We start from the raw sequence: 144,179 nt of genomic DNA, 5'->3' as shown, positions 1-144,179 counted from the left end.
ATTAAGTATAGACAAGTCAATGGGCAATGTTAAGCTCATGAAAACATTCAACATTTGTGTTACAAGTTTGTTAACAGGAAGGTCATGACCGATATTTGTGTTTTCCAACTGTCCTCAGGCAGCTTTGCTCCATGACACAGTGGAGGACACTGACACCAGCATAGGAGAGCTACAGGCCATCTTTGGGCAAACGGTGGCTCGAATTGTTCAGGAAGTGACAGATGACAAGGCGCTACCCAAGCAGGAGAGGAAACGTCAGCAGGTGGAGCATGCACCTCACGCCAGCCACCAGGCCAAACTGGTCAAACTGGCTGACAAACTATACAACCTGAGGGACCTGAACCGCTGCACACCCACAGGTGATTGATTGTAGGGTGTCCAATCAAAAAAGCATATTTGGACCCTCTGTGTAAAATATGTTAATTGTGTTGGTTATCCTATGAGAACCAATGGTCCAAACCCCATTTCACTAACATATAAACCCCATTTCACCATTCAAAGGTTAATGGAGTTTTTACTCTTGTAGGATGGCCAAAATTTGTGTGACTAAGTCAATGGAGGCCAGAGAGAAAAAGTGGTCAAAATAAGGAAAATTGCACAGCATTGTGTTAACTAGGCTAGAAGCTGTGTGGGAGTTAACTACCTGACAGGCTCACTTTTCTGTTGAACTAGTCATCTATCTTCCCGAATCCACAGGACGTAAAACAATATAGAGGTAAGATGGATATTGATTTTGAGACATGACATGTCAGCTTGTCTGCTATATGCATCCGCTGCTAAATCATGGCCGCTACTGCGGGATAGAAAATGTTGTCAGAAGTTAACTTAAATGACTAAGCAGTTGATGGACAAGGTATGACAGCAATCCATGCTTTGGTTTTGTTATCCACCATTTCAAATGCTAACTTTTTTAGCATGTTTGGCACATCCAATGCATGGGGATGGTATCTTTATTAGAATTTTCACGCATCATGTCCAAATCCTAAAGTGTCAAAAAAAGTGTATATGTATGTATTATGTGTGTATATGTAACTCAATGTTGTTACTGTGTGAAAATGCTAATATAGGTACCATTGACTTGCATTGGATTTGTGCCACAAATGTGAGTGACTGATTCTTAAAAAAATAATAATAGCAAGAGCAGCACCATCTAGTGGTTGGAAGCTGGTAAATCAGGATGCAGGGTGGGACATAAACCTAACAACTTCAATGACTAATTTCTCTGAACTGGGGAAACTGATATTTATTTTCTAACTCTCTCTCTGGCTCGTTGCTTCTCTTTACTTGCTTCCTTCTCTGGTTGTCTGACTGTCCCTCTTTACCCCCGTCCCATATCTTATATTTAAATCTGTGTTGTGGTTGCCAGGTTGGTCGGCAGAGCGTGTTCAGGAGTACTTTGTGTGGTCAGCCCAGGTAGTGAGAGGACTGAGGGGGACCAACCCAGCACTGGAGAGACACCTAGAGGAGCTCTTCAAGCAGAGGGGGGTTGAGCTTTGACAACTCTCTACTTCTGACACGGTGGCACAACAGAACAACTCTCGATGCACACTTTTGTAAAGAGTTCATTTGAAAAAATTTGAGCGTATTGTATTCATATTAGGAGCCTTCTCCATCGAATAATCTCTTTGCTCTCATAAGGATTTATTTTTATGGGTAATTTATTATTCATTCTACAGTAATGTGCATACATTGTCTGTAGAACTGGCAAACCATCAATGTCACCTTGAGTTTTCTCGCTGTATTGAATAAAGCAATGATATGCATAATTTTGTAAAGATGAAAGGTTATGTTGTGGAAATTCACCACCATGTCATGGAAATGACCACCAGGGACACTAAGTCAATCTTAAATGAATCATCCTTTATTATCAGCGCGCCTGAGAGGTTCCAACCAACTCGATGCACTATAGTACACATGTCAATCAGGAGCTCTGCTGGGGCAGTCCCAACTGTTGTCTTATATATGGCTATACACAGACAAGTTATACTTGCATAATTAATTCATCCTTACCGTTTTGTTTCATTCATGTGATCGACCAATACTGGTTCATAACATGACAGACCAATACCTCAAGGCTTCTCTCTAAGCCAAGACCTTGAAACAGAGATTTTGTTCTCAAAACAAAGGTCTGGGCGTACTGCCAAATTGTAGCTACTGATGGTGAGGATTCAGTCAGTCACTTGCATGAACATAGAAAACAGTTATTAGAAAATCACATGAATAGAACACAGAAATTAGTTCTTAGAAAAGCACAAAGTTAAACATTTCCAGCACAGTTACTTTTGTAAATCATAGTTTGCAGGATTCATCTGAATTCGGATATTTGTTTTATCACCTACATTGCATCAGTTGCCTTTTGTATCATTAATATACTGACAATCAAAGATGGGGTAGTGAAAATAAATGTAATGTTTGTCCCCCTCAATAAAAAATGTAAATTACACCATTTAATTTTTTTTTTAATCCAGAGTGAGTTATTGCATTCGTCTTAAGATACTGTAGCTAGGTGGGAGAACTACATATCACAGTAAGTACATTTTTCATAGATAAAGTAGCTATCAGCTAGGTCAGAGCTAGTAAGGGGGGGAAAAGTCTAGTGTAAATTAATGAAAGTGCTTTTTTGGGGGGGGAGGGGGGGTTTCTGTAGGATTATTTAAGATGCTATTTGAAGAGGTAGGGTTTTAGATTTTTTCTGAAGATGGGCAGGGACTCTGCTGTCCTAGCTTCAGGTGGAAGCTGGTTCCACCATTGGGGTTCTAGGACAAAGTAGAGCTTGGACTGGGCTGAGCGGGAGCTGTCCTCCCGTAGACGTGGAAGGGCCATGAGACCTGAGGTGGCAGAATGTAGTGCTCAGGTTGGGGTGTAGGGTTTGAGCATAGCCTGAAGGTATGGAGGGGCAGCTCCTCTTGCTGCTCTGTAAGCAAGTACCATGTTCTTGTAGTATGCTCAAAACTATATTTTTGGTGGCGTTATGTTGATACAAATATGCCTGCGGCCTCCTAGTCCCATGTTGTACATCTGGGTTAAAGTGTCGTTATTACAGTGTCCCTGTTCTTATGGCTTCACCTACAAGTTAATTACAAACAAGTAACCTATATTATCATAGGGCATTCTATTTCAGTTGTATTATTGTAGCAAAATGTTTAACAAGTACAGCAATCATAAGTTTTGTCCTATTTTGACAAGTTAATCATACATACAAATGGTTTATGATGAAATCATATGCTATATTCCACGTTACTATTCCACACCCACATTGAGGTCAGTGATGTAGTGTAGGGTATACGCCGTATACCCACTTATTTTTCAGTGGTCATTGCATATGCTCACTTCTTAATCCCCACTGGTACTTATCAAAGTAGTGTAGTGGAGGTTTGTGCCGTATCAATTAATAGGGCTAATGGAACAGATCAGCATAAAATGTTGAACTATTATTTCTTCACATTTTAGGCACAGCGATGTGCAAACTGCGGTAGGCCTACATGTGAATGTTTCAAAATGCAATTTGCGGGAAAACACCGTTCTAAAATCCACATCCCACATGCAAGCTTTCATTAGAAAAAGGAGAATTTAAAGATGCAACAACTATCATGGGTTGCTAATATGATTAGGATAATGCCTTTACGTTGAAAGAAAACCAATAGAACAGGAGAATGCATGTAAGTAAATCTTTATAAAAATAATTGCCTCCACGTTCTATGTAGAGATTTTGACTATAGGCTACTTTGAAGCAAGATAAGACATGCCTCATAATATGAAGTAAAACGTCCAGGTTTCAAACAATTAAGGAACAGGAAAAATATAGCAGCTAATGATAGTTCTAACCGTATTCTGGTAGATGGAAAGGCTTTCCCTAAAACCTTCCCTATTAAATGTTAATTAGCTACAAAGTAGCCTATGCCTACCTGTCAGAAAGATACTTTTGGTCATGTAGTGTATGTGGACATCTGCTCGTTGAACATCTCATTACAAAATCTTGTGCATTAATATGGAGTTGGTCCCCACTTTGCTGCTATAACAACCTCCACTCCCCTGGGAAGGCTTTCCACTAGACTTCCATTCAGCCACAAAAGCATTAGTGAGGTCGGGCACTGATGTTGGATGATTAGGCCTTGCTCGCAGTCGGCAATTTAATTAATCCCAAAGGTGTTCGATGGTCAGGGCTCTGTGCAGGCCAGTCAAGTTCTTCCACACCGATCTCGACAGACCATTTCTGTATAGACCTCGCTTTGTGCAAGGTGGCATTGTCATGCTGAAACAGGAAGGGCCTTTCCCCAAAATGTTGCGACAAAGTTAAAAGCACAGAATCGTATAGAATTTCATTGTATGCTGCACCATTAAGATTTCCCTTCACTGGAACTAAGGGGCCTAGCCCAAACCATGAAAAATATCCCCATTATTCCTCAACTAAACTTTACAGTTAGCACTATCCATTCGGGCAGGTAGCGTTCTCCTGGCATCTGTCAAATGCAGATTCATCCGTCAGACTGTCCGATGGTGAACGCATTTCCACTGCTCCAGAGTCCAATGGCGACGAGTTTTACACCTCTCCAGCCAATGCTTGGCATTGTGCATGGTGATCTTAGGCTTGTGTGCGGCTGCCCAGCCATGGAAACATTTCATGAACGGAAAGGGGGATACCTAGTCAGTTGTACAACTGAATGCATTCAACTGAAATGTCTCTTCCGCATTTAACCCAACCCCTCTGAATCAGAGAGGTGCGGAGGGCTGCCTTAATTGACATCCATATCTTCGGTGCCTGGGGAACAGTGGGTTAACTCCCTTGCTCAGGGGCAGAACTACAGATTTTTACCTTGTCAGTTCAGGGATTCCATCCAACAACCTTTTGGTAAAGCTCACGACAAACAGTTCTTGTGCTGATGTTGCTTCCAGAGGCACTTTGGAACTCGGCAGTGAGTGTTGCAACCAAGGACAGACGATTTTTATGCGTTACGCGCTTCAGCACTCGGTGGTCCTATTCTTTGAGGTTGTGTAGCCTACCACTTCGCGGCTGAGCCGTTGTTGCTCTTAGACATTTCCACTTCACAATAACAGCACTTACAGTTGACCGGGGCAGCTCTAGCAGGGCAGAAATTTGACTTGTTGGAAAGATGGCATCCTATGACGGTGCCACGTTGAAAGTCACTGAACTCTTCAATAAGGCTGTTCTACTGCCAATGTTTGTCTAGGGAAATTGTATGGCTGTGTGCTTGATTTTATACACCTGTCAGCAATGGGTGTGGCTGAAATAGCCCGAATCCATCTCATGCTCTACAGAAACACCTCTAACCAATCAATAGTGCTAAGTGCCTGCACACTAGAATTAAAGGGTAACTACACTCAAACCTCAAAGGTGGTCTCCTGATGTGGTTTAAGCATTGTTATGGACTTAGATAATACAATTACGTTGTTTTCTGTAAGAAATAAAGTGTGACTGAACGAAAACCTTACAGAAATGTGGAAAAATCTGAAACCTGTGAATTTGTGACTCAGTTGGCAGCCTCATTTATCTGTTTAAATAGTTGGCCTACTATTAGCCTACTTGCACAGTACAGCTTGGGTTGGTCTGACTGTGAAAGACCAATATGAACAGTACAGCTTGGGTTGGTCTGACTGTGAAAGACCAATATGGGATTTATCATTTTAGGTCATTCAGAGTGTATGTCACTGTTTCTCATATAACTTTTCCACACAGGGCGCCTTTCCTTCGCCGGATGATCCGTTTGGTAAAATGAGAGTATACCCACTTCTCCAGGCACCACTACAGCCCTGATTGAGGTTAAACATGTATGATCAAATATGGTCAAGAATATTGAGTTCTCTGAACTCACTACTGATTCTCTGTTGGAGGAATTTACATGTCAACTTTGGTTAAAGTTTATTCGTGTTCTTTGGACCGTGAGATTTTCTGAAGCTCCTGGGTAGAATTTGCTTAAAAGATGCAGGCGTTATTTGACTGTGGTGTTCCTTTTTAGGCAATGTGTGTACAGGGCCCTTACTATATTGTCTTACCCTGAATCCTCACATCCACTTTCAAAGTCTCTCCCCTCTGACGCTGTCCTCCAATTCGTTTAGAGAAGGCGAGGAAAGAGGATGTGACCAATCAGGAAACCTATGAGGAAGGTAAACTCAGAGCATATCACTATGTGTCTGAAGAGAAGACCTGGTCAGAGGCTCAGCAGTACTGTCATGAGCACTACACTGATCTGGCCTTCATCAGTAACCAGGAAGAAGTAGATCAGCTCCTTCCCATTTCAAGGGGTGATTGGACCTGGATTGGTTTGCACAGAGATGCTAACGACCCAACAGGATGGACATGGTCAGGAGGAGAGAACTCAGCATTTAGGTTTTGGAAGTCAGGAGAACCAAACAATGCTGGTGGCATTGAGGACTGTGTCATGGTACAGTGGGATATGAGATGGATGTATTCACTTTGCTCCCAGACACTCCCCTTCTTATGCTACAAGGAGAAGCTGATCCTGGTTCAGGAGATGAAGACGTGGGAGGAGGCTCTGGAGTACTGCAGGGATTACTACACCGACCTCCCCAGCCTGCTCTCTGAGACTGAACATCTCCAGGCCCAGAGCAAGATGGAGGCCGCCCAGACCGACCATGTGTGGACGGGTCTGATCTTCCTGGCCAGAGAATGGCTGTGGGTGAACGGGGACCACCTGGAGTACCAGGCCTGGACCAGCAGGAAGCTGCCCCACTGCCCCGCCCAATACCTCCACTGTGGGACCCTGACCAGAGATTAAGAGCACTGGGGAACCAGGAACTGTGAGGAGAGGATGAACTTCCTCTGCTACAGAGCGTGAGCCCCAGAGGAGACAGATATTACTGTAGTAGATATGATCATCTATGTATGCTCTCTACTTATTACTAGTTAACGCTGTGATTGATTATTCACTCTATTTACTTGTTGGTGCATATAAACCTATTGGGTTTAACCCACGGGGTGGCAGATAGCCTAGCGATTAGAGCGTTGGGCCAGTAACAGAAAGGTTGCTGGTTGGAATAACTGAGCCGACAAGGTGAAGAATCTGTTGATGTGCACTTTAGCAAGGCACTTAACCCTAATTTACTCCAGGGGCACCATACAACTATGGCTGACCCTGTAAAACAACACATTTCACTGCACCTATCTGGTGTATGTGACAATAAGACATATATTTTTTGTGTGTGTTTTCTACAATAGTCTACTAGTTTTGTACCCATAGATACCGTGGTTATGATAGTGGGTGCTTTGTGTGTACAAAGACCAGAACACTGAGCACAGGTGTCAGTTCAATGTCTAGTTTTGATAACATTTAATTGAGTTGGTAATTCACTTATTTTTTTACCATGTCCTTCGATTTAGGTAGGGTAAAAAAAAATACACAAGAAATAACGGAATTCCTTCAGGTTGAAGACTCTGCAAATCCAAACAGTTTTCCGCTTTGATTCATCGTCATCAGAATGAAAGACAGTAACAGTAGATATGAACGTACACATCATGTATTGTATATCATGTAAGGAAACCAACTGTTGGTATGTAATAAATAATTAACTTAGACAAAGACCTTCCTTATCATTTTTATTGGTGCACTTAGAAATAATAATAGATAGGATAACATCTAATTGATAGATCACAACTTCTCATTGATAACCTGTCATGTACCATGAAATATGTGTCTGAAATAGTGAAAATATTAAGTATTTACATGGTTTATGGTTACAAAAGGATGTAATCCAAAATGCACTTGAAGGAAACATAGAATTGACAATAACTGCAAATCAAATCACAAAGTGGGGGACAGAGGGGGAGGTACGGATTTTGGGAGAGAGAAACAAAAGGGGGAGGAAGGAGGGAGCGAGAGACAGAGGGGGGAGGAAGGTACGGAAGGAGGGAGAGAAAGACGGGGGAGGAAGGAGGGTGAGAGAGACAGAGGAGGGAGGAAGGTACAGAGGGAGGGGGACGGAGAGACAGACGGTGATCTCGGAAACCTGTTGTCTGGGAAGTGTCCTTGTGTATCGCTTTGTTGTTGTAGTTTGGTTACTGATATACTCAAAATTAACTTAGCTAACTATATCTGATACAATATATCTGATTCCAGCCTCTGGGCCATCAAATAAACGTAATAATAATAGTAAATTAATCGGTTTCATCTGGCAGTTGTGTCCAATAATAGTCATTGTAACGACCACAAGCACCGTGGAATGTGGTGTGTGTAAAATAACAGGCTGGACCAAAGATGATATTCTTAACACAAAACCAAATGTGTACATTATCCCCTAAACCGGGCATTCATCTACTAACCAATGTCAATCAAACAGTGCTCTTGAATTTAAGGATGTAGACTAAAACAAATGTAGTTAAAGAAGCAGGAAATAAGTGCAGTGCTGGACTTCTGATAGAACCTATGAGAGCATATACAGTGCGTTCAGAAAGTATTCAGACCCCTTGACTTTTCCCACATTTTGTGACGTTACAGCCTTAATTTAAAATCAATTAAATATTTTTTTCCCCTAATCAATCTACACACAATACCCCATCATGACAATGCGAAAACAGGTTTTTCTAATTTATAAAAAACATGAAAACAGAACTAACTTATTTACATAAGTATTCCATTGATCATCCTTGAGATGTTTCTACAACTTGATTGGAGTACACCTGTGGTAAATTCAATTGATTGGACATGATTTGGAAAGGCACACACCTGTCTATATAAGGTCCCACAGTTGAGAGTGCATGTCAGAGTAAAAACCAAACATGAGATCGAAAGAATTGTCCGTAGAGCTCCGAGACAGGATTGGGTCAAGGCACAGATCTGGGGAAGGGTACCAAAACATTCCTGCAGCATTGAAGGTCCCCAAGAACACAGTGGCCTCCATCGTTCTTAAATGAAAGAAGTTTGGAACCACCAAGACTATTCCTAGAGCTGGCTGCCCGGCCAAACTGAGCAATCGGGGGAGAAGGGCCTTGGTCAGGGAGGTGACCAAGACCCTGATGGTCACTCTGACAGAGCTCCAGAGTTCCTCTGTAGAGATGAGAGAACCTTCCAGAAGGACAACCATCTCTGCAGCACTCCACCAATCAGGTATTTATGGTAGAGTGGCTAGACGGAAGCTTGGTTTACCAAAAGACAACTAAAAGACTCTCAGACCATGAGAAACAAGATTCTCTGGTCTGATGAAACTAAGATTGAACTATTTGGACTGAATGCCAAGCGTCATGTCTGTAGGAAACCTGGCACCATCCCTACGGTGAAGCATGGTGGTGGCAGCATCATGCTGTGGGGATGTTTGTCAGCGGCAGGGACTGGGAGACTAGTCAGCATCGAGGGAAAGATGAACAGAGCAAAGTACAGAAAGATCCTTGATGAAAACCTGCTCCAGAGCACTCAGGACCTCAGAATGGGGCGAAGGTTCACCTTCCAACAGGACAACAACCCTAAGCACACAGCCAAGACAACGCAGGAGTGGCTCTGGGACAAGTCTCTGAAGGTCCTTGAGTGGCCCAGCCAGAGCCCGGACTTAAACCCAATCGAACATCTCTGGAGAGACCTGAAAATAGCTGTGCAGCGACGCTCCCCATCCAACCTGACAGAGCTTGAGAGGATCTGCAGAGAAGAATGGGAGAAACTCCCCAAATACAGGTCTGCCTAGCTTATAGCGTTTTACCCAAGAGGACTCGAGCCTGTAATCGCTGCCAATGGTGCTTCAACAAAGTACTGAGTAAAGGGTCTGAATTCTTATGTAAGTGTGATATTTAAATTAGTAAAAAATTATACATTTGCTAAAATGTCTAAAAACCTGTTTTTGCTTTTCCATTATGGGGTATTGTGTGTAGATTGGTGAGGGGGGAAAAACTCTCTGTAACGTAACAAAATGTGGAAAAAGTCAATGGGTCTGAATACTTTCTGAACAAAGCCAATGGAGCAAATCCCGTCACATTTTCACATGGAAATGGCATTTTATTTCTATGATATTGCCTACAGTAGCCTATATGTGGTGTTCAAAGCAGCCTACATTGCATGAGACTTTTAAAAACGTTTTTACATTATGAAGGGCTTGACATTAATTTATACTTGTTTACTTGGTCTGTAACACAATGGGCCAAGTCGGTGACTGTAAATTGCATTGTATTACGTTGTATGATGCAAGAAACCACTTTACAAAATACAATTAATTATTAGTACCAAACAGAGAATTAGACAATGTAGGCTACCCCTCTGCCTATTGGCTTATTTGCATGTTCAAGACTGTCTCAAAATACAACACTGCTGGCACTAAGACAGCATTAAATGAGATGTATACAAACAAGAAAACTCTCACCCAGAGGAGGCGCTCCTAGTAGCCGGGAACTTTAATGCAGGGAAATTTAAGTCCGTTTTACCAAATTTCAATCAGCATGTTAAATGTGCAACCAGAGGGGAAGACACTCTGGACCACCTTTACTCCACACACATACTCCACACACAGAGACGCATACAAAGCTCTCCCTTGCACTCCATTTGGTAAATCTGATCATAATTCTACCCTTCTGATTCCTGCTTACAAGTGAAAATTAAAGCAGGAAGCACCAGTGACTAGATCAATAAAACGTGGTCAGATGAAGCAGATGCTAAGCTACAGGACTGTTTTGCTAGCTCAGACTGGAATATGTTCCGGGATTCCTCCGATGGTATTGAGGAGTACACCACATCATTCATTGGCTTCATCAATGAGTGCATTGATGACGTCTTCCCCACAGTGACAGTACGTACATACCCCAACCAGAAACCATGGATTACAGGCAACATCCGCACTGAGCTAAAGGCTAGAGTTGCCGCTTTCAAGGAGCAGGAATCTAACCCGGAAGCTTATAAGAAATCCCGCTATGCCCTCCGATAAACCATCAAACAGGCAAAGCGTCAATACAGAACTAAGATTGAATCGTACTACACCGGCTCTGATGCTCGTCGGATGTTGCAGGGCTTGCAAACCATTACAGACTACAAAGGGAAGCACAGCCGAGAGCTGCCCAGTAACACGAGCCTACCAGACGAGCTAAACTACTTCTATGCTCGCTTCAAGGCAAATAACACTGAAGCATGCATGAGAGCACCAGCTGTTCTGGAAGACTGTGTGATCACGCTCTCCACAGCCGATGTGAGTAAGACCTTTAAACAGGTCAACATTCACAAAGCCGCGGGGCCTGACAGATTACCAGGACGTGTACTGCAAGCATGTGCTGACCAACTGGCAAGTGTCTTCACTGACATTTTCAACCTCTCTCTGTCCGTGTCTGTAATACCAACATGTTTTAAGCAGACCACCATAGTGCCTGTGCCCAAGAACACTAAGGTAACCTGCCTAAATGAGGAGTGACCTGTAGCACTCACGTCTGTAGCCATGAAGTGCTTTGAAAGGGTGGTCATGGCTCACATCAACACCATTATCCCAGAGACCTCGACCCACTCCAATTTGCATACCGCCCCAACAGATCCACAGATGATGCAATCTCTATTGCACTCCACACTGCCCTTTCCCACCTGGACAAAAGGAACACCTATGTGAGAATGCTATTCATTGACTACGTTCAACACCATAGTGCCCTCAAAGCTCATCAATAAGCTAAGGACTTTGGGACTAAACACCTCCCTCTGCAACTGGATCCTGGACTTCCTGACGGGCCGCCCCCAGGTGGTAAGGGTAGGTAACAACACATCCGCCACGCTGATCCTCAGTACTTGGGCCCCTCAGGGGTGCGTGCTCAGCCCTCTCCTGTACTCCCTGTTCACTCATAACTGTATGGCCAGGCACGACTCCAACACCATCATTAAGTTTGCCGGTGGCACAACAGTGGTAGGCCTGATCACCGACAACAACGAGACAGCCTATAGGGAGGAGGTCAGAGACCTGGCCATGTAGTGCCAGGACAACAACGTCTCCCTCAAAGTGATCAAGACAAAGGAGATGATTGTGGACTACAGGAAAAAGACAGAGCACTCCCCCAATCCCATCGACGGGGCTGCAGTGGAGCAGGTTGAGAGCTTCAAGTTCCTTGGTGTCCACATCACCAACAAACTAACATGGTCCAAGCACACCAAGACAGTTGTGAAGAGGGCACGACAAAACCTATTCCCCCTCAGAAGACTGAAAAGATTTGGCATGGGTCCTCAGATCCTCAAAAGGTTCTACAGCTGCACCATCGAGAGCATCCTGACTGGTTGCATCACTGCCTGGTATGGCAACTGCTCGGCCTCTGACCGCAAAATAATGAAGAGAAAATATAGATAAAATGTATCCTGAACGTTTTTGGGCACCGCTTTTCGCCGTTATAGTGCAATTAATGTATTGTTTAGTGTTGTGGCTTTGCTGGCATGCATCAAACTTTTTTTTTTGCGTTTGCCCCACCAAGATTTATATGCTAACATCGCCACTGTATATAGTGCAAACTAATGGGGCGAACTTTCAATCTTGTGTCTCTGCACAGCCTGGCATTTCTTCTGCACGGCAGTCCTGGAAGACATATGCGGCTGCGCACCTGTAGAGGGAACATTGTCCACCACCCAAAGGACATCCAGCCAACTTGACACAACTGTGGTAAGTATTGGAGCCAACATCGGCCAGCATCCATGTGGAATGCTTTTGACACCTTGTAGAGTCCATGCCCTGACAAATTGAGGCTGTTCTGAGGGCAAAAAAAACCCTACTTAAGTAGTTTTTGGGGGCATCTGTACTTTACAATTTATATTTTTGACTACTTTTACTTCATTAGATTCCTTAAGAAAATAATGTACTTTTTACTCCATACATTTCCCCATACACATGCAAAATTAAAAAAAAACATGAACAATTGTGCCATCAGGTTTGCTTAATATAAGGAATTTTACATTATTTATACTTTTACTTTTGATACTTAAGTACATTTTTGCAATTACATTTACTTTTGATACTTAAGTATATTTAAAACCAAATACTTTTAGACTTTTACTCAAGTAGTATTTTACTGGGTGACTTTCACTTTTACTTGAGTCATTTTTTATTAAGGTATCTTTACATTTACTCAAGCATGACAATTGGGTACTTTTTCCACCACTGCTAATCCCTGGATAGGTGTACAGTAAAAGCATTAATATTTGTGCCAGAGTCTGCTCTTGTGGTAGTGCTGCCGATGCCGGACCACACATTACCCAAATTGGCGTGGTTTCAAAACTCACCCTGCACCTTTAAACTTTCATTCCTCTCTATATCAGTACATCCAATAAAGAAAAATATGAATGTTGAATGGATGTTAACACTTCATTACAAAAAAACCCACTGATATATGAGTATTCTAGATTAGAAATGAGTTAATTTCAATTGGAATCATCAGAATTATGTCAAATATTTTCGTATATGTTAATGTCCTATCAATTCAACAGTGGTCTAATAATATCATCACAAGTTGACTACTAATTGTAAAAGATGTGCAGTTATTGTCAATTCTATGTTTCCTTCAGGTGGATTACGTCTTTTTGTAACCATAAACCGTGTAAATACTTAGTAACTATTTTCATTATTTCAGGCATATCATATTTCATGGCACATGACAGGTTATCAGCGAGAATCTGTGCTCTCTCAACGAGATGTTCTGCTATTTATTGTTGCTACTGTGCCTTCAGAAAGTATTCATACCCCTTGACTTATTCCACATTTTGTTGTGCTACAGCCTGAACTCAAAAGGGATTAAATAGATTGTCTCACCCATCTACATATAATACCCTATAGTGACAAAGTGAAAACAGGTTTTTGGAAATGTTTGCCAGTTTAGTATTCACAACCCTGAGTCAATACTTTGTAGAAGCACCTTTGGCAGCGATTACAGCTGTGAGTCTTTCTGCATGGGTAAGTCTCTGATAGCTTTCCACACCTGGATTGTGCAACATTTGCCCATTATTATTTTTCAAATGTTTCACGCTCTGGTTGTTGGTCATTACTATACAAAATTTTCATGTATTATGTGATTTATTTTGTCCAACGTTGTGATTCACAGTCGGGAGCTGGTAAGGACCTACAGTGCCTTCAGAAAGTATTCATCCCCCTAGACTTGTTCTACATTTTGTTATATTACAGCCTAAATTCAAAATGTTTTAAATATTTTTTTTTTCACCCATCAACACACAATACCCCATAAAGACAAAGTGAAATTATGTTTTTAGAATACCTTTAAAAAAAATGTATTAAAAATGAAATACAAAAATATCTTATTTACATGAGTCAGTACATGTCAGAATCCCCTTTGGAAGCGATTACAGTTGTGAGTCTTTGTGGGTAAGTATCTAAGAGCTTTCCACACCTGGATTGTGCAACGTTTGCCCATTATTCTTTTCAAAATTCTTTAAGCTCTTTCAAATTGGTTGTTGATCATTGCTAGACAAACATTTTCAGGACTTGCCATAGATTTAGGTTTAAGTAAAAACTGTAGATCGGCCGCTGAGGAATATTCACTGTCTTCTTGGTAAGCAACTCCAGTGTAGATTTGGCTTTGTGTTTTAGGTTATTGTCCTGTTGAAAGGTGAATTCATCTCCCAGTGTCTGGTGGAAAGCAGAATGAACCAGGTTTTCCTCTAGAATTTTGCCTGTGGTTAGCTGCATTCTGTTTATTTATTTTTTTCCTGGAAAAACTCCCCAGTCCTTAACGAGTACAAGCATTCCCATAACATGATGGGACCTTACAGATAATTGTATGTGTGAGGTACAGAGTTGAGATAATCATTCATAAACCATGTTAAACACTATTATTGTACACAGAGTGAGTCCATGCAACTTACTTACTGACTTGTTAAGCACTTACACTACCGTTCATAAGTTTGGGTCACTTAGAAATGTCCCTTGTTTTTTAAAGAAAATCAAAAATTTTGACCATTAACATAACATCAAATTGATCAGAAATACAGTGTAGACATTGTTAACGTTTTAAATGACTATTGTATCTGGAAACGGCAGATGTTTTATGGAATATCTACGTGGCGTACAGAGGCCCATTATCAGCAACCATCACTCCTGTGTTCCAATGGGACATTGTGTTAGCTAATCCAAGTTTTGCATTTTAAAAGGCTAATTAATCATTGGAAAACCTTTTTGCAATTATGTTAGCACAGTTGAAAACTGTTGTGCTGATTAAAGAAGCAATTAAACTGTCCTTCTTTAGACTAGTTGAGTATCTGGAGCATCAGCATTTGTGGGTTTGATTACAGGCTCAAAATGGCCAGAAACAAAGACCTTTCTTCTGAAACTCGTCAGTCTATTCCTGTTCTGAGAAATGAAGGCTATTCCATTCCAGAAATTGCCAAGAAACTGAAGATCTCATACAACGCTGTGTACTACTCCCTTCACAGAACAGAGCAAACTAGCTCTAACCAGAATAGAAAGAGGAGTGGGAGGCCCCAGTGCACAACTGAGCAAGGGGACAAGTGCATTAGAGTGTCTAGTTTGAGAAACAGACGCAACTGGCAGCTTCATTAAATAGTACCCGCAAAACACCAGCCTCAACGTCAACAGTGAAGAGGCAACTCTGGGATCCTGGCCTTCTAGGTAGAGTTGCAAAGAAAAAGCCATATCTCAGACTTGCCAATAAAAAGAAAAGATTAAGATGGGCAAAAGAACACAGACACTGGACATCAGGAGTGATGGTTGCTGATAATAGGCCTCTGTACACCCATGCAGATATTCCATTAAAAATCAGCCGTTTCCAGCTACAGTAGTCATTTTCAACATTAACAATGTCTACACTGTATTTCTGATCAATTTGATGTTATTTATGGACATTTTTTTTAGCTTTTCTTTAAAAAACAAGGACAATACTCAGTGACCCCAAACCTTTGAACGGTAGTGTATATACTCCTGAACTTATTTAGGCTTGCCATAACAAAGGGGTTGAATACTTATTGACTCTAGACATTTCAGCTTTTAATTTTTAATGAATTAGTAAAAATGTAAAAAACATCATTCCACTTTGACATTATTGGGTATTGTATTGTGTGTAGGCTGGTGACAAAAAATCTTAACTTCATCCATTTTAAATTCAGGCTGCAACACAACAACATTTGGAAAAAGTCTAGGGGTATGAATACTTCCAGAAGGCACTGTGCACCAATAAAAATGAGAAGGAATATTGTTTATGTCAATTGTTTATTTCATACAAACAGTCGGTTTCAAGACATGATACACAATAAATGATATGTACGTTCATGTCTACTGTTACTGTCTGAGCTAATGGTAATAATACACAGACTTAGGCCTACAGGCTGAAGGGGGAATTAACATGGAGTTTAAGTGTACCAACAGATGCTAGTATCTAGCATACAGCAGCATCTTAGCATTTTTACTCTTTTTATCATGTTATATAATTATGAAACATAGTGTGAGCTAGGTGACTTCCCCCTGTACACAAACTGGTTGATTCAATGTTGTATCCATGTAATAAATATATATATATATAATAATCTATGTTTTTCATTCAGAACATGATTAATCAAAGTGGAAAACTGATTGGATTTGCAAAAAGTCATCAACCTGAAAGATTTTTGTGATTTCTTGTTTATTTTTTTTACTCCACCTAAATTGAATGTTTAAAAAAATAAAATAATTCCCAACTCAATTAAATGTAAATCAAAACTCACAAATCACACACTATTATAACCACAGCATCTATAGGTACAATAATAGTAGACTATTGTAGAAAACACACACCCAATAGGTTTATATGCACCAACAAGTAAATAGAGTGAATGATCAATCACAGCATTAACTAGTAATAAGTAGAGAGCATACATAGGTGTGAAATCGGGGTGTGAACACTGTAAATAGTTTTTAGCAGTATATGGGTGTCCTTTTTGGCTAAATATCTTACTTCCTTTACCGTGAAATGAGTGGGCATCAATGGCAGTTTGTAGCAGTAATACTAGTGGTAGAGGGAGTTAGTCAAATATTTGAATTAGTAATGTTGCTGGGATATTATTAATTACTTTACACCTACCTTATGTTACCTATATCCTCTCACAGGTTCTATCAGAAGTCCACTGCACCTGCAAAATGCTCCAAATAACTTATTTCCTGCATCTTTAACATAATTTGTTTTTATATCTGTCTTTATGCTGATATTCAAGAGCACTGTTTAAATGACATGGGTGTTCGTGGTGGAGGTAAAATATATTGTTTGTAAATGTGTAATTATAATTACAACATATGGCATTTAGTAGATGAATGCCTGGTTTAGGGGATAATGTACAAATTTGTTTTAGTGTTAAGAATATCATCTTTGGTCCAGCCCATTATTTTACACAGACCACATTCCACAGTGCTTGTGGGCATTACAATGACTATTACTGGACACAACTGTCAGATGAAACATATATATTTTTTAAATAAAACAATTTACAAAATTTGCACATAAGCTGAAATCAGATACATTGTACCATTAACTTAGCTAAGTTAATATACAGTATTTCACCATCTGTCTGTTACTCCCTCCTTCTGTACCTTCCTCCCCCTCTGTTGCTCTCGTCCTCCTTTTGTACCTTCCTCCCCCTTCTGTCCCCCACTTTAAATACATTTTAATTTGATATGTTTCCTTCAAATGCATTTTGGATTACTTTTCTTGTAACCAAAGTAAACAAAGTAAATACTTAGTAACTATTTTCCCTATTTCAGACACATTTCATGGTACATGACAGGTTATCAATGAGAAGTTGTGCTCTTTCAAAGAGATGTTCTGCTATTTATTTTCTTGTTATGTTGCTAGGTGCACCAATAAATATGAGAAGGAATGTCTAACATTTCTAAAAACCTGTTTTTGCTTTGTCATTATGGGTCATTGTGTGTAGATTGATGTGGGGGGAAATAACTATTTAATCCATTTTAGAATAAGGCTGTAACTTAACAAAAAGTCGACGGGTCTGAATACTTTCCGAATGCACTCTATTTCAGGAGATCATCTGCAAATAAGTTAGTTTATATTAATGTTTACCAATACTGATACCTGTTACGTTTGTGTCCTTTCTAATTATTCTGCAAGAGGTTCAATTGCCACTGCAAACAGGAAGGGGAAAGGGGACATCCTTGTCTTGTGCCCCTTTCTAAAGCAATTTCATCAGATTATGTTTTAATTGTGTATATTTTTGCTTTAGGACATTTATATAATATTTTTATAAAATGTATTATTTCAGCTGGAAAGTTCAAAGCCTCCAAAGTTTTGAAAAGTAAAGTCCATTCAAGACGGTGGAAAGCCTTTTCGGCATCAACATTTTTGATGAATCTATATCTTGTTTATTAGTGTATTGTATTAAACTGAAACATGTTCCTGTATTTGTTTATTAGTGTATTTTTAATAAACCATGTTTGATATGTACTATACATTGGAGAAAGACTGCCACTTCAGTACTGTGGCCGGTTTGTGTTACCTTATAAATTAAATTAAAGAATAATGGCTGGTGGGGGTCTACTTGGGAAGAGTAGGTCCACCGAAAGACTGAAATGAGTGTATGCCCCATGTACATCTCAGAGAAGTGTCTGATGCCCTCCCAGTCACCCCATCCCAGTCCCCTGGTTAAAACACCCTTCCATTCTCACCAATAACCACAATTGAATCTTAGTTATTATGACAAACAAGGAATAATAATGATTTGACATCCTTTCCTAATCGGTCCAGAACTCTTTTTGCAAGTTTAATATTGTATGTTTTTATTATCCTTGTTGTATGATTAGGTCCTTCCTTCTCTTTCTCCCAAACCAAATCCATCGCTCTCCACCACCCCTTCCCAATTCTCCCCCCTTTACCACATCTAGCCAAGCGCACACGTGACATACAGTACATGCTATATTTCTTCTTTTATATATTTTTTTCATTGTGCATGTATCTCATTGGCATCGGCTAATTCCATATCTACTTCTTAGAAAAGAACTGTGTACTTGGGGACAATAGAGTCTAGATTGTATTGGGGGGAGGGGAAAATAATATTGACTAAATTTACGATAAGCTGGTCTTGGGCATCACTTTATGTAGCCTAGTGTGCTTATCACTTTTTCCCAACTCTTCCTCTCATCAGGGCATTAGGCTCTCTTTCAACTGGAAAGTAATAATTCATTGATGTGATTTATTTGCTTAATTTGGTTATCCTATCCGAATAAATCTGAGGGGCACCATTAAGGGTTGGATATAGATAAACCCTTGAATTAACTATATCAGTAGTTATCATAAACCATTATACCATTAATTACTATAGCAACAATATTCTAATCAACGGTACATTTACTATATTCTCATTCTGAATAGTCGTTAGCTCTGGAGGTTCAAATAACCCAGTCGGTCGCAAATTACTTCAAGGCCACAAATAATTAATTAAAGGTTGTCTTTACTTGACTAAATAAGTTGAAAATTAGGTAGTTAAAATATACAATATACAGTAAAGACAGGGTACAATGGGATACAACACAGTTATTGAGGTGAGAAGCCACACAGATCAATATGAATAGGCTTCGTATTCAACTCAGGTATTTACAACAACACATTCACAGGACTTTTGAGAATGATATGATCTTATTAATTGAAAGAGAAAATGTGAGAGGTCTACAACGACATAGGCTTTCACAACCGTGAACTATAGAGAGCTTCACCAAGAAGGAATAGGCAATGGACTAGGCTACCCGATAGCATCCGATGTGGACAGTGTTGAACATTAGTTTATAAATTAGACCTGCCGTCTTCCAATACTCAATGACTTCCACCACTTTACACAAACAGCGCCACTTGCAGAGTTAATGAAGAATGTAATAGGGTAGATTACTTGTATGTTGGTGTTGCCTGCCCGGTTGGATTCCATTAGGATGGGATGGAGTGGGAAAAAGTTTGTTGTCCATGTCTCTCTTGACAGTAGTGCTGAAGCTAGCAGAACAAAGTAGCTCACAGCCAAAGGAGCAATACCCACTTCTCTCACTCTCTCTCTCAGTTCTCAGTCCAGGAAAGGAAAGTATATTAGAGCTTTTCAGATCAGTAAATTCTTCCTCTGATCAAAGCTGGGATGGATTATGAACTCAGTCAGTTAGTCTTGAATTAGTCTTGAATAAACCAACAGAGCCTTCTGCAGGATCATCCTCTGGGATGATTGCTTCTGTCTCGTCGATGTTTGGTTTCCAAGGAATGTGCCTCATTCAACATGGTGTGGCCGCACCGCTAAGATACTTGATCTGCCAGTCTGTTAGCAAGTCTTGTAGTTATAGGGATACTCACAGGGAGCGGGCTCTGATAGACCAGGCATTGTGTCATGGGACCACCCCATTGATTCTGAGAATTCAATCCATGTCCATTGAGACAAACCTGAGATTTCCTCATAAGTGTCCACAGCATGTTCCTACTGTACAGAAAACAGTTCAACAGTCCCTAGGATGAAATACGTAGCCTGTAGGTTCTAAACATGCCTTGGGTGAAATTCATACATTCCATGTTACAGCAAATACACATTATACCCATTTTGAATAACATAGAAAAATCTGAAGAAAATATCACAGTATTCTTAAGTTATACCAACATGTCATGAGTCCTTCAGTTTAATACATCGTTAAATGTCAATGGCGCAATTGGCGTTACTTTCTTTTGTTTCAAGGAATATCATAGCCTGAAGAGTGCCTCCTTAACTCACTACCACCACCATCCAGCTAACCAGTATGGTGGAAAATTGCAAGATGATGTTATAATACTTTTATTGCATCAAATGGTTGTTTTATGCAACAGAATTTAGGATTCTTATAACTATTGTGTGTGTGTTCTACTGAGGATGGGCCTCTGGGAAATAACACTGACAGGAGATTTACGATGACATTTACGATGTCCTCATTGAAGGGTAACTATTGAGGAGGGGAGGACATTCTTCCGTTCAGCTACTTACGAATTGACATCTCCTCAACCACTAGACTACTTATCGGTAAATGTGTGTGTATGCGCTTGGCTAGATGTGTTAAAGGGGGGAGAATTGGGAAGGGGTGGTGGAGAGCGATGGATTTGGTTTGGGAGAGAGAGAAGGAAGGACCTAATCATACAAGAAGGATAATAAAAACATACAATATTAAACTTGCTAAAAGAGTTCTGGACCGATTAGGAAAGGATGTCAAATCATTATTATTCCTTGTTTGTCATAATAACTAAGATTCAATTGTGGTTATTGGTGAGAATGGAAGGGTGTTTTAACCAGGGGACTGGGATGGGGTGACTGGGAGGGCATCAGACACTTCTCTGAGATGTACATGGGGCATCCACTCATTTCAGTCTTTCGGTGGACCTACTCTTCCCAAGTAGACCCCCACCAGCCATTATTCTTTAATTTAATTTATAAGGTAACACAAACCGGCCACAGTACTGAAGTGGCAGTCTTTCTCCAATGTATAGTACATATCAAACATGGTTTATTAAAAATACACTAATAAACAAATACAGGAACATGTTTCAGTTTAATACAATACACTAATAAACAAGATATAGATTCATCAAAAATGTTGATGCCGAAAAGGCTTTCCACCGTCTTGAATGGACTTTTCTTTTCAAACTTTGGAAGCTTTGAACTTTCCAGCTGAAATAATACATTTTATAAAAATATTATATAAATGTCCTAAAGCAAAAATATACACAATTAAAACATAATCTGATGAAATTGCTTTAGAAAGGGGCACAAGACAAGGATGTCCCCTTTCCCCTTCCTGTTTGCAGTGGCAATTGAACCTCTTGCAGAATAATTAGAAAGGACACAAACGTAACAGGTATCAGTATTGGTAAACATTAATATAAACTAACTTATTTGCAGATGATCTCCTGAAATAGAGTGCATTCGGAAAGTATTCAGACCCATCGACTTTTTGTTAAGTTACAGCCTTATTCTAAAATGGATTAAATAGTTATTTCCCCCCACATCAATCTACACACAATGACCCATAATGACAAAGCAAAAACAGGTTTTTAGAAATGTTAGACATTCCTTCTCATATTTATTGGTGCACCTAGCAACATAACAAGAAAATAAATAGCAGAACATCTCTTTGAAAGAGCACAACTTCTCATTGATAACCTGTCATGTACCATGAAATGTGTCTGAAATAGGGAAAATAGTTACTAAGTATTTACTTTGTTTACTTTGGTTACAAAAAAAGTAATCCAAAATGCATTTGAAGGAAACATATCAAATTAAAATGTATTTAAAGTGGGGGACAGAAGGGGGAGGAAGGTACAAAAGGAGGACGAGAGCAACAGAGGGGGAGGAAGGTACAGAAGGAGGGAGTAACAGACAGATGGTGAAATACTTTATATTAACTTAGCTAAGTTAATGGTACAATGTATCTGATTTCAGCTTATGTGCAAATTTTGTAAATTGTTTTATTTAAAAAATATATATGTTTCATCTGACAGTTGTGTCCAGTAATAGTCATTGTAATGCCCACAAGCACTGTGGAATGTGGTCTGTGTAAAATAATGGGCTGGACCAAAGACGATATTCTTAACACTAAAACAAATCTGTCTCTATCTTCTATCTATCTATTATTCCATAGTAGCCATTATACATTTTGCTAGTAGAATGGGTCGGAAGCAATTTTTCCACTAACCTGTTCTTGCTTCTACTTTATTTGTTCTCGAATCGGGAAGACATGTGTACCTTAAAATGTCTGTGTTCAGTTGCAGGTGCTTCTCCAAAAACCAGAATATATTCAGAAAGAGTAAAATACACGTTTTGTATCGAGTGAGAAATGCCTCTTGCATGTGTAGATCCTTTGTTTTGTCACACTGTGATGTGCTGTCATCTACTTATATATGTGGCCGCGTCGCATAGAAACGACTAGTTCCTGCAAAGATGTTGGGTAATACAAGATGTCTGGCAGCTAAAATGCTGAGGGAACTCCTCACTCGGTGAAAAGTGTGGATTTTGCTATCTTTCTGAATATTCTGTGGTTTTTGGAGAACCACCTATAACTGAACACAGACATTTGATAAGATACACATTTCTTCTGAATTGAGAACAAAGATCGTATCACCAATATCAAGTTAGTTGAAAAGTCCATGGCAACGTTTTGTATAGGCAAACCTGTAATGCCCAGTAATGGATATCAAAATCTTTGTTTATATTACATTATCTGGTGTACGATCTGTAGCTAGGTAGGCCTATCCTTCATCTGAATGTTTCAGGCTACTGTATATTACCTTTTCTGTTAGATTCTAATTATCAGAGTAAGAACTCAACAGACACTATGAAAGCTTAAACCAAGTGTATTCTTCCCAAAGGATTGAACAGCTGAACAGACAAAGACATGGTTACTATAGTGGTGGTATATGTACCCCACTTTGGGTGGAGTCTCCTCTCACTAAACTATGTATCTTCATTGCTAGGCAGGAAACTAAGTGATACAGGCAATACACTTTTCCTTTTCCCTTAACGTGACCTGACCTCCACCCCCTTCATCACTAATCCATGGCTCTCCCCTTATCAATGCCTACCACATATGATTGTTTCCCCTACACTCAGTACATTCCAAGCTTAATTGCACCCACCATATACCTACCTCCTACAGATAACCATTAACTTCTGGTGTAAACCCTCTAAACCATAGCACTCAATATTTCAATAGGATACCTGATAATTAACCCTGTTTCAAGTTTAGGAGTTAGAACCCAGAATCCATCAGTCCCCCATTTTGAACATGTAACTCCATACTGTTCAACATTACATAAACTTGGAAATTACTTATAGATGGACAATGATAATAAAACACAAACAAAAAATAAAACTTAACAGTATTAACAATGTGGTAAGCTATGCATAATTATATATGCATGAAAACCCAAAGTCTGATAACATGACAATTCCCACTCTCTCTTTGCCTGACTTTATGCCTCCAAGACACTTTTCTGCTGAGTTTGTCAAAAATGAAAGCCCTAAAAAGCCTCCTCATGCTTTCTCCCAGTCTTCCCCTTTCCGGCCACAGGCTCTGAGAGGTGTTCCCAAGCCATGTCATTTTGACTTTGTTCCCCATCTCCTCCCTTGCCACCTGATAGGCACGTCACCTGGAAGGCAAGTGGGTATCCCTAATCAACGCTACATCCTCTTGAGGTAACTCAGCACTGTATATGCTTTCACATCAATGCCTTCAGAATGTTGTCCAGTGTACAATTACCCCCAACATCTATTCTTTCATATGATGCATTAACCAGTAACGCAACTAACCCAACCCAACTATGGCAGTTAAAGTAGCTCCCAGACCCAACCCATCTGCATGTCTACAGTGGAATCTAGTCTTTCTCTCTTTAGCTCCGCTTCCTCTGTCATGGTGTCTTCAAGCTCACCCATTATGCAGCTGGACCTCACTTCACGTGAGAGCTATGCACACACCGAGGAGAGACATGACGATCTTTACCGCTGCAGGTGCTGTAAATAGTTCTGTGTGTGGACCAGACCAACGCTGTCCCAACACCACCGCCTGGTGTATCTTGATGTACACAATCTCCAGAATTCAGCCCGTGCCCTCGGTTATCTCCTGCTACTCATGTGCCACTTCCACCTGGGAATATGCACACTGCAACGCATGGGTCATTTCCTGTCAACAGGACAACATAGACTCTCCCCTTATGGTCAGATCACTAATTTGTGACACGTGAATAACAGCCCCTAGTACTTTCATCAGTCTCCCAGTTACCCTCTACCAAGCCAAAGTAACCCCTACTACTACTGACACTGCCCATGACGCATACCTCAAACTCCCTCGAGTGGCATGGTAATGAAAGATCAGTATCTTAGTCTAAATTGTTTGCAGTGTGTAGACCTTCCTCAATACCACCCCCCAATTAAATAATTACGGGCACGGTTGACCACCCCACCCTTCTCCCGGCACTTATCATTCTAGCGTGTCTTCTTCTGATAGCATTACAGTTCATCTTCCCAACGGCACATGGAACTCTTGCCTGTCACATTTGATGGCCCTTGGTAATGTCCCGATTTCAATATAAGGTAATCAGTTTTTCCCACGTACACAAGTCTCTCACCTGAGCCGCTACCACCATTCTGCCTGGTCAATTTCTCCCACCAGTACACCAGGAGCATGAGAGAAGTTTGAATGTTATCTCTCTCCATGCTCACTCCACAGCCGCGGTCTCAGGACTCATGGCACACTCCTACCGCCAGTACCCAGGTTAATGACTCGAACTCAGATAGGAGTGTTAAAAGTCACTGTCGCATTGAACACCTTTGTCGCTCTTTCTTCAGCCGGTTAGGAAGGGTTTTGAGGTTCACACTCACTGTTTGTGGTCAAACTATTCCTACCATGCATTAAGACACAATCTGACGTTCACCTTCCATGATAACCTCAAGAGAGGACAGATCAGAACAACAGTTTAGTTCAATTCATTTCTGATTCATGAAATCCAGACAAGCATTGACTATATGACAAATTATTACATTCCCAATTTTCTTAATAACATTATCTCTACGACAAATGTCAAAGAGCATAACAGCATACTGTTACTGTTGAAACCATTTTCCAACTTAGTTCATACTCCCTTATTTTACTGGCGACCTCTCGGAAGAGTTACCAGATCAGGGAGTAGCACCCTAACCTATGGAGGAATCCCAACACTCCAGCAGACCCAATCTGGTAAAATTTGTATCGAAACAAACACAAAAACAAAATCAGCAATACACATATCACAATCCATTTCATGAAATCCGCAATACACATATCACAATCCATTTGAAATACCTGTCAACCCTCATTAACATATATGTTTTCCTTCTATATGCAGACTGAACAAAATACATTTGTGTATTTACCCAAAGACCAGGGCCCCAGGGAACTGGTCATTTCCCCTTCGAACACATGATTCACATCGTGATTCAAAAACAACATGTTAACTTCTTAGGTCTAGGGGGCAGTATTCGGAAGTTCGGATGACTGACGTGCCCAAAGTTAACTGCCTGTTACTCAGGCCCAGAAGCTAGGATATATGCATGGTAATATTGGATAGAAAACACTGAAGTTTCTAAAACTGTTAAAATAATGTCTGTGAGTATAACAGGAATTCTTTTGTTGTTGAGGTCACCACCTATTGAAAATGCTTGTCTATGGGAAATTCAAAGGAAATCCTCCCAGATTGCAGTTCCTATGGCTTCCACTAGATGTCAACAGACTTTAGAAAGGGTTTCAGGGTTGTTGTTTTTTTTTAATTAGCTAGAAGTTGTAGTTTTTCAAGGTGGCTCTCATTTTGACTGTAGTCTTGTGGTGCGCGTGGATGAGGGCGCGCACTTCGTTATTTATAGCTTCAATGCCATACAACTCTCCTTCCGTGGCCTCCAACTGATCTTAAATACAAGTAAAACTAAATGCATGCTCTTCAACCGATCGCTGCCCGCACCTGCCCGCCCGTCCAGCATCACTACTCTGGACTGTTCTGACTTAGAATATGTGGACAACTACAAATACCTAGGTGTCTGGTTAGACTGTAAGCTCTCCTTCCAGACTCACATCAAACATCTATCCAAAGTTAAATCTAGAATTGGCTTCCTATTTCGCAACAAAGCATCCTTCACTCATGCTGCCAAACATACCCTCGTAAAACTGACCATCCTACCGATCCTCGACTTCGGCGATGTCATTTACAAAATAGCCTCCAATACCCTACTCAATAAACTGGATGCAGTCTATCACAGTGCCATCCGTTTTGTCACCAAAGCCCCATATACTACCCACCACTGCGACCTGTACGCTCTCGTTGGCTGGCTCTCGCTTCATACTCGTCGCCAAACCCACTGGCTCCAGGTCATCTACAAGACCCTGCTAGGTAAAGTCCCCCTTTATCTAAGCTCACTGGTCACCATAGCAGCACCCACCTGTAGCACGCGCTCCAGCAGGTATATCTCTCTGGTCACCCCTAAAGCCAACTCCTCCTTTGGTCGTCTCTCCTTCCAGTTCTCTGCTGCCAATGACTGGAACGAACTACAAAAATCTCTGAAACTGGAAACACTTATCTCCATCACTAGCTTTAAGCACCAGTTGTCAGAGCAGCTCACAGATCACTGCACCTGTACATAGCCCGTCTATAATTTAGCCCAAACAAATACCTCTTCCCCTACTGTATTTATTTATTTATTTTGCTCCTTTGCACCCCATTATTTCTATTTCTACTTTGCACTTTCTTCCACTACAAATCTACCATTCCAGTGTTTTACTTGCTATATTGTATTTACTTTGCCACCATGGCCTTTTTTGCCTTTACCTCCCTTATCTCACCTCATTTGCTCACATTGTATATAGACTTATTTTTCTACTGTATTATTGACTGTATGTTTGTTTTACTCCATGTGTAACTCTGTGTTGTTGTATGTGTCGAACTGCTTTGCTTTATCTTGGCCAGGTCGCAATTGTAAATGAGAACTTGTTCTCAACTTGCCTACCTGGTTAAATAAAGGTGAAATAAATAAAAAATTAATAAAAATGTATCTCCGGTATTGAACACACTATTCTCCATCTTAAATGTTATAGTTTATTTACATATTAGCTTACCTGAGGATTGATTAGAAACGTTGTTTGACTTGTTTGGACGAAGTTTATTGTTAACTTTTGGGATTCCTTTGTATGCATTTTGAACGAGTTGACCAGGTGGATTACTGGATTACAATTACCAGTAACTGTTCAAAGTAACGCAATAGATTTTTTGTTTGTATCCCATACAAATGATAGTTGTCCTCAAATAAATTTACATGAGAAGTCAACCAATCAAAGACGTAAAGAAGCTGAGATGATTATTTTATTGGAAGCAACGTAGGAACCATAGTTGGCGATCTAGAGATGGCGGAGGTGGATGCTGAGTTTATGTCAAGCAGTGTGTTGAGCAAAGTTAGTGAAGATTAATATCCTCAATGGATACTGAACAACAGTAATGTCGAAAAGTAGAACAAAAAGAAAATGGTCTAAAATTGGTGTAAAAAAGGTCATGCCTGTGCGTGTGACTTTCCTCACCCTTTAGGGTGGATATCTCTCCATCTCAGCTGTCAATCACAACATTCGGTTTGGATAATTAGTGGGTTTGGACACGCATATGGACACTACAGCTGCCCATTCTAGCTTAGTGTTTGGTTGACGTCGGAAGAAGAAGATACAAAAGTACGCCGTAAGGGGCTGCTGTCACCACCCACAACACACACACAAAGCCGTCGCTTCTCAGAGGAAGATGAGCTGCGAGGCCTTACGTACCTCTCTTCCTACAGTCGACCAGGCCTCCTCAGTGGTCAGGCAGACACTGGGGTGCCCCTCCTCAGTGGTCAGGCAGACACTGGGGTGCCCCTCCTCAGTGGTCAGGCAGACACTGGGGTGCCCCTCCTCAGTGGTCAGGCAGACACTGGGGTGCCCCTCCTCAGTGGTCAGGCAGACACTGGGGTGCCCCTCCTCAGTGGTCAGGCAGACACTGGGGTGCCCGAGGTTGATCTGTCTGCTACCCTGGAACCTTCAGCCACAAAGATTCCACCTGCTCTCCCTCAGGAGCCCCTCCCTGTTCCGGGCCCAGAGCCCAAGCAGGCTGTGGATTTTTCACCTGCTCCTAGGATGGAGCTACAGCCTGCAGCTATTGCAGATGTCAAGTGCAGCCAGGAAGTTGGGGCCTCTCCAGCCCCGCCTGCCAACACCGTGCAAGTTCCAGCCCAGAGGGTCCTGCTACCTCCAGACCACGCTTCAGGGGACCCGCCAGACATCACCCCGGGTGACCTACTCGAAGTCATCCCTGATGTCCCCCCTGGTCTACTTGTCCAGTTGCCTACCTCCTTGGTAGGGTTTAGGTATCCTGACTCTCAAGTAAGTCTAGAGTTCCCTACCTTCCCGGTTGATCCAGTCTATCCTGCCTCCTTGGTAGGCTCTCAGTTTCTATCTGTACCTGGCCTTCAGTCTCTGGCCCTGGTTGCAGGTTCACACTGTTCTGACTTAGGTTCCCGGACTCCTATCATACTGGTAGTCCCCCAGTCCTCTGTTGTTCTAGGTCCACAATTCCCTGTACTGGTAGCCCCTAAGTTTGTTGTTCTGCCAGGCCCTAGGTATCCTACCCAGCTAGGCCCCACAGTCGCTGGCCTGTCTGCAGGTCTGCAGTCTTCTGCCCTGCTCAGATCACTGCCCCCTGCCTTAGCTGTTTGACAGTTGCCTAGCCCGCCTGGTTTAGGGCCTACTAGGCCCAGAGTTTGCTGCACTAGCTTGCTGTCTCCAGACATATTCAGTCTGCAGTACCCTGGCCAACCAGGCTTAGAGCCTCCGGCCCTGCCCTCAGTCCCTAGCACTAGGTCCTCAGTCTCCGGCTGCACTAGGTCTGCTGTCTCCAGCATTAGTCGGCCCTCAGTCCCTAGCCCAGGTGGGTCATCAGGCTCCTTCCTCACCAGGCTCAAAGGTACCAATCTTTCCAGTAGGCCCTGAGCCCTACTGCTCTCCTAGCCTTCAGTCGTTTCTCCTGGCAGGCCCAGAGTCATTTTCCCTCTCAGTTCCAGAGTCAGTTTCCATGGCATTCCAGAGTCAGTTTCCCTGCAAGGCCAAAGTCAGTTCCCTGTCCGGTCCAGAGCTTTTCTCCCTCTCGGTTTCAGAGTCGTTCTCCCTTTCAGGTGCAAAGTAATCAGCACTGCGCTCCCAGCCTTCAGCCATTCTAGTTTTGCTGTCTCCAGCTGCAGTCAGACCTCAGTCCACTGCTCCGCCAGGCTATAGGTTCTCTGCCCCACTAGGTATGCAGTCCCTGTCTCTAGCCAGATCGCAGCCCCCAGCCTTAGTCTGCAACCAGTAGCCTAAACTAGCAGTAGGCTATAAGTTCCCTGCTCAGCTAGTTCTGCAGCCTCCCACCATAACGGGCTTGCAATCGTCAGTCTTAGTAGTAGGTTAAAAGTCCCCTGCCCTGTGAGACCCTGAGTTTCCTGCACTGATAGGTTCAGCCCCATGACTTGGGGGACACACTGTTCCCTGACCCAGGGGGATTGCTGTCTCTAATTCTATGGGGCCGCTCGCCTCCTGCCTTGGACAACTCAAAGCCCTGCCGATGTGGAAGACCACCTGACCTTGTCTCTGGGGCCCAGCCGGCCCCTACATTTTTGTGTGATTTTGTTGTCAGCACATTCAACTATGTAAAGAAAAAAGTATTTAATAAGATTATTTCATTCATTCAGATCTAGGATGTGTTATTTTAGTGTTCCCTTTATTCTTTTGAGCAGTATATTTAGGTATGTGGTTTGATGAGAGGCTTTCGTGGAAGAAACATGTTGAGCATATTGAAATTAAGTGAAGGAAGGTGCTGAACCTCATGAGGGCAGTATCAGGATATGATTGGGGGTCAGATAGACAATGTATATTTACTGCACATGTTGTATATATACCAGGCATTGATCAGCTCATCTTTGGATTATGGGTGCCTTGTATATGGATCGGCAGCCAAAACGGCACTACAACACACGGATAGGATACAGTCAAAAGCCCTGAGATTGTGTGTGGGTGCCTTCAGGACACAACCTGTTGAGGCATTGCAGGTGGATAGTGTGAAACTGCCACTGAGGATTTTTTAAATGTAACCTTTATTTAACTAGGCAAGTCAGTTCTGAACAAATTCTTATTTTACAATGACAGCCTACCGGGGAACATCAATGACAGCCTGCCCCTGAACAACTGCCTTGTTCAGGGGCAGAACAACAGATTTTTACCTTGTCAGCTCAGGGATTCGAGCCAGCAACCTTTCAGTTACTGGCCCAACGCTCTAACCACTAGGCTACCTGCCACTCTGATAAAGTGGGACAAACTTGCATACTGGACAAGGTTGAAAGGACATACTGCGGTCACGACAACTGGGGAATGCTGGGAGCAAGGATTGGGTAAGCAGAGGGCATACGGCTGGACAATCGGGCAGAAGCTGGTAGAATATGGACTGGGGGCGAGCGAGATAGGGCTAGCAATTGCATCAGGTAACGTTCCTCCATGGCTTTTTCCGAAAACCAAGAGTAGATGTGGACATAATTGAGGGTAGGAGAGAATGGGGTGAGGATGTGAGATGGTGTGTGGAGAGATATATAGATAATCGGTTTTATTTGTTTTTAAGGATATATACAGATGGTTAAAATGATCCAGTCAGTGGTAGGGTGGGGCAGAGGTGTATATCCCAGATTTCAATGTTAGAATATCTGTTTAACTGATTATGATGTGATTATGGTGTGTTTAACTGATTATGTGTCAGTGTATGCAGCCGAGTTGATGGCCATGATTATAGGTTTAAGATGGGTGGAGGAGGTGAAAACACTCCGTGGTGATCGGCTCTGATTTGCCAGCAGTCTGAGTAGTGTGAAGACGGGCAGGTTGGATAGGGGAGGCTTGTTTGTGGAGATGATGGTGCTATTATTGGATTGGAGAGGATGGGAATGGTGGTAAGCTTTTGCTGCGTTCCAACCCATGTGGGTGTGGAGGGGTAATGAGAAGGCAGATGTGGTGGCTAAGAGTGCTGTGAGGAGAGAAGGGGTAGATATTCAGGTCCCGCTGGGCTGCAGGGAAGTCAAGTCCTTGATCTGGGCAAAAGGGCTTGATCTTTGGCAAAGGGAGTGTGATGCTAGTAGTAAGGGGAGGTAATGTTACAGCATACACCAGTCAGGAAAGGAAGATGTGGGGAGTATGGGATGTAGGACAGAGGAAGTTGTGTGGAGTAGACTACAGTTTGGGTTTGAATGCCACGTTGTGGACGATAGAGAGACATGAAACAGGTATGTCTGATGAGTGTAGTGGAGGAAACAGTGGTGCAGGTGTTTCTATTTTGTGGACTGTATGACGTAGATAGGGAGAGATTGTGTGAAAGGGTTAGATGCTGGCTGGGTTGCTGTAGTGGACAGAGGAAAGTGGTGTCTAGGGCTCTATTTCACTTAGAGGAACAGGAATAATGAATATAATGTAATATAATATAAGTAGGCCGTGACTGGCCTCACACTCCAGTAAAGTAGGTGGCAGTGTATGCACCTTAAAAGTTGGATGCGATCCGCCAACCCAATCCCAAAGAAGAAGAATGATTTCCGGTACTGTTAGAGTATTTCCAGTGGTGGTCGAGAAAATAAACGTCGGGTTTGTTTTCCTATCTAGAAGTTGATTTAATTTTTGTTCATATATTGATATTGTTGATCGGGCAGTCATGTCTGGACGGGACGCCCTCAACATGAAGCAACCGCCGATCCAGTCCACGGCTGGTGCTGTGCCGATTCGAAATGAGAAAGGTGAGTTTTCCTGTAACTAACGTTAGCTAGGGCAAGCTATCCTGGACTAGGTGGTAGCCGATTTAATGGAAGCAATAGATCGCTATCTAGCCATCCAAGTGCACAACTTTTTATAACTTAGCTAGTCAATATCACGATATAATTGCATGCTGCATTTCCTTAATCGTATGGACAAACTTTTTGTATGCGTCTGCAGTAGATATAAAAACACAATTCATGCCCTTACTCATGTTTCAATCCATCACAAAACCAAAACGACAGTATATACAACTTAACCTCACCACATGTAACAGAGTAAATAGAGCCATCTATGATAATGGACAGTTCATGGTAACCAAGTGTGCTCCCCTACTCCCCTTCCCAGGTGAGATTTCGATGGAGAAGGTGAAGGTGAAGCGCTATGTGTCGGGTAAACGTCCCGACTATGCTCCCATGGACTCCTCTGACGAGGAGGAGGAGGACTTCCAGTTTATAAAAAAGGCAAAGGATGCCGAGCCTGAGATGGAGATGGAGGAAGAGGTGGTGTCTGACCCGCGTCTCAAACGTCTGCTAAACCGCGTCTCTGAGGATGCGGAGGAGAGGTGAAGATAATTCTCATCAGTTCATCTTGTAAACCAGTGGGATCCTGTGTTGGTTGTGATGGCTCCCAGTCCCAGCTTTATTGAGCTGAACTGTATTTGTCAGTGGACACCCATAGTTGGGTGAGGGGTTGTTAAAAAATGCCTGCACATATTGTGGGTTATCAGGAATTTGAATACTATGAATGACTGATTGATTTTTATTGGGCTTTGATCTCTAAACCATTTAGGCCTAACTATTAGCCCTACTGGATGTTGAGTGCTGTGATGATTGTAAATGTTTCTTTCTCTCTCTCAGGTTGGCAAGACACAGACAGATCGCAGAGCCGGAGGTGGTTGCAGAGAGCAGTGAAGACTCCGACGAGGGAACCTGGCACCCGGAGAGAGCACCCGAAGAGAGCAGTGACGAAGAGGAGGAGGAAGAGGAAGAAGTGGACGATGAGGTGAGTGGCACAAGGATCTTCTTGGAAAGCTGGATCAGGCACCCCTTTTATTCATTAAGATTTAAAAGACAAAACTGATCTTAGAACAGCACTCCTACTCTGAGATGCTTTGTGAATACGGTCCCAGGTGTTTAACATGGAATGGTATACAAGATACCCTGTATGTAACACATTGACTTTGTTTTGTGTGTAGGAAATCGAGAGGCGGCGAGCGATGATGCGCCAGCGAGCGCAGGAGCGGAAGAACGAGGACATGCCGGAGATCATGGAGGTGGAGGAAGAAGGGAATTCGGGCGCGGAGAAGGAGGAGTCGGAGTCAGAGTACGAGGAGTACACGGACAGTGAAGACGAGGCCGAGCCGCGGCTAAAACCAGTCTTCATCCGCAAGTAAGGAGTCCTGCCATCCAAGATCACTCCTGAACCATTATCAGGGCTTAATATGACTTATTTCATAGAATGTAATAACATTATTTCTCTAAGGGACACTTTGATCGTGGGCTTGGGATTAGACAATTCAAAATGGCCAAATTGACTGAAAATACATTAGGCTTATATGAGAAACAATTTTAATTTAAAAGCCAGTACAAAACTGTTATCAGTTCTTATGCTGTTTTCTACTGCATGCATCAGTTTGTGTATTATAAGGTGAATGCACCAATTTGTAAGTCGCTCTGGATAAGAGCGTCTGCTAAATGACTTAAATGTGTATACCTGCTGTCCTGTTATCGTATAAACAGAGTATGTTCACAACAAATGGATTGTGTTGCAGCGTTTGTGTCCCGAGTGAGAAAATTGGATTTTGATGTGTGTCTCCTCAGGAAGGACCGAGTAACAGTGGCGGAGCGCGAGGCGGACGAGCTCAAACAGCGGGAGCTGGAGGCGGAGGCCAAGAAGCAGGTGGAGGAGCGGCGGCGCTACACCCTGAAGATCGTGGAGGAGGAGGCCAAGAAGGAGTTTGAGGAGAACCGCCGCACTCTGGCCGCTCTCGACTCCCTGGACACGGACGGGGAGAATGAGGAGGAGGAGTACGAGGCGTGGAAGGTCCGGGAGCTCAAGCGCATCAAGAGGGACCGGGAGGCCCGTGAAGCGTGAGTACAGACAGACTTAAACATGAACCATGGTGTTCACTAGGCATTAAATGAATATAGATCTGAAACGGGCAAGTACTATCTTCAAACACTCGTTTTAATTTTAGAAAAATTTTGCTAGTGTGCCCTAAAGTGCCCCACGGTGGTACATTTAATTGTGCAGCACTTTAAACCATTCAAAACTATTTACAGGCAAATGCATAAGAGAGGAACATATTAAGACCGTCTTGGATGACAATGGAAGTAGACATCAGAAATACTTCAGTGCATTGATTCACTTAACCATTGAAAGCTGGTGTTCCCTCTCAAAGTAAAAAAGACTAGCGTCTTTGTTTTATATTATTTGATTATCTGTATGAATGATCTGTACACTTTAAGTGTTTTGAACCATGTTAATAATTACTGGTCCAGTGTTAGTTATGTTGACACAGGCCTTTGCTGTCCATGTAACCCACTTGCCTTATCGGATTTTCCAGAATGGAGAAAGAGAAGTCTGAGATTGAGAGGTTCCACAGCCTCACCGAGGAGGAGCGCAGGGCCGAGCTGCGGAATAATGGAAAACAGATCACAAACAAGGCCTCAAAGGGCAAATACAAGTTCCTCCAGAAGTACTACCACAGAGGAGCCTTCTTCATGGTGAGTTTGCTGTAGACACTGGGGTTCAGAGAACTCAATACAGTGCATTCTTATAAGAAACACACCATATGTTGCTGATGAGTGATTGTTAGAATTGTAGGAGAAAGTGTAAGTACAGGAGTGAACTGTCCCACGTTTGTTAACCACTACGTGTGTTAGATTGTTTGAGTGATTCTTATAAGCAGTGTGTGCACTGTTATAGAATATTCAGAGATGTGATTCAGGTATATAAAAAAGAAATGATCCTCCATTCATATAATTGAAACTTGGTAAACGTATTTTGTCCGAATAGCTTGTCTTGTCTTTGATGTTGGCTGAATGTGATCTGTTTCCAGGATGAAGAAGAGAATGTGTTCAAGAGAGACTTCAGTGCCCCCACTCTGGAGGACCACTTCAACAAAACCATCCTCCCCAAAGTCATGCAGGTCAGCTGGACTTCTTTCAAACATCACGTAGCACACATCCTACTTTTGTAGCACATGAATTCCCCCTGTTTATCTATTATAAATGTACACTATCGATGTAAACAGAAAATTCTGACTGTTTTTGAACCCAGTGTATTGGCAACCCCTGTGTAAATGAATTTCTTTCATTTGTAGTGGCTATACAGAATGTTTTGTTCTGGAGCTGCTCTTGAGACAATGTTCTCCTAAATAGACAGATATTATCCAGACATTACCTCAAAATAAGGATGTGTGTGGTTTCATGACAAGAAATTATACAATTATATATGAGCCATACAGCCAACAATCAATCCAAAATGTGATGTCAACAATTGGTAAATAAACATCCACAGATAGTTCATCTTTAACAACCCCCTCATTTAATTCCAGGTCAAGAACTTTGGTCGCTCCGGACGCACTAAGTACACCCACCTGGTGGACCAGGACACCACATCGTTTGACTCAGCCTGGGCTCAGGAGAGCGCTCAGAACAGCAAGTTCTTTAAGCAGAAGGCTGCAGGAGTGAGAGACGTGTTTGACCGGCCAACAGTGCAAAAGAGGAAGACCTGAATCTAAGTTTGGAGGGGGAAGAGAGACTTCAGTATATTCAGACTGTTTAACAAGCTTGGGGTGTGTTCAGTGGGATGAAACGTTTCAGAATGTTGCAGATGGAAATGAACTACACTTCACTGAAGTATGTTCTATGGCCATACATTTACCTGCAATATCCTGAATGCACCAACCCTTTGAGCAAGGCCCTGGGTTTAGGGCTATGCCCTGATAATGTATGGATGCTTCATGGAGGCATATTGATGTAATTTTGTACATTTTCAAAGTTGTGTAGCTATTTTGTTTTATCGCCATTGTTTTATCGTCATCTGTTCATTTCTTCTAATTTGGATATAAAGCGTACGTGATTAAAACATAACATTTTCATCCATTGGTTTTATTTCATTCCACATTTATTATAAATCAAAAACAGGTGCTTGCAAAAGTAATCAATTTTGAAGTATTGTTGAATATACATAAAGAGAAACGCAACATTTTATTTCAGTGACAAAATGTCTGATTTGAGCTATGAAATGGAGTCAGTGAATACGGTCAGGCTAGGAAGCAGTCCGGTGTCCAATGCTGCTGCATAAAGCTGCTCTAGGATCAGTTTCTCCTGGTCAGTTTGACAGGTCAATCAGAGCCTCTACCACGTTGCCCATGTGTTCTCTCAGACTGCGCTCGGCCACTCCTCGGGAGATCTCCATCTCACCCATCTGTGGAAAGCCAGTTGAGGCAGGACATTAGAATAATCAGAATGGGTAGTTGTATTGATAGAACACTTCAGACGGTCTGTGAATGTACCTCTGAAGCAGAGTTTCTAATAACTCCCCTAGTAGAATATGGATGACTAGAGTTCCAGAGGACTCATTTGATTAAATGCTTTTGTGATGCAAAATACCATTTAACTTTAGATGAGGGTTGTGACACTGACACTTAAACAAGAAACATGTCTGGGGGGATACTTACAATGAGTTCTACATCCTCTTTCTTGATAGTGACTTTAGCCAGTTCCTTTTCCCTGAAATCATAACCCCAGACAAGTCATTAGTATACTAATTAATTGGCAGATCAATGGTTGTTGAATGAAAATCTGACAAAGGAAGTGACTTACCTATCTTGTTTAGCTTTCTGTTCTCTTGATCTCCTGTCTCCAATCACTGACATAGCCTGAAACAGGACAGGCAGGGATCATATTAGTATGACAGCACTAACGAGTCAGTAACTAGAACTCCCAACACAGGTTGGAAGACTATTAATTATGCAAGGCAGAAAAACATACAAGCAGCCATAGGCTAACGTTTGCTGAATAGACAGAAGCTCTACCCTGTCCTGGGATGTTCAGCGCCTGTTCTGTTCAGGGCTGACTTGGATAAACAGCACGTGCCAACGTGAAATGACGCGTTTGTGAGTTGATTACGGTAACATTCACAACAACACATTGTTTGTGCAAATATGTTTCCATTCTTCACTGTACGCCGGTTAGGCCCGTTGTTAGCATAAGCTAGCTAGCCTTCATGCTAACGTGGGCACCCATCGCCACCCGCGTGCTTGGCCCAGCCTCACCGTTTCAAGATCGGAGCTTGATATTTCCTTCTCCTCGGCATAATCAGTGACTCTCTCCAGATCGGCAGCCCCACTATCATGTTTCCGAGGCTTTTCTGCTGGTTTCCCAGTGCAGTTCTCCTCAGCTTCCAGGTCCAAATCCACATCACCCTCTGCCGCCATGTTTGCTCCTGTAGAGCCGGAACGAAAAGAGAGTGGGTACCCGTTTACAAAACTATCGGAAGGCAAATTAAGAAGCACCGATGTCACTTGGTTTCCAGTGTGAGTGCTAACCAAGTCCTTGGGACTTTCGTACCCTCATTGCAGTTCCAAAAAGGTTAAGGTTAGGGTTATGTAAGAGTTGTATGGTAGGGACGTCCCAAGGATCGAAGATAGCGCTATAGAAAACCGCAATCCATTATCAGCAATTTGTAAGCAAAAAGTAAAATATTTTACATTGATATTCATTTTTAATTTATATTTTGTTAACTTCCTATACAATTAGATTAACTAAATTTTTATCCTAAATCATCTTATAGTAGTTATACTAATATTACTACAAATTATGCATATTCTAGCATGCCTGGCAAATATTTAATTTACCATGCAAGAAACATTTCTTGATATCCTTGGTGATACAGCCAGTAATTCATCACCAGCCAAAACTGGTCCCCGAAAAGTGTGCAAGGTGATATGTTACATCCTGGAAAAAAAGAAATGTCATGCAATTACGAATTTGTAAGTGCTTAAAGTAACTGTCCAGTGTTTCCAGATTTCGATGATATATGACCTATAATTAATTACAATATGAGTGAAATAGTTTTTCTTCAAAAAAATTGTAATCAAGTATGTTAAAAATCAGCTTTTCTGTGTTGGAATGGTGTGGGTGTACCACAACAACGTAATGGTATGGGTGTATACCGGTCATTAAAGATATTCATGAACATAGACCACTGATTGGCCAGCTGGATGACATTATACTCTTTATTTTACTCGGCAAGTCAGTTAAGAACAAATTCTTATTTTCAATGACAGCCTAGGAATAGTGGGTTAACTGCCTTGTTCAGGGGCAAAACAACATATTTTTACCCTGTAAGCTCAGGGATTTGATCTTGCAACCTTGCGGTTACTAGCTCAACGCTCTAACCACTAGGCTACGCTGCTGCTCCACTCTATGAGGAAATAGCAAGCATTTTTTAATTGGTCTGTTTGAGATACAAGTTTGAGATTGGGTTTTTTAAGTGTTTTTTTCTCCAATTTATGCTTTGGCCACAAATACGAGTATAAGATGAGTCAAAACATTATTTGGGTATGAGTTAACAAAGTATTAACTTTCAAAAGTGAGATTTTCTCAGGACAGTTACTTTAAGATCCAGTTCACTCTCTTTAAAAAAATGTGATATCCAACTTCCAAGTGTCACTTGGCCAGATGGGCAAAATGCCAAATTATATTCTGACTGGATAGGTTGATGTGTAGACTGCATGTGGTTGGATTAAAGGGTACTCCGCACACCTAGGCCTATTTCTGTCTTGCATAAGAGGTTTACAGTACTTTAATACTCGAAGTCCCAACAACCTGGCCAACCTCCTACGTTTCTCTCTTGATCCCCCACAATAGTTTTCCCACCTCCTGTACACTACACTACACTTACCAATCAATCAAATTTATTTTAATCAGCTTAAGCCTAAAAAGTAGAGAAACCTTCCCTGATCACATCTGAAGCCAACATCTCTTTGACTGGCTCTCCCTCTCAGGGTGTTTGCCTTGTAAATCATGTATGTCTGTCTGTTGGGGGAGATGTGTGGAATGATCGATGGGGCCCAGAGGAATGGTGGTGCTGGGGCTTATTAACGAAAAACAGGAGGGTGATATGCATATACTAAACTTGAGTGTTTACGGGCTTGTTAACTCTGTACTGCTGTCCCGGTACCCCTTTCATCCTGCTTTATGATTGATCGTAGAGAGCCGGTGGACCTGGAGCTTCTTCACCCACCTCAGTGCCTGCTGCACCAGTCTGGGAAGTAATGTTGTGTCTCTGTACTCAGGTGAGAGACTGATGAACTCAGAACGAAGCATTCAGGGAGTGAGCTTGGGCTTTTGCAAGTGGTGGGACTGGTGTTGGGATCAATTCCATTTCAATTCAGTTTATTTCATTTAAATGGAATTGAATCCAACTCTGGTGGGACTTCCCTCAAAATGGATGAGATTAGACTATCTACCTAAAATTCAATAACAAAGAATACTTAATGAATTATATCAAATTCTGTAGTTTTTATGGATCGCATTGCCAGCCTGAGAAACAGTGAATGGTGTTTCAGACATTACCATCCTGGTAAACACAATGGAAAGAATAGAATGTCTTATTGTGTCACCCCCCCTTCCCTTCGCCAGCCTTCCTTCTCACCCAATTTAGCTCCTGGCCATGTTCAGTAGTTCATCAACACCTCACTATGATCCACTTCTTGATCTGTAATAGTTACTGTTGACCTAGACATATACAGTTACAGTATGCTATGGATTGACAAACAGACTGAACAACCAACCCACAGATACCGGCTGGCTGGCAGGCAGTACACTGTGATCATATTGATATGATTCCTTAGAGTGAAATGGCCCATTTTACTGTTATACAATTCATTTCACATAGGCCTATACTGTATATTATTTTTGATAGAAAGTCTCATTGAAAAAATCCTCAATTCATTAAACTGCTAGTTTGAACTTTGCACTCATGGGTTGCTGAGCCACATAAAAAAGGCAATGAAATACTGTTTTCAATCCCCCAACCTGTGAAGCAGAAATATTATGTTTCATCCTTTCAAAAATGTTTGGGATTGTGGTGTAGATTACGTGTAGGACGTTTGCCGTAATCTGCCGTTTCTGTGTAATCCAGAGAACGTAAACTGGAAAATGGACTGTTATGTACACTCAATCAGTTATGTCACTGTTGATGAATGGATAAATTGTGTTGCCATGGGTTGGCATGGGAATCCTCTGACTGACATGTGAGGCTTGACTCTCTCTGGGTCATCGTTTTAGTTCTGTCTCATATCACTCTCAATGGACAGTAAGACTACAATATTTCTACATTCTTACACTTCAGACATATCTCTAAATAACTGGGCTCTAAAGAATCATAAGATGTTTTATTTTTTACACACAAAACAAACTACAGTCAACTGTGTTTTTTGGAAAACGTGCTTGGACTCGATCGAACCGTTCTTCCAAAAGGCCTATTGAAACCATAGATGGAATGCTTTCACTCAAGCGTTGTTTTGGCTCCTCTAATTTGCTTTTGTCTGCTCGCTTTGGCAGTGTCTCCTCTCCCACAAGGCAACCGCAATTATCTATCAGTGAAAGGGCCCCCAGGAATGCTGGGTAGTACCGAGGGCGACGGTGGTGGGCTGCCCTGACCGACCCTCGAGAGTAAAACCCGGGTCGTATTCATTATGCACCAAACGGAAAAAAACCCAAATTGAAACGGGGAGGGACAACAGTTTTTCCATTGTATATTTTTTGAAAACGGTTTGCTACAGTGTGCGCTAATGAATACAAGCCTGTTAATCTGAAGGGACTAATTGGTTCATGGAAGTTCACGGTGGAGTGATTTAGCCAACAGCAGATTAAAGATCTTAGTGATTCTACTCTGCTGTGATTACATCAGTTAATGTTGATTCTTGGAGAATAGTATTTGTTCATTGTCACTGTAAGGAATTAATTGGTAGTCACTAATGTGTTTTTTAGGGCAATGATTGCGAGTTGTGTTGATGGTTTTGTGATCTCAGACAGGAGCTATGATTGCATGACAACCAACTGGGATGAAGGAAAACAAATAGTACCACTGTCACATTTGAAGAAGAAAAACAGTCCTCACCGTGTCACATTTTGTCACGACTTCCACCGAAGTCGGCTCCTCTCCTCGTTCGGCGATCGACGTCACCAGCTTTCTAGCCATCACCGCTCCATTTCTTATATGTCCATTTGTTTTGTCTTGTTCCATACACACCTGGTTTTCATTCCATAATCACACTGCATGTATTTAGTCCTCTGTTCCCCTCCATGTAATTGTTTATTGTTATGTGGATATTGTCATGCGCCATACTTTTGTTATGTTCCGTGTTTTTGGCATGTTTATGTTGTTATATGCTGTCGTTTTTGGCCCTGAATTAAAGTGCGCCTGTTAACTACACTCTGATCTCCTGCACCTGACTTCGCCTCCCGTACACACCCCTAACACATTTAGCATATTGATTAACATATTTCCATTTGTAGCTTAATGGGAGGAAAATACATGAACATCTCCAACACAAGCCTGTACAGTATAGACCTATAACTCAATCTGAATTACATCAATTATCTACTGAGAGACAGCAGTGAGATCTTTCATCCACCTTGTCATCTATCCTCTCTGTCATTAGTGAGACAGGTCCCCAGAAAAAGGACAGGCATTGGCTATTTCTAGCTATTTTTGGCTACAATCCTATAGCTGTTGCTATGCTAGAGGCTTTGTCAGGCTTGTACGTCCCCAACAGACAATCAATGTGAGAGTATTTCGCTTGAAAGTTTGTTTGTTAAATCTTTTGTTGTTGTTGTTGTAATGAATTCTTTAAAGTAATGTTTTTACACTTTATGAAACTGTCAAAAAGCATTAGGACTATCCTGTGTCACTTTACTTGGACTAAGAAAATACACTTTATGACACTGTCAAGAAGCATTATGACCATCATAATCATACAAGCCAGACAGGCCTATCACATACATGCCCTTATGTCAGTTATCAGTCAAAAAGAGTGTGTCTTGTCCTGCTCCTGAAATCTGCTCCTGCGTTCATCCCAGTCATCCGCAACAGAGCATTGGGGTAGGTGCATGTCTGACATCAATGTGTGCATAATTACAATAATTTAATATGGTACATTCAACAAAATGTTATGTAACAAACATACTGTTGACAAGTAGGCTATGGTGTGATGGAATGTTTTGCCTTGTGTGGTAGGTTTTGTGGGTTTTGACACTCTTAACCAGCCATAAAATAACACAATATATGTCACAACAGGTCTAAATATGTCATAACAGTGGTATGACCATATTATGACAGGTTATGACAAGTTGTCAGCTGTTGACATATTATTACATGGTTATGACCATGTCATATAGTGTTATGACACTAGGTGTCAAGCAAAGTTTTACCGAGTATTCATTCAGCCAGTTTGTATCCCCCCACAAGCCTCTTATCCCAGTCAGACAGGGTCATGTCAGACAGCTCTCTAGGAAGGCCTCTACCTGTGCTCAGATCATTCACTTGTACCAAGAATCAGAGTTGTGGAAGACAGAGAAGTTGCTATTCTGAGAGCAGATAGTGAAAAGTTCACATTGTGTCAATATTTACTATGTCTGAAAAGAGTTTTATCATTGATCATCAACACAGCTTTACAGTACATGCAGGGAGAACGAGTGTATCAGGGAGTGTACAGTTAGATAACATAGGCCATTCTTAAATCAATCCCTAGACCCTAGACTAGGGTTGCAAAATTAAGTGTATATACCCCATCAAAGTATTCAGACCCCTTGACTTATTCTATATTTTGTTACGTTATATCCTTATTCTAAAATTAATTAAATGTTTTTTTTTCGAAGAAATCTATACGCAATACCCCATAATGACAAAGTGAAAACAGGTTTTTAGAAATGTTTGCAAATTTATATATATAAAAAAATGAAATACCTTATTTACATAAGTATTCAGACCCTTTGCCATGAGACTCGAAATTGAGCTCAGTTGCATCCTGTTTCCATTGATCATCCTTGAGATGTTTCAACAACTTGATTGGAGTCTTCCTGTGGTAAATCCAATTGATTGGACTTGATTTGGAAAGGCACACACCTGTCTATATAAAGAAAACCAAGACATGAGGTCGAAGTAATAGTCTGTAGCGCTCCGAGACAGGATGGTGTTGAGGCACAGATCTGGGGAAGGGTACCAAAGCATTTCTGCAGCACTAAAGGTTCCCAAGAACACAGTGGCCTCCATCATTCGTAAATGGTGGAAGTTTGGAACCACCAAGACTCTTCTTAGAGCTGGCCGCCCGGCCAAACTGAGCAATCGGGGGGGAAAGGCCTTGGTCAGGGAGGTGACCAAGAACCCGATGGTCACTCTGACAAAGCTCTAGAGTTCCTCTGTGTAGGTGGGAGAACCTTCCAAAAGGACAACTATCTCTGAGTGACCAGACGGAAGCCACTCCTCAGTAAAAGGCACATGACAGCCCGCTTGGAGTTTGCCAAAAGGCACCTAAAGACTCTCAGACCATGAGAAACAAGATTATCTGGTCTGATGAACCCAAGATCGAACTCTTTGGCCTGAATGCCAAGCGTCACGTCTGGAGGAAACCTGGCACCATCCCTAAGGTGAAGCATGGTCAAATCAAATCAAAGTTTATTTGTCACGTGCGCCGAATACAACAGGTTTCCTTTTACCTTACAGTAAAATGCTTACTTACAGGCCCTAACCAACAGTGCAAAAAGGTATTAGGTGAACAATAGGTAAGTAAAGAAATAAAAACAACAGTAAAAAAGACAGTTAAAAATAACAGTAGCGAGGCTATATACAGTAGCAAGGGTATAACAGTAGCGAGGCTATATACAGGCACCGGTTAGTCGGGCTGATTGAGGTAGTATGTACATGTAGATATGGTTAAATTGACTATGCATATATGATAAACAGAGAGTAGCAGTAGCGTAAAAGAGGGGTTGGCGGGTGGCGGGACACAATGCGGATAGCCCGATTAGCCAATGTGCGGGGGCACTGGTTGGTCGGGCCAATTGAGGTAGTATGTACATGAATGTATAGTTAAAGTCACTATGCATATATGATAAACAGAGAGTAGCAGCAGCATAAAAGAGGGTTTGGGGGGGGGCACACAATGCAAATAGTCCGGGTAGCCATTTGATTACCTGTTCAGGAGTCTTATGGCTTGGGGGTAAAAACTGTTGAGAAGCCTTTTTGTCCTAGACTTGGCACTCCGGTAACGCTTGCCATGCGGTAGTAGAGAGAAGAGTCTATGACTGGGGTGGCTGGGGTCTTTGACAATTTTTAGGGCCTTCCTCTGACACCGCCTGGTGTAGAGGTCCTGGATGGCAGGCAGCTTAGCCCCAGTGATGTACTGGGCCGTACGCACTACCCTCTATAGTGCCTTGCAGTCGGAGGCCGAGCAATTGCCGTACCAGGCAGTGATGCAACCAGTCAGGATGCTCTCGATGTTGCAGCTGTAGAACCTTTTGAGGATCTGAGGACCCATGCCAAATCTTTTTAGTTTCCTGAGCGGGAATAGGCTTTGTCGTGCCCTGTTCACGACTGTCTTGGTGTGTTTGGACCATTCTAGTTTGTTGGTGATGTGGACACCAAGGAACTTGAAGCTCTCAACCTACTCCACTACAGCCGCGTCAATGAGAATGGGGGCGTGCTCGGTCCTCCTTTTCCTGTAGTCCACAGTCATATCCTTAGTCTTGGTTACGTTGAGGGATAGGTTGTTATTCTGGCACCACTCGGCCAGGTCTCTGACCTCCTCCCTATAGGCTGTCTCGTCATTGTCGGTGATCAGGCCTACCACTGTTGTGCTGTCTGCAAACTTAATGATGGTGTTGGAGTTGTGCCTGGCCATGCAGTCGTGGGTGAACAGGAAGTACAGGAGGGGACTGAGCACGCACCCCTGAGGGGCTCCAGTGTTGAGGATCAGCGTGGCAGATGTGTTGCTACCTACTCTCACCACCTGGGGGCGGCCCGTCAAGAAGTCCAGGATCCAGTTGCAGAGGGAGATGTTTAGTCCCAGGATCCTTAGCTTAGTGATGAGCTTTGAGGGTACTATGGTGTTGAACGCTGAGCTGTAGTCAATGAATAGCATTCTCACGTAGGTGTTCCTTTTGTCCTGGTGGGAATGGGCAGTGTGGAGTGCAATAGAGATTGCATCATCTGTGGATCTGTTTGGGCGGTATGCAAATTGGAGTGGGTCTAGGGTTTCTGGGATAATGGTGTTGATGTGAGCTATGACCAGCCTTTCAAAGCACTTCATGGCTATGGACGTGAGTTCTACGGGTCTGTAGTCATTTAAGCAGGTTGCCTACGTGTTCTTGGGCACAGGAACTATGGTGGTCTGCTTGAAACATGTTGGTATTACAGACTCAATCAGGGACATGTTGAAAATGTCAGTGAAGACACCTGCCAGTTGGTCAGCACATGCCCGGAGCACACGTCCTGGTAATCCGTCTGGCCCAGCGGCCTTGTGAATGTTGACCTGTTTAAAGGTGTTACTCATGTCGGCTACGGAGAGCATGATCACACAGTCATCCGGAACAGCTGATGCTCTCATGCGTGCCTCAGTGTTGCTTGCCTCGAAGCGATCATAGAAGTGATTTAGCTCGTCTGGTAGGCTCGTGTCTGCTTGTTGTGGCAGCATCATGCTGTGGGGATGTTTTTCAGTGGCAGGGACTGGGAGACTAGTCAGGATTGAGGGAACGATGAACGGAGCAAAATACAGAGAGAGACCTTTGATGAAAACCTGCTCAAGAGTGCTCAGGACCTCAGCCTGGGGTGAAGGTTCACCTTCCAACAGGACAATGACCCTAAGCACACAGCCAACACAATGCAGGAGTGGCTTTGGGACAACTCTCTCAATGTCTTTGAGTGGCCCAGCCAGAGCCCGGATTTGAACCCAATCAAACATCTCTGCAGAGACCTGAAAATAGCTGTGCAGCGACACTCCCCATCCAACCTGACAGAGCTTGAGAGGATCTGCAGAGAAAAATGGGAGAAACTCCCCAAGTACAGGTGTGTCAAGCTTGTAGCGTCGTTCTCAAGAAGACTCGATGCCATAATCGCTGCCAAATGTGCTTCAACAAAGTACTGAGTAAAGGGTCTGAATACTTATCTAAATGTTACATTTCAGTATTTTTTTTATATTTTTGGCTAAAATGTCTAAAAACCTGTTTTTGCTTTATCATTATTGGGTGTTGTGTGTAGATTGATGAGGGGGAAAAATTATTTAATCAATTTTAGAGCAAGTCTGTAACAACAAAATGTGGAAAAAGTCATGGGGTCTGAATACTTTCCGAATGTTTTGAGTTGCTGACAATTCTTTATAGGCTACAGGTGGCTAAAAACTGTGTTCTGTTAGAATTTGTTATGTTTACTTGGTCTGTAACAAGAACATTTGACAGGCCCTGGTTGGGTCACACAACCCCGAAAGGTTTGGGAACCACTGATGAGTTAGGCCTATGCTGTCGTAGAGTAGTAGCCCCAGTAAGAACTGTTCTGCACCCGAACGATGATAACCCAGTCTGGGTTATGAAGTTAGTCTGCAGCAGGGTCGGGGAGAGAGAGAGGGACTGATAAAGGTCACTCTAACTGAGACTGAGAGGACTGTACAACTTCCCTGGATTATCCTGGCACAGCGCCCTGCACACTGACCCAAATCTATTCTGACTCACTCTCTCTCTCTGTGTACTCCCTCCCTGTGTAAACAACCTGTGTGGGCTACTGTACTCCAGATGAGATTGTGGGCGCAGTCCTTCTCTTGTCTTGAGAAAGGCCACTAGGCCGAAACATCGAGCAAGTCCACCTTTGTAAACATGGATTACAAACATACAGATCACCAGCATTTTTTATAGTCTACTGTACTCTTCTGCCATGGTAGGGCTCACACCCTGGCACTCAGCCCCAGTCAATGCCAGTTTAAAACAGAAGTGAGGGGGTTAAGTGAGAGTCTGTCTTGTGGAGAAGGGTTGAACAGAGATTACTGTATATCAGTGGATAGCATAGAGATAAATAGAGATCTTGACTTTGTATCTGTCAATATGGTGTCTATGACAGAATTGTCAGCGCCATTGAGGCTATCTCTATTTTAAAGTAGTCAATTTGCTTATTTTGTGTTTGAAAATAAAACAACTTTTAACTAGAAAATGACTTCAAGATTTCACGTTACATATTTGGCCAACTGGGTTGAGCAGAGGCCTTCATCCTCCTTCACGTGACTCAGACACAATCCTACATGTGTCCTCTTTCTCCTGACTCAGACACAACCCTACATGTGTCCTCTTTCTCCTGACTCAGACACAACCCTACATGTGTCCTCTTTCTTCTGACTCAGACACAGCCCTACATGTGTCCTCTTTCTCCTGACTCAGACACAGCCCTACATGTGTCCTCTTTCTCCTGACTCAGACACAACCCTACGTGTCTTCTTTCTCCTGACTCAGACACAACCCTACGTGTCTTCTTTCTCCTGACTCAGACACAACCCTACATGTCTTCTTTCTCCTGACTCAGACACAACCCTACGTGTCTTCTTTCTCCTGACTCAGACACAACCCTACATGTCTTCTTTCTCCTGACTCAGACACAACCCTACATGTCTTCTTTCTCCTGACTCAGACACAACCCTACATGTCTTCTTTCTCCTGACTCAGACACAGCCCTACGTGTGTCCTCTTTCTCTTGACTCACAGACACAACCCTACGTGTCTTCTTTCTCTTGACTCACAGACACAGCGCACCAGGAAAACGTCAACAGTATATCGATGTAATCTGTCAACATACTGACCTTGAACATCAATGGAATTTTGTGTTGAAAATACAAAAAGTTGTCAAAGTACACACATTTAAACCAGGCTTCAACCACAAATCAACAACAGGATTTCAAGGGTTGGCTAATTTCAACTACAATAGAATTCACGTTTGTTGAGAACTCAACTAAAAATCTACCAAATATGGACATATGGATTTTGCGTTCCGTCAGGTTTTTGCCTGGAGAGAGACCTGGCCTGTGCCCATTCCTCTTGTTTTGTGTGTTTCTGGGCCGGTCAGCGTAATGATGATAGGATTATGGATGTGGCCTCTTTCCATTATGGACAAGCAGGGAGTATCAGAGTTTAGCAAGGAGGTGCCATGCGGCGGTGGACGGCGCTGTGTAGGAAAGCAGAAGGTATCTCATAACATCCTTAAATGTAAAACAAAATGACAGTAATTTGCGGGTAATTCCATTCTGATGGGTATGTAACCCAATGAACAGTGTGGCCCAAGCCTATTGTGACCATCGGGCTGCTCTGTCGTGTGTGTGTGTGTGTGTGTGTGTGTGTGTGTGTGTGTGTGTGTGTGTGTGTGTGTGTGTGTGTGTGTGTGTGTGTGTGTGTGTGTGTGTGTGTGTGTGTGTGTGTGTGTGTGTGGCCTGGAGGCTGTCTCTGGAGCAGTGGAGCAAGGGCCCTGGGGGAAGGGAGGAACAGATGGGACTAACACATGCCCCGCCCCCCTCTCTCCCTGGCTCTGCCTAATCTGCCAGGGTAAAGCGGAGCAGGGGGAGGAGGGGTTGAGGGCATTCATCGTCACCACCTCTCTCTCCAACTCTTCTGACAGCGCCCGACACAGAAGCAAAAAGTGAGCACACAGGATATGAGCAAAATAAATACCCGGACACTTTCTATCCCCCCGAAGTTGTATTGAGGTCGATGCCGAGATTTAGCAAGGTTGGTTGGATGTGTCTTTGTGTTACATGTGATCCAGGATATAGCAGAGAAGAACTCAGGAAGAACTACCCTGTTGACCCGTTGGAAGTTGGATTGCACAACCACAAGTAGCGATTTTCTTTTGTAACGCCGGTACTTATTTTGGGAAAACAATTTGTACTGTTTTAGATGTTAGAGGATCTTTTTGTGTGGACTTTTAGGATGTCGTCCTCACAGGGTCTGTGATCTAACACCCAAAGCTGTCAGTTTTGGAGGGTTCTGAACGGATGACAGCCCAGGAGACGCACCAGAGTGGCATCTACAGCTACTTCCTCAACATGTTTGCCTACCAGGTGAGACAGAGTCCTGAATGACAGAGAGTTGGCGGGAGGGAAAGAGAGAACATATAAGAGGAATTATGGAGACGTTAAACATGAAAGAGAATGTGTTTGCATTGCTGTCTGTTTAGTAAGACATTGAGTCCCATATTTTCATGATAAGTTTGCTAGAAGCTGTTGTGTTAAAACAAAGCTATATTGGTTGTTGTGTTTAAACATAGTTATATTAGATGTTGTGTTAAAACATAGTAATATTAGTTGTGTTTAAACATAGCTATATTAGTTGTTGTGTTAAAACATAGTTATATTAGTTGTTGTGTTAAAACATAGCTATATTAGTTGTTGTGTTAAAACATAGTAATATTAGTTGTGTTTAAACATAGCTATATTAGTTGTTGTGTTTAAACATAGTTATATTAGTTGTTGTGTTTAAACATAGTTATATTAGTTGTTGTGTTTAAACATAGTTATATTAGTTGTTGTGTTAAAACATAGTTATATTAGTTGTTGTGTTAAAACATAGTTATATTAGTTGTTGTGTTAAAACATAGTTATATTAGTTGTTGTGTTTAAACATAGTTATATTAGTTGTTGTGTTAAAACATAGTTATATTAGTTGTTGTGTTTAAACATAGTTATATTAGTTGTTGTGTTTAAACATAGCTATATTAGTTGTGTTAAAACATAGCTATATTAGTTGTTGTGTTAAAACATAGTTATATTAGTTGTTGTGTTAAAACATAGTAATATTAGTTGTTGTGTTAAAACATAGCTATATTAGTTGTTGTGTTAAAACATAGTTATATTAGTTGTTGTGTTAAAACATAGTAATATTAGTTGTGTTAAAACATAGTTATATTAGTTGTGTTAAAACATAGTAATATTAGTTGTGTTAAAACATAGTTATATTAGTTGTGTTAAAACATAGTTATATTAGTTGTTGTGTTAAAACATAGTTATATTAGTTGTTGTGTTAAAACATAGCTATATTAGTTGTTGTGTTAAAACATAGCTATATTAGTTGTTGTGTTAAAACATAGATATATTAGTTGTTGTGTTAAAACATAGCTATATTAGTTGTGTTAAAACAAAGTTATATTAGTTGTTGTGTTTAAACATAGTTATATTAGTTGTTGTGTTTAAACATAGTAATATTAGTTGTGTTTAAAACATAGCTATATTAGTTGTGTTAAAACATAGATATATTAGTTGTTGTGTTTAAACATAGTTATATTAGTTGTTGTGTTTAAACATAGCTATATTAGTTGTTGTGTTAAAACATAGTAATATTAGTTGTTGTGTTAAAACATAGTTATATTAGTTGTTGTGTTTAAACATAGTTATATTAGTTGTTGTGTTAAAACATAGCTATATTAGTTGTTGTGTTAAAACATAGTTATATTAGTTGTTGTGTTAAAACATAGTTATATTAGTTGTTGTGTTTAAAACATAGTTATATTAGTTGTTGTGTTTAAAACATAGCTATATTAGTTGTTGTGTTAAAACATAGTTATATTAGTTGTTGTGTTTAAACATAGTTATATTAGTTGTTGTGTTTAAACATAGTTATATTAGTTGTTGTGTTTAAACATAGTTATATTAGTTGTTGTGTTTAAACATAGTTATATTAGTTGTTGTGTTAAAACATAGTTATATTAGTTGTGTTTAAACATAGTTATATTAGTTGTTGTGTTAAAACATAGCTATATTAGTTGTTGTGTTAAAACATAGCTATATTAGTTGTTGTGTTTAAACATAGTTATATTAGTTGTTGTGTTAAAACATAGCTATATTAGTTGTTGTGTTAAAACATAGTTATATTAGTTGTTGTGTTAAAACATAGTTATATTAGTTGTTGTGTTAAAACATAGTTATATTAGTTGTTGTGTTAAAACATAGTTATATTAGTTGTGTTAAAACATAGTTATATTAGTTGTTGTGTTAAAACATAGTTATATTAGTTGTTGTGTTAAAACATAGTTATATTAGTTGTTGTGTTTAAACATAGTTATATTAGTTGTTGTGTTAAAACATAGCTATATTAGTTGTTGTGTTAAAACATAGTAATATTAGTTGTTGTGTTAAAACATAGTTATATTAGTTGTTGTGTTTAAACATAGTTATATTAGTTGTTGTGTTAAAACATAGTAATATTAGTTGTGTTTAAAACATAGCTATATTAGTTGTTGTGTTAAAACATAGTTATATTAGTTGTTGTGTTAAAACATAGTTATATTAGTTGTTGTGTTTAAACATAGTTATATTAGTTGTTGTGTTAAAACATAGTTATATTAGTTGTTGTGTTAAAACATAGCTATATTAGTTGTTGTGTTAAAACATAGTTATATTAGTTGTTGTGTTTAAACATAGTTATATTAGTTGTGTTTAAAACATAGCTATATTAGTTGTTGTGTTAAAACATAGTTATATTAGTTGTGTTTAAACATAGTTATATTAGTTGTTGTGTTAAAACATAGTTATATTAGTTGTTGTGTTAAAACATAGTTATATTAGTTGTTGTGTTTAAACATAGTTATATTAGTTGTGTTTAAAACATAGCTATATTAGTTGTGTTAAAACATAGTTATATTAGTTGTTGTGTTTAAACATAGTTATATTAGTTGTTGTGTTAAAACATAGTTATATTAGTTGTTGTGTTAAAACATAGTTATATTAGTTGTTGTGTTAAAACATAGTTATATTAGTTGTTGTGTTTAAACATAGTTATATTAGTTGTTGTGTTAAAACATAGTTATATTAGTTGTTGTGTTAAAACATAGTTATATTAGTTGTTGTGTTAAAACATAGTTATATTAGTTGTTGTGTTAAAACATAGTTATATTAGTTGTTGTGTTTAAACATAGTTATATTAGTTGTTGTGTTAAAACATAGTTATATTAGTTGTTGTGTTTAAACATAGTTATATTAGTTGTTGTGTTTAAAACATAGTTATATTAGTTGTGTTAAAACATAGTTATATTAGTTGTTGTGTTAAAACATAGTTATATTAGTTGTTGTGTTTAAAACATAGTTATATTAGTTGTTGTTTTAAAACATAGCTATATTAGTTGTTGTGTTAAAACATAGTTATATTAGTTGTTGTGTTAAAACATAGTTATATTAGTTGTTGTGTTTAAAACATAGCTATATTAGTTGTTGTGTTTAAACATAGCTATATTAGTTGTTGTGTTAAAACATAGTTATATTAGTTGTTGTGTTTAAAACATAGTTATATTAGTTGTGTTTAAAACATAGCTATATTAGTTGTGTTAAAACATAGTTATATTAGTTGTTGTGTTTAAACATAGTTATATTAGTTGTTGTGTTAAAACATAGTTATATTAGTTGTTGTGTTTAAAACATAGTTATATTAGTTGTTGTGTTAAAACATAGTTATATTAGTTGTTGTGTTTAAACATAGTTATATTAGTTGTTGTGTTAAAACATAGTAATATTAGTTGTTGTGTTAAAACATAGTTATATTAGTTGTTGTGTTTAAACATAGTTATATTAGTTGTTGTGTTAAAACATAGCTATATTAGTTGTTGTGTTTAAACATAGTTATATTAGTTGTTGTGTTAAAACATAGTTATATTAGTTGTTGTGTTTAAACATAGTTATATTAGTTGTTGTGTTAAAACATAGTTATATTAGTTGTTGTGTTAAAACATAGTTATATTAGTTGTTGTGTTTAAACATAGTTATATTAGTTGTTGTGTTAAAACATAGTTATATTAGTTGTTGTGTTAAAACATAGTTATATTAGTTGTTGTGTTAAAACATAGTTATATTAGTTGTTGTGTTAAAACATAGTTATATTAGTTGTTGTGTTTAAACATAGTTATATTAGTTGTGTTTAAAACATAGCTATATTAGTTGTTGTGTTTAAAACATAGTTATATTAGTTGTTGTGTTAAAACATAGTTATATTAGTTGTTGTGTTAAAACATAGTTATATTAGTTGTGTTTAAAACATAGCTATATTAGTTGTGTTAAAACATAGTTATATTAGTTGTTGTGTTTAAACATAGTTATATTAGTTGTTGTGTTTAAACATAGTTATATTAGTTGTTGTGTTTAAACATAGTTATATTAGTTGTTGTGTTAAAACATAGTTATATTAGTTGTTGTGTTAAAACATAGTTATATTAGTTGTGTTTAAACATAGTAATATTAGTTGTTGTGTTTAAACATAACACATGTACTATTATGTGTTAAAGTTAAAACATTTACATTTTAGTCATTTAGCAGACGCTCTTATCCAGAGCAACTTACAGTAGTGAATGCATACATTTCATTTAAATTTTTTTTTTCTGTGCTGGCCCCCCGTGGGAATCGAACCCACAACACTGGCGTTGCAAACACCATGCTCTACCAACTGAGCTACATCTTCACTTTCTCATGGCTATTGTTTTGTACCTAACTGGCCTGGCCTGTTGTTAATGTGTATCAGATCCAGAACTAGCATCAGATGCTCTATGTTGTAACAATGCATCAGGTGCTCTATGTTGTTACAATGCATCAGGTGCTCTATGTTGTTACAATGCATCAGGTGCTCTATGTTGTTACAATGCATCAGGTGCTCTATGTTGTTACAATGCATCAGGTGCTCTATGTTGGATAGAGATCAATACACCCATTGTACAGTAGTCTATTCTTTGTCTCATTGCATTTTGCCCCATTCCCCACCCCCTCTACTTGAGACCTGAGGCTGTGTCCTGTATTAATATTAGGTCTATTGGACTCTGAAATGTTATTGGCAAGATATACGTTTGATACAACAATGCAGGTTAATCTCATATTGGAAAGACGTGAGTCATTGTCCCACAAATCCAACATGACCTAGCCACTCTACAAATTACACTGACCAGGTGAACCAGCTTTCTGTTGTAGATTAGAGAGATTAGAGAGATTAGAGAGATACAGATAGATCGATCGATCGATAGATAGGATAGCTTTCATCTACAGTTCTGGATGTTTATCAAAGAAACAGTCTATGCTTGTGTTTAGACTCTCCTCCCTCATCCAGTAACCCCCCACCCCCAGTAAAATCCCAGATAACAACAATTTAAAACGGGACAAGCAGTTCTACACAGTGTACTACAATACAATGCTCTTAGTCTATAAATTGGCTTGACTCCAGGAGGATCAGATATTCTGTGTGTTTGGACTACATTCAACCACCTGTAACACGCAACAACCACCTGCCCAAAATCCTCAGATCAAGGTGAAGCTCCTCTGAGAATAATTCACTGAGTTCATTCACTGTGTAAAAGGTGTCTCTTCATATAAACAAATATTACTTGGTTATTGAGAGAGTCATGTTTTCTCTGTGGTACTACAGTGAATTAGATGTTGGTAAATTTGTAGGCAGTTATGTGCACTTTTGGTGAGTTGTGGAAAGAATTTCCTCTTGAGGGATGATCACTGTCATTCATTAATGCATTTATTCACTCACTCACTCACTCACTCACTCACTCACTCACTCACTCACTCACTCACTCACTCACTCACTCACTCACCCACTCACCTCTGTCTTCCTTCAGTTATGTAGCTTTCTGTCTAGCACTAAGGCTATGTTCAGTTGACTTCTGATGCACATGTTGACTCCACTCCATCCTAAAATATGCTAAAATCCTCCCCTCTCCTTTCCATCAATCAAATATGTTGACGTTGGAGTTGTTGATGATGACCAAGGTTTTGATCCAATTGGTTACGTGCATTATAATCCCTTTATTGTTGAATTTACACATCTCCTCACAGATATTGAACATCTCTGTTCTCCTCTTATAGATATATTGAGCATCTATCTCTTTATCTCCTCCCAGTTACAGCTCTCATATATCATTTATATTGAAAATCCCTCTCTCCTCCTCCCTCAGATATATTGAGCATCTCTCTCCTCATCTCCTAGGATATATTGAGCATTGTCACTATATTGTTGAGCTGACTCCTCACCTGTTCTGCTCCCCAGATAGGTTTCTTCCTCTCTCCATATAGGTACCCTCCTCTCCCCCCTCCCCTCCCCTCTCTCCTCTCCTCTCCTCTCCTATCCTCTCCTCCCCGCTCCTCTCAGATATATATATGTGAACATATCTCTCTCTCCTCTCCTCTCCTCTCCTCTCCTCTCAGATATATATATGTGAACATATCTCTCTCCTCTCCTCTCCTCTCCTCTCCTCCTCTCCTCTCCTCTCCTCTCAGATATATATATGTGAACATATCTCTCTCCTCTCCTCTCCTCTCAGATATATATATGTGAACATATCTCTCTCCTCTCCCCAGATATGTTGCTGCTGTGGCCCGGCCCCGTGCTCACTGTGCTGCTCCTTCTGCCCCCCGGTGAAGTCATCGTCCAGCACCAGGATCATGTACACACTCTTCCACATCATGGCCTGCGCCGTCTCCTGTCTCATGCTCTCACGCACTGTCTCCGAGGCTGTCCGGGACAATGTGAGTGTCTGATGTCATGTCCTCCTTTGGGGATCAACAAAGTTCCATCAATTTCTGAGCACTTTGTTTGCTCTGAGGTGCTATAAAGTGTTCCTGTCCTGATTCAATTACATTAGTACATTAGTAATCTATTGTGGTCAGACTACTTAATATGCAAGATTTGAGTTCTGGGTTAACCAAGATTAGTACATTACTACTGTAGTGAAGGCCGGCAAACGTGCACCTTGAGAGTAACTAAATTAAATGTCTTGTTGTGTAAATTAGTGCAGGGCTCTCCAACCCTGTTCCTGGAGAGCTACCGTCCTGTAGGTTTTTTCTACCAATCCTAATCTAGTGCACCTGATTCTATTTAATTAGCTGGTTGATAAACTGAATCAGGTTAGTTACAACTGGGGTTGGAGGAAAAAGCTACAGGAGGGTATCTCTCCAGGAACAGGATTGGAGAGCTCTGAATTAGTGCATTAAAACAGCAGCACCTTGAAGGTCTCGAACCCTGGTCTTTCCAGCCCATAGGCAAACATGCTAATCACTACACAACCAATAGGATGACATAGTGTAAGGACCCTTCCCTTTCTATCTATTGCATTTGGGAAAACATATCCCCACGCTTCAATATAGCAAGTCCCTCTCCAATGGCCTCATGTGTGCCATCCCACGTCTCAGGCGTCCCATCCAAACTCTCACGCGTCCCATCCAAACTCTCACGCGTCCCATCCAAACTCTCACGCGTGTCATCCCACGTCTTATGTGTGCCATCCCACGTCTTATGTGTGCCATCCCACGTCTTATGTGTGCCATCCCACGTCTTATGTGTGCCATCCCACGTCTTATGTGTACCATCCCACGTCTTATGTGTGCCATCCAAGGGCCAGACTGATTTCTTGAATGTGTAGTAGTGAAACATTTAGGAGAGAAACAGAACATGGATTCCCATTTGGATATCAGGCACATGTAGTATGTAGTAGGCTAAGTATGTATGTTTCAAAGTTTATTAGTAAACTACCAAAATTTTGGTGTCTTTCAAGGATTTGATGTAATGTATCACAAGACATCTAGTGGGCATTTTGGTTACTTCAGGTGTCTGTAATTATCCCTGGCCCTCTGTGGCCTTATTTACATTTACATTTAAGTCATTTAGCAGACGCTCTTATCCAGAGCGACTTATCACTTAACAGTTATGAATTAATTAAATAAGATGATTTTCAAATAAAAAATAGAACAAAGCTGTAAAACATTATCCTAAATACAAACCATCAACTTAGTGAATACCATTAGTGTTTAACATGAGGGTTTCAGCATGAAATATCCTTTATATTTGTTTCTACACACTTCTATTTATTTTACTATGTCAGTATGTATTTATTTGTTGTCAGTGTTTTGGCATCAAACTGGAGGCAGTTGTGAAAAAAGTTAATTGCAAATAATGCCATTGTTGGTTAGATGCTTTTCCATTAATTTAGGCTATTTTCTCTTGAACCATATGTTCTATCCACTAGAAACTCATGAACAATATGGACACAGATGTATAAAAATATATATATATATGAATACATTTTGTAAAAGTTATTCAAGTAAAAATTAGCAAAATTATGATAGATTGCCATAGATTACTAGTGCTTTTGACCAGGGCCCATGGTAGTGCACTATGTAGGGAATAGAGTGCCATTTGGGATGCATACCTACTCTCACACTACAAAGAGTGACAGGGAAAATCCACTCATAATGTGTGCCAATGAGAATACTGGTTCTGTTTGTTGTGTCGCGTCACATTGAAAAACTGTCTGGTTAATCGCTATGCAAAGGATACATGCAGTATGCTACAGGATAATCTCAGTACACTATTTTCCTCCCAAAGACAGACAGAGAAAGGCCTGGAAGCTTCCACTAGCTAACCTCTAGGTTACACACACATATACTGTACATGCATGTACACACACACGCACACACACACACACACACGCACACACACCATAACAGAGTGTGTGTGTGTGTTTCAGGTGCCTTTCTTCAACATGGTGTGTGACCAGGCCCATGGCGGAGGGCACTGTGAGATGCTGGTTGGCTACTCAGCGGTCTACAGGGTCTGCTTCGGCACCGCCTGCTTCTACCTGATGATGGCGCTGTTCCTCATCGATGTCAAGTCCAGCCAGGACTTCAGAGCGCTCATCCACAATGGGTCAGCAGTAGCCCTGAAGGTTCATTTATATTGGGGAGACGCAGGAGAACTACCATGGCATATATGTGAATGAAACTTTGCGTTCTACATGTACTACCCCTTTAAGGTGTTTTGTGCTAATACATCATGTAACCCCCCTCCCACTAGTACAGTACTAACGTCATTATCAACACGTCTATTTGAGGCTACGTGGGCCTTTTCCTCACCTGCCTGACCAATGCACCAGTGTCCTTTTTTAACCAGCTTGTGATACTGTCCACTGCTGTGCTGTTGATTAGAGCAGTGACGCGCTCTAGGGGGGTTGATTAGAGCAGTGACGCGCTCTAGGGGGGTTGATTATTACAGTGACGCGCTCTAGGGGGGTTGATTAGAGCAGTGACGAGCTCTAGGGGGGTTGAATAGAGCAGTGACGCGCTCTAGGGGGGGTTGATTAGAGCAGTGACGCGCTCTAGGGGGGTTGATTAGAGCAGTGACGCGCTCTAGGGGGGTTGAATAGAGCAGTGACGCGCTCTAGGGGGGTTGAATAGAGCAGTGACACACTCTAGGGGGGTTGATTAGAGCAGTGACGCGCTCTAGGGGGGTTGAATAGAGCAGTGATGCACTCTAGAGGGGTTGAATAGAGCAGTGACACACTCTAGGGGGGTTGATTAGAGCAGTGACGCGCTCTAGGGGGGTTGATTAGAGCAGTGACGAGCTCTAGGGGGGTTGATTAGAGCAGTGACACGCTCTAGGGGGGTTGAATAGAGCAGTGACACACTCTAGGGGGGTTGATTAGAGCAGTGACGCGCTCTAGGGGGGTTGATTAGAGCAGTGACGCGCTCTAGGGGGGGTTGATTACTGCAGTGACGCGCTCTAGGGGGGTTGATTAGAGCAGTGACGAGCTCTAGGGGGGTTGAATAGAGCAGTGACGCGCTCTAGGGGGGTTGATTATTGCAGTGGCGCGCTCTAGGGGGGTTGATTAGAGCAGTGACGAGCTCTAGGGGGGGGTTGAATAGAGCAGTGACGCGCTCTAGGGGGGTTGATTAGAGCAGTGACGCGCTCTAGGGGGGTTGATTAGAGCAGTGACGAGCTCTAGGGGGGGTTGATTAGAGCAGTGACGAGCTCTAGGGGGGTTGATTAGAGCAGTGACGCGCTCTAGGGGGGGTGATTAGAGCAGTGACGAGCTCTAGGGGGGTTGATTAGAGCAGTGACGAGCTCTAGGGGGGTGATAAGCAGTGCCGAGCTCTAGGGGGGTTGAATAGAGCAGTGACGTGCTCTAGGGGGGTTGAATAGAGCAGTGACGCGCTCTAGGGGGGGTTGATTAGAGCAGTGACGCGCTCTAGGGGGGTTGATTAGAGCAGTGACGAGCTCTAGGGGGGGTGCTAAGAGCAGTGCCGAGCTCTAGGGGGGGGTGATAAGAGCAGTGACGTGCTCTAGGGGGGGTTGAATAGAGCAGTGACGCGCTCTAGGGGGGGTTGATTAGAGCAGTGACGCGCTCTAGGGGGGTTGATTATTGCAGTGACGCGCTCTAGGGGGGTTGATTATTGCAGTGACGCGCTCTAGGGGGGGTTGATTAGAGCAGTGACGAGCTCTAGGGGGGGTTGAATAGAGCAGTGACGCGCTCTAGGGGGGTTGATTAGAGCAGTGACGAGCTCTAGGGGGGGTGATAAGAGCAGTGACGAGCTCTAGGGGGGGTGATTAGAGCAGTGACGCGCTCTAGGGGGATTGATTAGAGCAGTGACGAGCTCTAGGGGGGATTGAATAGAGCAGTGACGCGCTCTAGGGGGGTTGAATAGAGCAGTGACGCGCTCTAGGGGGGGTTGATTAGAGCAGTGACGCGCTCTTGGGGGGTTGATTAGAGCAGTGACGCGCTCTAGGGGGGTTGAATAGAGCAGTGACGCGCTCTAGGGGGGGTGATTAGAGCAGTGACGAGCTCTAGGGGGGTTGATTAGAGCAGTGACGAGCTCTAGGGGGGGTGATAAGCAGTGCCGAGCTCTAGGGGGGTTGAATAGAGCAGTGACGTGCTCTAGGGGGGTTGAATAGAGCAGTGACGCGCTCTAGGGGGGTTGATTAGAGCAGTGACGCGCTCTAGGGGGGTTGATTAGAGCAGTGACGAGCTCTAGGGGGGGTGCTAAGAGCAGTGCCGAGCTCTAGGGGGGGTGATAAGAGCAGTGACGTGCTCTAGGGGGGTTGAATAGAGCAGTGACGCGCTCTAGGGGGGGTTGATTAGAGCAGTGACGCGCTCTAGGGGGTTGATTATTGCAGTGACGCGCTCTAGGGGGGTTGATTATTGCAGTGACGCGCTCTAGGGGGGTTGATTAGAGCAGTGACGAGCTCTAGGGGGGTTGAATAGAGCAGTGACGCGCTCTAGGGGGGTTGATTAGAGCAGTGACGAGCTCTAGGGGGGGTGATAAGAGCAGTGACGAGCTCTAGGGGGGTGATTAGAGCAGTGACGCGCTCTAGGGGGGATTGATTAGAGCAGTGACGAGCTCTAGGGGGGTTGATTAGAGCAGTGACGCGCTCTTGGGGGGTTGATTAGAGCAGTGACGAGCTCTAGGGGGTTGAATAGAGCAGTGACGCGCTCTAGGGGGGGTGATTATTGCAGTGGCGTGCTCTAGGGGGGGTTGATTAGAGCAGTGACGAGCTCTAGGGGGGGTGATAAGAGCAGTGCCGAGCTCTAGGGGGGGTTGAATAGAGCAGTGACGTGCTCTAGGGGGGGTTGAATAGAGCAGTGACGTGCTCTAGGGGGGTTGATTAGAGCAGTGACGCGCTCTTGGGGGGTTGATTAGAGCAGTGACGTGCTCTAGGGGGTTGAATAGAGCAGTGACGCGCTCTAGGGGGGTTGATTATTGCAGTGACGCGCTCTAGGGGGGGTTGATTAGAGCAGTGACGAGCTCTAGGGGGGTTGAATAGAGCAGTGACGCGCTCTAGGGGGGTTGATTATTGCAGTGGCGCACTCTAGGGGGGTTGATTAGAGCAGTGCAAGCTCTGGGGGGTTGAATAGAGCAGTGACACGCTCTAGGGGGGTCGATTAGAGCAGTAACGCGCTCTAGGGGGGTTGATTAGAGCAGTGAGGAGCTCTAGGGGGGTTGATTAGAGCAGTGACGCGCTCTAGGGGGGTTGATTAGAGCAGTGACGAGCTCTAGGGGGGGTGATAAGAGCAGTGACGAGCTCTAGGGGGGGTTGAATAGAGCAGTGAGTTGGGGATAGGAGGGTTAGGCTTTGAGAGACACATGGCCTCTAGCTGGCCCTCTGTGGCATATCTACCATAAGGCTCTTGTTAATGAGAAGTCAGACAGTCGGCCACAGGGCCCTGGAACTCCTGGGCACTTCTCAGTGCGCACAGGGGGCAGAATCCTAACTTGACATCAGTGTGAGTAACTATTTTTTTCTTACGTTAAGCATTTTTAAACGTTATATCCCATATGCAACAATAATTGTCATGACATAATTTGTTTTTCCGAAGGTACCCCACCTCCTATTCCACCCACCCTCAACATTCAAGCACATTTTGTACCTCAGACCTTCGACTTAAATTATGTGTCAGGTTTAGACCTGTACAGGTTTGAAATATTATAATCGATCAAGGCTATACAAGGTGATCACAGCTTCACTTTCCTTAGACCTGCCTACTCAGCTATTCTTCCATTCACTTCCCTTGTGTCATGCAGCTTCTTAACTAAGATGCTCTTCATCTGCACGTCCTCTGTATATAGGGCAGTATATATTGTAGGTGGGTAGTTGTCCCTAGATGGTTTCAAACAAACATATAAAAAACATGTTATTATGCAAATGTTAGGTATACAACCATATAACTGGTCCTGTCTGGTCCTAATGCAGGTTCTGGTTTCTGAAGTTCATCACCCTGCTTGGGATGTGTACTGCTGCCTTCTTCATCCCTACCGAGTCCTTCCTGCATGGTGAGCAACCTGGACACACAATCAAGATTCCCTCTTAGAATACATTGCTAAACTTTCAACACATAGGATTGCCCTAGCTGAAAGCAATAGGTGCAGTTCTATTTTAATACCGATAGGGGGCACTGTAGACCTACTCATCATCTCACGAGATTCACCCTGCAGTCAAGCCACCATAAATTTCTCTGTGGTTGGATAGTGTTGTTCTAGCAGCAGTAAATCTCATCGTGACACAGTAACTGGTCTCAGATCCTACATGTCTTATGGCTGTTCCTCTGCCTCTGAATCTTCTGTGCTATAACTTAATTATTTAATAGATGACTACAGTATGTTATTCTTGATGAGGAAATGTGTTTTGCAACATACACATAAGAAAATACTCTCATATACAGTACCAGTCAAAAGTTTGGACACACCTACTCATTCAAGGGTTTAACTTTCTTTTGACTATTTTCTACATTGTAGAATAATAGTGAAGACATCAAAACTATGAAATAACACATATGGAATCATGTAGTAACCAAAACAGTGTTAAACAAATCAAAATATATTTTACATTTTAGATTCTTCAAAGTAGCCACCCTTTGCCTTGATGACAGCTTTGCACACTCTTGGCATTCTCTCAACCAGCTTCATGAGGAATGGTTTTACAACAATCTTGAAGGAGTTCCCACATATGCTGAGCACTTGTTGGCTGCTTTTCCTTCACTTTGTGGTTCAACTCATCCCAAACCATCTCAATTGGGTTGCGGTCGGGTGATTGTCCTGTTGAAAAACAAATGATAGTTCCACTAAGTGAAAACCAGGTGGGATAGGGTATCGCTGCAGAATGCTGTGGTAGCCATGCTGGTTAAGTGTGCCTTGAATTCTTAAGAAATCACTGAACAGTTGATGTTGAGATGTGTCTGTTACTTGAACTCTGTGAAGCATTTATTTGGGCTGCAATTTCTGAGCCTGGTAACTCAAATGTACTTATCCTCTGCAGCAGAGGTAACTCTGGGTCTTCATTTCCTATGGCGGTCATCATGAGAGCCAGTTTCATCATAGCGCTTGATGGTTTTTGCGACTGCACTTGAAGAAACTTTTCCGGATTGATTGACCTTCTTGTCTTAAAGTAAGGATGGACCGTCATTTCTCTTTGCTTATTTGAGCTGTTCTTGCCATAATATGGACGTGGTCTTTTACCAAATAGGGCTATCTTCTGTATACCAACCCTACCTTGCCACAACACAACTGATTGGCTCAAATGCATTAAGAAGGTAATACATTCCACTAATTAACTTTTAACAAGGCACACCTGTTAATTGAAATGCACTCCAGGCTGGTTGAGAGAATGCCAAGAGTGTGCAAAGCTGCCATCAAGGCAAAGGGGGGCTACTTTGAAGAATCTCAAATAGAGAATATATTTAGATTTTTTAACACTTTTTGTGTTACTACATGATTCCATATGTGTTATTTCATAATGTTGATGTCTTCACTATATTCTACAATGTAGAAAATAGTAAAAATAAACAAAAACCCTTGAATGAGTTGGTGTGTCAAACCTTTGACTGGTACTGTATATATAATTTTAAAAGTATACATACATTTGGACTACACATTCATTCAGAATGGGCCTGCATCAAGTGAGTTAGACAGCAAACCTGTTTCTTTCTTTGTCTGTCTTTTTGTTTCTCTCTGTGTCTCTCTCTCTCTTTCCATTTCTTTCTCTCTCCCAGCCTGGCACTATGTAGGCGTGGTGGGAGGATTTGCCTTCATCCTCATCCAACTCAGTCTCATCACAGCATTCGCCCACACCTGGAACAAGAACTGGTGAGAGGAGAGGGAGAAGTGTGTGTGTGTGGGGGGTGGGGGGGGTTAGAGGGAGGTCTTGGGGGGGTTTAGTGTGGTGTGTTGGGGATGAGAGGTGATATGGAGTTTGGGCAGTTGTCAGTTGAAGCAGAGGGTGTGAGAGTAGATGCTGGGGTCCTTGTGTTGGAGAAGGACAGGCCATGTCCTCCAACCATAGAAGCGCAAGTGCAGTTTGACTAGTCCTTGTACTGATCTGTTTCAGCTAGGAGCTGCAGTTTGACTGGATGTTACCTTGTACTGATCTGTTTCAGCTATGAGCTGCAGTTTGACTGGATGTTACCTTGTACTGATCTGTTTCAGCTAGGAGCTGCAGTTTGACTGGACGTTACCTTGTACTGATCTGTTTCAGCTAGGAGCTGCAGTTTGACTGGACGTTACCTTGTACTAATCTGTTTCAGCTAGGAGCTGCAGTTTGACTGGATGTTACCTTGTACTGATCTGTTTCAGCTAGGAGCTGCAGTTTGACTGTACTGGACATTACCTTGTACTGATCTGTTTCAGCTAGGAGCTGCAGTTTGACTGGATGTTACCTTGTACTGATCTGTTTTAGCTAGGAGCTGCAGTTTGACTGGATGTTACCTTGTACTGATCTGTTTCAGCTAGGAGCTGCTCCTCTCCTCTGCAGCTGTTGCAGTGTGCTAGGGTTTCCATTTCTCCCGTTCGGGGTCGTCTGTAACTCATGATTGCAACTCCGTTCAACTCAATGCAATACAACTTTAAGGGGCAGTTCAGAAGGCATGGTCTGGGCACAAGAGTGCAGCACAATTACATATCCTTTACTTCCTATACATCACAGGTGGCTACTGGCAACTTAATTGGGAAGGACGGGCTTATAGTAACGGCTGGAACGGAAAGAATTCAATATATCAAACACATGGTTTCCATGTGTTTGACACCACTCCATTCACTCTATTCCAGCCATTTTTATAAGCCATCCTCCCCTCACCATTCTCCTGTGCTACATATGTAGCATAGAGTATGTAGCATATCACTCTGACTGCCCTGCTCAGTCCCTCACTGGCCTGCTATCTGTCTCTTCTGCTCCACCTCTCCTCCCCTCTCCAACATCGCTGTATAAATCAGACAGACTTGTTTTAATAAAAACTGTCCTCAAGGGGAGGGCCTCAAACAACACTACTACTGCTTACCCTCTCTCTCTCTGTAGCTTTTTCATCTCCCCCTCAATCCCATCTCCCTGTCCAACATCTCTTATTTGTTCTCTCGCTCTCTCTCCTCCGTTTTTCCTTCTCTCTCCCTCTCTCTTTCTCTCTCCTCTCTCCCTTTCTGTTTCTCTCTCTCTTCTGTCTCTCTCTCGCTCTCTCTCCTCTCTCTCTCTCTCTCTGTCCCTTTGTTTCTCACTCACTTATTCCCATCTCTCAATCTCTTTCCTTCTCTCTTGCCCCATTCAATATTCTTTTTCTCACTCTCTCATCCTCTGACAGGCATCTTGTTTCCAGATGTTTCTTATTTTTACAGTAAAACATCCACTCCAGCTGTTGTTCTCGCTGCTGTATGTGAGGAATGGGTGTTTATGTGTGAGATGCTCTCGTGCAGGCGCGTATGTGTGTTTGTGCGTGTTTGTGTGTATATATACAGTATGTGTGTGCGTGGCATGTCAGTTAAATGCTGACCCCCTCGCCCCCCATGTCAGAGTTGTAGCTAACACAACTTAAGAGGCTTTGCTCTGTCTGGAACCTCTCCTAGCCAAACACAGTTACCAGGAAGCTTGTGTAAGCCCTGTCATGGTGTCCCAGTCCCACACGGTCATGTTCCCTCTCCCCTAGTCTCTCATGACAGACTTAACATCAATATAACATAACAGAAATCTAGTTTCTGCATGGTCAGCATGCATGCAATATTTGGTTCTGGGTTACAAGATTAGTATACCTCTTCCCAGAAACCTTTATCTGTCTGTCTTTCTGTATTCTCTCTCTCTCTCTCTCTTCAATCTGTATCGCGGAAGTTCAGCTTTACAGCGTTATTGAAATGTAAGGGAAATATTACCTAGACTGCATTCACGGTAAGTGCTGCATATGTCTGCTCAATCGGAAAATATCTTTACATTTCTATTGCGCAATCTGTAACGCCTCACTGATACAAACTGAATAGAGCCCTCTCTCTTCCTTCTTTCACTGACCTAAACCAGCTGCCCTGTCACTGACATAAACCAGCTGCCCTGTCACTGACCTAAACCAGCTGCCCTGTCACTGACCTAAACCAGCTGCCCTGTCAATGACCTAAACCAGCTGCTCTGTCAATGACCTAAACCAGCTGCCCTGTCAATGACCTAAACCAGCTGCCCTGTCACTGAACTAAACCAGCTGCCCAGAGCAACACCAGAGCAAGCATTATGCACTCAAGTCACCCTGCGTAACTATGACCCTTGCTTAACCAAGACCATGGTTTTGATTGAGCAATTGGCTAGAACACTGCTTTGGCTAGTGCGTTGCCATCTGGGGCGGTATTTGTGTTCCAGAGGCATCGGCTTAGACCGCTAGACCACCCTAGGTCACTCAGTTACATATCAATGTGTGTATTTCTGGATTCTCCTCTCAGGTTGAAGGTGATGTGTGTATTTCTGGATTCTCCTCTCAGGTTGATGGTGATGTGTGTATTTCTGGATTGTTCTCTCAGGTTGATGGTAATGTGTGTATTTCTGGATTGTTCTCTCAGGTTGATGGTGATGTGTGTATTTCTGGATTCTCCTCTCAGGTTGAAGGTGATGTGTGTATTTCTGGATTGTTCTCTCAGGTTGATGGTGATGTGTGTATTTCTGGATTCTCCTCTCAGGTTGATGGTGATGTGTGTATTTCTTCATTGTTCTCTCAGGTTGATGGTAATGTGTGTATTTCTGGATTGTTCTCTCAGGTTGATGGTAATGTGTGTATTTCTGGATTGTTCTCTCAGGTTGATGGCGATGTGTGTATTTCTGGATTCTCCTCTCAGGTTGAAGGTGATGTGTGTATTTCTGGATTCTCCTCTCAGGTTGATGGTGATGTGTGTATTTCTGGATTCTCCTCTCAGGTTGATGGTGATGTGTGTATTTCTTCATTGTTCTCTCAGGTTGATGGTGATGTGTGTATTTCTGGATTCTCCTCTCAGGTTGAAGGTGATGTGTGTATTTCTGGATTCTCCTCTCAGGTTGATGGTGATGTGTGTATTTCTGGATTCTCCTCTCAGGTTGATGGTGATGTGTGTATTTCTTCATTGTTCTCTCAGGTTGATGGTAATGTGTGTATTTCTGGATTGTCCTCTCAGGTTAACAGGGGCGGTAGAGGACAAGCGCTGGTACCTGGCGGTGATGTGTGCCACCCTGTTCTTCTACAGCATCGCCACCATGGCCTTCACCTTCATGTATAAGTACTACACCCACCCCACCGCCTGCCAGTCCAACAAGGTCCTGCTCTGGACCAACCTGACCCTGTGTGGCATCATGTCCTTCATCGCCGTCACGCCCTGTGTACAGCAGAGTGAGCAGTCGCACGCACGCACACATTCTGGCTCTCTCTCACACACATATATGCTTGCACACACACACGCACACAAAGATGTGGACACTAATAATGCACATGGCATACACACACACACTCCCTTTCTCTCGAATGGATGCACACACGCACGTGAACACACACGCACGGTATTATTTCATCAGGATGTCTTTTAGCCCAGTAAAGAGTTAGTACAGACACAAACCCATGGTGTCATCCAATAAGCTCTTAAAGCTGACAGCAGCCTGGAAGACCCCCACCAATGTGAAACAGACAGTGTGTCTGTCCTCCAGTACTTAGCAGGGAACACTTACTCCATCTCAGGCTGAGCCAACATCCATGTGTGGATGATGCCATATAATCTAACCTGATGTCATCTCTCCTACTGCTGTCTATCATTGTTCAGACAGAACCTCTGGACCTCTCTCTATACATGCCAGGGTTTTACCAGGATGTTTTTACCATGTATTAAATGTCATGCCGATTTCTCGACCTGACCTCCCACTTTGTGTATGTGTGTGTTTGTCCATTTGTGTGTGTGCGTTTGTGAGAGTTCATAATTGTGTGTTCTTAGTTCTCAAGCTCTCCTCTCGCTCTCTGTCTACAGAACAGCCTCGTTCAGGGCTCCTGCAGGCTTCCATCATCAGCTGCTACGTCATGTACCTCACCTTGTCTGCCCTGTCCAGCCGGCCCCCAGAGAAAAGTATGGCACACTAGCCGTTTCCCTATGGGAAATGGGGCATTGGAAACACTTTGGAACACACATACATACAGTTGAAGTCGGAAGTTTACATACACCTTAACCAAATACATTTAAACTCAGTATTTCACAACTCCTGACATTTAATCCCAGTAAGAATTCCCTGTCTTAGGTCTGTTAGGATCACCACGTTATTTTAAGAATGTCAAAACAATAGCAGATTTATTTCAGCTTTTATTTCTTTCATCTCATTCCCAGTGGGTCAGAAGTTTACATACACTCAATTAGTATTTGGTAGCATTGCCTTTAAATTGTTTAACTTGGGTCAAATGTTTCGGGTAGCCTTCCACAAGCTTCCCACAATAAGTTGGGTGAATTTTGGCCCATTCCTCCTGACAGAGCTGGTGTAACTGAGTCAGGTTCTAGGCCTCCTTGCTTGCACACACTTTTTCAGTTCTGCCCACAAATTGTCTGTGGGATTAAGGTCAGGGCTTTGTGATGGCCACTCCAATACCTTGACATTGTGGTCCTTAAGCCATTTTGCCACAACTTTGGAAGTATGCTTGGGGTCATTGTCCATTTGGAAGACCCATTTGCGACCAAGCTTTAACTTCCTGACTGATGTCTTGAGATGTTGCTTCAATATATCCACCTAATTCTCCTCCTCGTGATGCCAACTATTTTGTGAAGTGCACTAGTTCCTCCTGCAGCAATGGACCCCCACAACATGATGCTGCCACCCCCGTGCTTTACGGTTGGGATGTGGTTCTTCGGCTTGCAAGCCTCCTCCGTATTCCTCCAAATATAACGATGGTCATTATGGCCAAACAGTTCTATTTTTGTTTCATCAGACCAGAGGACATTTCTCCAAAAAGTACGATCTTTGTCCCCATGTGCAGTTGCAAACCGTGGTCTGGCTTTTAAATGGTGGTTTTGGAGCAGTGGCTTCTTCCTTGCTAAGCGGCCTTTCAGGTTATGTCGATATAGGACTCGTTTTACTGTGGATATAGATACTTTTGTACCTTTTTCCTCCAGCATCTTCACAAGGTCCTTTGCTGTTGTTGTGGGACATATTGCACTTTTCGCACCAAAGTATGTTCATCTCTAGGAGACAGAACGCGCCTCCTTCCTGAGCGGTATGACGGCTGCGTGGTCCCATGGTGTTTATACTTGCGTACTATTGTTTGTACAGATGAACGTGGTACCTTCAGGCGTTTGGAAATTGCTCCTAAGGATGAACCAGACTTGTGAAGGTCTAAAAAAAATGTGGAATGTCTTTGCTTGACATCATGGGAAAATCAAAAGAAATCATCAGAGGCACTGAGTTTGAAGGTAGGCCTTGAAATACATCCACAGGTACACCACCAATTGACTCAAATTGTCAATTAGCCTATCAGAAGCTTCTAAAGCCATGACATAATTTTCTGGAATTTCCCAAGCTGTTTAAAGGCACAGTCAACTTTGTGTATGTAAACTTCTGACCCACTGGAATTGTGATACAGTGAATTATAAGTAAAATAATCTGTCTGTAAACAATTGTTGGAAAAATGACTTGTGTCATGCAGAAAGTAGATGTCCTAACCAACTTGCCAAAACTATAGTTTAACAAGGAATGTGTGTAGTGGTTGAAAAACAAGTTTTAATGACTCCAACCTAAGTGTATGTAAACTTCCCACTTCAACTGTACTTGCATGGATGCACGTATGTGAGCAGGCACGCACACATCATATCCTGTCCGACCCCTCACCACACACTCACCTGAGTCACTTCTGACATCCTGTTCACTTCAGTCACCTCTACTGCACCACAGCAATACCCAAGCACACATTCACTCCAAGACAAAGGCTCTGTACATCACACACTATCTGCTGCTACATGTTGTTCTTAGTGGAGACAGTATGCTGTAGGGAGGTGAAGAGGCTATTTGACATTCCTGATGGATCTAATGACAACATAATAACACAGTAATGCTGCCTGACAGTATCATTACACACTCTTACACACCTTGTCTTGGTGAACAAGTAGTCCCTGTCCGCCTGTCTTTATCTGTCTGTCTGTCTGTCTGTCTGTCTCAGTCAGTCATTTTTTCAATCGAAACTACAGTATGAAATAGTCCAATGTTATTCTGAAAGCATTTTAAAGGTTTTGCTGAACAGTTACTCTGACATAATCAGGTAACATTTCAAAATGTCAAATGGGATGAAATAATCAACCAACCTATCAATCAAATATCATTTTTGTGTTTTAATGGTTTGTTAATTGTGCATACTGTAGCTGGGTAAAGTTCACCATGACACATACTTTATCAACCTGCAATAACTGTGGTGATAAAGTAAAGGAGTTTCAACACAAAATACCAGGAGACAGTGTGAGAGATTTGATTAGGATCTCTTTTCGTCCACAATGTATAATACAATCACATTTTGACATATAACACACTGTTACAAACAGCAGACATAATGCCCTGCCTTACTGAGCAGATAAATACTCTAACAGTCTGAAAAGTTTGGTTCCTTCATCTACCATGGTCCTGCACAACCTTCCAATTTATTATATTTAAATGGTTCTAAAGTATTGTTTGAATGTATACTGTATATTGAAAGGTTTCCGGTCTGCTCAGATAAGAGAAAGAAGAGTTACTGGGATGATAAAGTAGGGGGTCTATTTTCTTAGTCTTTGAGCTCCTGTCAGCTTCACCAGGCCAGAGGTTCCCCACAGTGCTGACCCCTCCGAAGCCTTGTACATTTTCTCATGATGCATCCAATACACCAAACCAGTGTTTCTGAATCTGTATCCAATCTAGTCTCAAGCTGTGATTCATAAGGTATGAGATTCAGATAGAACTGACCTGTGGCGCCGCACTGACTGGATGTCAGTGTGTTATGTCAGATGAGTGATTGAGCAGCACAGTACTGTAACTGTACTCTACCTACCTGACCTCTATCTGACCTCTCCACCAGCTCACTGCCATTCCAAACTGCCTCCCCCAATTGCCCCTCATCTCTTGCAACCCTCCCCATCCTCCCCCCAGCCACCTACTACAACTCTCAAACAGCCTGGCCCCTCAAACTTTCATTCCAATTCAGATTGCTTTATCATGCCGTACAGTACATTTAGCAAATATTGTTTCTGACTCCTATTCTTCCACCTGCCTCCGCTAATTCCGCCTGGTCTTTCACAACCTCCTCCAGCCCCCGACTGAGACTCCAAACACAAACCCCCAGGGAGTCCAACATAGTCATCTTCCTCATTCCTGTTTCTGGATTTATGAGTCCCTTCAGACATCCAGCTATTTCCTCTCCCTCTCATCTTTCTCCTTTTAAACATTCTCTCTTCCTTTCTTTTCTCTCTATTTATCTATGCATCTTTCTCCCTCTCCTTCTCACAAGCCATGCTTCTATCATATAACGGTGATTTGTTGTGACATTGCAACGTGATATTGCTTTGAGGTGACATGTACATACCATTGTTTTGAAAAGGAACGTGTGTTCCACCCATTCTGATTTGTACATTCTTTGTACCTGCTAGTTGTTTTGCGTGGAGGCAGGGGTGCTTGCTGTCCCGGGGCAGTACAGGGCAATGCTGCAACTTGTTGAGGAAATCAGCACAGTGTATAAAAACATCTGTTCAACACATACACTCACACCCTACATCCCCAGTAGTGGATAGTGTTTTAAAAATAGTAATTTTCACTGGAGAGTGTGTGTGCGTGTGTGTGTGTGTATGCATGCATGTGTATGTGTGGGCATTGTTCAAAATTAGCGAACTATAAAGGGAATAGGGTGCCATTTGGGACGGAAAAGAGTGGTCCTCCCTCCTGTCCTGTTCAGTCATGTTTGCCTGTTCAGTTTCCCTCTGGCTCTGTCTGCTGGGTGACCTCATCAAGCACAGAGACACACAGGCACACATCCCTGTTTCCATGTGGAGGAATTAGTCTGGAGTGGGACTGAAAACACACATCCCTGTTTCTATGTGGAGGAATTAGTCTGGAGTGGGACTGAAAACACACATCCCTGTTTCTATGTGGAGGAATTAGTCTGGAGTGGGACTGAAAACACATCCCTGTTTCTATGTGGAGGAATTAGTCTGGAGTGGGACTGAAAACACATCCCTGTGTTTCTATGTGGAGGAATTAGTCTGGAGTGGGACTGAAAACACATCCCTGTGTTTCTATGTGGAGGAATTAGTCTGGAGTGGGACTGAAAACACATCCCTGTTTCTATGTGGAGGAATTAGTCTGGAGTGGGACTGAAAACACATCCCTGTGTTTCTATGTGGAGGAATTAGTCTGGAGTGGAACTGAAAACACACATCCCTGTTTCTATGTGGAGGAATTAGTCTGGAGTGGGACTGAAAACACACATCCCTGTTTCTATGTGGAGGAATTAGTCTGGAGTGGAACTGAAAACACACAACACTGTTTCTATGTGGAGGAATTAGTCTGGAGTGGGACTGAAAACACATCCCTGTTTCTATGTGGAGGAATTAGTCTGGAGTGGGACTGAAAACACACATCCCTGTTTCTATGTGGAGGAATTAGTCTGGAGTGGGACTGAAAACACACATCCCTGTTTCTATGTGGAGGAATTAGTCTGGAGTGGAACTGAAAACACACAACACTGGGAGCAGGCCTTGTCCCCTCTGCAGTGGGCTCAGCCTGGTGTGTGTGTGTGTACAGTAAGCAACCTTGTAATTGTTTTCACTGAACCCAAGGCATCTGTTCTCTTGGTCACAACACACAGGAATCCACAGCCGGCCCTGTTATGGCAATCTGGGGGAGGGAGACACAGAGAGAGAGAGAGAGAGACACAGAGAGAGAGAGAGAGAGACACACAGACACACACACACAGAAAGAGAGACACACACACACACACAGAAAGAGAGACACACACACACAGAAGAGACACACACACACACACAGAAAGAGACACACACACACACACACACACACACACACACACACACACACACACACACACACACACACAGAAATAGCAGTGATGGTGTTAGTTTACATTTACATTTGACATTTTAGTCATTTAGCAGACGCTCTTATCCAGAGCGACTTACAGTAGTGAATGCATACATTTCATACAGTTTTTCTCCGTACTGGTCCCCCGTTAGTTTGCATCTCACACAAAATAATCCATGTTTGACAGTCTGTTTAGTCTTACGCACAGACAGAGACTCAGTGGCCCCTCTACCTTTATTGTTCCAATTGTCCCAGGGATAGACATGAGGCGAAGAAAACAATGTCCGGTCAAATATATTGTTATCATTGCACTTATTTACCTCCAGGGATGTTTTCTTGTCCTGCCTTGGCTACTATTGTATTGTACGTGTTATGTTGTAAATCTGTAATATTACAGTAATAATATATTGTATGATGTATTGTGCTGTTAGGTTTTGTTGTGATGTAATTGTTTTAATCCTGTTTGGACCCCAGAAAGAATAGCTGCTGCCTCAGCTAATGGGGATCCTCAGAAATATCAAAACAACTATACAACACTGGGCCTCCGTAATCTGACATTCTGAATCAGAGCCCGTATTCATTTATCATCTTAGAGAAGGAGTGCTGATCTACGATCAGTTTTGTATTTTAGATCATAATGAAAAAGATAATATGGACAGGGTGGCCCTGATCCTAGATCAGCACTCATACTCTGAGCTGAATACAGCCCCAGGCGATTATAGAGAACAGCGGAGGCTGGTGACTTGAAAAATGGAAGAGGATGGGAGACCCACGGTATAGGGGAGGAACGCACAGAGACGCCAAAGTGTGTTTCAAAAATCGTCAGAGTGATTATGTTAACCTAAAGCATTTAATAAAGACATTTATAGTACAATATTACGGGGAATGGAAATGAGAGGGCTACTTACAGTGTTGGAAAGGGATCACAGCAGTGATTGAATGAGGGTTCGAGGCATGAGTTGAGGTGTTCAGAGGCTTGACTTCATTGCAGGACAGGATTTGACTAGAAAGACAAAAAACAATAACACAATGCACAGTTAGACAAAAGCTAAGAATGAGTTAGTCCAAGCAAGGAATAAAATCATAGATGTGTAATAATGTGATTGTGTGTGATTGACTCTACATACAGTAATGAGAGAAAATTGATAGGGGTACTCACAGTGCTTGGAGAGGAAACATTCAATTTACCCTCTGGGACTCAATAGTTTTTCCTTATCTGTTAACCTAACCAGGAAAACTCTGGACCCTATAAAGGTATGACAGTGATTATTCAGTCGTAAAAAGGTTTTATAAGGGCTATGATGTGACCAGTTTTTCCTAATCAGGTCACATGGTTATTTTAAAAACTGTCAAACTGTAGCAACCTTATACTTGTTCATATGAATTATATTTAGACTAGATTAGGAGGGGGATTTCCTCTACCCAGACCCAGACAACTGATAGACAGAACTCACAGGGCTGAGCTTGCTTCATGCATGTTTGCGTTATGCAGGCCTATGCAGCTGTAGGCCTTATAACAAATGACTGACATCTGTCATCACTATTATGTTGATAGATTCATTCCAGTTAATCATTTTGGGTTGGAAACGTTTAGGCAGCCTAGCCAGCCCAATGTTGAATATAAACCAAATTTGATCACATTCACATTTTCTCCTGACACACAAATGGACTATAAATACATAACATGACCAATTATTTACCTTGACCAGATGAACTGGGTGCTTAGGCTGTATGCAGCACCTATTATTAGTAACCTACAGTTAATCAGACTGAAAGATTGTCTCGTTTTCATCCCATACAGCATGTCAGATCTCTAATGTTTAGGTATAGCCTAGGCTGCTGCAACATTTATGTCATGAGTTTTTGCTTGTGTTTGTCTGGAGTGATTATGTTATCTTTGCTAAATAAATACCGGAGCAAAGTGGAAACCCTACTTAAGCGCGCGCGAAATAAAACATGTTCCGCGTCAAACTCTCTTTCATCCAACTTTTAATGAATGACGCGATGGAAGCTATCAAATCATTCAGAACATCCAAGAAAAAAAGTATAAAGTTCCATATGTTCTGCAAGTCAAGCATCGTAACGTGCAATTACCGCTGCAAGTTCCTTGTGTTGCACTTGTTAGCGGAACTTTCCCTCTCGTCGTGTCCTCTAAAAGCCCATTATTGCATGGCGAAAACGCAGTGGTGTTGATAAGCCCCTTGAGAACATCCCTGTTTCTTCTTACTTTCTCGTTGTTGCGCAGTTTGAATATCAAGACTTCCACCATGATCGATGCGGCTTTTTCACAGAAGCTTGAATCTGATGTGGACATTTATATGCTCCCTGCTTTTTATTTTGCCGTTTATCTTAACGATCGATGTTCTTCAGGTCACTGTACCCACCTTTCGGCCAAGGCTCAGACTTTACAAAAAGCAGGCAAGGCCAGAAATACAGGTGGCTTAATGAAAGGCCCTGTTATCCAGCTCTACTTTTGATACCAGTCGGTATTGAACACCCTCACCTTTTCACCCTTCTTCGTGAAACTAATCTCAGGCAGAGGTCGACCCTCGGTTTTAATTAGCACATTTTCCGCGTACCACAGTGAATTAAAAGGGATTCTTCATCAAAAAGTTAACAAAATTTGCGGTGGCGTTTTTGGCGAAAACTGGAGCTGGTAGCTAGCTACTACTATTTGCTACTGAAGTTAGCAAGGCAAATTGAAATAAATTGCACTAACTGGACACACGAATTATGTTCTAAAACCAAGAAAACTACTTATAATCTACCTCCTCCGTCTCCTGTAATTTGAAGAAACTAATTTGAATTGAAAAATATCGTAAAATTGCTCAACTATGACTTTTCAATCTCTATCCAATAATGTCACCAAGCTCCTCAACACATAGATTCCCACCCTAATGCTTTGCGGCACAACCCCAATACAACACTCGTTTCATCTGATCCTAATCCTATGATTGGATGACAACATGTCAGTTCATACGTATCAATGCTGATTGGTTGGAGGTCGTCTTCTGGAAGTGGTCAAAATTACCATGCAGGTCTATGGAAGGGGGTGAGGCCTACGTGCCTCCTAGGTTTTGTGTTGAAGTCAATATACACAGAGGACAAAAGCTATCCTTTTTAGTGTTTCACTATTTTTATTTTAATGAAATTTCACTGAGAAGGATGGTCCTCCCCTTCCTTCTCTGAGGAGCCTCTACTTATAGAGAACCACACACTACTATAGGGGTAAAACAGACAGGGAGAACCACACACTACTATAGGGTCATACAGACAGGGAGAACCACACATTACTATAGGGTCATACAGACAGAGAGAACCACACACTACTATAGGGTCATACAGACAGGGAGAACCACACACTACTATAGGGTCATACAGACAGGGAGAACCACACACTACTATAGGGTCATACAGACAGGGAGAACCACACATTACTATAGGGTCATACAGACAGGGAGAACCACACATTACTATAGGGTCATACAGACAGGGAGAACCACACACTACTATAGGGTCATACAGACAGGGAGAACCACACACTACTATAGGGTCATACAGACATGGAGAACCACACACTACTATTGGGTCATACAGACAGGGAGAACCACACATTACTATAGGGTCATACAGACAGGGAGAACAACACATTACTATAGGGTCATACAGACAGGGAGAACCACACACTACTATAGGGTCATACAGACAGGGAGAACCACACATTACTATAGGGTCATACAGACAGGGAGAACCACACACTACTATAGGGTCATACAGACAGGGAGAACCACACACTACTATAGGGTCATACAGACAGGGAGAACCACACATTACTATAGGGTCATACAGACAGGGAGAACCACACACTACTATAGGGTCAAACAGACAGAGAGAACCACACACTACTATAGGGTCATACAGACAGGGAGAACCACACACTACTATAGGGTCAAACAGACAGGGAGAACCACACACTACTATAGGGTCATACAGACAGGGAGAACCACACACTACTATTGGGTCATACAGACAGGGAGAACAACACACTACTATAGGGTCAAACAGACAGAGAACCACACACTACTATAGGGTCATACAGACAGGGAGAACCACACATTACTATAGGGTTAAACAGACAGGGAGAACCACACACTACTATAGGGTCATACAGACAGGGAGAACCACACATTACTATAGGGTCATACAGACAGGGAGAACCACACACTACTATAGGGTCATACAGACAGGGAGAACCACACATTACTATAGGGTTAAACAGACAGGGAGAACCACACACTACTATAGGGTCATACAGACAGGGAGAACCACACATTACTATAGGGTCATACAGACAGGGAGAACCACACACTACTATAGGGTCATACAGACAGGGAGAACCACACATTACTATAGGGTCATACAGACAGGGAGAACCACACACTACTATAGGGTCATACAGACAGGGAGAACCACACACTACTATAGGGTCATACAGACAGGGAGAACCACACATTACTATAGGGTCATACAGACAGGGAGAACCACACACTACTATTGGGTCATACAGACAGGGAGAACCACACATTACTATAGGGTCATACAGACAGGGAGAACCACACACTACTATAGGGTCAAACAGACAGGGAGAACCACACACTACTATAGGGTCAAACAGACAGGGAGAACCACACATTACTATTGGGTCATACAGACAGGGAGAACAACACACTACTATAGGGTCAAACAAACAGAGAACCACACACTACTATTGGGTCATACAGACAGGGAGAACCACACATTACTATAGGGTCATACAGACAGGGAGAACCACACACTACTATTGGGTCATACAGACAGGGAGAACAACACACTACTATAGGGTCAAACAGACAGAGAACCACACACTACTATTGGGTCATACAGACAGGGAGAACAACACACTACTATAGGGTCAAACAGACAGAGAACCACACACTACTATTGGGTCATACAGACAGGGAGAACAACACACTACTATAGGGTCAAACAGACAGAGAACCACACACTACTATAGGGTCATACAGACAGGGAGAACCACACATTACTATAGGGTCATACAGACAGGGAGAACCACACACTACTATTGGGTCATACAGACAGGGAGAACAACACACTACTATAGGGTCAAACAGACAGAGAACCACACACTACTATTGGGTCATACAGACGGGGAGAAACATACTTCTTTATTCCTTCAGTAAAACCACACAGTTCACTGTTACTAAAGACAAGCTGGAAACAGAGGATGAAACTTTCTTTGCTCTGCTCCCTCTCTCTGTTTTCCCAGTGGTGTACCAGGGGGTGAATATGACGGTATGTTACCCCAGTGTAGGTCAGGATGGCATCCAGAAGGAAACCAACGCGGTGGCCATTATAGGAGCTGCCATCATGTACTGCTGTGTGCTCTTCGCATGGTGAGTGGCACGTCACTGGAGGAGTGTGCGATGAATGTCAAAACGCTTTCCCATTGAATCATATGTACCGTCTAGTCTCTACACAGTGATCGAACAATAAGGGCTCTATTCAATCCGAATCGCTGAAGATCAGCGTTACAGCGTGATTGAAATTTTTAAGACAATTGTCCTGCGTTAGTGGAGACTGCATTCACGGTAAACACTGCATGTGTTGGCTCAATCGGAAAATACCTTTACCTTTATATTGCGCAATCTGTAACACTTCATCGATACAGACTGAATAGAGACCTAAGTACTTTACTTATTGACTTATTTAGGCTAATTACTTACTAACTTTCTATGTAACAAATGGAGTGCAATTTTGAGGTTATTTTTTTTCTGTTTGAAAAAAAGACATTGCTTGTCTTAATATTAGTTTACTTCAGTTGCTTATTCAAACAATGCTATGTTTTCAGTAACGAAGCATCCTACCTAGCAGAGGTTTTTGGCCCTTTCTGGATGATCAAAGTTTACCGCTATGAGTTCCAGGTAAAGTACGAATTCATATAAACATTTTACTGTCGAGGATCATTCACTGCCAACATGGAGGATCAACTCTGTGTTCCTGTGGCTCTGCATACATCTTGTTCCCAGTGGGTTCGTGGCACTTTAATTGGGGAGGATGGGCTCGTAGTAATAGTTGGAGTGGAATAGGTTTCCATGTATTGGATGCCATTCCATTAGCTCCGTTCCGGACATTATTATGAGCCGTCCCCCCTCAGCAGCCTCCACTGATCTTGGTATTAATTTGTGATGTGTTAGCGGCGTGTTTCCACGTTCCATACAAGTGTGGAGAATGTATGGGCATCCTGAACTCTCTCTCTCTGTTTTCCTAGAAAGCCACATGCTGCTTCTGCTGCCCTGACAAAGAGGAAGGTTGGTAGCCTACATGTCAATAAATTCTCAGCAACACTTTATTTGAAGGGTACCTGAATAAGGACTTTGTAACACATTCATAAAACAAAAATAAGCAGTACATTTATGTTGATGAAAAACATCCTTTAAAGTTGCGGTTGTTGACATAAGCATGAATGTTAATGTAGTGCTTATGAATGTTTAACAGTGTAATGAAGTCCTTATGTAGGTACCCATAAAATATATAGTTAGTAGTTATCTTAATACGGATTCTTCTCCATATTATGAAGATGCCAGTATTAAGGCTGCAGAATAGAAAATATGTCTAAATAATTTATGTACAGACTAGCGGCTAGCCTATACTGAGACTGGTGTTGTGACATTCAAATAAATCAGTATTATTTACCACTATTCTTACACCTTCTGGGAAAATTAAATTATTGTGAAAGATGAATTGCATGTTTTCTATATGCTGCTATGGTATTGTCGAGAGCAGCACGATTCTTTATCACCCTCAGGTGATTGACTTTATATTTTCGGTCTGTGGTGTTTCCAGAGGTGGAGTTTGTGATTGACGAAGATATCAAGGGCTGCCAGAAGGTGATTCACAACGAGAGCCAGAGAGTGGCTTACAGCTACTTCTTCTTCCACTTCGTCTTCTTCCTGGCCTCGCTCTACGTCATGATGACCCTAACCAACTGGTTCAGGTCAATATCTCACTCACTGGGCATTGGACACCCCAGCAAACACACAACCACAACACAACGTTGTCTCAATGTTGGCGTTACATGAAAATTAAGACACTTTACTTGATGGCTCAATCATAAGGGCTACATAACCCTGTCATAATATAACAGATGTCATAAACAGTCATGATAATAGCTTTCAACGCGCTAGCGCATTTTTCCTCTATATACATTTGGCACACTGCTTTTCCAAAGCGAAGCGTTTCACACCGCATCCCAAACGCCTCAGGGTAAATCAACATCTGTTTGTCAGTAAATGTCTACAACTAACTAGCTATTCATTTAGTACTAGTAGCTAAGATGAGTTAAACATTTTCGGCATAGCTAGTTAGCGATGTATGCTAACGTTAGCTATCGTTGCTAACTAGGTAGCTAGAGGACTGCATCTAACTAGTTCACATGCTGCTGATGTTGAGTCATTGCTGGTGAATGTTGATTAAATCTTTGGGGGTTTCAACTGAGATTTGTGATATAGCTAGCTAGCCTCCAGCTAGAAAGGGAACCAGAACATTTGGTTGGGGTCACCTAGCAACAAAAAAGTGCACTGACTCAGTGGAGCGCATCAACAGCTCAGCCGTTCAAAGCTGAGCGTCTCTCTTCTTTTGGGGGAAATTTCCATGTCGACGCAGAACCAAACTTCATACAGTCATTAAACAAACTACAGTTGTGGGCACTTAAAAGTTGCAACACTACCGTATAGGATCATGTAGCGATAGTTTGCCACAAAAACATGTACTGCAGTACAGCGTAAAAAAACAAACATTTTAGCTCCCTTAATTGTGGGTAAGATTATTGTTGACACACCTTATCCGTTACCTGGGTGTACACAGCAGCTATATTGTGCCATTGTACCTCCATTGCCGTGCTAATCAAAATTCCTCTCCCACCTTTCCTTCCTCCACCTCTAGCTATGAGTCAGCGGTGCTGGAGACCACGTTCACCCACGGCAGCTGGTCCACGTTCTGGGTGAAGATGTCGTCGTGTTGGGCATGCGTGGTGCTCTACCTCTGGCTGCTGCTGAGCCCACTCTGCCACTGTGGCTCCGACTCGCACCGCCCGCGACGCTCCCGCATTAAACGCCGCTCAGCCAACTCCTCCAGTCACGTCAGTGTCAGCGTCTGACCTGTGACCTTTGGGCCAGAGCCTGGCTTCTGGGGGTGGAGGAGAGGATAGGACAGCTGGCAGGGGAAGATGGACAATTGCCCCCGCTGTGGTACCCTGAAGGTGGAGGGTGGTTTTGATGATGTCCCCTTGCACCCTCCACCTGTCTCCCATATTGAGGTCGGATGTCAGGGGTCAGAGATGAGAGGTCAAGGGTCAGAGACTCACTCCAGCTAGAAGGACAGACTAACAGACTAACCAGAGGATTAATGATTGAATCTGATGTTCCTCACACAGACCACCTGAACCTCCAAACATAGGCCAAGGGACTAACCAGACTGTGCTCTGAAACAGGAACAAAGACCCTATACAGAATCACTACATCCTGCCATCCAAACTGATTTCGCAACATTTCACTATTGTTTCACTCGGTGAGTGAAGTATTCAGTCTGATTTAACCAGGCTAGAACCACTATGGACTACTATGCTGAGACTGCCAAAAGGGAACAAAAACGATGAGCTCTTGACTCGCATACGACAGGAGCTGTAGGGAAATGTTGGCTGACTTTTTACTCTTTTTGAATATTTTATTTCTTATAGTAAGGACTGTGTTGCATTTTTTAAATTACAACCAGGGGTAGATTTGTCAGTAGGATCATTCTTTTTCTCAGTGGTCTGAACAACTGAAGGTTTACCTGAATGTTTTGTCAGTAGGATCATTCTTTTTCTCAGTGGTCTCAACAACTGAAGGTTTACCTGAATGTTTTGTCAGTAGGATCATTCTTTTTCTCAGTGGTCTGAACAACTGAAGGTTTACCTGTATGATTTGTCAGTAGGATCATTATTTTTCTCAGTGGTCTGAACAACTGAAGGTTTACCTGAATGATTTGTCAGTAGGATCATTCTTTTTCTCAGTGGTCTGAACAACTGAAGGTTTACCTGAATGTTTTGTCAGTAGGATCATTGTTTTTCTCAGTGGTCTGAACAACTGAAGGTTTACCTGAATGTTTCGGTGAAAGTTTCCCTGAACGTTTCACACCATTTCGAAGGTTTACATGAACATTTTGCACATTAGTGTGTTCATACTGTTTGATTATGCTCGCTCTGGTGTGGAGCTAATGTGAATTATAAAATAAAATATTACTTAACACTTTCACCAACAGGTATAATGCTATATTACTTGTTATAAGCATGTATGAGCCTTTATAATGCCTTACAATAAGGCCTATACAGTTTTATGTTGGCCGAGCAAATTTCCAAACGGACCTAATGGCTTATATAGTCAGGATCATTGAGTTGATTACAACACATTATAAGGGGTTCATATATGCTTATGACAAGTCTTTCAACACATTATATCTGTCGGCTTTAAGTAAAGTGTTACCAAATACTCTTATACCAATTATTTATTTCGCAATGCCTTTTTAACATCGTGGGAGTAGTGTATCCATTTCTAAATTGGTTTTTGAAAGGAAAATGTGGTAAAATTGTTTTGGCAGTTAAGTTTTACAAGAAACCCCAGCTACAAGCCCCTGACATGTTTGGTTTGAAGGGGCTCTCTGTGATCTGGGGTGTATTTGCTAGGAACGGAATGGAAACAAATGTGCCGAAACGGGAAGAGATCTACCTGGAATTTTCCAATATGAAACGCTTGTTTTTGAATTCACATTTCAAAATGCTTCGCTACGGAGTGCACTAATGAATGCACCCGTGTTTTAAAAGAACCATTGAGGATCGAGAGCCACGTTTCTGTGAAGACTTCTCCACAGTTAATGACCAATAATTTGACTCTGTAAAACCTTTGTGTACGATTCTACATTTAGGTCCTTTTTTAGCTAATTTCATGTTACTATGATAGCAGATGTGTGAAGTTATTTTTGTAAATACATTTTGTAATGCAACACAGCTTCTGTTGATTAAAGTGTGATATTTTTGTAAGCGAACAACCCCTAAAATGACATTGGATTTTGGTAAGCATTATGGCGAGTGGTTCTCTAATCACATGACATGGCTGGGAAAAAACTATAACCCAGTTTAACTAACAGTTCACACAATTCAAAATGTGCCCCTAACTAGATGGTAATTTTCAATGAAGAAAAATTGTGGCACTTGCTTGAACTCTTTAAGACTATTTTTTGTGGTAGTGGAAGAAGTTTAAAACGTTTTACTTAAGCTAAGCATTTAAATATAGTCAAAGTTAAATGTAGTAAAATAATTGATCGGATTACTTTGATAGACTACTAGAGCAAACGTATTACTTTGGATTGTAGGGTAGTTAAAATCACACATTTCATCAGAAATAACTACACTCTGACTACTACACTTTTAGACACTCTCCTACTAGAAAATCACAGTATATGCAAACTGTAATAAAAGACAGAAGACAATGAGGCATTGTTGAAGTCCTCTCTGGGCTGGAGGGGTATCAGTGGGAAGAGGTACCCATTGGCCGGAAAGGCGGAACCCTTTCCCTGGGAGGACCTCTTCCCCCAGGGGGGACACTAGTTAACTAAGCATAGCATACACAGGGCCCTATAAAAACATTCGATTTTTTGTCCTGATTCTGATTAGTTGTTTCCCAAATTCCATTTTCTCCCTTCTGTATTTTTCAGGTTTTCGCTCTCAGAAATCACACTTTTTTTTTTACAGATAACAACAAAAATGGATGTTCCAAGTCCACAACAATGCTTGAACCACATCAGGGCACCACTTTTGAGGTCTGTGAAAAATAGAAAACAATTTAGGGTGTAGTTACACTTTAATGCAACTGTGCACCAGCAAGAGACTGTTGTTTGGTTAGTGATGTTTCTGTGGCGCTCATATGATTGCAGAATTTGCTAAACAAATGGCCACTGGATTGATGCAAATAATCATATTCTGCCAGGTAGGTATAGGCAACTTTGTAGTTTACATTTGATTGAGAAGGGTTTTGGGGAAAGCCTTTCTATCTCTACCAGAAGGTTATCATTACCATCATTACTAACGGCTACACACACTCCTTTTCCATTTCAGAAAGTTGCTGGATAATACGAATCCCATTCTGACTGACTTAACCGAATAGGCCACAACGCTCATTCAAATTAAAATATCTAAACTACAGTTGTTGCGTGTGAAAAGTTTTCACGTGCAAAAAATAAAAAGTCAATGTGCATCAGCGTTTCTTCTTTCCCTACTCTTGCTTCGCTTGTTAGATATTAAGCACATTGATAGTTTGCTAGCCAACCTCTCCTGTTTATTTACTGTATCATAGCAGCAGGCTAACAGGAGGCAGCAGCAGTCTAAATGATCAGATCGAAACATGCGATAAGAAGTGATCAAGTGAAATATGAAGCAAGTGAACGGAGACAGCTTCACTCTATCCAATCAGAGCAGCAGGATCAACATACAGCCCTCCCTTCTCTTTACAGACAGGCAACTAGCCAGTTGAGGTATGTACAGCACGGTGCTGAGGAGGACGACACGCTGTTGCCTTGACTGCCACCTCTGGAGTAGCAGCTGCTTTCTTGTTGTTCACAATTCTTCATCATCCTAACACTACTGTTCTTAACACCCTTTTCACCCTCTGCTTTATTTTCCCTGCGAGTGTGAGTATCCATAGCAACGGCTTAATGAAGAGACATGAGAAAGCTGTTAGCTGAAGTTAGCCAGCTAATTTTCTCCACTCAACTCAAACAGCTGTAACTTTTGATTGGTAGATACTTCTGTTCTGATTACAGATTTGAATAGCAGAGAAGTAGAGGAAGATATCATATGCCCAACGTGTCTAACTTGTTGAGAAACTGGTCAGCTGATTTGTGTCAAAAGTTGCAGTGAATGGAATGTTAGAAGTCTGGAAATTGATATTGTCACAATGGGATCTTTAGAAATCCCATGAAATTGAATGAAGATGGGAAATAAAATAGTTTCATAGTTTAAAAAGTATAAAAGACATCACAAAGTTGTATGCAAGCACTCAGCACGTTTTAAAGTTTGAATGACGTTTCTAGGGTAATCTACCTATACAAAAATGCATATGAGCACAGACCCATCCCGCCTTGTAAAATGTGGTGTCGGTGGTGTTAAAGAAAGCAATGTGTTGGCACATTTTTAAAACCTTATAATAAAAAATAACTTGTTACAGCATAGTTAATGTATAGGAATAGATTGAAAATAATTCACCAGTCATTCAAATTAAATATGTTTCTTATATTTGTAGCTACTCAGTGTCACACCAATATAAAATACTGAATAATCCATATTTTTGTTTCTCACAAAATTAAAACTTCATGTGAATAAGACAACAGGAGACGTAACAAAACAGACTAAGGGAACCTGATTGATTTAATATTCAAAACACAGTAACACTTTACATTAACTTGCTCTTATGTCCGTGTAGTTTTAATTGCATAGTAATAGTAGTAGAGTTGAGCGGTTTCTGTTACTACACAAGTGGAATAAACTCAACCCCATCACTACGCAATTACAATGAAATTCAAGAAGTACTGTGCTATAACATGTAACTACAATGTTACTAGTGTAATTAATTACATTGTTACTACACAGGTATAAGAGCAAATTGATGTAAATTGTTACCCAAAACACATACATCAATAGAGAGAAATGCATTGATAGATTATTTTTAAAAAAATACTATATTTTAGAAGCAAAACACAAATATAAATGTTATGATCTAGATATTCTTTTGCCAAATAAATACAATATGGAACAATATGTTGTTTTATACATCTTAGGTATGAGAAGAAAGTAAAAAGTCACATTTATTTTGACATAGAGTGACTGGACTGTTAGCAGTCCTGGGGAGTAGTTCCACTACATTTAATTCAGTTAGTAATTTACCTATATTTTGTAGTAACTACACTAAAATCTTTGTAATGTCTTTGGTAGTTAATTACTTGTTTTAGCCATGTAGCCATCTACTGGAACTGCCCACTACATTTATTCAACAACTATTCCCTATTTATTCTCTCTCTCCCTGGCCACTGGGCTAAGCCAAAGCACTCACTCTGGCTGTCACACAGTTCTCACTACACTGTTAACATCCGGAGTGATGTGTTCTTGCAGTCATTTTTCTTAACTGTGTAGTCGATGACATTTCAGATTTAGATATGATAGTTTTTTACGAAGTAGTTTGGATGTAGTGAACTACTTTTTCAAAGTAACTATTAAAGTCAACTATATTTTTCTTTAGGGTAGCGTAAGGGCTCTATTCAATCACATCCGCTTTAGCCGACATCCTCATAGCAGTTGTTCAGGCAGTGTCGGAGGTGGAACTGCGTTAGAACAGCTCCTGGCATTACACCTGAAGCAGACATTGCCATTGGCTGCATGGAGTCGCATTAAGACAAATCTCACGCAAGCCTTGTTTACAAGTTCAAAACACTGGAATGTGAGATGTGATCTACACCTCGATTCGGCTGATAGAAATCCTCATTATTTTCTTTAGGTTAATGATTTTCAATTTGAGCGTCATTATTTCTATATAGCCTACACTTTGTCATTCTGAATATGTAACTCGAGTGACAATGATGAAGAGTAGCTCTTCACCAGTTTGACAGCTCCAACACAGTTACATCTCCGGCACCGTCAAAACATCAGCTATGTAGGTGTCAGCTATCGCCGGTTAACGCTTGATCTGATTGAATCTGGGCCGAAGTGTAGCTTAACCTCTTCCAGTGTGAAGTAATTGATACAAGCTATAAACTATATTTTCAGAGTAGCTTCCCCAACACTGCCTGTTAGTAACCCAGACAGATAGTTATAGTCAGTTTTCTAGTTAGCAAAGGGAACAAAACAACACAAACGCTTGGCCATTGAAGTGGATATATTCTTCTCTTTGGTAAGTTTAAAGGTGGGTGATAACGGCCACCTAAAGTGCTATACTTTGTGAGCTGGTCAGCTTTTGCATTGCTCTTTGAGAGGGCTTTGCCTTCTTATCACGCTGACTGACAGATCTACTGGGTCACCCTGAGTATAGTCTCTTCCCAGGGTTCAAATAGTGTTTGCCTCTGCCATTTTCAGTTCCCCCATTTTGGAATTCTAGTGGTTCTGTTGCTCTCTGTGTGTCTTTTGAAGGGCAAGAGGCAGGCAGTTGTTGCGTATGGGTGTATGGGATTTTAATGTCACACACAGACGCACACATGCAGCCCCATTGTTTGTCTGATTCGCCATCAGAAGTGCTCTTGAGGAGTGTTAAGGAGTCGTGACAGTCAAAGTATGTGTGCATCAGTGGTGTCTGGTGTGCACGTGTATACTGTACATCTCTATGTCTAGGCATAGCCGCGTCTCAGTTCCGCAGGTGGCCTGGGCCCTCTGTTACTACACAGATCCTCCAGGGGGCGCAACAGAGCGTCCTCTCTAGGTTTATAGGGTATCGCGTAGCTGTCCTCCTCCATCAGTATCCGGTTCAACGTCTGCTCGTTGTTAATGTGGCGACGCACCATCAGTACATACTGGCGCCCTTCCTCCAGAGGGGGGCAGTCACACACGTTGGGCACCCACAGGAACTCACGGTGCTCCAGGCGGAAGCGATTGTGGTAGGTATGGATGATCTGGACATCGTAGCGCGTCTCCTCGCCCCGGTACAGCTTGCTCATGACTTTGGCACGGAACACTGACAACCAATGAAAGACATAATGCTAACACTTCACAAAAAGCCAACAGGTATTATGCATTAATACTTGTTATAACTTACAAGCATGTATGCGCCTTTACAATGTCTTATAATAAGGTTTGTTGTGCCATGCTTTTTTTCCCCATGCTGCGATTTTTCAACTAACTTAAAAAGCTGTTTAAGTTTCACCAAATTACATTCGTTCCTTACTTTAAAAAACTATTCAAGTGAGATTTGTCAACTTGCACCACTATCACCTGATGTTGTAAACCCAAACCCAGCTGTAAACTGGGTCATGTGAATTGAAAGCACACAAGGGTGTTTGAACCTCTAATTTTAGGTATTCAAGAAGTTCAGACTTACCAAAGTCTTTCTGGCAGTACTGCCTCTGGCGCTCCCCTCGACCGCGGGCCCGCCTACATTTCCCACAATGCCCTACGGGAGTAGAAAGAGAAGCAGTGAGTTGATTTGAGCACAGATTGTTTTTTATATCAGGGTATTGCACAATGTTTAGGATGGCACAGATGAGTTTCTGAGAGTGATTAGGGGACTTAAGGATAGTAGAGTAGAGAGTAGGACAGATTAAAGGAAAGAGTATAGATTAGGACAGATTAAAGGAAGAGTAGAGAGTAGGATAGATTAAAGGCAAGAGTAGAGCGTAGGACAGGTTAAAAGGAAGAGTAGAGAGTGGGATAGATTAAAAGAAAGAGTAGAGATTAGGACATATATAAGGAAGAGTAGAGAGTGGGATAGATTAAAGGAAAGAGTATAGATTAGGACAGATTAAAGGAAGAGTAGAGAGTGTTATAGATTAAAGGAAAGAGTATAGATTAGGACAGATTGAAGGAAGAGTAGAGAGTGGGATAGATTAAAGGAAAGAGTATAGATTAGGACAGATTAAAGGAAGAGTAGAATCAATAGAGTAGGACAGATTAAAGGAAAGAGTAGAGTGTAAAACAGATTAAAAGGAAGAGTAGAGTAGAGGGGGGAGGCAGAGGAGAGAGGATTGTAGCATTTGAGCAAGGTGAGAGTTGAGGTTTAGGGGAGTGGGGGTGAGATAAGGGTTAAAGATTTAGGTGAGGGAGAGATTGAGGTGAGGTGGAGCAAACCTCCTCGGGGTGGTTGGGGTAGTTGGTTCCTCCTGGTCTCGTCCCTCTCCAGGCGGGGAAGGACAGGTATGTGGTGGGGCTGGTGAGGGGGTTGTCGAGCTGGGTGGCGAGGGGACTTGATGGGCCAGCCACCTGGAGGAGCTGAGGGACAGTGCGGGAAAAGGTGAGTTACATTATTGACTATCAACATGCCTTTGGAGTTAGGGACAGGAGTTTTCATGACCTGACCAAGAAAATTACCTGGGTCCAAGACATAAACTCAAACGTAACTTTAAGGGATAGTTCAGCGAGTTTACATATTTATTAGATATTTGTTTTCTTACCTTAAAAGCAGTCTATGGAAAAGGAGTGACTGCAATCCACACTTTGGTTTTGTTAAACTAGCCACTACCAACAAAATGTTAACATTAGCATTTTTTTTACCAAAGCACCGTGTAAGTAAATCTCCCAGGTAAGCATGTTTCAAATTTCATGCCCAAATAATTTTTAAATCATTAAAAAAACAATTAATTGAGGACCACAATCCATTTAAGAAATGAGGGAAAAAATATCTAAATATGTACAATTTCTGAACTATTCCTTTAAATTTTGCATTAATCATCCATTAATGTGAGATTTGTGTAAACGATGGAGAAGCACATGTGTATCTTGAATCAGGATTCGGGCAAGGGATCTTTCCAAGGCATTCTTTAGAATCTGTAAGGACAGATGCTGGGAGACGAGAAGCAAGTACAGGGAGTGAACATTTAATGAAATAGACAGGAAACAAAACACGAACAGCGTCTGGACAGGGGAAACAAAACAACATTAACGCTGACACGGAGATCCAACTGAGGAACAGAGAGACAGGGGGCAATCAACAAAGTGAAGGAGTCCAGGTGAGTCCAATAAAGCGCTGATGCGCGTAATGATGCTGACAGGTGTGCGTAATGAGGGGCAGCCTGGCGCCATTGAGCGCCAGAGAGGGGGAGCGGGAGGAGGTGTGACAGAATCACTAAAGAGTGACTTTCTGTCCAGCATCAAATCATTATGATACGACATGAGCAAACATTGTCTTAGATCATTGATTTCTACTCCAAAATGCTAAAAAGCAATCGCTTTTGTTCGTCTTGACTCCCCCAAAGGCTTTCAATGCTCCCTGTGACCCATAAGGTAAATAAGACCATGTTTCTGGACCTAACCCAGTCTTTAGCCACGACCCAAAAGGAACTAACTGCGTGACCCTTTAGTGGATCTAAACCCACCAGTTGGGAAACACTATGCTGGGGGCTAGACTACTTCTCAACCCACCAGTTAGAAAACACTATGCTAGGGGCTAGACTACTTCTCAACCCACCAGTTAGAAAACACTATGCTAGGGGCTAGACTACTTCTCAACCCACCAGTTAGAAAACACTATGCTAGGGGCTAGACTACTTCTCAACCCACCAGTTAGAAAACACTATGCTAGGGGCTAGGCTACTTCTCAACCCACCAGTTAGAAAACACTATGCTAGGGGCTAGGCTACTTCTCAACCCACCAGTTAGAAAACACTATGCTAGGGGCTAGACTACTTCTCAACCCACCAGTTAGAAAACACTATGCTAGGGGCTAGGCTACTTCTCAACCCACCAGTTAGAAAACACTATGCTAGGGGCTAGACTACTTCTCAACCCACCAGTTAGAAAACACTATGCTAGGGGCTAGACTACTTCTCAACCCACCAGTTAGAAAACACTATGCTAGGGGCTAGACTACTTCTCAACCCACCAGTTAGAAAACACTATGCTAGGGGCTAGACTACTTCTCAACCCACCAGTTAGAAAACACTATGCTAGGGGCTAGACTACTTCTCAACCCACCAGTTAGAAAACACTATGCTAGGGACTAGACTACTTCTCAACACACCAGTTAGAAAACACTATGCTAGGGGCTAGGCTACTTCCATTATGTCCTGCACCAAATTACTTGATTAATTACTAAATGATCAAACCTGTTTACTAAATTCTAAAGGATGCTAAAGTCTTAGATCATTGCTTTATTGAGCAGTACACAGAAATCAGTCAAAACTATGCTACTGTACCAAGCACCACTATCTCAGCATGGAATATGCAGTGGGTTTTGGGATTAGGAGCGTTATCACTAAACACTTCCAAGAGGGGGACATTCCACTCCAGAAACTTCATGCCTTGGTTATATCTGTTATTGTCAGCCAGGTACAGATCAAAGTATAGCAGGTCAGCACAGTGTATTCAGTTTTGGATCAAAGTCCACTTTTGCAGTTATATAGGACAAATATAATGATTACTATTTAATGTTGGTTACATTCTAACCAGGGCCAATTTAATAGAAATACAACACTGATTATAAGCCTATGATTGAGTTTGCAGTTAATAATTCCCCTCTTATATAAACGGATGTAATAAAACATTCCAGAAGACATTTGCTGCACATTATTAAGGCACAGTCTGTGGGGCATTTTGTAGGTTAGGGGTTTTCAAACTGGGGTCCCTGTCAGCCTCCCAGGCCCATGTTGCCCAGGGTTATGAACATACATTGTAGATTAATAATATTACATTGTGTTGTATTACACCTTCTAAACTTATACCACAGATCCCTTGGCCAAAATGTGTTACCTTTGTTGTTGTTAGTAATATTCATTAAAACAAAATGAAATGTAAAAAAAACTATCTGAATATTTTGAGATCTGGCAGTACCTCTGCTGTACCGGAGGCAGTGAGATCTGAAAATATTAAAAACATACAAATAAATGTTTTTTATTTATTAATTTTACATTGTAGAGCTTGTCGTAATGTGCAGATTTTTTTTTACCCCTTGCAATAATGTTTAGATCCATCTATCTATCCATCTTCCGTATCCATCCATCCATCTTCCGTATCCATCCATCTTCCGTATCCACCCATCCATCTTCCGTATCCACCCATCCATCTTCCGTATCCACCCATCCATCTTCCGTATCCACCCATCCAGCTTCCGTATCCACCCATCCAGCTTCCGTATCCACCCATCCAGCTTCCGTATCCACCCATCCAGCTTCCGTATCCACCCACCCATCTTCCGTATCCACCCATTCATTTTCCGTATCCACCCATCCATCTTCCGTATCCACCCATCCATCTTCCGTATCCATCCATCCATCTTCCGTATCCACATCCATCCATCTTCCGTATCCATCCATCATCCATCCATCCTCCGTATCCATCCATCTTCCGTATCTATCCATCCATCTTCCGTATCTATCCATCCATCTTCCGTATCTATCCATCCATCTTCCGTATCTATCCATCCATCCATCCATCTTCCGTATCCATCCATCCATCCATCCATCCATCCATCCATCCATCCATCCATCCATCCATCCATCCATCCATCCATCCATCCATCCATCCATCCATCCATCATGTATTACACTTTAGTCACACAAACAGAGGATGAATGAAACCAGGGGCAGGTTTTCCCATGTAAATGCATACATCACATTAAATGTACATTTTGGACTAAGAAATGTAACACGTTAATAATGGGTACATTGACGTCCATTGGCTGTTGCTTAGAAAATGCTAGCTAGCTAAGTTAGCGGTTGGTGACAGTGCCTAGGTAAACAAACCCAAAACCCGGGTTGCATTTTGTCCTTAGACTTCTTACAAGGTAAGGAAACAAAATGTTCTTTTAATTTGGTTGAACTACCCCTTTAAGAATGGTCAGCGGTCTTACCCCAGTAGGGTCTTGTGGTGACAGGGGGAGGCCTTAGTAGTAGTAGTGGTAGTAGTGGTGGTGGGGTGATCCCAGGGGATGTAGCTGGCAGTGTGGTGAGGCTGGCGTAGCTGACTCCTCCTGCCATGGAACAGAGCGTAGCGGTCTGGAGGGAGCCAATACTCGTATTCTATCCCCGGGTTCCTGTCTGTCACCAACACCTGCAGACACAACCACACAGTGTACAACGGATTTATATTTTAATATATATTGTTTTATAATACCTGGTATATTTTAAGCAATATTGGCCATATAACACAAACCCCAGAGGTGCCTTATTGCTATTATAAACTGGTTACCAATGTAATTGGAACAGTAAAAAAGAAATGTTTTGTCATACACGTGGTATACCACGGCTGTCAGCCAATCAGTATTCAGGGCTCGAACCACCCAGTTTAGAACTGTCAATACCAACAATATACTGAAAAAGTATATAACAAATGGAAGACAACACGTTAAGAAAATATACGTCAGTTACATATAGGAGAGGAGACTGAATGGTTCTGCTAAATTGGCGTTTTGTATTTGTAATTATTAGGGATCCCCATTAGCTGCTGCCAAGGTAGCAGCTACTCTTCCTGGGGTCCAAACACATTAAGGCACTTATATTACACATAAACAGTTTATCATATAACATTATTACACCACTACATATCTACAATACAAAATGTAGAATACCACAATACAACAATATTACAATGTACGTGTGTGTAGAGAGAGTGTGCTAGCGTGTGTGCGTATGCATGTGTCTGTACCTGTGTGGGTGTCTCTTCACAGTTTCCATTGTTCCATAAGGTGTATTTTTAGCTGGTTTTTAAAATCTGATTCTACTGCTTGCATCAGTTACCTGATGTGGAATAGAGTTGCACCTCCCATAGTCTGTTCTGGACTTGGACTGTGAAGAGACCTCTGGTGGTATGTCTTGTAGGGTATGTATGGGTGTCCGAGCTGTGTGCTTGGAGTTTAAACAAACAGCTCGGTACATTCAGCTTGTAAACACTTCTTACAAAAACAAGTAGTGATGAAGTCAATCTCTCTTCCACTTTGAGCCATGAGAGATTGACATGCATATCATTACCGTCAGCTCCCAGTGTACTGTTAATGGCCAGACGTGCTGCCTTGTTATGAGCCAATTGTACTTTTCATAAGTCCCTCTTTGTGGCACCTGACCACACTACTGAACAGTAGTCTAGGTGCGACAAAACTAGGGGGTTGAACAAGTATACTAACAAAGCTATCATTGTGTACCTTAATTAGTGAGGTTAGTTTTCAGTCTCTATATACACTGAAGAAAAATATACAGTAAACATAACATGTAAAGTGTTGGTCCCATGTTACATGAGCTGAAATAAAAAATCTCAGAAATGTTCCATACACACAAAAAGCTTATTTCTCAAAAATGTTGTGCACAAATTTGTTTACATCCCTGTTAGTGAGAATTTTTCCTTTGTCAAGATAATCCATCCACCTGACAGGTGTGGCATATCAAGAAGCTGATTAAATCACATGATCATTACACAAGTGCACCTTGTGCTGGGGACAATAAAAGGCCACTCTAAAATGTGCAGTTCTGTCACACAACACAATGCTACAAATGTCTCAAGTTTTGAAGGCTCGTGCAATTGGCATGTTGACTGCACGAATGCCCACCAGAGCTGTTGCCAGAGAATTGAATGTTAATTTCTCTGCCATAAGCCGCCTCCAACGTCATTTTAGAGAATTTGGTAGTACGTCCAACCGGCCTCCCAACCACAGATCACGTATATGTTGTTGTGTGGGTGAGCGGTTGACCGATGTGAACAGACTGCCCCATGGTGGCGGTGGGGTTAAGGTATGGACGGGCATAAGTTACATTGAACACAATAGCATTTTATCAATGGCAATTTGAATGCATAAAAATACCGTAACGAGATCCTGAGGCCTATTGTGAGGCCCATTTGTTTCTGTACTCCCCGTCATGTGAAATCCATAGATTAGGGCCTAATCAGTCTATTTCAATTGACTGATTTCCTCATATGAACTGTTACTCAGTAAAAATCTATGAAATTGTTGCATGTTGCGATGATATTTTTGTTCAGTATAGTTATTGCATTGCGGCTGCTGTCCCTCATAACTTTGACCAGACTGACCATGACGTGCAGGTCCTCCATAGTGGGTCCAGGGACCTCAAAGCTTTCCCAGGTGTCCACAGAGCGCTTGTACAGGAGCTTGGTTCCCGCTACGCTGTACTCCCCAGGAACACTGATCTTCCAGTTCCCATTAATGACAAACTGGGAACGCCCGTTCTGGAGCGCTGGAGGGAGAAGAGAAGGATTGAATGAAGGTAGGGAATGTGTCTGCTCTTCAATGCTGATTGGTGAAGTGTGACTGAAATTGGCTGTGTGATGATAATATGTATAGAGTGTTTGATTGAATTATGCTATGGTTGGGGTCAATTCATTTTCAATCAATTCAGAAATCGCAATTGAGGGATGAGGGAAATTTGAGGTGGATATTTTCTCCCCAATTTCGTCATATCCAATTATGATCTTGTCTCATCGCTGCAACTCTCCAACAGGCTCGGTAGAAGTGAAAGTCGAGTCATGCATCCTCTGAAACATGACCCGCCAAACAGCGCTTCTTAACACCCGCCCACTTAACCCGGAAGCCAGCAGCACCAATGTGTCGGAGGAAACACCGTTCAACTGACGACCGAAGTCAGCCTGCAGGTGCCCGGCCAGCCACAACAATGAGTCGCTAGATGAGCCAAGTAAAGCCCCCCGCCCGGCCAAACCCTCCCTTAACCCAGGCAACGCTGGGCCAATTGTGTGCCGCCCTATGGGACTCCTGGTCACGGCCAGTTGTGACACAGCCTGGGATTGAACCCGGGTCTGAAGTGACGTCTCAAGTACTGCGATGCAGTTCCTTCAACCGCTGCGCCACTCAGGAGGCCCTGAGTTGGAATTTCTACTTACATTTAAGTCATTTAGCAGACTGTTTCATCCAAAGTGACTTAGAGTAGTGAGTGCATACATTTTTTTGTACTGGTCCTGCATGGGAATCAAACCCACAACCCTAGCGTTGCAAGAGCCATGCTCTACCAAGTGAGCTACATGGGACCATGGGACCACTTTACTAAACTGAAATGGAATTAACCTCAACCGTACAATTTAACATTTCTTAATTCAAGTAACAAAGTTGCCTTGCCAAACAGAGTAGCATTACTACATCATTGCCTTGTTTGGCCTAACCGTGACAAGTTGCAGGAACAGACAAACAGGGAAACCATCTCTTGGAAGTACATTTTTTTTGGGGGGGGAGGAATTTTCCAACCAAATCAGAACTAACCAAGTACATCCACTTGCCTGCCAGAAGGCCAGATCCCCAGTTTCCCCCAACCCTTTTCCCACACCCAGTTCCCCCACCCTGCCCCATGGCCAAATTAAACCTTTACGAGTGTTCCATTTCAGGATCCCTGCATTTTTTCCATTTCAGGAGTCTTGTAAATGTGGGTGAGAATAGATGGATAGCCTTGGGTGTTGTGTTGACTGGAGAGCCCAGCCAGAGTGCAGCTGGGTATCAACCAGAGAACTGTATCTGTCTCTGGTGCCAGGAAGTAACAGTAAGCTAACAGGAATGAGAGGAGAGCAGAATTATGGCTACTTAAAGTGTCAGGGAAGTGGTAGAGTTCTATAGCCATGGCTGGGTGGGTAGAAACTCATAGCAGACATACAGATGATAAAAAGGTCTCAAAGCAAATTCTCTGTCAAACCAGCACTTCTGAGAGGCTGTCTGTGTATGTACTGTATATAGTTAATGATATACAGAACATTGATGCTGTCCTTGTGTGACAGCTCATTCCCAGTGTGTGTGTGTGCATGTGTGTGCGCGTGCGTCTGTCAAGCTGAGCCATCTCTTACCCAGATAGTTCCTGCTGTTATCGGTGACACGGATGTGAGTAGCTCCAGCTGGGATCATGGTCACTTCATTGTACCCAAACGGACCCGCTATAGCCAACAGAGTACAGAGACATTCATTAAGACAGATATTACACCAGTGGGAGACAAGTAGAAACCATTCATTTAGAGACTGGGTAACATTAATGATGTAGATAAACACAATATGTGGTGCAGTATGTGGTATATGCACCACATATGCAAATATATATATGCACCACATATGCATATATATATATATATATATATATATATATATATATATATATATATATATATATATATATATATATATATATATGTGAATATATACTGTATATGCTTATGGGTAACACTTGTAAAACTTTATTAAAGTAAATACATAAACTCAGAAAAAAGGTCCTCTCACTGTCAACTGCGTTTATTTTCAGCAAACTTAACATGTGTAAATATTTGTATGAACATAACAAGATTCAACAACTGAGACATAAACTGAACAAGTTCCACAGACATGTGCTAACAGAAATGGAATAATGTGTCCCTGAACAAAGGGGGGGTCAAAAGTAACAGTCAGTATCTGGTGTGGCCACCAGCTGGATTAAGTACTGCAGTGCATCTCCTCCTCATGGTCTGCAACAGATTCCTCCTCATGATCTGCACGTGAGATCTGGGCTCTTCGCTTGCCATGGCAGAACAATGACATTCCTGTCTTGCAGGAAATCCCGCACAGAACAAGCAGTATGGCTGGTGGCATTGTCATGCTGGAGGGTCATGTCTGGATGAGCCTGCAGGAAGGGTACCACATGAGGTAGGAGGTCTTCCCTGTAACGCACAGCGTTGAGATTGCCTGCAATGACAACAAGCTCAGTCCAATGATGCTGTGACACACCGCCCCAGACCATGACGGACCCTCCACCTCCAAATCGATCCCGCTCCAGAGTACAGGCCTTGGTGTAACGCTCATTCCTTCGACGATAAACACGAATCCGACCATCACCCCTGGTGAGACAAAACCGCGACCCGTCAGTGAAAAGCACTTTTTGCCAGTTCTGTCTGGTCCAGCAACGGTGGGTTTGTGCCCATAGGCGACGTTGTTGCCGGTGATGTCTGGTGAGGACCTGCCTTACAACAGGCCTACAAGCCCTAAGTCCAGCCTCTCTCAGCCTATTGCGGACAGTCTGAGCACTGATGGAGGGATTGTGCGTTCCTGGTGTAATTCGGGCAGTTGTTATTGCCATCCTGTACCTGTCCCGCAGGTGTGATGTTCAGATGTACCGATCCTGTGCAGGTGTTGTTACATGTGGTCTGCCACTGCGAGGACGATCAGTTGTTCGTCCTGTCTCCCTGTAGTGCTGTCTTAGGCGTCTCACAGTACGGACATTGCAATTTATTGCCCTGGCCACATCTGCAGTCCTCATGCCTCCTTGCAGCATGCCTAAGGCACGTTCACGCAAATGAGCAGGGACCCTGGGCATCTTTCTTGTTTTTCAGAGTCAGTAGAAAGGCCTCTTTAGTGTCCTAAGTTTTCATAACTGTGACCATAATTGCCTACCATCTGTAAGCTGTTAGTGTCTTAATGACAGTTGCACAGGTGCATGCATGTTCATTAATTGTTTATGGTTCATTGAACAAGCTTCGGAAACAGCGTCTAAACCCATTACAATGAAGATCTGTGAAGTTATTTGGATTTTTACAAATTATCTTTGAAAGACAGGGTCCTGAAAAGGGACATTTATTTTTTTGTGGAGTTTATATACATACATATATATATATATATATACATACACAGCTTTTTTCTGAGTTATATATTCTCATAGCAAATAGTTAATACATACATATTAATTTACTCATTAATGATAACTAAATTAGGATTATATGATGATTTACAGACAGTTTATTAATGGTTAACATTTCAAACCAAAGAGGGATATTTCACCATCGAGCCAAAAGCATGGACCATTCATTTAGAGAGTGATTTTTCACTAGTTGGTCAAAAGCAGTCAACATCTCTGTGGTCCCCCTGCTGCTGGTGTGTGAAAAGCGAGCAGCAAGACTACCCTATTCATCGTGTTTTTTTCTATGGGACTGAGATTCCGTTGCTGTTGTTTTGACAATTTTAGGTCTCTGAGATTAAAGCTGTGTGTGAATTAAGAGTTATAGTGCTATTTTAAACTGGTCCATTTTCTTATTATTTTGTGTTTGAAGAAAGCGTAAAGCTAATATGGTGATTTACCGGCACCTGTAACACTGAGTCCTGAACTGAATATTGTGTGAAATTCATTTATTTTGGTCACTAGATTGCGGTGATATAGCTTAAAGCGGCAATCAGCAGTTGCTACATACATTTTTTATGGACTTATAAATGAAATGTACCCACTGAACTCATAAATGTCACATGAACTTACTTCATCTGTCCTACCCCATCAGAACACAAAATATAAGCTTGTTTTACTCCAACGTTTGTAAACAAAGAAAATGTTAAACACTATATGGCCTCAAAATATGGTTAAAACTATAATGTTGATATCATGATGGTCAGTCCTTGCATCCATAGCTTTGTCTATGAATTTGAGAGTGGTTCATTTCTGCAGCCCCATCCCTCAGCTGTTTACTGAACCAGGGGCAGGAAGAACGCTTTGTTATTGTTTCTACTGTAGATTGCCGCTTTAAAGCCATTTCATAACCATAGGCAAGCCAATTTGAAGACAATGCTCTAATCATCGGCTAGTTTAAAACGGTGGAAGCCCTCAATTGCAACGTCCATGCTAAAACGGGTTATATCCATCTAGAGTCCTCTATCTATCTCTATGGTTCAGCAATAGACTTAGTTATGAACCTGAGTTAGAGTTTTTTTTATGAATCTCGTGTATTAGTGCTGGGCTAGAACAAAGGCCTGCAGACCCCGGAGGGGCCTACCCTTAATAAGTTCAGCTGTGTTCAGAACTTCCTCGTTCAAACAAACATCTAGCAACATCTAAAAACCAAAAACGTTTTCTATGCAAGCTAACATCACTGTGTGGCTGTACTTGTTTCCAGTTAGTAGGTACTGTACTATTAAAAATGCCATGAAATAGCTTTTAATTCAAATTCTGGTGGTTGTAGCATGGCCAAAATCAAAGCAAAAGTAGGACAAATCCAACTCATGCAAACTTTCATCAAAACACCACCGCCTACTGCAGCAGATGCAATGGTGCGGACTGGTTATATCCATCCATCTATGGTTCAGACTTTCTCCATTGAAACTGAATGAATTCCGTCAGATCGCAAAGATTTTGCCATGTTGTGTGAAGAGCTGGAGTAAGTCAGCTGTTCTACAACACAAAATTCTTCAACTGTCTAGTTTTGTCTCGTCTCTCCTTACGTCAGCTCTACACCACATGGCTGTAGAGTTATGAAACTGATCTAGATGTATGTGATAGATCTGCACAGGGCTGTAGAGTTATGAAACTGATCTAGATGTATGTGATAGATCTGCACAGGGCTGTAGAGTTATGAAACTGATCTAGATGTATGTGATAGATCTGCACAGGGCTGTAGAGTTATGAAACTGATCTAGATGTATGTGATAGATCTGTACAGGGCTGTAGAGTTATGAAACTGATCTAGATGTATGTGATAGATCTGTACAGGGCTGTAGAGTTATGAAACTGATCTAGATGTATGTGATAGATCTGCACAGGTCTGTAGAGTTATGAAACTGATCTAGATGTATGTGATAGATCTGCACAGGGCTGTAGAGTTATGAAACTGATCTAGATGTATGTGATAGATCTGCACAGGGCTGTAGAGTTATGAAACTGATCTAGATGTATGTGATAGATCTGTAGAGTTATGAAACTGATCTAGATGTATGTGATAGATCTGTACAGGGCTGTAGAGTTATGAAACTGATCTAGATGTATTTGATAGATCAGCTCAGGGCTGTAGAGTTATGAAACTGATCTAGATGTTTTTTTGTGTTAGTGCTAGGCTGGAACAAAGATCTTCACACAATTTGGCCACCAAGGTGCCTATCCTGTAGAGTTCAGCTGTAGGGTTTGAGTTATCAACCTTGAGTCAGGGTTCTGTTCCGCCTCCGGTTAACATTAGAGAGTTATAGCCTGACCGTGATGATTATTTGAATCTGGTGAGTTAGTACTGGGCTGGAACAAACACCTGCACACCAGACGTGCCTGCCCTTAAGAAGATCTTATAGAGTTAGAAAAGGTAAGATAAATGTATGAAGTCACTCTGGATAAGAGCGTCTGCTAAATGACTAGAATATAAATGTATGAAGTCACTACTGTAAGTCACTCTGGATAAGAGCGTCTGCTAAATGACTAGAATATAAATGTATGAAGTCACTACTGTAAGTCACTCTGGATAAGAGCGTCTGCTAAATGACTAGAATATAAATGTATGAAGTCACTACTGTAAGTCACTCTGGATAAGGGCGTCTGCTAAATGACTAGAATATAAATGTATGAAGTCACTACTGTAAGTCACTCTGGATAAGAGCGTCTGCTAAATGACTAGAATATAAATGTATGAAGTCACTACTGTAAGTCACTCTGGATAAGAGCGTCTGCTAAATGACTAGAATATAAATGTATGAAGTCACTACTGTAAGTCACTCTGGATAAGAGCGTCTGCTAAATGACTAGAATATAAATGTATGTATAGCTTGACCGTGATGAGTTCTCTGGGCCCTTGGCTTTTGACCCTGTGGGAAGCAATGATTACACCCAGCGGCATCAAATCTGTTATGCCTCATTGGGACACACAGCTGCAGGAGGAGAGAAAACCCAGCAAGCCCTCCTAGGCTGCCCAGGCACTCAAACAAAGCCTCCTTTATCTCCATGTTGTCTCCTCACTCAAGCTGAACCATCATGAAGCAGTACAGTCTCTCTTCAGTCACTGTGCCCACACGCGGCGCCAGCTCAAGAGAGGATTCTGTTTCAGAATGGAGCGCAGTGCCAAATCACACGGCAGAGGTGTTGGCCGCTCTGTGTGTGTGTCTGTATGTGTGTGTGTCTGTATGTGCGTGTGTCTGTATGTGCGTGTGTCTGTATGTGCGTGTGTCTGTATGTGCGTGCGTGTGTGTGCGTGTGTATGCGTGTCTGTCTGTGTGGAGGGGAGGGGGGATTTATTCTTGTGTATTCTTGTTTGGGTGCCTGTGTCTGCCTTTGATAGAGACAGAGTGCACGTGTGTGTCCGTGTGTGTGTGTGCCTTTCTCTGCTGCTTGAACACTCGGTCACTGTCCTGCAGGAGTCACTTAGGTCACTTAGGCCCTCAGAACACACACACACACACACACACACACACACACACACTGCATTTATGGGCCTAGAGTAACATTCTGTTTGTTAGAGTGCAGCACGTACCATTAGTGTTCCCTTATCCAAACTTCATGAATCCAGCTTTGACTTAACATATGCACTGAGTGTACAAAACATTAGGAACACCTGCTCTTTCCATGACATACACTGACCAAGTCAATTCTATGATCCCTTATTGATGTCACCTGTTAAATCCACTTCAATCAGTGTAGATGAAGGAGAGGAGACAGATCAAAGAAGGGGTTTTAAGCCTTGAGACAATTCAGACATGGAGGGTGTGTGTGTGCCATTCAGAGGGTGAATGGTCAAAACAAAAGATTGAAGTGTCTTTGAATGGGGTATGGTAGTAGGTGCCAGGCGTAACGGTTTGAGTCAAGAACTGCACCGCTACTGGGTTTTTCACGCTCAACAGTTTCCTGTGTGAATCAAATGGTCCACCATCCAAAGGACAACCAGCCAACTTGACACAACCATGGGAAACATTGGAGTCAACATGGGCCAGCATCCCTGTGGAACGCTTTCAACACCTTGTAGAGTCCATGCCCCGACAAATTGAGACTGTTCTGAGGGCAAAGGGGGGTGCAACCAAATATTGTGTGTCAGCCTTTGACATTTTGTTTGCTCTGTCTATGCTTCGAGGTTGTGTGTGAGTGTGCACGCGCGAATGTGTACCTGCTCCCTGTGCATTCTGGTACACACTCCTGTGGTGTAGACAGGTGGAGTTCTGTCCTCCACACACCATACAGGCATCCTCCTGCTGGTCCGAGCCCAGGATCAGGTCACAGCCCGGTGTCTGCACAACACAGACAACACACAGGCAACGTTCAGACAACGCACAGACAGCACACAGGCAACACACAGGCAACGTTCAGACAACACAGAGACAATGAACATAAAACCAGACACACATAACAGACAAAACAAAAAACAAATCAAGGTTGAAAACCAAATACAGCACCCCAAGATACCACCTGAAAAACAGAGCACCACCAACTGCTGATGGACTTGTAAAACATAGACTCAGTGAAATGCCACAAGCAGCACCGCAGATATTGAGATGAGCGAGATGCAAGACTTCCCTCTCACAGTCACACACAGCAGCTGCGTATGTACACGGGTTTGCTTTACGCTATTACAACGTGGGAGCCACGGGACCAAAATGGCTGAGAATTTGTGCCTCGCTCTTCAACGCTCTTAGTTGTTGCGGAAATTGACCCACTCTGCTGTTTACTTTCTGCATTTATGTCATATCGCTGAGTCTACCTTTAAGGGACGATCACTCCGGGTACCTGATTAGACTGGACAGGCTCTTTTACTATGCCTCAGACACACAGCTTTATGACTGGGTTTTCATCGTGACACATTCACACCACGTCAGGGAGTTCAGAGTCAGTAATCCTTTGGCAGAAAAGAGCCTATGGAAAAGTCTAGTTGTTTTCTCCTTTCTCTGTAAAAGTGGGACTGACCTCTGACCCCGGCTTGGGCAGGCTGACCCCCCAATATATCAGTCCAGGCCTAAAGTTCAGGGGTGATGATTGGCGGGTCAAAGGTCCCATAAGAAGTCAGGGGTGTGTCATGTAAACAGACAGCCCTTCCCCCTACGGCAGAATTACAGTAATCTAAAGCAATTCTAGTTGAGGGGTGCAGGTTTTCTACAACACCACAAAACTCAGAAGGCTTCAGAATAATTCTGAACAGGAAGTAGTGCATGTAGATAATACCACACCAACATTTCTTAGAAGATGGTGACCTAGCGATGGAGGTAAGTTGAAGATGTGGATGTTTTTTCCACTACATAAAAGGACAAGGGCCACAGCACTAATTAACTATGTCCATGTAGTCAGATGTTGCTCTATGGTGAACATCCCCACTGTCTCTGTTGAAGCATGTTCCACTCTCCCTCCACACTGTCTCTGTTGAAGCATGTTCCACTCTCCCTCCACACTGTCTCTGTTGAAGCATGTTCCACTCTCCCTCCACACTGTCTCTGTTGAAGCATGTTCCACTCTCCCTCCACACTGTCTCTGTTGAAGCATGTTCCACTCTCCCTCCACACTGTCTCTGTTGAAGCATGTTCCACTCTCCCTCCACACTGTCTCTGTTGAAGCATGTTCCACTCTCCCTCCACACTGTCTCTGTTGAAGCATGTTCCACTCTCCCTCCACACTGTCTCTGTTGAAGCATGTTCCACTCTCCCTCCACACTGTCTCTGTTGAAGCATGTTCCACTCTCCCTCCACACTGTCTCTGTTGAAGCATGTTCCACTCTCCCTCCACACTGTCTCTGTTGAAGCATGTTCCACTCTCCCTCCACACTGTCTCTGTTGAAGCATGTTCCACTCTCCCTCCACACTGTCTCTGTTGAAGCATGTTCCACTCTCCCTCCACACTGTCTCTGTTGAAGCATGTTCCACTCTCCCTCCACACTGTCTCTGTTGAAGCATGTTCCACTCTCCCTCCACACTGTCTCTGTTGAAGCATGTTCCACTCTCCCTCCACACTGTCTCTGTTGAAGCATGTTCCACTCTCCCTCCACACTGTCTCAGTTGAAGCATGTTCTTCTGCTGTGCTCTAAGGGTTATATGTGGTTAGGCAACAGTAGTCTTACACTACGACCAGCTAACTCTAACCATTCTATAGAGAGGCCAGTGCTGTCCGGATGCTTGGAAAGACACCAGTGGCCCCAATGTACCTTCTGTGACAGAGAGTTCACACACAGATATGCACTCACGCATGCATGCACACACACGGAAAAGTGCATGTACACACAAACCTGCCCTATTTTGTATAGTATTTGAAAGTATTTACTTGGATATACCACAGAGGCACAAAGAGGGACTGGTGACAAGGGAAGCTGGTGAGTGATGGAGGAGAGACGAGATGTGGAGAGACGAGACAAGGAGAGGAGAAAATAGGAGAGACATGAAGAGGAGAGACATGGAGAGGAGAGACAAGGAGAGATGAGGAGAGAAGAAAAAAGAGAGACGAGGAGAGGAGAGACGAGGAGAGACGTGGAGAGGAGAGACGAGGAGAGATGAGGAGAGACGTGGAGAGGAGAGACGAGGAGAGACAAGGAGAGACGTGGAGAGGAGAGAAGAAAAAAGAGAGACGATGAGAGGAGAGAATAGGAGAGACGTGGAGAGGAGAGAAGAAAATGAGAGACGAGGAGAGGAGAGACGAGGAGAGAATAGGAGAGACGTGGAGAGGAGAGAAGAAAAAGAGAGACGAGGAGAGGAGAGACGAGGAGAGACGTGGAGAGGAGAGAAGAAAAAAGAGAGACGAGGAGAGGAGAAATACCAACCATACAAAGCACTTTGAAGCCTGGTGAAAAGCATCATATAAATAGAAATCATTATTATTATAATAATATTAAACACTCAGAGAGAGAAGATTCTTTTACATTTTAAATGTACCTTTATTTAACCAGGCTAGTCAGTTAAGAACAAATTCTTATTTACAATGACGGCCTACCGGGGAACAGTGGGTTAACTGACTTGTTCAGGGGCAGAACGACTGATTTTTACCTTGTCAGTTCTGGGATTCGATCCAGCAACGGTTACTGGCCCAACGCTCTAACCACTAGGCTACCTGCCGCCCCAGATTCAAGTGGGCCTTTGTGTATGTTTGAGTGTGTGTGTGTGACTCCGCCTGTGTGTGCGTGTGTGCATGTTTGCGTGTGTAAAGGGGTCATTTGCTTGCTACACCCCAGTCAGATTACAATCTGTATGTTCCTCCTGCAGTGCAGAGAAAACCAATCAAGTGGGAAACATATAATTATCTACCCCTCACACACACACAGTGAATCTGTGTACGCAACAGTATATGAATCAACACAACAAGCTACCTGAGTGCATGAGGCACTCTTTATTGTATACATCAATACACACACACCATATTTAGTCCAGGCAGCTATGTGTAGTGTGGGCCTGAACTCAATCTGTGTGACGCTGCCTTCCAGACCAGCTGGACTCTGCATCTGCTTCCTGTCCTAGACCACGTCCCCTGGGACCTCAGACAGTTTAGGACCACCGCTGACCTCACGCCCCATAAATCCCCTCATACACATCAACACACACACAGACATACAATCACACACACAGACATAAAGACCAACATGCTAATGTTCACACTCCTACCCTTCTCCCCACACACACACACACACACACACACAGGTTTTGATAGAGGACCATAATGTACTAATGACCAAAGCCTCAACCTCAGGGGAGAGAATTGAATTTCCAATCATCTCCATCTGCTGGAGTGTGTGTAGGATGGGAGAACCCTATTACTGAGGTGTGTGTGTGTGGGGGGGGGGATGGGAGAACCCTATTACTGAGGTGTGTGGGGGGGATGGGAGAACCCTATTACTGAGGTGTGTGGGGGGGATGGGAGAACCCTATTACTGAGGTGTGTGGGGGGATGGGAGAACCCTATTACTGAGGTGTGTGGGGGGATGGGAGAACCCTATTACTGAGGTGTGTGGGGGATGGGAGAACCCTATTACTGAGGTGTGTGTGTGGGGGGGATGGGAGAACCCTATTACTGAGGTGTGTGTGTGTGGGGGATGGGAGAACCCTATTACTGAGGTGTGTGTGTGGGATGGGAGAACCCTATTACTGAGGTGTGTGTGTGGGATGGGAGAACCCTATTACTGAGGTGTGTGTGTGGGATGGGAGAACCCTATTACTGAGGTGTGTGTGTGGGATGGGAGAACCCTATTACTGAGGTGTGTGTGTGGGATGGGAGAACCCTATTACTGAGGTGTGTGTGTGGGATGGGAGAACCCTATTACTGAGGTGTGTGTGTGGGATGGGAGAACCCTATTACTGAGGTGTGTGTGTGTGTGTGTGTGTGTGTGTGTGTGTGTGTGTGTGTATGTGGGTGTGTGTGTGTGTGTGTGTGTGGGTGCTCTGACAACGCACAGGATGAGTAAACTACTCCTAAGGGAACCAGCGGAAATGGTCAACACAGTCCCAATACTGTCCAGACAGAGACAGTCCCAATACTGTCCAGACAGAGACAGTCCCAATACTGTCCAGACAGACAGTCCTAATACTGTCCAGACAGACAGTCCTAATACTGTCCAGACAGAGACAGTCCCAATACTGTCCAGACAGAGACAGTCCCAATACTGTCCAGCCAGAGAGAAAAGGGATGTGAGAGTGTGTGCTTTTGATTCCGGTACTGCCTGACACACACACACACAGTGAGACCACCTCTCTGCATAGTGGACACACACACACACACACACACACACACACAAAATTGTCACTCACCAAGCATTTTCCATTAACACACACATCTCCAGCCTCTTTACTGCAGGCAGTGCCGTCCAGGACGCGACCAAAGTTGTAGTAGAAGTTGTGACCCTGGGCCAGACAGCTCAGCTCACACGGGTTAGAACCTTAGGTTAGGAGGTGGTATTACAAGACAATGTAAACATACACATATGTACAACCTCCTCACTGACAGACATTACCTCTCACATACAACTAACCAGTACAGTTACTAGAAAGTCACGTTACTGGCTATTCTAGTCTATTTCTCCTAGCTGTAGTACTGCAGTACAGGGTTTAAAAGAACTGTACATTTGAATTGATGGAAGGAGGTAACTAGTAGCAGGTGGAGGACAGATGGGAATGGAAGGAGGTAGGAGAACGGGGAAGGAGGTAGGAGAACGGGGAAGGAGGTAGGAGAACGGGGAAGGAGGTAGGAGAACGGGGAAGGAGGTAGGAGAACGGGGAAGGAGGTAGGAGAACGGGGAAGGAGGTAGGAGAACGGGGAAGGAGGTAGGAGAACGGGGAAGGAGGTAGGAGAACGGGGAAGGAGGTAGGAGAACGGGGAAGGAGGTAGGAGAACGGGGAAGGAGAACGGGGAAGGAGAACGGGGAAGGAGAACGGGGAAGGAGAACGGGGAAGGAGGTAGGAGAACGGGGAAGGAGGTAGGAGAACGGGGAAGGAGGTAGGAGAACGGGGAAGGAGGTAAGAGAACGGGGAAGGAGGTAGGAGAACGGGGAAGGAGGTAGGAGAACGGGGAAGGTGGTAGGAGAACGGGGAAGGAGGTAGGAGAACGGGGAAGGAGGTAGGAGAACGGGGAAGGAGGTAGGAGAACGGGGAAGGAGGTAGGAGAACGGGGAAGGAGGTAGGAGAACGGGGAAGGAGGTAGGAGAACGGGGAAGGAGGTAGGAGAACGGGGAAGGAGGTAGGAAGGGGGGGGGGAGTAGGGTGCAGAGGGGAAAGGGTGAAACAGGTCAGTGGAGAGTATGGACTGAACTCATAATACAGATGTGGCCAAATGACAAGCAGATTTCCCAATAGACACATGCCACATTTAGTGTGCGCACACACACGCACACACATCATGCCTCACCGACCTCCATGGAAGGTGGTCCATCTGTAACTGTTTCCAGTCACCAGCGGTCTGTCGTTGTAGGCAGAACACTGCATCTCCCTGAAGTCCTCTGAGCCCCCAGCACACCCCTACAGCAGACAGATATACAGTAGAGACCTGGTTACCCAGTGCTATGCACTCACACATGCATGCCTCAACACACCTCACCACCTTATGTTAATATGTTTAATATACTGTACCCAATACTGACTCACTGTCTAAACACACATGTACACACCCATACGTCTGACAGAGGATCCTCGCCGTATACCTTCCAAGGTAACCAACGTCTTGGACGGTATATCTTCAAGAATATATACCATGAAAATATACTATTCACTGAGGGTGTAGATGAAAACTCTGTTGTATCTATCTATTTATGGGACTCAGATAGAAGCATATGTACTGTTCATATAGTATGCCTTCCCTGTAGCTCAGTTGGTAGAGCATGGTGTTTGCAACGCCAGGGTTGTGGGTTCGATTCCCACGGGGGGCCAGCACAGAAAAAAAAAAATGTATGAAATTGTATGAAATGTATGCATTCACTACTGTAAGTCGCTCTGGATAAGAGCGTCTGCTAAATATGTAAAATGTAAATGTAAGTGTTATTGAAGTGTTGTGGTTGCAGGTTCACTTGGCACATCTAAAGTATCAGGAGCTCAACTTGTGTACAGTACAAGAGTGACAGGTTCATGTTTCAGTGAAACTGATCACGCCCAGACAGCATACCTGCTTAGTTAAATATAGTAACAGCACAGTTCACATTCACTGAACCAAATTTGTTATCAGCCCTGAAGCACACTTAGCTTATCGTTTCAAAATGTTTGACAACAATACAAAAGTCTGCATCGACCTTTCAGTATAGAAATCCATCATTCAAAAGTTGTGATCCTGATTACACATTTTTTTTTAAGGAGAACAGATGTATTTTTCCTTCGGTTTGGTTATTCTTAGACAGTGAAGAAAGGGAGAAATCAGAAAGGGATGATGCAGGGTTGAAAGTAACTTTAGGGCGGACCAGGAATCGAACCCTTGTGTCTTGTGGCAAAGCGTGAATGGGGGTCTGCAGTAGACAGCACATGACAACAAGTTACAGTTACAACGAGATTGTAACACATAGTGGAATCTCAAACTCCAAAAAAAGCAACAAGTGACAAATTGATAGGTTACAAATTCCTGTCATACACACAAGGCTGACGCAGGGTTACAGATCTGTTTGTGACTTAGCCAACTCCTCGTTCTGTTGTGTTTATCCATTGTCTTGCCAGCGTGTCATGTAGGCCTATGGCAGGAGTCAGAGGAGTTCTCACTTCAACAGATGAGACCAGGGACGTGCTAATTAGACTAAAGGGACTTCCTGGACTCATCCAAAACAAAATGCTCCTTTAAATGTTCCTTTCCTAAATGTTTTAAACCGTTTTCCATTGCGAGCTGTACACAAGCTTGACACTCACTTGGCTGCATGATATTCTGGATGTTGTATTGGGCCAGTAGGTCTTGGCATGATAGCCGTGCAAACACAGCATACTGGTTTCCCTGTGTGGTGATGTCATCGTGTTGACACATACCTTGGTGTTGCAGATCTTGTATTGTCTGGGGTCTCCTGAACATGGTCCGCCAACTGGGTTCCTGGGACAGAGTTCAGTCATTTATGAAAATGACAATGACTTAGAAATAAGGAGGGTTCTATGGTGTAACAATCAAATAAATGCTATTACGGTTAGCCTGATGTCCCGTGGGCAGATTCTGTGTGTAGACCGAGAGAATCTGCCAGGACTGAATGGGATGTGTGAGATCCGAGCAGCATTAGTTATTTTTTTTTGTCACTGGTTATTTGGATGAATCAGGATTGGGAAAAGGCGATGCTTAAACTGATTCGCCTCGAGTGCTTCGCACCTGTGCCCTCGTGGATCGGAAGGGGGGGGGGCTTTGCCAGAGAGTTCCCTTTTGCAACAGGGGGAGACATGGTTTTTGCTGGAAATTACAATATCTAATATATATGAACACCGAAGTTAAACATGCAGTTGACCAAATTCCGTGAGATTTTACTTCTGCTTTAACAGAGATTACTGTAAGCCTACTGAACACAGGGATGAGCCTCCAGCCAAATGTTTTCATTTGAGAAGTAGTAAATCTGACTGGGGCCATTGTGGTCAAAATGTTAGGCCCTGTCCAGTTAAAAACTACTTTTTTCTATGTTTTATATTTCCTCAAAATAAGGTTGGAATAATACTGTGAAATTGTGAAAATTATGATAATGCACTTTTAGTTTAAGACTGTACACTTATGGGTACATTAAATAAGGCCACTGGTCATCCCATTACAGAAATCTGACTTGAATGGGAAAGTTTGTGGTAGTCATTGTGTTCTCATGTTTTATTACTAGATAGACCACAGCAAATACAGAGAAAGCAGCATGCAAAGACATTTACTTACATTTTTTGAGGATTAACCTGTTTGAAACAGGTCTCTGTTGTGATTGGACCATCCCTGGTTCTTACCTGGTGATGCAGGTGCGTATACGCACAGAGGCCCCTCCCCCACATGAGCGCGAGCACACGGACCAGCCATTCCACGAGGCCCATTCGTTCCTGTAGTGCAGCTGTCGTCGGGCACGCGCTGAACGACCCTCTGAAGGACCCCACGCAGACACCCAGGAAGACTGAGACACAGAAGGTCAGAGGTCAACATCGTTTATTGACGTAAAGTAAACTAGACTCTATCTATTGATATATTTCTAATGGTTCACATACATTACAAACAGCACTCTGCATCAACTGATTATTCATTGATTCCTACAGAACTGATCCCAAAGGGCCAAGGTCATTAGCTTATTGGTTGGAGAATGGATTCTCTAGGGCCCCAATTATGATTCCTTAGAAGATACGTCACTTTGGATTGAACGATTGGCTGATTGATTTGGTCATTCAACAATACACTTAGACAACAGTCAAATCAGTTTCCGTTATTACCACTCACATATTATGATTAAAGCAGTACATTCATTCCAAATGATTGAGCATGAACATGTATTGCCAGAATAAATCAAACAACTCTCTCCCCATTGTGGAGCTCTGGGCCCATATTCATAAAGGTTGAGTTCATGCCCGACTACATTGCAGATGCATACCAGATCTTACAATGCCTGGATAAGTATTTAACATATCACACTGTGTGTGTGTGTGTGTGTGTGTGTGTGTGTGTGTGTGAGGGAGGGGGTGAAAGCGAGGTATAGGTGAGGTAAATGCCATGAATGTGTGAAAGGGGTGTAGTGTGTGTGTGTGTGTGTGTGTGTGTGTGTGTGTGTGTGTGTGTGTGAGAGAGAGAGGGAGGGGGTGAAAGCGAGGTATAGGTGAGGTAAATGCCATGAATGTGTGAAAGGGGTGTAGTGTGTGTGTGTGTGTGTGTGTGTACACACCCTGCTACCTGTCAACAAGATCACCTTTGGGAAGCCAGTTGTTTAGTGCTGTCTATAAAAACTTCATCTCCATCACATAAATCTATTTCAAGAGTGTGTGTGTGTGTGTGTGTGTGTGTGTGTGTGTGTGTGTGTGTGTGTGTGTGTGTGTGTGTGTGTGTGTGTGTGTGTGTGTGTGTGTGTGTGTGTGTGTACCTTCACCCCTATGTGACAACTGTAAACACAGCCAAACAACAAAATGATGAGAGAACTAAAAGGTTAATTTTCAAAAGCATTCCAGGGTTTCCCTGGAGGTGGATTTAAACTGGCAGTGATCCATCTTATCTTTCATCAGGAAGCAGAGCATGGGCTTCAAAACCTTTCACTTATAGTACACATTAATATGTATCACTAACTGACAAACATATCCACTTCTACTGAAAGCATTGCTGTGCACGTACGTGGTTGACACCCGTGCCAAAGGTGTGTGTTCACCCTGTCTGACTTCCTGGTTGGCTACTATTGGCCCGGTTTCAGATCAATCAGTTCCCTTGTTGTGCATAGCTGTAAGCAAAATGATTATATCGCCACCTATCTCTCTGAGAGCCCTAGCCCTGGGTGGAGTTTAGGCCATATTATTTCTATACTAATCAGGTATTTTCAGGTCAATGGGGAGGGGAGTCACTAAGGGCCAAGTGAGTGGATTGGAAATCGGCCCCAAAGTCAGTCAGGTTTCCCTCTGTTAAGGTTCAGGAGTGAATAGTCTAGAGGACTACATTACACACTCCATCATATGGTCCATGGCAGGATGACCTGGAGTTACCACCACCGCCAGTTAAATTAGCATCGATAAAGTTGGAGATAGGAAGGCCCGGCATTCTAGATGAATGAAAACAACCTCTGACCTTTCCAAACACCCCCCAATCCCCTTTATTATCCCCTTATCCCTCAATTTATTCTGGGAGAGGTGATTTAAGGTAAGGTACAGCGAATCAGGAATCCCCTTCACTTCTACAGAGTAAATAAGTCATCTTTGTCCGAGCCAAAACAGCCCATAGGACAGGAGCCCATCTCCTATTTCCGTAGTGTGAGGGAGCTTGATGTACACCCCTTGGACAGGATGCTATGCTAGTCTGTCGCAGGGCCTTACCGCCAAACTATCTCCCTACTGCTGAGTGCCAAGCAGAGAGCCCCGGTTTTTAGAGTCTTTGGTATGACTCGACCAGGAAACAAACCCACAACCTTCCAATCTCAATCACTACTTGGACTCCCGAGTGGTGCAGTGGTCTAAGGTCCTGCATCTCAGTGCAAAAGTCCCTGGTTCGAATCCAGGCTGTCACATCTGTCTGTGATTGGGAGTCCCATAGGGCGGCGCACAATTGGCCCAGCGTTGTCTGGGTTTGGCTGGGGTACGCTGTCATTGTAAATAAGAATTTGACTAGTTAAATAAAGGTTAAATATAAAATCAATTTAAAAAGGCGGATAGTCTAACCACAAGACCTCTGAATTGAATGCTCTCAGAGTGGCTTATAGGTAATCAGGTTGACCTGGATACCAGAATGGATGGACGTCTCAGGGTAGGAGTGCTGATCTAGGATCAGGTCCCCCGTCTATGTAATCTTATTCATTGGGATTCAAAAAGGGAAGACGGATCCTAAATTAACACTAGGTTTACTTAGCGGTTAGACTAGATTGTGGATTTGTGGCTGTAGGAACATGCGCATAAACTAATCCCAGAGAAGATTCAGGAGAACTGTGCTGATATAGGATCAGTTTTGTCTTGTAGATGGAACATTCGTACATGGACAGGACATCGTGGATCAACAGTTCTACTCATACAGAAAAGGAAGCAGATACAAAACGTAATTCACACCATTTCTATTCACACCTTTATCAAGGTAGATTGTTGTTTTTCAAGTGTATAATTTTGATGCATCTGAATGACTCAGGTAAGACTCTGGTAAGAGTTAAGATAAGAGAATAAAGACTTCCACAAAGTTGAATTGTTGTTTGTGTAACATGGTGGATGGATAAAGCACAGGGGAGCAGCATTATACAGTGTGCTGGCCTTTCTTTATACATAGTGCATTTTTGCCCAGCACCTGTGTGTAGCAACACGCCACAGGTTCATGGTCTGGTGATGAGGTGGCCCTGCCTGCGACTTCAAAATCAATGTCAAGTCTATAACGGTGTACTCCCTGTTCACCCATGAGTGTGTGGCCAGGCACGTCTCCAACTCAACCATCAGGTTTGCTGACAACACAACAGTGGTAGGCCTGATTACCAACAATGACGAGACCACCAACAGGGAGGAGGTGAGAGCGCTGGTGGAGTGGTGCCAGGAAAATAACCTCTCCCTCAACGTCAACAAAACAAAGGAGCTGATCGTAGACTACAGGAGACAGCAGAGAGAGCACACCCCCATCCACATCGACGGAGAGGGTAAAAGGTTTCATGTTCCTCGGTGTGCACATCACTGGTGTCCTGAAATGGTCTCTTCACACAGACAGACAGTGTGGTGAAGAAGGCGCAACAGCGCCTCTTCAACATCAGGAGGCTGAAAAAATTTGGCTTGGCCCCCAAGACCCTCACAAACTTGCACCATTGAGAGCATCCTGTCGGGCTGTATCACCGCCTGGTACGGCAATCGCATCGCCCGAAACTGCAGGGCTCTCCAGAGGGTGGTGTAGTCAGCCCAATGCTTCATCAGGGGCACATTGCCTACCCTCCAGGACATCTACAGCACCCGTTGTCACAGGAAGGCCAAGAAGATCAAGAACCTCAGCCCTCCGAGACACGGCCTGTTCACCCCGCTACCATCTAGAAGGAGGAGACAGTACAGGTGCATCAAGAGACTAGGACCATCAAATCTGGGACCGAGAGTCACTACTAACCGGCCCAGTACCCTGCCCTGAACCTCAGACACGGTCACTAGCCAACTACCACCGGGTACTCTACCCCACACCTTAGAGATCACTGCCCTATGTACATAGAGTCATTGAACACTGGTCACTTTAATAATGTTTACATACTGTTTTAGCCAATTAACATGTATATAGTGTATTCTAGTCATGGCTCATCCTATATAACCACTGCTATACACACACACACACCTTTCTATTCAGATACTGTCCATATTGTCTACACACATCATTCACATACATCTACAGTGCCTTCAGAAAGTATTCATACCCCTTGATTTTTCCAAATTTTGTTGTGTTACAAAGTGGGATTAAAATGTATTTAGTAATCATTTTTTATTAAATGATCTGACCAAAATACTCTATAGTCTTGATTTCCTGCTGTGTTTTTTATTTATTTGTTATATCTTGTTTATTATTTGTGTACTTGTTTGACATGATACTGCATTGTTAGGAGCTAGTAACTTAAGCATTTCACTGCAACCTCTATAAAATATGCGACCAATAAACTTTGATTTGAGACTTTGGTCTCTACCGTGGGTGACCCGGGTTCAGATCCCGCCCATGACATGATTTCACCTTAGTTGACTTGAAGAGTTTGGCACATGCCTACCTTAGTCGGACAAAAACCTGTAAAGTGCTCCATTTAATCACTCCCCTTTTCACTATAGCCCAGTCAGTCAGAGGAATGACACTGGTGATTGGCTGAGGGTTATCGGACATGGCTGGGCAATGGTTGACTGCCTCTGCCACCTGAGGGTAGTGTGTGTGTGTGTGTGAGAGAGAGAGAGAGAGTAAGAGTGAAAGAAGGAAAGAAAGAGTCCAGGACCAACAGATAGTGTTAACAAGGCTGTAAATTCAACCTCAAGTTCAGTTTTGCTGCCACATTTAGTGGGACCAGCGTTTTAAACCGGCCTGTCTGTGTGTCAACATTCTGAGGGAAACTAGAGAGGAAGGCACTTGGCTTTAACGTCTCTGACGGAGGGACAGAACGGAAGGACTGGATGGAATTCCAAGAGAAAGGCATGTTAATAAAACACAGCTTTGTTTAAGGGGGGGGTGGACAGAGGACTATTTGGGATGTCAGGAGGAGGTGTGTGGGGGAGTGTGAGGGGTGTGTGTGTACGTGTGTCAGGAAAGCCTCCTTACCCTCAGGCTCTCCCTGGCAACCAGACAAACAGTGATGAAAGATGGCCGCTCCGCTTGAAGGAGAAGCGAGGGGCAACGCAGCAATTAGAGCGTGCCCAGATGGGAGAGAGATGGAGAGCAACTACCAGCCCTATAGGAACATGCCGCCGTCCCCGCCTTCATTAGCAGGCTAAACGCTACACAAACATTCCAATCAGCTCCTTTCTTCCAGAACCTCAGAACCTCAGTAGCCGTGCCAGCAGGACCCCTCATCACATCTGATACTAGTTGGAGCACTTTGATTTCTATATTATCTAAATGACCTGGATTTTCCTCAGGGAAACACTGGAGAACAGGCACCCTATTCCTTATATAGGCCACTACTTTTGACCAGGGCCCAGAGGATTAGGGTTAGTAGTGCACTATATAGGGAATAGGGTGCCATTTGGTACGCAAACTTTCTTCGCACAGATTAGAGCATCTGACTAATTTTACATTTTAGTCATTTAGGACTGTTCTCCTAACAGGCCCTGTTCTCAGACCTGTTTCTGCTGTCTTGCCAACTCCTATGGTCATTGTCAAGCCAATAGGAGTTGGCAAGACCGCACAAACAGATCTGGGAGCAGGCTACTGAATTGGGCCTATGAGTTTATAAAGCGTCCAGCCAGGATGGGTTCAATTTAATTTCACGTCAGCCATTTCAGGGGGATGATTGGAAATGTCCCATTAATGTAGCATTGTGGGGACTTTCATGAACTGACTCAAAACCGTGGGCATCCAGTCAGTAGGTGTTGAGGTGAATCAAAACATTCTTGTTTAATGTTTCCAAAAGCTTTCCTAGCGAAAGTGTTAATATTCATTATTTAGTAGTGTTATCTTGACAACATGAAATCACACGCTCGCAGAACAGTTAAGTGCTTAATTTGACAAATTCTGTTCGTTCACACATATACTGGATAATTGTTACTCTCTCGCGGCTGTGCAGCAGGGCTGTGGAGAGAAATAAGAAACTTCTTTAGCGATGTGAAACCCAGCCCTCAGTAGGCGCTGTGGACATGTCTATCAGTGTTAATGAGGTGTGCTGGAGAAGGGAGTGAAGAAGACAGAACTAACTTACGCTGGGCTGGGAGGACAGGCAGATGGCAGAGACCAGCAGGCAGATGAAGGTCAGAGCCTGGCAGAGAGACAACCTCCTGGAGACAGACAGACAATAAACAACCTCTGTCAGTTATGCACCCAGCTTTTCTCCATACCAATCACACCATCACATCGATAAACAACCCCGATTAAATCAGAGAGAGAGAGAGAGAGAAAAATGAGGGGGGACAGCGAGAGAGAGGGAGGTGAGAGAGAGGGAGGTGAGAGAGAGGGAAAGTGAAAGAAAGAGAGAGTGGGGAGGAGGGAGAGAGAAGAGAGATTTTTGATGGTCTTTGACAAATTCTCACTTACAGAAGTTAAAAAACAGAGACAAGAGACAAAGACAGAGACAGAAAGAGACATCCTCACCGAGTTCAAGACAGAGACGGAGAGAGAAAGGCAGAGATACAGAGACAGAAGGACAAAGAAATCAGGTAAATTATTAAATTCAAGCTATATGTTGTAATATCTAAGCAAGATTCCTGATGCTGTGCATATGTGAATGGCACTAGCCCAAGTGCACCCTTGGAGATGTAGAGTGGTACATTTGTAGTGGAGATATCCATCTTGTTGGCAGACATGACAGGCCAGAAGGAAATAGCAAGCAAAAGAGAGAGAAAAAGACAGACACAAACAGATAGAAAGTGGGACAGAGAGAGACCTGTCCAACCAAAAACATAGAGACCCGGAAAACCTGAGTCTACGCCTTCACTATGGTGAATCACTAAAACAATACAGAAATACACTACGGAAAAAGAAGGAACAGCACGTCAGAAATCAGCTCAATGTAATTGAAGAATCCATAGACTCTAACCACTTCTGGGAAAATTAGAAAACACTAAACAACAACACGAAGAATTATCTATCCAAATGGAGATGAATGGGTAAACCACTTCTCCATTCTTTTTGGCTCTATAACAAAGAGCAAAAACATATACATGATCAAATACAAATCTTAGAATCAACAGTAAAGACTACCAGAACCCACTGGATTCTCCAATTACCTTGAATGAGCTACAGGACAAAATAAAAACCCTCCAACCCAAAAAGGCATGTGGTGTTGATGGTATCCTTAATGAAATGATTGTCACGACTTCCGCCGAAGTCGGCTCCTCTCCTTGTTCGGACAGCGTTCGGCAGTCAACGTCACCGGCTTTCTAGCCATCGCCGCTCCATTTTTCATTGTTCCATCGGATGGGGCCACAGTGTCTTCTGATCCCTCCTGTCTCAGCCTCCAGTATTTATGCTGCAGTAGTTTATGTGTCGGGGGGCTAGGGTCAGTCTGTTACATCTGGAGTATTTCTCTTGTCTTATCCGGTGTCCTGTGTGAATTTAAATATGCTCTCTCTAATTCTCTCTTTCTGTCTTTCTCTCGGAGGACCTGAGCCCTAGGACCATGCCTCAGGACTACCTGGTATGATGACTCCTTGCTGTCCCCAGTCCACCTGGCCGTGCTGCTGCTCCAGTCTCAACTGTTCTGCCTGCGGCTATGGAACCCTGACCTGTTCACCGGACGTGCTTGTTGCACCCTCGACAACTACTATGATTATTATTATTTGACCATGCTGGTCATTTATGAACATTTTAACATCTTGACCATGTTCTGTTATAATATCCACCCTGCACAGCCAGAAGAGGACTGGCCACCCCTCATAGCCTGGTTCCTCTTTAGGTTTCTTCCTAGGTTTTTGGCTTTTCATGGGAGTTTTTCCTAGGGAGTTTTTCCTAGCCACCGTGCTTCTTTCACATGCATTGCTTGCTGTTTGCGGTTTTAGGCTGGGTTTCTGTACAGCACTTTGAGATATCAGCTGATGTACGAAGGGCTATATAAATAAATTTGATTTGATTTGATTTTGTTTGTTCCCTGCACACCTGGTTTACATTCCCAATCACACTGCATGTATTTATGTGTGAAATTGTTTTTTGTTACGTGTTTCGTGTGTACGCGCCAGGCTGGGTTTTTCCCCGTTGTTCCGATGTTTTTCCACGAAGGATGTTTATTGTATAACATTTGATCATTTTTGTGACTTGTACCTTTGGCTGGAGGTTGACGCAGTGGCGTCTGTCTGTTTATTGCCTCTACCGAAATAAAGTGTGCGCCTGTTCACAACTCTCTGCTCTCCTGCACCCGACTTCTCCAGTAGCGCACACCTTGACAATGATAAAATATACAGACAACAAATTTAAATTGGCTATACTTAAATTGTTAACATCATCTTTAGCTCTGGAATCTTCCCCAATATTCGGAACCAAGGACTGATAACCCCAATCCACAAAAGTGGAGACAAATTTGACCCCAATAACTACCGTGGGACATGCGTCAACAGCAACCTTGGGAAAAGCCTCTGCATTATCATTAACAGCAGACTCATACATTTCCTCAGTGAAAACAATGTACTGAGCAAATGTCAAATTGGCTTTTTACCAAATTATCAAACGTCAGACAACGTATTCACGCTGCACACCCTAATTGACAAACAAACAAACCAAAACAAAGGCAAAGTCTTCTCATGCTTTGTTGATTTCAAAAAAGCCTTCGACTCAATTTGGCATGAGGGTCTGCTATACAAATTGATGGAAAGTGGTGTTGGGGGAAAACAGACAACATTATAAAATCCATGTACACAAACAACAAGTGTACGGTTAAAATAGGCAAAAAACACACATTTCTTCCCACAGGGCTGTGGGGTGAGACAGGGATGCAGCTTAAGCCCCACCCTCTTCAACATATATATCAACGAATTGGCGAGGGCACTAGAATAAAAGTCAGCAGCACCCGGCCTCACCCTACTAGAATCTGAAGTCAAATGTCTGTTTGCTGATGATCTGGTGCTTCTGTCACAAACCAAGAAGGGCCTACAGCAGCACCTAGATCTTCTGCACAGATTCTGACAGACCAGGGCCCTGACAGTAAATCTCTGTAAGACCAAAATAATGGTGTTCCTAAAAAGGTCCAGTCGCCAGGACCACAAATACAAATTCCATCTAGACACTGTTGCCCTAGAACACAAACTATACATACCTTGGCCTAAACATCAGCACCACAGGTAACTTCCACAAAGCTCTGAACGATCTGAGAGACATGGCCATCAAAAGGAACATACAATTTGACATACCAATTAGGATCTGGCTAAAAATACTTAAAATATCAGTTATAGAACCCATTGCCCTTTATGGTTGTGAGGTCTGGGGTCCGCTCACCAACCAATAATTCACAAAATGGGACAAACACCAAATTGAGACTCTGCATGCAGAATTATGCAAAAATATCCTCCGTGTACAACGTAAAACACCAAATAATGCATGCAGAGCAGAATTAGGCCGATACCCGCTAATTATAAAAATCCAGAAAAGAGCCATTAAATTCTACAACCACCTAAAAGGAAGTGATTCCCAAACCTTCCATAACAAAGCCATCTCCTACAGAGAGATGAACAATTCAGGCCTCACTTAACACAGGAGCCCCGGCTCTAGGGGTCACTGATAATAACAACAAACAAGCTGCCATGCCACTGGGGCCCCTAGGGGCAGGGCAGGAGCCAACGTCAAGAATACACCCACACATCATCATCATTAACTCTCTCCCACAGCACCACCAGGGTTCAGCCACCTCCCACCATCATCATCATTAACTCTCTCTCCCACAGCACCACCAGGGTTCAGCCACCTCCCACCATCATCATCATTAACTCTCTCTCCCACAGCACCACCAGGGTTCAGCCACCTCCCACCATCATCATCATTATTAACTCTCTCTCCCACAGCACCACCAGGGTTCAGCCACCTCCCACCATCATCATCATTAACTCTCTCTCCCACAGCACCACCAGGGTTCAGCCACCTCCCACCATCATCATCATTAACTCTCTCTCCGACAGCACCACCAGGGTTCAGCCACCTCCCACCATCATCATCATTAACTCTCTCTCCCACAGCACCACCAGGGTTCAGCCACCTCCCACCATCATCATCATTATTAACTCTCTCTCCCACAGCACCACCAGGGTTCAGCTACCTCCCACCACCCCTGACTGTAAAACACAACTATTCTCAAATGTAAGACCTGAGTGTATTTGTGCGTGTGTACCCATGCGGATGTGTAATGGGTGTGTTTTCCCAATGCCCTAGAAACGCTAATTCAGTCAAAATAAACAACTTGTGTGTGTGTGTGTGTGCCAGCTACCTACCTTATTTAGCCTTAATTTATACATGTAGGTCAATTAAGAACAAATTCATATTTACAATGAAGACCTGTCCGCAGTGGCAGAGATGGAAGCAGTACAGGGCAAGACATTGCCTATGTTTTATGGTCGGTATACTATTCAGCCTATGACTACTTATTAAACACATGATACTGCTGATAAAGGACCACGTCTGTCAAAACGTTCCTCCTATAATCAATAGAATGAAGCCAAACACATTGTAAACATGGACCATGTCTGTCAAAACGTTCCTCCTATAATCAATAGAATGGAGACAAACACATTGTAAACATGGACCATGTCTGTCAAAACGTTCAAATGAAGCCAAACACATTGTAAACATGGACCATGTCTGTCAAAACGTTCCTCCTATAATCAATAGAATGGAGACAAACACATTGTAAACATGGACCATGTCTGTCAAAACGTTTGAATGAAGCCAAACACATTGTAAACATGGACCACGTCTGTCAAAACGTTCCTCCTATAATCAATAGAATGGAGACAAACACATTGTAAACATGTGTTTGGTACCACTCTATTCCAGCCATTACAATGAGCCCGTCCTCCTAAAGCTCCTCCCACCAGCCTCCTCTGCTGTACAGTTCCCTTCGTTCTTTAGTGATGTTTATTTATTTGAATGACTGCCGTGCTTCATCTGGATATGTGTGGAGATACTCTCAAGGATGCTCCGACGATAACCCGAGACCACACACACACTTAATTTGACTAGTTACACTAGTTACACCCACATGCACACCGGTCATGCGCACACAAACAGGATATCTGTACTTCATCCTCTCCCTGGCTGACACACACAGGATATCTGTACTCATCCTCTCCCTGGCTGACACACACAGGATATCTGTACTTCATCCTCTCCCTGGCTGACACACACAGGATATCTGTACTTCATCCTCTCCCTGGCTGACACACACAGTCACTCTGACTCATCAAAGGCTTCAGTGTGTTTTCTCAGAAATGTCTCAGAAATCCTTGGAAACCCCCCTCTATAAAGGCTTCCTGGTAGTGATTTGTTTAGTGCTAACTAACTACTGTTAGTCCATCTGTAAGGAGAGTTGCACAAGTCAAGTGGGTCTGATTTGTCATTTGAGAAACAGCACATGAGTACATCTCTAATGGTACTTTATTCCCTGCATATGGCTCTGGTAAGAAATGGTGCACTATGGGCCCTATAAATAGAATAGGGTTCCATTTGAGGCGACACTCATACCATTTGTCCAAGTCTCAGGATTAGAGACCACTAGGGTATGTTGATGTTAGATCTCCATCAGCAAATCAAGCTCCTCCAGTTCACTCACTCCTTCTCTCCTTCTTTCGCTCCTTTTCTCACACTCTCTCCCCTCTTCTCCACTTCTCACTCTCCTCCACATCTCACTTTCTCTCCTCCACTTCTACCCACCCCTTCTTCCCTTTTCTGTCAATCTCCACTCAAGCCTCATATAAACCGGTCCAGGGGTATAGGCACGGGGCCCACCCAACTACCGGGGAGCCAGGCCAATAAAGCCAGGCCCACACACTCAGATTGAGCAAAAAATAAATATTTGTATTTATTCATTTAAAAAACAAAATTATGCCCTTTAATTTCCAGTGTTCCAAACAGGACATTATTTGTCTGTCTTTTTATCTAAACATACAAACACCATCAGATAGAATTGACAGCAAGCAGTGCACTGGGTTACTCAGATTTCATGAAGTATAACAGAACTCATGACTTGGGATGACATTCACTCTCACAGGAACAGTTGACAAAAATAACTAACTGAAAGCCACACCCCCAATAAACCACGAATATGACTGCATTGAGGCATACAGCGCATTCGGAAAGTATTCAGACCCTTTAACTTTTTCCACATTTTGTTACATTTTTTTTTTCTTCAAGTTTTGCTAATAAAAATAAATACATTTAAACTGAAATATCACATTTACATAAATATTCAGACCCTTTACTCAGTACTTTCTTGAAGCACCTTTGGCAGTTATTACAGACTCGAGTCTTCTTGGATATGACATTCCCATTCTTCTCTGCAGATCCTCTCAAGCTCTGTCAGGTTGAATGGAGAGCGTCGTTGCACAGCAATTTTTAGGTCTCTCCAGAAATGTTCGATCGGGTTCAAGTCCGGGCACTGGCTGGACCACTCAAGAGCATTCAGAGACTTGTCCTGAAGTCATTCCTGCGTTGTCTTGGCTGTGTGCTTAGGGTCAATGTCCTGTTGGAAGCTGAATCTTCGCCCCAGTCTGAGGTCCTGAGCGCTCTGGAGAAGGTTTTCATCAAGGATCTCTCTGTACTTTGTTCCATTCATCTTTCCCTTGATCCTGACAAATCTCCCAGTCCCTGCCGCTGAAAAACCTCGCCACAACATGATGCTGCCACCACCATGTTTCACCGTAGGGATGGTGCCAGGTTTCCGCCAGACGTGACGCTTGGCAATCAGGCCAAAGAGTTCAATCTTGGTTTCATCAGAACGGAGAATTTTGTTTCTCATGGTCTGAGAGTTTTTAGGTGACTTTTGCCAAACTCCAAGCAGACTGTCATGTGCCTTTTACTGAGGAGTGGCTTCCGTCTGGCCACTCTACCATAAAAGGTCTGATTTGGTTCAGTGCTGCAGAGATGGTTGTTCTTCTGGAAAGTTCTCCCATCTCCACAGAGGAACTCTGGAGCTCTGTCAGAGTGACCATCGGGTTCTTAGTCACCTCCCTGACCAAGGCCCTTCTACCATGATTGTTCAGTTTGGCCGGGCGGTCAGCTCTAGGAAGAGTCTTGGTGGTTCCAAACTTCTTCCATTTAAGAATGATGAAGGCCATTGTGTTGTTGGGGACCTTCAATGCAGCAGACATTTTTTGGTACCCTTCCCCAGATCTGTGCCTCGACACAATCCTGTCTAGGAGCTCTAGGGACAATTCCTTCAACCTTATGGCTTGGTTTTTGCTCTGACATGCACTGTCAAATGTGGGATCTTATATAGACAGGTGTGAATCTTTCCAAATCATGTCCAATTTACCACAGGTGGACTCCAATCAAGTTGAAGAAACAACTCAAAGATGATCAATGGAAACAGGATGCACCTGAGCTCAATTTCGAGTCTCATAGCAAAGGGTCTGGATACTTAGGTAAATAAGGCTTTTTTGATATACATTTGAGAACATATCTAAAAACCTGTTTATGGGGTGTTGTGTGTAGATTGATGAGGAAAAATAATAATTTTCTCCATTTTAGAATAAGGCTGTAAGGTAACAAAATGTGGAAAAAGTAAAGGAGTCTGAATACTTTCCGTATGCACTGTATGTCACTGTGCTTTTATGGCTACAGTATATGCATCATACCAGTGCCTAATTTGTTTATTTGGCAAACAAGACAGCTCATAATCCACCTACATTTCTGCAGCCCACCCACCAATGAATTTCTGGCAATGCCAATGCACCGGACTAGGAACCATGTTTTTTCCTAGGTCTCCCTTCAGTGTATTTGGTTCTTCCCATGTAATGATATGCCATTTAGCACACACTTTTATCAAAAGCAACTAAACGTACTGCATTGATACATTTTGTATGGGTGGAAAAAACACAGCGGGAATCAAACCCACAATCCTGGCATTGCAAGTGCCATGCTCTACCAACTGAGCCACACACACACACACACACACACACACACACACACACACACACACACACACACACACACACACACACACACACACACACACACACACACACACACACACACACACACACACACACACACGCACGCACGCTCTCACTCACACACACACACACACACACACACACACACACACACCTTTCCCTTTCCGTTTATTCTCCCCGTCTTCTCCCGCTCCCTCTTTCTTATCTGTAACAAGTTTGTAAACACACATCTAGGCCAAAAGCTCTGTTTGGCAGAGTTCCCGGTCAGTAGTCGCCCTGTCCAATTAAACGATACACATCTCCCTCACATTCCACTGAGCAGCCCTTCTACTAGGGAAGTCTGGGGGAAGCTGGCGCTGGGCTGGAGCTATGGAAGCCTGGGAAATCTGGCACTGAGCTAAAGCTAGGGAAGTCTGGGGAATCTGGGAAATCTCGCACTGGGCTGGAGCTAGGGTAATCTGGGGAAAGCTGGCGCTGGGTTGGAGCTAGGGAATTCTGGAGAATCTTTGGGAGTCTGGTGCTGGGCTGGAGCTAGGGAATTCTGGAGAATCTTTGGGAGTCTGGTGCTGGGCTGGAGCTAGGGAATTCTGGAGAATCTTTGGGAGTCTGGTGCTGGGCTGGAGCTAGGGACGTCCAGGGGAAGTCTGGCACTTGGCTGGAGCTAGGGACGTCCAGGGGAAGTCTGGCACTTGGCTGGAGCTAGGGACGTCCAGGGGAAGTCTGGCACTTGGCTGGAGCTAGGGACGTCCAGGGGAAGTCTGGCACTTGGCTGGAGCTAGGGACGTCCAGGGGAAGTCTGGCACTTGGCTGGAGCTAGAGAAGTCTGGGGGAAGTCTGGCACTTGGCTGGAGCTAGAGAAGTCTGGGGGAATCTGGCACTGGGCTGGAGCTAGGAAGCCTGGGGAAGTCTGGCACTGGGCTGGAGCTAGTGCAGCCTGGTGTTGCTGGTGCTGGCCTAGAGCTAGTGCAGCCTGGGGAAGCTGGTGCTGGCCTGGAGCTAAGGAAGGCTGAGGGAACATGGGATGGAATTTGGGGGAATCTGGGCTGGGAGACACTGAGTTGGTGCAATGGAAGGCTGGGGAAAGGTGGGGGAATCTGGGTTGAGACTTAGGGAGGTTGCAGGATGCTGGGCTGTGGCTAGGATAGACCGGGGGAAGACTTGGGGAGTCAGGGCTGGTGAAGGTTGGGGGAAAACTAGACCAGGGCTAAGGGAAAACTAGGTTAGGGCTAGGTGAGGCTGGGGATAGCTGGGTTAGGGGACACTGGGGGTAGTTGGGACTAGGGGAAGGAGAGACTGGGGTTAGCTGGGCTGGGGCTAGGAGAGACTGGGGTTAGCTGGGCTGGGGCTAGGAGAGACTGGTTCTAGGAGAGACTGGGTCTAGGAGAGACTGGGTCTAGGAGAGACTGGGGGTAGCTGGGCTGGGGGTAGCTGGGTTAGGAGAGACTGGGTCTAGGAGAGACTGGGGGTAGCTGGGCTGGGGATAGCTGGGTTAGGAGAGACTGGGGGTAGCTGGGTTAGGAGAGACTGGGTCTAGGAGAGACTGGGGGTAGCTGGGCTGGGGATAGAGGAAAAAGAAGCAAAAACCAAACTTACGGAGGGGAAGTGTAGCAGTAGGCCGGATACAAGATCGAATGTACCGCAAATCATTCAGAATATACTGAGCCGTACCCAAAACTACATGCTGGACCTTTTATGCCTACTCCATTTTCCCCAGGTCGCAGGGAGCCTGTCTGGCCACTGTTGGCCCCCTAATCACAGAGGCCCTGCTGGAGGTCAACAACAGCTCCTCCTGCGTCTCATTAAGCCAATGGTAGCACATTAGAGCAGGGCTCAGGGGCAGGCAGGGGGAAATGGCTTTAATCATTACGAGACAAGTTGTTTATTTTGACTGAATTAGCCTTTCTATGGCATTGGGAAAACATACCCATTACCCATCCACATGGGTGTACACACACACACACACACACAAAGTCAGTGCCAAAGATAGTGTGAGAAAGCAGTTGGTGGTGCCTTCATGGTGATGGGTATTCCACACTATCTCCATTAAACCTGTGACTCATATGAAACCATAGTCAAGTATCCAACTATTCAGGCGGCATCTTCTATGTGTCTCTTTTCATGAAATATATATATTGCATTATTCAGTTTAATACACTAAATGGCCTATAAATGTTGTTTTTAACCAAGGTTATTTATTTGCTATAGGACCGTAGTACTTTATGATGTTAGCGACCCATGAATACTGGAGGTGATGTGGAAGCAGTGCATCACTGCATCTGTAGTGTTAGTGTGCAGGCATTTGGGTTTATTTAAGCAGACCTTTTCACCAAGCATCTACATATAATGGATGTAACCCGTCGTCACAACATTACTGTTCTTTCTTATATATGTATATATTTTTAAAGGTATTTTACTGAAGAGAGAGAGGGAGGATGACAGTAGGGAAAGATAGAAAAAAGGTTGTGTGAAAGGTCAGTAGGCCGGAATCCAACCCATCCTGACACCGTAGATCTGTATGCCGAGGCTGTGGCAGTGCCACTAGTCCAGCCAGGCCACCATTGCCATTATTTAATTACATTTGCTAATCTCACACATAGGCTGAAACTGTTCCACCCACCTGTCTGGCACGAGTACAAAGAGAGAAGAGAGTTCAGAACCCTCATTAAAAAAGGACCAAAAACCCGGCATCCCCACCCACCACCCTACATTTCTCCCCATATTTTGGTTCAGCTGTAATATGGTTGACCTCACACAGCCTTGTTTTAATTCACTCCAGAAAACACAGCTCTCGCTCTCTGGTCATTTTTATGCTGTTATCTTGAAGTGAGATTACTGCCATAACTGTGCACTGATTACTAGAGTGTATTGCAGGTTAGAATGTGCCCTTTGGCCCTCTAACGCAGTGTGCACCATGTCACAGGGACAGAGACGACATGGCTGCTATGGGGGCCACCTGCCTCTGGCTCCCAGTGGTCCCAACTTTGTGTAAGATGGATTCACACTAAAAATATATTTTTATTTACATTGTTGGACATGAAATTGTGAGAGACTCCAGTCACCAAAGTCAGACTGTTTTCTCTGCTACCGCACGGCAAGCGGAAACAGAGCGGCAAGTCTAGGACCAAAAGGCTCCTTATTAACAGCTTCTACCCCCAAGCTATAAGACTACTGAACAATTAATCAAATGGCCACTGGACTATTTACATTGACCCCCCCCCCCCCATTTGTTTTGTACACTGCTGCTACTCGCTGTTTGTTATCTATGCATAGTCCCTTCACCCCTACCTACATGTACAATTTACTTACCTGTACCCCTGCACACTGACTTGGTACCAGTACATAGCCTCGTTATTGTGTTACTTTGTATTCTTTTTTACTTTAGTTTATTTGGTAATATTTTCTTAACTCTTCTTGAACTGCACTGTTGGTTAAGGGCTTGTAAGTAAGCATTTCACAGTAAGGTCTACACTTGTTGTATTTGGCGCATGTGACAAATAAAGTTTGATTTGAAAGACTAAAAACACCAGGATATCAACTCCAAGTGAATTTAATTTAGAAAGTATTCCCACGCATAATATAAAGACACGTGATCGTATACAAATGTAAGCAAGGTTTGAAATTATGTTTTCGTCAAAATATTATATCTGTTTGGCAAATTATTTGCAATTACTGTATGTTCTGGCCCCCCGACCATCTGCTGAAGAAAATAAATTGTCCGGCAGCGGAATCAATACTTAACAAAAATATAAAACCTAACATGCAACAATTTCAAAGATTTTACTGAGTTATAGTTCATATAAGGAAATCAGTCAATTTAAATAAATTCATTAGGCCCTAATCTATGGATTTCATACAACTTCGCAGGGGATAGGCCCGCCCAATGGGGAGCCAGACCCAGCCAATCAGAATGAGTTTTTTCCCCACAAGAGAATTTTTACAGACAGAAATACTCCTCAGCACCGTGGTTACACGTGGTCTGCAATTGTGAAGCCGGTTGGACGTACTGCCAAATTATCAAAAAATATATGTTGGAGGCAGCTTATGGTAGAGAAATTAACATTCAATTCTCTGGCAACAGCTCTGGTGGACATTCCTGCAGTCAGCGTGCCAATTGCACACTCCCTCAAAACATCTGTGGCATTGTGTTGCGAGACAAAACTGAACATTTTAAAGTGACCTGTTGGGGCTAGGGGGCAGTATTTGCACGGCCGGATAAAAAAAACGTACCCAATTTAAACTGGTTACTACTCTTGCCCAGAAACGAGAATATGCATATAATTAGTAGATTTGGATAGAAAACACTCTAAAGTTGCTAAAACTGTTTGAATGGTGTCTGTGAGTATAACAGAACTCATATGGCAGGCCAAAACCTGAGAAGATTCCATACAGGAAGTGCCCTATCTGACAATTTGTTGTCCTTCAGTTGCATCTCTATCAAAAATACAGCATCTCTGCTGTAATGTGACATTTTCTAAGGCTTCCATTGGCTCTCAGAAGGCGCCAGAAAGTGTAATGGGGTGTCTGCTGTCTCTGGGCGAAGAACAGCAGGAGAATTTGTGAGTGGTCAGCCTGGGGACAGTGACACTGGAGATGCGCGTTCATGAGAATTCTCAAGAATTCTTTTTTCTTTCAGCCTTTGAATGAATACAAGTCGCCCGGTTGGAATATTATCGCTATTTTTTGAGAAAAATAGCATAAAAATGTATTTTAAACAGCGTTTGACATGCTTCGAAGTACAGTAATGGAATATTTAGAATTTTTTTGTCACGAAATGCGCTCGCGCGTCACCCTTCGGATAGTGACCTGAACGCACGAACAAAACGGAGGTATTTGGATATAACTATGGATTATTTGGAACCAAAGCAACATTTGTTGTTGAAGTAGAAGTCCTGGGAGTGCATTCTGACGAAGAACAGCTGGTTTTTGATATAAATATGAACTTGATTGAACAAAACATGCATGTATTGTATAACATAATGTCCTAGGAGTGTCATCTGATGAAGATCAAAGGTTAGTGCTGCATTTAGCTGTGGTTTTGGTTTTTGTGACATATATGCTTGCTTTGAAAATGGCTGTGTGATTATTTTTGGCAGGGTACTCTCCTGACATAATCTAATGTTTTGCTTTCGCTGTAAAGCCTTTTTGAAATCGGACAATGTGGTTAGATTAACGAGAGTCTTGTCTTTAAAATGGTGTAAAATAGTCATATGTTTGAGAAATTGAAGTTATAGCATTTTTGAGGTATTTGTATTTCGCGCCACGCGATTCCACTGGCTGTTGACTAGGTGGAACACAAGCGTCCCACCTCGCCCAGGGAGGTTAAAGTGGCCTCCCCAGCACAGCGTGCACCTGTGTAATGATCATTCTGTTCAATCAGCAAACATTTTAAGAGAAAAAAAGCTTTTTGTGCGTATGGAACATTTCTGGGAATGTTTTTTTCAGTGCATGAAACATGGGACCAACACTTTACATGTTGCGTTTATATTTCTGTTCAGTGTAGTTGAACAACACATCTTCAGGGACCCCAGGACTGGACATTTTTGTTCCAGCCCAGAACGAACACACCTGATTCAACTAATCAAGGCAAGGGCCTAGTGATTAGATTCCCTAGTTGAATCAGATGTGTTATTGCTGGTCTAGAACTAAAATGCGCAGGGCATGGGTTCCTAAACTAACGGGTTTCTGTAAAACACTGGTCAGGCCTGGTGGTTCCTAAGGCCGGGATTAAATCTGAAACCTCCCTATATGACACTTGACATTTAAAGGGAATTTCCAATTGAGCTGATATCTGCTGTGTTTACCATTAATTTGATCTCCGCCAACACGTTAACATTGCCGCGTTGCCTACAAGCGCAATTAAATTGAATACTGGCCTAAACTATTTTGTGCTATGACCCAACTATACTCTTGAATGTATGCAGCTGTGCCGGAGCTACCAAAAGGTTTCTATTGGAACGGGGTGCTTTTCTGGGTAAACATAACAATAAAACTGGGTAAAGAAAACAAAAATTACAGCTACACCCTATGACTGCAACAATGATATATTCAGTTAATTTTGCATCAGCTTTTTAAGTTGTTTTTTTTACAAAAGAGCACCATGAAATTAACTGAATACGTCAGAGTCATCTGCAGCTTTTGAATGATCCACCAAGTGAACAAAAGACAGTGTTTCTAGCCAGTCCCCCATGACCACAGGGACTTAGATGTGACCCACTATTTGGTGAACACTGGTTTAAAAAGAGATTCTGGTACTTTTTGCAGTTTTCAGCTAGTAGTTCTGAAAGTAGCACTCACGAGCCAAAAGTGGTTCCCGAAAATTGCGTACTAAGTCACATATGTACAGATATGTGCACCACATCATTGCGCTCTCTTATGCTTTGCTATGTGTACATCTTGCTAGCTGTCACTCAAATGGCAAATGGGCTAAAGCTCATTGGCTGGAACTTGAATTGCTAGGAGGCTGGCCCACATGGGGGAAAATGTAGGGTAAATAGTGCCACAGCTTTCAGCAAACAGTCACTTTCAAACTAGGGGTTTCGCAGCTAATTGAGTTAAGACAGTAATTCTGCTAATATATTATGCATGTATGAACTACACAGACACATCCAGCGCAGACCGGGAGGTTTAAAAAATAGACTTACTAGTGGCCAGTGTTCCAGAGCTTGCCTTTAAGGCCTGGAGGACGCATATAGATTAGGTACTTCAGTAAATAGAGTTGAAAAGACTAAAAAACATGACCTTTGAACCCCAAATCTGAACAGACTATTAATGGGCGGGAACAATGAGACACTCACGGTCAGGCAAGGATCCTGGTCAGGGATTACTCCAATCAATGAGGCAACAATTCATCATTGCACGAGTATGAAACACTGAAATGGTCGATCCATGGGTATACATCAATCCAAAATGAATGACAAAAATGAGCACCATATAATGAATTTGTTTCAGTTGAGGCAGGAAACTGGATCAACACAACTGATGGCGTGGGACATGGCTTTTGACAAACTTTGACTTTGTGTAATGCCCCTTTAAGCAACATAAGGAGTTTAAGACCGTCACTTTGAAAAGCAGTGCTGAAAATTGACCACATGCATTATGTTTAATGTGATGCTATTCTAAGGACAGAGGTTGCTGTTTAAATTAATCCCACACCTTGGTTGTGTCTTGGGGTCTCTGACCATTGCTCCTAGAACTCAAAGATTCTCCTCTGTTCCTCTACTGCCTGACTGGCTGCACCAGCGTTCTGCTTCTCAGGACGAACAGACGAAATCTCTTGACATTGTCATACCTCTTGGATTATGAGCTTATCTTTTTTACTGAGACAGACCATCCGTCTGATCCGGTCTGGCTGGCCATCTACGGTCATGCTCTTCCTCAGCCAGCTCCAACATTAGGAACTACTGACATGGTGAATAACACCTGGGTCGTGTTCAGTAGGGCAAGCAACTGAACATTTTATAAAATGTTTTGCAATGCCAAATGAAAATGTGCATTTCTTTGTGAAGTCCAGGTAGCCCCTGCCTGTTTCGGTCTGTTTTGTTCCGTTTGGTGCCTAATGAACATGACCTGATCTCCTGACCTGATCTCCTTTTAGGTCACTGCCAAACACATTAGAACACCTCCATTTTTCCACCAATACTTCCTCCACTGAGAATTGAAAATACACACATTTTTATACACTTGGTTTTCACTGTGGAATTAGTCTGGTCAAATCAAATTTTATTTGTCACATACACATGGTTATCAGATGTTAATGCGAGTGTAGCGAAATGCTTGTGCTTCTAGTTCCGACCATGCAGTAATATCTAACAAGTAATCTACCAATTCCACAACAACTACCTTGTACACACAAGTGTAAAGGAATGAATACGAATATGTACATAATAATATATGGATGAGTGATGGCCGTGCAGCATCAGCAAGATGCAGTAGATAGTAGAGTACAGTATATACATATGAGATGAGTAATGTAGGGTAAACATTATATAAATGGCATTGTTTAAAGTGACTAGTGATACAATTATTACATCCAATGTTTTACTATTAAAGTGGCTAGAGACATTGGAGAGTCCCAGGTCTGTTTGTGCTGTATAGCTAACTCCTAATGTTGTAGGATCTTAATTTTAACCAGTCTGCTACAGCAGGAAAATAATCCTGCAGCAACAGGAAATGTGAATTATAATTAATGGCCATTTTTGTAGGGGCTGATACATTTTTCATCATGTAAAATCAAGTCTGACATTTCATAGAGGAAATGATGAAACATCAGTAGTCTTTTTAAGCCTCAAATACACAAGTTTTACATTTCCTTGCAGGAAAGTTCTCCTGCGACAGATTGGTAAAATGAAGATCCTACATCTGTGTGGTCATTCATGCCAAATCATACGATGATAGAAGTTGAGAGACAGCACAAACAGATCTGGGACCAGAGTACAGTGGAATACCAGCCAACACATAAACATGCGATTGGGGGGAGAAAGTGCAAGGTGATATTAATATTAGACAAACACAACTGAACTATCATAGTCATAGCATTCTTGACGTGACTATTGACCTGTAAAGTCTTATCTGACAGTGTACTTTGCGACACTCCAATGTCACTCAATGAGGATCCAGCCACATTATTTTAATCATTACTATATCCCAACCGCACGCAAGGTATACCGTAATTTCCGGACTATTGAGCGCACCTGAATATAAGCCGCACCCACTGAATTAAAAAAAAATATATTATTTTGAACATAAATAAGACCGGTACATTGAAACAAATGAACTTTACACAGGCTTTAACGAAACACAGCTTGTAACAAAAAATACAAAATTAGCAGTAAGCTTTAGTTGTCTTTTTGCACTGAGTCAATTCCTCACGCTGCTGTTTCCAACGTCTTATGACTCATTAAGACCAAGCTCCCGTGCAGCAGCTCTATTTCCTTTTCCAACAGCCAGATCAATCGCCTTCAACTTGAAAGCTGCATCATATGCATTTCTCTGTGTCTTTGCCATGATGAGGGTGACAAAATGACTACCGTAATCAAAATGATGGGAAGTTTGAGAGCGCTCGATTTAATCTAAACAGTAAACAAAAAAGTTGTTTGACCTTAACCCGTTCGGCAATTTCATTGGTCTAATGAAAGCTTCATGCCGCCAAAAAACTGAGCACGTCACAGAATGTGTTTTTTTTTAGAAAAAAAAATTGAAAAGGGGAAAAATCCATATATTAGCCGCGTCATTGTTTAAGCCGCGAGGATCAAAGCGTGGGAAAAAAGTTGCGGTTTATAGTCCGGAAATTACGGTAGTTGTGCTGACCCAAACTGACAGTCCACTGTGCTGGCTCAGATACCGTATGTTCTTTTCACATTGTTGTTATTTCCAGCGAGGTTTCACTTCCAGCAACTATGGTGGGTACATAACCAGGCCAGCACAGTACAGCTCGGCATGGCTCTGCTTAGTGTGAACAGTTCAAAACAGAAGAGGCTATATCACAGTGTGACCGACCAGAGATCTAAGGCTACAGCCACACAGACTCATGAACAACGATGAAACTGTCAAAAGTGCAACACAAGTCAAATATTTTCGGAGGAGTTTAATCAGCCAAAAGACAGAAAGTTTGTGCGTTTTTTTGTTAGACAATCATCCAGTTTCATTGATCCGGCACGGGATGACTCCCATTGAAAGAACATTTGATTCATCTGAAATTCTGACACAAAATCCCAGTGTGCCGATGGCTTTATCCGGGTCTCCTGCGCGGAGCCCCTGAGCTTGGAGAGCAGACCCACGTCTTCAGGTTTCAAACACGCGAACGTTGATCCGAACCTTCTTTACACCATAAAGGATCAGACCTGCTTATCCATGACCTTCATTAAACTATCGATTACACACTGCCTCATGCATAAACATACATGCCCATTGCCAAGCGATCGAAATTCCACCCCCGGGGGAAGAGATCTCTTGAGTGACGACATCGACATTCTTAAGCTGTCGCTTTAATTAGGGAACTCATTCCGGAGGGATGTGAGCAGCGTGCCATAGTACATTGAGCTGTCTCGCTCCCATACATACATTCCTCAAGAGACGGATCTGAGAGAAAGACTCTGTTATCCCTCTCATGTCCCGAACATTCAACCTAATCTCACATTAGCCAATTTGACAGACTACAGACCAGTACATGAAACATCACAGGTTGATCCTGAGGAAGCTCATGTCGTCCATTAAGTCGAGAAGACTCGCTATTTTATTTGTGCTTCTAATATAAAAACTGCATTTGATTAGTCAAAAAGTGCTTCATTAGCAGGTCTAAAATCCCAAAGCCCACCCAGATGTTCTGATTCTCATTTCCCCCCAGGAATATATTGTGAATGACATACAATATCTAGGAACTGTAGATGATACTTCAACTCTTCAGGAAAATAAAACACCTCATCTCCTATTAGGGATTGAGTATTGAGGCACAATCCAGTCCCCTTATTCCAACAGCCATGAGACTCCCCTTATTCTAGTGGGGTGGTTCTGTAGAACAGCCATGATAAGACTGCCCTTATTCTAGTGGGGCGGTTCTGTAGAACAGCCATGATAAGACTGCCCTTATTCTAGTGGGGCGGTTCAGTAGAACAGCCATGATAAGACTGCCCTTATTCTAGTGGGGCGGTTCTGTAGAACAGCCATGATAAGACTGCCCTTATTCTAGTGGGGCGGTTCTGTAGAACAGCCATGATAAGACTGCCCTTATTCTAGTGGGGCGGTTCTGTAGAACAGCCATGATAAGACTGCCCTTATTCTAGTGGGGCGGTTCTGTAGAACAGCCATGATAAGACTGCCCTTATTCTAGTGGGGCGGTTCTGTAGAACAGCCATGATAATACTGCCCTTATTCTAGTGGGGCGGTTCTGTAGAACAGCCATGATAAGACTGCCCTTATTCTAGTGGGGCGGTTCTGTAGAACAGCCATGATAAGACTGCCCTTATTCTAGTGGGGCGGTTCTGTAGAACAGCCATGATAAGACTGCCCTTATTCTAGTGGGGCGGTTCTGTAGAACAGCCATGATAAGACTGCCCTTATTCTAGTGGGGCGGTTCTGTAGAACAGCCATGATAAGACTGCCCTTATTCTAGTGGGGCGGTTCTGTAGAACAGCCATGATAAGACTGCCCTTATTCTAGTGGGGCGGTTCTGTAGAACAGCCATGATAAGACTGCCCTTATTCTAGTGGGGCGGTTCTGTAGAACAGCCATGATAAGACTGCCCTTATTCTAGTGGGGCGGTTTTGTAGAACAGCCATGATAAGACTTCGCTTATTCTAGTTGGGCGGTTCTGTAGAACAGCCATGATAAGACTGCCCTTATTCTAGTGGGGCGGTTCTGTAGAACAGCCATGATAAGACTGCCCTTATTCTAGTGGGGCGGTTCTGTAGAACAGCCATGATAAGACTGCCCTTATTCTAGTGGGGCGGTTCTGTAGAACAGCCATGATAAGACTTCCCTTATTCTAGTTGGGCGGTTCTGTAGAACAGCCATGATAAGACTGCCCTTATTCTAGTGGGGCGGTTCTGTAGAACAGCCATGATAAGACTGCCCTTATTCTAGTGGGGCGGTTCTGTAGAACAGCCATGATAAGACTGCCCTTATTCTAGTGGGGCGGTTCTGTAGAACAGCCATGATAAGATAAGTTAATATAATAAGATAATATAAGTTAAGATAATTAAGATAATATAAGTTCCGGAACTCCAATTTGAGCAGCAGCAGCTGAAAAATGAGCTCCTACAAATATTGAAATTTACATGGTTTTTAGAGTGAAGTACATCGGAAAAAAGCAAAAGAAAACTGCAAGACGGAATAGGAGAAAAAACAAGCAACAAACAAAGAAGATAGGCTTTTGAAAAATAACTATTTTTCATAAAATTGTAGTTATCTTAGCAAGCTGAATTGTTTACCAGTTGCTAAGCAGTTGCTAGGGACTCTTTTGGAAGAAGCTAGCTAGCTAACGAAGAACAACAAAGAATATCTAGTTAACAGAAGAAAAGAAAGTGAAAATCAGGACAGAAGAAAAAGGATATCAAAGTGAAACAGTTCTCTAAAGACACAGGAGACAATAATACAAGAAACAACACTTCTGTAGCTTGTCAACTATGTGTCTGTCTATCCCTGTTCTCTCCTCTCTGCACAGGCCATACAAACGCTTCACACCGCGTGGCCGCTGCCACTCTAACCTGGTGGTCCCAGCGCGCACGACCCACGTGGAGTTCCAGGTCTCCAGCAGCCTCTGGAACTGCCGGTCTGCAGCCAACAAGGCTGAGTTCATCTCAGCCTATGCTACCCTCCAGTCCCTAGACTTCCTGGCGCTGACGGAAACATGGATTACCACAGATAACACTGCTACTCCTACTGCTCTCTCTTCGTCTGCCCACGTTTTCTCGCATACCCCTAGAGCATCGAGCCAGCGAGGTGGTGGCACTGGAATCCTCATCTCTCCCAAGTGGACATTCTCTCTTTCTCCCCTGACCCATCTGTCTATCTCCTCATTTGAATTCCATGCTGTCACAGTTACCAGCCCTTTCAAGCTTAACATCCTTATCATTTATCGCCCTCCAGGTTCCCTTGGAGAGTTCATCAATGAGCTTGACGCCTTGATAAGTTCCTTTCCTGAGGATGGCTCACCTCTCACAGTTCTGGGTGACTTTAACCTCCCCACGTCTACCTTTGACTCATTCCTCTCTGCCTCCTTCTTTCCACTCCTCTCCTCTTTTGACCTCACCCTCTCACCTTCCCCCCCTACTCACAAGGCAGGCAATACGCTTGACCTCATCTTTACTAGATGCTGTTCTTCCACTAATCTCATTGCAACTCCCCTCCAAATCTCCGACCACTACCTTGTATCCTTTTCCCTCTTGCTCTCATCCAACACTTCTCACTCTGCCCCTACTCGGATGGTATTGCGCCGTCCCAACCTTCGCTCTCTCTCTCCCGCTACTCTCTCCTCTTCCATCCTATCATCTCTTCCCTCTGCTCAAACCTTCTCCAACCTATCTCCTGATTCTGCCTCCTCAACCCTCCTCTCCTCCCTTTCTGCATCCTTTGATTTTCTCTGTCCCCTATCCTCCAGGCCGGCTCGGTCCTCCCCTCCTGCTCCGTGGCTCGACGACTCACTACGAGCTCACAGAACAAGGCTCCGGGCAGCCGAGCGGAAATGGAGGAAAACTCGCCTCCCCTGCGGACCTGGCATCCTTTCACTCACTCCTCTCTACATTCTCCTCTTCTGTCTCTGCTGCTAAAGCCACTTTCTACCACTCTAAATTCCAAGCATCTGCCTCTAACCCTAGGAAGCTCTTTGCTACCTTCTCCTCCCTCCTGAATCCTCCTTCCCCTCCCCCCCTCCTCCCTCTCTGCGGATGACTTCGTCAACCATTTTGAAAAGAAGGTTGACGATATCCGATCCTCGTTTGCTAAGTCAAACGACACCGCTGGTCCTGCTCACACTGCCCTACCCTGTGCTTTGACCTCTTTCTCCCCTCTCTCTCCAGATGAAATCTCGCGTCTTGTGACGGCCGGCCGCCCAACAACCTGCCCACTTGACCCTATCCCCTCCTCTCTTCTCCAGACCATTTCCGGAGACCTTCTCCCCTTCCTCACCTCGCTCATCAACTCATCCTTGACCGCTGGCTACGTCCCTTCCGTCTTCAAGAGAGCGAGAGTTGCACCCCTTCTGAAAAAACCTACACTCGATCCCTCCGATGTCAACAACTACAGACCAGTATCCCTTCTTTCTTTTCTCTCCAAAACTCTTGAACGTGCCGTCCTTGGCCAGCTCTCCTGCTATCTCTCTCAGAATGACCTTCTTGATCCTAATCAGTCAGGTTTCAAGACTGGGCATTCAACTGAGACTCTTCTCTGTGTCACGGAGGCTCTCCGCACTGCTAAAGCTAACTCTCTCTCCTCTGCTCTCATCCTTCTAGACCTATCTGCTGCCTTTGATACTGTGAACCATCAGATCCTCCTCTCCACCCTCTCCGAGTTGGGCATCTCCGGCGCGGCCCACGCTTGGATTGTGTCCTACCTGACAGGTCGCTCCTACCAGGTGGCGTGGCGAGAATCTGTCTCCGCACCATGCGCTCTCACCACTGGTGTCCCCCAGGGCTCTGTTCTAGGCCCTCTCCTATTCTCGCTATACACCAAGTCACTTGGCTCTGTCATATCCTCACATGGTCTCTCCTATCATTGCTATGCAGACGACACACAATTAATCTTCTCCTTTCCCCCTTCTGATAACCAGGCTGTGAATCGCATCTCTGCATGTCTGTCAGACATATCAGTGTGGATGACGGATCACCAGCTCAAGCTGAACCTCGGCAAGACGGAGCTGCTCTTCCTCCCGGGGAAGGACTGCCCGTTCCATGATCTCGCCATCACGGTTGACAACTCCCTTGTGTCCTCCTCCCAGAGTGCTAAGAACCTTGGCGTGATCCTGGACAACACCCTGTCGTTCTCCACTAACATCAAGGCGGTGACCCGATCCTGTAGGTTCATGCTCTACAACATTCACAGAGTACGACCCTGCCTCACACAGGAAGCGGCGCAGGTCCTAATCCAGGCACTTGTCATCTCCCGTCTGGATTACTGCAACTCGCTGTTGGCTGGGCTCCCTGCCTGTGCCATTAAACCCCTACAACTCATCCAGAACGCCGCAGCCCGTCTGGTGTTCAACCTTCCCAAGTTCTCTCACGTCACCCCGCTCCTCCGCTCTCTCCACTGGCTTCCAGTTAAAGCTCGCATCCGCTACAAGACCATGGTGATTGCCTACGGAGCTGTGAAGGGAACGGCACCTCCATACCTTCAGGCTCTGATCAGGCCCTACACCCAAACAAGGGCACTGCGTTCATCCACCACTGGCCTGCTGGCCCCCCTACCTCTGAGGAAGCACAGTTCCCGCTCAGCCCAGTCAAAACTGTTCGCTGCTCTGGCACCTCAATGGTGGAACAAGCTCCCTCACGACGCCAGGACAGCGGAGTCAATCACCACCTTCCGGAGACACCTGAAACCCCACCTCTTTAAGGAATACCTAGGATAGGATAAAGTAATCCTTCTAACCCCCCCCCCCCCCTTAAAAGATTTAGATGCACTATTGTAAAGTGGTTGTTCCACTGGATATCATAAGGTGAATGCACCATTTTGTAAGTCGCTCTGGATAAGAGCGTCTGCTAAATGACTTAAATGTAAATGTAAATAAGACTGCCCTTATTCTAGTGGGGCGGTTCTGTAGAACAGCCATGATGGGATACGTATGAAGCTGGATATTTATAGCCTCTGACATTTGGAGATAAAGGAAATGGAGACGGATGAGAGGAATGCACAGCCAGGGGCTTCTATACAAGCCACGCTGCTGCAGTCTCTCATGGATGGGGGTTACCTCAGACTAGTAAGGCTACTTCACTCCACTCTTGATAAGTATGCCAATTTGTATCTGCATCATATTCTGATAGGGACTGTTACACACACCCACACACACAGCAAACAAAAGTACGTACACACAGAATATGTGTTTGTCAGGGTGTTCAAGACCAAACTTTCCCATGTTTACCATAACAATGTGTACAGTCACTAGACCTAATAATAGCATTTTTGAAGTGTTAGCCAACTGCCATTCAAGGACAGCATGTACAGTGGGCTGTACATCACAGGTAATCCTACAGTTGTTTATCGTTGAAAAGATCATGTGTTCTCGAAATAATCTTAATATACTCATATACAAATCACACAGCACCTTCATAGTTAAATTGGATAAATCAGATATGGATGCTTTAATACCCTAACGCCATTATATATATATATATATATATATATATATATATATAGTAGGCTACACAGTCACACAGGAGACAAACTGCCACTGGAATTTATCACCGACCATCCCTTGGTGTAGACCAGGTATTCCCAAACTGGGGTACGCGCAATGCCGTCATGTGTTCGCCAAATAAAAATGTTATTCACATTTTCAAACAGTCCATTTATATTTTCCATCTGGGCTATACGTTTGGGTGAGGTTTTTTTCTCACCCGAGTAGCCTCGTTTCACTGCAAAAATAAAATGAAACCATCTAGTGTTCAGCAAAATAACAACAATGTCAAATACAGGTAGCCTAGTCAAATAATTAACATCCAATCACATTAACCGTTACGCTCTCGTGGGAATTCCACAATGTAGCCAAACGTAGCTGCTGCTCATGTTGGTGTCTGTACTGATGGCGCAAAAGCCATGACAGGGAGACATAGTGGAGTAGTAATGCGCGTGCAAGCATTTGCTCCCGATGCCACTTGGGTACACTGCAGCATCCACCAAGAGGCTCTTGCTGCCAAGGGAATGCCTGACAGCTTGAAAGACGTTTTGGACACTACAGTGAAAATGGTTAACTTTGTTAAAGCAAGGCCCCTGAACTCTCTTGTATTTTCTGCACTATGCAATGATATGGGCAGTGACCATGTAATGCTTTTACAACATACAGAAGTGCGCTGGTTATCAAGGGGCAAAGTATTGACACATTTTGGGGGAATTGAGAGACAAGCTTAAAGTTTCTACTGACCATAAGTTTCACTTGTCTGACAGGTTGCATGATGACGAGTTTCTCACACGACTGGCCTATCTGGGTGATGTTTTTTCTCGCCTAAATGATCTGAATCTAGGATTACAGGGACTCTCCACTATATTCAATGTGCGGGACAAAATTGAGGCTATGATTAAGAAGTTGGAGCTCTTCTCTGTCTGCATTAACAAGGACAACACACAGGTCATTCCATCGTTGTATGATTTTTTGTGTGCAAATGAACTCAAGCTTACGGACAATGTTAAATGTGATATAGTGAAGCAGCTGAGTGAGTTGGGTGAGCAATTACGCAGGTACTTTCCCGACACGAATGACACAAACAACTGGATTCGTTATCCCTTTCCTGCCCTGCCTCCAGTCCACTTACCGATATCTGAACAAGAGAGCCTCATAAAAACTGCAACAAGCGGTTCTGTGAAAATGATATTTAAATCAGAAGCCACTGCCAGATTTCTGGATTGGGCTGCGCTCAGAGTATCCTGCCTTGGCAAATCGCGTTGTTAAGACACTGATGCCCTTTGCAACCACGTACCTATGTGAGAGTGGATTCTCGGCCCGCACTAGCATGAAAACTAAATACAGGCACAGACTGTGTGTGGAAAATGATTTAAGACAGACTCTCTCCAATACAACCCAACAGTGCAGAGTTATGTGCATCCTTTAAAGCACACCCTTCTCATTAACCTGTGGTGAGTTATTCACAGATGAACAAATAAGGTTTTATATGTAAGATGGTTAAATAATGAGCAAAATTATTGATTATTTGTGCCCTGATCCTATAAGAGCTCTTTGTCACTTCCCACAAGCCGGGTTGTGACAAATTCACACTCATTCTTATGTTTAATAAATGTATCGTATAGTGTGTGTGTGTGTGTGTGTGTGGCAGGCTTACAATGATGGTAAAAAACAACATTTGAGAGAACGCAGACCCTGGTGCTAGAGGGGGTACGCAGCTGGAGGTTGAATGTTTGAAGGGGTATGGGACTATAAAAAGTTTGGGAACAACTGGTGTAGACCACACACACACACACACACACACACACACACACACACACACACACACACCCTCTCTCGGATTACAGTAATAATCGACTAGGTGAGAGCTTGACAAGTTACTAAATCAACTTAAAATCACTTGATATGGGCCACTAAATACTCCCCTTTCATTCACTATAACAATTAGGCTGTGTGGATTAACTTTAGAGGTATGTACAACGTCATATTTTGTTAATGTACAACGTCATAAACATATACTTCAGCATAAACATAGGCTACTTCAGCATATTGGCTACACTTGTACAGTCATAAACTTGTAGGCTATATCAAATTTTAAACTGCGTTTATAACCATACCCCTGCGTTTATAACCATACCCCTGCGTTTATAACCATACCCCTGCATCTTACCTGGTTAGTAATGTTGACATAGTAGGTCCTTGTCAAATGTGATCAGCTGTGTTGCATTCGATGTCAGGTGCAATTTTACGCTTGCATCATGATCCAAGCAGTTTCAGGACAGTCAATGGGTTTGTTGGGCATCCCGGAGTCAGTGGAGTCCAAGAGAACGTTCCCGAATTGAAATTCAAAATGAGTTGAAATCCATACTTTGAGAGATGTCTACCTGTACTTTGTTGAAATACCGTAACCAGAGAATTCACTTGTGATCTCTTTCATTCAAGCTTAGAACGTTTGGCTATCCAAAGAGTTCCAAATATATCCTTTGCAGTTCTATTCCATGTTCTTCCAGCGAAAGGCGCGACGAATCTCTTTCGGAAGAGGACGCAAAACTCATCTCTCTCGCCAAGTAGACATTCAGGTGCAATGTCACAGGACACACACTGCGCTCTGCGTTTGGCCGTGCCAGGATTAAATGACATTTGTATTATGTCCTATTCTCAGCGATAACTTTTCTGAGGAGAACATTGGAAAACACAATGGTTTATCATTGGAATGGTCCCAATAGCGCAGGTGATCGCACACTCCTGATTGCTAGATTAGTGTACAGAAAGCATAGGCTAAGCTACTGGCAAGAATAAGATTGCAATCTGACAAATTTGGTTTACATTTCAGGCAATTTAGCAATGGTAGGCTAATATAAGAACAGTAGGCATATGCTCTTAAAATGGCATGAATGTGCGATTAAGCCTAATGCTGTCAATTTTCACATGCGCACAAAATCAATATTGTTTTTCCCATTTAAGCAACTTTTTTGGAACGAGCTCTTACAAGTTGGTGGAGCATTACGAACAAATAGATATGCTAAGCAAATAAAATGTCATGAAGACTAGGCTACTCTTCTGTATTCTTCATGGGTCAACGTCTGTTCCACTTGCAGCCGGGAAAATAATATCCTTTTGATACGCCGTTACCAGCAACCAACAGGACAGGTAGGTAGCCCTGTCCCTCTCTCTCTGAATTGAAACAAGTTGTTTAGGGCCCAGTCCTTTTGTGAATATCCTACACACGCAAGCCTTTTCAGATAGAATAGAACGCTGTCAATAAATAATGTCAACCCCGCAAGCGACAACCACCCTTCAGTTATAGTTCTCCAATAGGGATCAGCTTGTCAAAAAATAAACTCGCCTAAAAGAAGAAGAAAAAAAGCTTCTCTCATATCTGAGTGTATCCAGTTATCGCTTCAGCATGCTGCCTACACCTGAGGCCCGCTCCCCTATGCTGCATTCCATTGAAAATGTAGTAAACACTCCCCTTTTCACTCAGCGCGTCCAATCGAGAGTGCTATCGCTCAGTAGCCCCACAAAAAAAAAAAAAAATAAGGAATCGAATGATCTGCTATTTTAGTCTGTGTGTCTGAAATGATTAGAGACTAGGGGACTGGGTTATGTACATATCTGTCAAAATAAAGGAAACACTTGAGTAAATGAGGGATACAAAGTATATTGAAAGCAGGTGCTTTCACACAGATGTGGTTCCTGAGTTAATTAAGCAATTAACGTCCCATCATGCTTAGGGTCATGTATAAA

General features: G+C 42.9%; 5 protein-coding genes and 1 long non-coding RNA gene across 8 annotated transcripts in view; 3 read left to right on the top strand and 3 right to left on the bottom strand.

The window, feature by feature from the left end:
* Positions 1-2,451, top strand: part of hddc3 (HD domain containing 3) — a 3,518-nt gene extending 1,067 nt beyond the window's left edge. The window contains exons 3-4 of the mRNA XM_014127586.1: positions 119-359; positions 1,367-2,451. Of these exons, the coding sequence (XP_013983061.1) occupies positions 119-359; positions 1,367-1,497 (372 nt within the window). The 3' untranslated portion in view covers positions 1,498-2,451. The remainder of the gene's footprint in view (positions 1-118; positions 360-1,366) is intronic.
* A 29,579-nt stretch (positions 2,452-32,030) lies between these two features.
* Positions 32,031-36,355, top strand: LOC106562625 (microfibril associated protein 1). The gene is made up of 8 exons (XM_014127584.2): positions 32,031-32,231; positions 32,596-32,812; positions 33,108-33,252; positions 33,446-33,639; positions 34,071-34,340; positions 34,817-34,976; positions 35,312-35,401; positions 35,810-36,355. The coding sequence occupies exons 1-8, from the start codon at positions 32,150-32,152 to the stop codon at positions 35,987-35,989; spliced, it is 1,338 nt and encodes a 445-aa protein (XP_013983059.1). The 5' UTR covers positions 32,031-32,149; the 3' UTR covers positions 35,990-36,355.
* LOC106562626 (huntingtin-interacting protein K) lies at positions 36,350-37,829 on the bottom strand. Its single transcript, XM_045689425.1, has 4 exons — positions 37,535-37,829; positions 37,083-37,138; positions 36,938-36,989; positions 36,350-36,684 (listed from the first exon to the last, which is right to left on the bottom strand). Exons 1-4 carry the CDS (start codon positions 37,694-37,696, stop codon positions 36,589-36,591), a joined length of 366 nt encoding a protein of 121 aa, XP_045545381.1. The 5' UTR covers positions 37,697-37,829; the 3' UTR covers positions 36,350-36,588.
* Positions 37,830-48,840: 11,011 nt separating this feature from the next.
* LOC106562556 (serine incorporator 4) lies at positions 48,841-83,012 on the top strand. The gene is made up of 12 exons (XM_045689424.1): positions 48,841-49,354; positions 55,625-55,792; positions 57,790-57,968; positions 61,788-61,867; positions 63,583-63,676; positions 66,974-67,185; positions 67,811-67,906; positions 78,202-78,328; positions 78,784-78,856; positions 79,204-79,243; positions 79,779-79,929; positions 80,877-83,012. Exons 1-12 carry the CDS (start codon positions 49,289-49,291, stop codon positions 81,088-81,090), a joined length of 1,500 nt encoding a protein of 499 aa, XP_045545380.1. The 5' UTR covers positions 48,841-49,288; the 3' UTR covers positions 81,091-83,012.
* On the bottom strand, positions 70,128-76,996 carry LOC106562557 (uncharacterized). 3 transcript variants are annotated; one of them, XR_001319063.2, is made up of 4 exons: positions 74,970-76,996; positions 74,035-74,121; positions 73,784-73,878; positions 70,128-72,674 (listed from the first exon to the last, which is right to left on the bottom strand). It is a non-coding gene; the product is annotated as an uncharacterized lncRNA (long non-coding RNA). The 3 variants fall into 3 exon arrangements; XR_001319064.2 differs by having other exon boundaries at positions 75,379-76,996; XR_001319062.2 differs by having other exon boundaries at positions 74,035-76,996.
* A 2,227-nt stretch (positions 83,013-85,239) lies between the features above and the next one.
* LOC106562727 (ADAMTS-like protein 5) lies at positions 85,240-143,972 on the bottom strand. The gene is given in 14 exon segments (XM_045689423.1): positions 85,240-87,679; positions 88,043-88,114; positions 88,789-88,929; positions 92,504-92,537; positions 92,539-92,703; positions 94,672-94,835; positions 96,442-96,528; positions 102,448-102,568; positions 107,051-107,178; positions 108,148-108,253; positions 109,733-109,793; positions 110,666-110,826; positions 116,728-116,803; positions 142,603-143,972. Coding segments are annotated over 14 exon segments (1,680 nt in total). The 5' UTR covers positions 142,623-143,972; the 3' UTR covers positions 85,240-87,335.
* Positions 143,973-144,179: the final 207 nt, after the last annotated feature.

The sequence above is a fragment of the Salmo salar genome, chromosome ssa11 (assembly GCF_905237065.1).
Source record: "Salmo salar chromosome ssa11, Ssal_v3.1, whole genome shotgun sequence".
In the NCBI taxonomy this organism is placed as follows: domain Eukaryota; kingdom Metazoa; phylum Chordata; class Actinopteri; order Salmoniformes; family Salmonidae; genus Salmo; species Salmo salar.
The sequence above is the reverse complement of the archived record's forward strand: the minus strand, read 5'-3'. Positions and strand labels throughout refer to the sequence as shown.

Excerpts from the sequence above, each read along its gene's own strand:
- LOC106562626 (XM_045689425.1), bottom strand. The coding sequence starts at position 37,696 with ATGGCGGCAGAGGGTGATGTGGATTTGGACCTGGAAGCTGAGGAGAAC. Across the intron at positions 37,139-37,534 it reads CAAGCTCCGATCTTGAAACG|GCTATGTCAGTGATTGGAGA; the intron begins GTGAGGCTGGGC and ends GTCCTGTTTCAG. Across the intron at positions 36,990-37,082 it reads CAGAAAGCTAAACAAGATAG|GGAAAAGGAACTGGCTAAAG; the intron begins GTAAGTCACTTC and ends TTATGATTTCAG.
- LOC106562625 (XM_014127584.2), top strand. The coding sequence starts at position 32,150 with ATGTCTGGACGGGACGCCCTCAACATGAAGCAACCGCCGATCCAGTCC. Across the intron at positions 32,232-32,595 it reads GCCGATTCGAAATGAGAAAG|GTGAGATTTCGATGGAGAAG; the intron begins GTGAGTTTTCCT and ends TCCCCTTCCCAG. Across the intron at positions 34,341-34,816 it reads GACCGGGAGGCCCGTGAAGC|AATGGAGAAAGAGAAGTCTG; the intron begins GTGAGTACAGAC and ends CGGATTTTCCAG.
- LOC106562556 (XM_045689424.1), top strand. The coding sequence starts at position 49,289 with ATGACAGCCCAGGAGACGCACCAGAGTGGCATCTACAGCTACTTCCTC. Across the intron at positions 49,355-55,624 it reads TCAACATGTTTGCCTACCAG|ATATGTTGCTGCTGTGGCCC; the intron begins GTGAGACAGAGT and ends TCCTCTCCCCAG. Across the intron at positions 61,868-63,582 it reads TACCGAGTCCTTCCTGCATG|CCTGGCACTATGTAGGCGTG; the intron begins GTGAGCAACCTG and ends TCTCTCTCCCAG.